General features: G+C 41.2%; 3 protein-coding genes across 7 annotated transcripts in view; all 3 read right to left on the bottom strand.

Annotated features, from left to right (window-relative positions):
• LOC117482817 (H-2 class I histocompatibility antigen, Q9 alpha chain-like) overlaps positions 1–3,516 on the bottom strand; it is a 9,996-nt gene extending 6,480 nt beyond the window's left edge. For both annotated transcript variants that reach the window (XM_034131020.1, XM_034131021.1), the window contains exon 1: positions 3,347–3,516. In XM_034131020.1, the coding sequence (XP_033986911.1) occupies positions 3,347–3,413 (67 nt within the window). In that variant the 5' untranslated portion in view covers positions 3,414–3,516. The remainder of the gene's footprint in view (positions 1–3,346) is intronic.
• A 17,660-nt stretch (positions 3,517–21,176) lies between these two features.
• Positions 21,177–30,734, bottom strand: LOC117482816 (H-2 class I histocompatibility antigen, Q9 alpha chain-like). 2 transcript variants are annotated; one of them, XM_034131019.1, is made up of 7 exons: positions 30,566–30,734; positions 24,764–25,030; positions 24,107–24,385; positions 22,587–22,889; positions 22,246–22,344; positions 21,943–22,040; positions 21,177–21,712 (listed from the first exon to the last, which is right to left on the bottom strand). In XM_034131019.1, the coding sequence occupies exons 1-6, from the start codon at positions 30,630–30,632 to the stop codon at positions 21,970–21,972; spliced, it is 1,086 nt and encodes a 361-aa protein (XP_033986910.1). In that variant the 5' UTR covers positions 30,633–30,734; the 3' UTR covers positions 21,177–21,712; positions 21,943–21,969. The 2 variants fall into 2 exon arrangements, with proteins under 2 accessions (XP_033986910.1, XP_033986909.1); XM_034131018.1 differs by having other exon boundaries at positions 21,177–22,040.
• Positions 30,735–45,573: 14,839 nt separating this feature from the next.
• On the bottom strand, positions 45,574–136,172 carry phf14 (PHD finger protein 14). 3 transcript variants are annotated; one of them, XM_034131100.1, is made up of 18 exons: positions 136,066–136,172; positions 133,584–133,694; positions 131,370–132,181; positions 129,438–129,579; positions 115,982–116,141; positions 114,593–114,704; positions 113,629–113,766; positions 112,010–112,156; positions 111,440–111,710; positions 110,110–110,216; positions 102,904–102,999; positions 98,854–98,960; positions 98,109–98,240; positions 95,339–95,489; positions 86,999–87,061; positions 85,775–85,896; positions 65,342–65,459; positions 45,574–45,929 (listed from the first exon to the last, which is right to left on the bottom strand). In XM_034131100.1, coding segments are annotated over exons 1-18 (2,880 nt in total). In that variant the 5' UTR covers positions 136,067–136,172; the 3' UTR covers positions 45,574–45,839. The 3 variants fall into 3 exon arrangements, with proteins under 3 accessions (XP_033986991.1, XP_033986992.1, XP_033986993.1); XM_034131101.1 differs by having other exon boundaries at positions 45,578–45,929; positions 129,438–129,570; XM_034131102.1 differs by lacking the exons at positions 45,574–45,929; positions 65,342–65,459 and adding an exon at positions 79,567–83,726.
• Positions 136,173–144,179: the final 8,007 nt, after the last annotated feature.

The raw sequence follows: 144,179 nt of genomic DNA, 5'->3' as shown, positions 1-144,179 counted from the left end.
CCTATAAGCACTCAGTAAAACATAAACACACACAAAAAGCTTCTGAATGATAAGAAGTATAATTAAAACATAATGCACATTACCATTTTGAGAGAGAGTACCTAAATTAAAGAACTCAGAAAATAATCTCGTATCGAACTGAGGCTCCAGTAAAACACACTGACTGCGTCTCTACATGGACATCAGTAAGCCGTTTAAGAGTATTATCCCGGTTATGATGTGTTTACATGAGCAGAGAGATCGGGTTATTCATGTTCCCTGTTTACATGATAAATACTAGTAACCTCGCATTTCGATGCCTTTTCTTATCTAAACTATTCAGTATTTGTATTTCTCTATCATGACATAAAGACGAAACTCCTCTCCAGAAGTGAGACGCATTTGCCGCCACCACCGCCATCACTGTTAAGTTAACAGTGTTAACTGATTAACTGCTACCAGCTGATGACTTACTTTCCTCTTCTTTGCAAAAAATGTTCTTATGTCCATGTTGTCTGGGGGAGAAAACATATCAAACCAAGAGATAGTCAGCTTTGATTTTCGCTGTATTAACCATTTCCTGAACATTTGGTGTGTGTGCCTTACCTCCGCTACCGGCATCCTTCATACAACAGAATCTGAGCTGTCCAACTATGACATCACTCCTTGAACATGCGCGCGCTATGTGAGAATCTGCCTTGGTACAAAGTAGCAGTGAAAACATGGTACGGAGTTTCATTGATTTGGGCATTCTCTCAATAAGCAAGTGGAATGGATTTCATTTGATAGTGAAGCACTGCAGCGCTCTGCAAAGAGCGGCGAGTGGATAGACCGATTCACGGACTTTCCGCATAGTAAAAGTGGGGGGGTCCAAACTAATCATTTGAAAAAGTGGGGGGGACTTGTCCCACCCTCATATAATGGTTGCGACGCCCATGCATATATCTGTAATACATGAATACATATATCTGTAATACATGAATACATATATCTGTAATACATGAATACATATATCTGTAAACATGAATACATATATCTGTAAACATGAATACATATATCTGTAAACATGAATACATATATCTGTAATACATGAATACATATATCTGTAATACATGAATATATATATCTGTAATACATGAATACATATATCTGTAATACATGAATACATATATCTGTAAAACATGAATATATATATCTGTAATACATGAATACATATATCTGTGATACATGAATACATATATCTGTAATACATGAATACTATATCTGTAATACATGAATATCCAGAACTAACAGCAGCTCCTGATTGATGGATCTACTAAACAGCATCATATAGTTCTCTCAGTACATGTCAGTATCAGTGTGATGTTCTCTCAGTATGCTGTACTACAGTCAAGCAGACATGTAAACAACAACAACAGGAACTTGATATTGATGTTGACCTCGTTGAATTGTGATTTGCTTCCCAGAGATCTATCTCTCTCTTCTTCATGTGTAATGACAGGGAGCAGGTTCTATATGATTTCTTCTTCTGCTGTTTGCTCTTCAGTCAGAAACCAAACCCCTGGATACTCCGGGACTTTCTCACTTACGTCCACTTCTCTGCATTTAGAAAACAACTAGATTTGATATGGACAACTCATATGTATTAATATCATTTTAAATGTCAATAACGGTCTATAATATATATTCATATTTATTGTGTATTGAGTCTGTATTACACTGTGTGTATTTATACCTGATCTATAGAGTATTCATAATGTGTATACCTCCTTATACTGTTCATAGTGTAAATACTTCACTTTGTTTATATCCTCATATATATATATATATATTATACTACACATCACTCTGCACTTTACTACTTGTTCTGCACTTTTGGTTTGATGCTAACTGTATTTCGTTGTCTTAGTACATGTACTCTGTGCAATGACAACAAAGTTGAATCTAATATAAAACAATATAGCGTGCACAATAAGTTAAAGGGAAATAAAGATAATTTATAAATAACTATTTTACTATTTTTCTGTGTTATTGTGTTGCTCTGTTGGAGGAGCCTGTGACCTATGATTTTCATCATCATAACTACACTGTAGCTATGTACTATCACCAATAAAAGCCTTGAACCAAAGAAGGAAAACAACGCCATCTTGTGACTTTAAGAAATGAAAGGATAAAGCTCCACAGCAGAGAGGTGTGAGGGTGATGTGTTTCAAGACTGGAAGATCTCATCATCAAACCTGATCAATACTATATATTCAAAGGTGTTCTATCATTTCACAGACACCATTAACCAGTGGGAGCTTTGCTTACATATTACATGGTCCCCAGAGGAGGTAGAAGTACTCAGATCATGTACTTTAGTAAGAGTAGAAGTACTCAGATCATGTACTTTAGTAAGAGAAGAAGTACTCAGATCATGTACTTTAGTAAGAGTAGAAGTACTCAGATCATGTACTGTAGTAAGAGTAGAAGTACTCAGAGCATGTACTTTAGTAAGAGTAGAAGTACTCAGATCATGTACTTTAGTAAGAGTAGAAGTTACTCAGATCATGTACTTTAGTAAGAGTAGAAGTACTCAGATCATGTACTGTAGTAAGAGTAGAAGTACTCAGAGCATGTACTTTAGTAAGAGTAGAAGTACTCAGATCATGTACTTTAGTAAGAGTAGAAGTACTCAGATCATGTACTTAGTAAGAGTAGAAGTACTCAGATCATGTACTTTAGTAAGAGTAGAAGTACTCAGAGCATGTACTTGAGTAAAAGTAGAAGTACTCAGATCATGTACTTGAGTAAAAGTAGAAGTACTCAGATCTTGTACTTTAGTAAGAGTAGAAGTACTCAGATCATGTACTTTAGTAAGAGTAGAAGTACTCAGATCATGTACTTTAGTAAGAGTAGAAGTACCAGAGAGTAGGAATACTCTGTTTCACTAAAAGTCCTGCATTCAAAATGTCCCTCAAGTAAAAGTAGAAAAGTATTCTCATCAAAATATAGTGAAAGTAGCGACAGTAAAAGTAGTCATTGTGCAGATTGGTCCATTTCAGAATAATATATATGATATGTTTTATAATGATTGATCATAAAAGTGTTCTCAAAGCTGGTAAAGGTGCAGCTAGTTTGAATGACTTTGTATACTGCTGGGTAGCTTGTGGATTTACTCCAGGTGGAACTAAAGTCTGATTTAACACTTGATTATATTTCACATCGTTCATCCACATCTGTAAAGTAACTAAAGGTATTAAATACATGTAGTGGAGGAAAAGTACACCATTTACCACCATTTAAGACTATCACACTTTAAACTCACACAGCCCATAAACACATGAAGCACTTCTTATTTTCCAACGTAAAGAATCAAAAGACTCACGTGCAGATGTGCAGCGTGGGCCAACTATTCCCAGGAGAAGCAGAAACAGCAACATCTTCATCTTCATCTTGATCTCACGAGGCTTTCTGTGTGAAAGGTTCTTTATCCACAGAAACACAGCCGTCCTTTCTGCAGAGCGGGATGTCAATGAGAGAGACACACAGAAGGGAGGTAACACCAGCTCCGTCTGAGCCAATGAGAATTCAGTCTGAGCGTCGCGTCACTTGTTGCTCGGTGAATCTGCCTCACTCAGGTTGTGTATCGAAAGTGAAACTAAAGATCAGACACTCTGCAGTCTGGGGGGGGGGGCAGTAGGGTCTCACTGTTCTGTGTGCCATTGGCTTTAGAGTGAGTCATGTGAGAGTCTGTTATTTGACACAGACCTGTGTGCTATCAAAGCATCAGGTTCTTGGAGGAGATGTCCACTACCAAGTCCATATCCATTGAATGATGTTCTGTATGTGTACGTATGTGAAGGTGTTGTGGTTCAGTACAGCTCTCTGCACACATCAGGCCTTCTATCAGGACAAACTATATCATAAAACACAAGAGTTTCCATATCTGACCTCAGCGTTTGAAATGAAAGCAATAATGAATGAAAGCAAAGCAGAAAGAGAGTCAGAGAGCGTCTGAAACATCCGATCTGTGAACGCTGAGCAGTGCTTCTACCAGAGAAATGTAAGACCTGTGTTGATGTTTGAACACCTGACGCTGTTTTTCACTTTGTTTCAGCACTGTTTCTACTTCAACCCTCAACAGGAATGAGAGCTGTACTCTCTCTCTTCCTGAAAGCAGCAGCTAATGATTGACAGGTGGTTTCTCTGAGCCCTGTGTTACTGTGTGTCTCTTCCCCTAACTGTCTGTCCCCAGGTGAGCCTCTCTCAGGTGATCCCAATCCCTCGCCTTCATCAAAGGCTGAGGAGAGCTGCAGCAGCTTCATGTCCTCTTCCTCCTGCTCTGCATGGATGTGTGTGATCAGTGTGTTGTCTCTGTGGGACACTTGGCACTCGTTGGGACTCGTGTTTTTTAACCGTCCTGTCGTGTTCGGGTCAAATCTGACTGATTTACATCAATCATAATTAAATATTGTGTTTTACATGTGATGGCCTCCAGGCCTCATGATATCCTCCACAGTAGCATGTGAACATATCAAACTGCTGATCCACACTTTCATTGAGTTTTGAGAGCTTTAGTCAACTTTGTAAAACAAAGGAGATGAATGGAGAACCCTAGATGATGTTCCTCCATCAGATACACAACCACATCAACAACCATGTTATCTGTTAGTCTATTCTTTGTTTACTCACTGCAGGTATTCATGTGAACCAGTAGAGACTTTCTTTACTGCTTAAAAAGGAGTTACATTTGGTGATGATAATGTTTTTTTTAGCCTTTAGTACGTTTTTTTAAATTGGTTAGTGAGCCCTCTTTGCTTTTGAGCTTTAAAAGACATCTTTATGGTGATTAGTGAGCGATGTGTTCTGGGTTCAATAAACAGGGAGGAGGCAGAACTGGGGAGGGCGACACCTTGTGGTGAGAAGAGTTTAAATTATTTATTATTATTAGATGGATAAGTACAAGGTTGAGGTACTTGTACTTTACTTGAGTATTTCAATGTCATGCTACTGTGTACTTTGACTCCACTACATGTATTTATTACCTTTAGTTACTTCACAGATCTGGATGAATGATGTGAAATATAATCAAGTGTTAAATCAGACTTTAGTTCCACCTGGAGTAAATTCACAAGCTACCCTGCAGTATACAAAGTCATTCAAACTAGCTGCACCTTTACCAGCTTTGAGAACACTTTCATGATCAATCATTATAAAACATATCATATATATTATTCTGAAATGGACCAATCTGCACAATGACTACTTTTACTGTCGCTACTTTCACTATATTTTGATGATAATACTTTTATACTTTTACTTGAAGAACATTTTGAATGAAGGACTTTTACTGTAACAGAGTATTCCTACACTCTGGTACTTCTACTTTTACTCAAGTACACGATCTGAGTACTTCTACTTTTACTACAAGATCTGAGTACTTCTACTTTTACTACAAGATCTGAGTACTTTTACTCAAGTACAAGATCTGAGTACTTTTACTCAAGTACAAGACCTGAATACTTCTACTCAAGTAGAAGATCTGAGTACTTCTACTTTTACTCAAGTACAAGACCTGAGTACTTCTACTTTTACTCAAGTACAAGATCTGAGTACTTCTACTTTTACTCAAGTACAAGATCTGAGTACTTCTACTTTTACTCAAGTACAAGATCTGAGTAATTCTACTTTTACCCAACAAAGTATTTAACGAATAACCGTTTTATAAACGGCCGTTGGTCGGTTAGATAGCTGGGGACATTCAAAATTAGCCTAAATATAAAATCATAGAACAAATGAACTTATTGATCTCAGATATGAACAGGACTCACACAGAATCAAGTTGATATTATAAAAAACTAGATACTGTAGTGATCACTAATTAACGGGGTTACATAATTCAATCCAGGAACTACAGGTTGGGGGTATTGTTTCCGCACGGACATATATGTTGACGGTACCTCCGGGGTACCTACTGTGTGTGTGTCCCTTTCGCTTTCTCTTCTCTTCTCGGGCTGCGACCCGACAGCATGTGCATTTCTGCTGCTCATTAAAGTACAGATTTGCACCTTCGATGCACCGCCTCCGACTCCCTTCTCTCGGCACTACATTGGTGACCCTGACATAAGTCTCGCGAAGGTTCCGAGACTGGACCGAACACGGCAAAAAGCAGACTCTGTTTTTCTCGAAATGCCGGAGATTTTTGGAGACGTCCGTGGCTGCCACGTGCACACGGACTGTGGCTCGGTGCGCCCTCCGGAATGGCCGTGGACGACGCTCGCCATTTCCACGGCTTTTCGGCTCTGGGGGACAGCAAGCCTTCCATGGAGCCGATACACGACCGTGCCGGGTTTATTCGGGACATGCGGCTGCATGTCCGGCCAGCGACTGACGGCCGCCGAGAACGGCTAGCAGCTACCAACGGCTAACGACGGCTAGCCACGACAGCTAGCGGCTGTCGACATCCGACTGTTTTTTTTTGTTTTGTTTTTTGTGGTGCCTGAGAGGAGGTTCGATCAAGTCTGGTCGGCCTTGTGTGGATCCTCTCGCATTTTCGCCCACCTGTTTTTGTTCGTGGATGGGACGACCCTTTTGAGCTTTTTCTGGTGCCTGAGAGGAGGTTCGACCATGTCTGGTCGGCCTCGTGTGGACCCTCTCGCTTTTTCACCACCTCGACGGCGGCTTCGGACGTCGCCCGCGCCTTCTTCGGCCCGTGGGTGGTGCGCTCCCGGACCCTGCCTGGCCTCTCCTCTAACCGCGGCTCACGGTTCGCCTCGACGGCGGCTTCGGACGGCGCCCCGTCTGGCCTCTCTCCTGTCCACGGCTCCCTCCTCCCGGGGACACGGCTCCTTCCTCCCGAGGACTTAGTGCCCGTCGCCGCTGTGCCTTCGCCTGCGGCCGGGCAGCGCTCCTCCCTGCTGGGGACCGCCGGGATGTTCACGCCTGTCCCCACGTTGCAACACGGCGACCCTGCTTTCTGCGGCCCCCTGACGACGGCCCGTTCCGGCCCGCCCCCCACCCTCCGGTGGGGATGCCCTCGCCCTCGTTGGGGCCCCTACCCTCTTCTGCGGCCCGCCCCCCACCCTCCGGTGGGGATGCCCTCGTTGGGGCCCCTACCCTCTCCTGCGGCCCCCTTCCGACGGCCCGTTCCATGGCCCGGCCCTCGCCGGCGGCCCCGCCCTCCTCGGCCCCTGTGGTGCTTCCTCCCGGACGCGAGGATTGTGTCCATGGTTGAATTCTGGGGGGGCTTGTGTAGTGATCACTAATTAACGGGGTTACATAATTCAATCCAGGAACTACAGGTTGGGGGTATTGTTTCCGCACGGACATATATGTTGACGGTACCTCCGGGGTACCTACTGTGTGTGTGTCCCTTTCGCTTTCGCTTTCTCTTCTCTTCTCGGGCTGCGATCCGACAGCATGTGCATTTCTGCTGCTCATTAAAGTACAGATTTGCACCTTCGATGCACCGCCTCCGACTCCCTTCTCTCGGCACTACAATACAACAGTTATATTACGTTTTAATCTACTTTTATAACTTTGATGAACATTTTAAGACAGAGTTTTAACGGACTCATATCTCAGCGTAGAGCCGCACGCGCACAAACTGACATGAGTGACTGACCAACGGACAACAACGTAACACGTCACACGTTGACATGCAAACCGGAAGTAGATAAAACAGCAACATAAAAACTATTTTTATTTTAAATTAATCAGATTACATTTTTGGTTTAAATAAAGACTAATCCTTTTACATGGCTAACAAAAACACATTTAAGCTATTAGCTAATAATAATAATAATTAAATACCAATAATATATACATTATTCTGAAACGTAATAAAACCTTTACACTTATATTATCGGTAAAAATGTCATTCAACTTGTTAACCCTTCGATGCCCGAGTGACTGGACCATACACTTATGGAATACCATTTAAGCCTAAATTAAATAAATAAATAAATACATAAATAATTAAATAAATACATATATATATAAATATGCCTATGAAATACATTCTGAAATAAATAAATGTGTCATTATGAAATACAAGTCTCTTGAAATAAATAAATGTGTCATTATGAAATAAAAGTCTCTTGAAATAAATAAATGTATCATTAAATGTACATGTATACATATTTATTGCCTCATTTATTTATTTCAGAATTTATTTCATAGGCATATTTATATATATATGTATTTATTTAATTATTTATGTATGTATTTATTTATTTAATTTTGGCTTAAATGGCATTCCATAGTATGGAAGCTTGGGGTAGTAATACAAAAACTACAATTTCTTAAAATGTATACAATTTAGATTTAAAATGTGAATGGCATGATATCCAAAACATGTTTTTTGAGGAATAGCTGGAATATGAAATGATAAAAAAATGTAATTACAAAGATACTTCAAGAAAACCACCTCACCGGGTCAACAGATACCCACTTATGCATCTAAGGGTTAATGTTGTAAAAGTTTAATTTAGATTTTATATTTCTATATTTGCTCCTTTCTTTATAACCTATTTCCTTTATGTCCTTAATGACTTGGCTCAGGCCTTGTAACTAATTCACCAGAACTCTCTATGGTATCTTTGAAGTGAATAAATCTGCACTTTCAGATGTATGTTTTTTGCACTTATTGTAAGTCGCTTTGGATAAAGGCGGGACACTTTATGTGACGCACACAGCTTGGAGACCAGGGGACACTAAAGAGTGACGCACACAGCTGGGAGACCAGGGGACACTAAAGACTGACGCACATAGCTGGGAGACCAGGGGACACTAAAGAGTGACGCACACAGCTGGGAGACCCGGGTTGCATTCGAATAGTCCATTTAGCTTAGGAACCTTCCTAACGGAGTGAAATGACCCGGAAGTCCCTCAGTGGCAGCCATGATAAGTGCCGTTCGAATTCTCTAAATTAAAAGGAAAGGAGGTTTCAAACTTCCTTTATAACCTCCTTTAGTCTAGGAACCACTGGACCTCCCTAACCGAAAGGAGAGGAGAAAATGCTGCCCCACAATGCCTTGCGGCCGCAGCATTTGCCGTCACACAACAGTCGGCCGTTCACGGAAACAACCGATTATGAACGAGAAATGATATCATGAAAGTTACGGTGCTTATTAAGCATTTTAAAACGTATGTGGTAAGTTGCCAAAGTGCTTTGTTTTGAACGTTCATCAGTATTATAATTAAAAAGAGAAATATGAACGTTAGTTTTTACTGAAATGATCAAATAAAGTCAACATTTCACAGTCTTTACTGAGCTGTGTGGGGTTTGTTCAACTTTTAAAAGATGTTTGAATGGTGATATACACAGTGATAGATGTTAAGGACTAACCGTTATAATAAATACATTTGTATTGATTTTAAGATCTTTTCATACAATCATACGTATTGGGATCATTTGTATTAATGTGGACCGGAGGGAGAGGGTGACGAGCATAAGTTTCACTTTCCTTTTTTATTTCAATTCCAACTTTGGTCATGAAGAATATGTTTCTCTGTTGTCCCCGTTCATAAAGCATAAAACAACAGCATCAGAGCACGGTGCAGAGTCTCTAGATGAGTTTACAGTAGTCCCTCGTTCTTATTAAACATCCATGTTGTAGTCCGCTGTATAGAAAACTGTAGTTTCCATAGTTTCCCCACAGCAGCAGACGCACATTTATGACGTCCGCTGGCGCATCATAAACACGTCGGATAGTGAAAGTGCAGTCGATTCTCTAAAGTGCCGCAGTCTCTTCTCCTAAATCCTTTTGAATTCTCCTATCCACTATCCCTTAACCCCGTGACGTTTCACTCCGAGGTCAAGGAATAGACGATAGGGTTAGAACTTAGGAGCTGTTTTTTTGGAGTATTCGAACGCAACCCAGGGGACACTAAAGAGTGACGCACACAGCTGGGAGACCAGGGGACACTAAAGAGTGACGCACACAGCTGGGAGACCAGGGGGCACTAAAGAGTGACGCACACAGCTTGGAGACCAGGGGACACTAAAGAGTGACGCACACAGCTGGGAGACCAGGGGACACTAAAGAGTGACGCACACAGCTGGAGACCAGGGGACACTAAAGAGTGAGAAGGGTCTCTGGTTGCGTTCGAATACTCCAAAAAAACAGCTCCTAAGTTCTAACCCTATCGTCTATTCCTTGACCTCGGAGTGAAACGTCACGGGGTTAAGGGATAGTGGATAGGAGAATTCAAAAGGATTTAGGAGAAGAGACTGCGGCACTTTAGAGAATCCGACTGCACTTTCACTATCCGACGTGTTTATGATGCGCCAGCGGAGGTCATAAATGTGCGCCTGCTGCTGTGGGGAAACTATGGAAACTACAGTTTTCTATACAGCGGACTACAACATGGATGTTTAATAAGAACGAGGGACTACTGTAAACTCATCTAGAGACTCTGCACCGTGCTCTGATGCTGTTGTTTTATGCTTTATGAACGGGGACAACAGAGAAACATATTCTTCATGACCAAAGTTGGAATTGAAATAAAAAAGGAAAGTGAAACTTATGCTCGTCACCCTCTCCCTCCGGTCCACATTAATACAAATGATCCCAATACATATGATTGTATGAAAAGATCTTCAAATCAATACAAATGTATTTATTATAAACGTTAGTCCTTAACATCTATCACTGTGTATATCACCATTCAAACATCTTTTAAAAGTTGAACAAACCCCACACAGCTCAGTAAAGACTGTGAAATGTTGACTTTATTTGATCATTTCAGTAAAAACTAACGTTCATATTTCTCTTTTTGATTATAATACTGATGAACGTTCAAAACAAAGCACTTTGGCAACTTACCACATACGTTTTAAAATGCTTAATAAGCACCGTAACTTTCATGATATCATTTCTCGTTCATAATCGGTTGTTTCCGTGAACGGCCGACTGTTGTGTGACGGCAAATGCTGCGGCCGCAAGGCATTGTGGGGCAGCATTTTCTCCTCTCCTTTCGGTTAGGGAGGTCCAGTGGTTCCTAGGCTAAAGGAGGTTATAAAGGAAGTTTGAAACCTCCTTTCCTTTTAATTTAGAGAATTCGAACGGCACTTATCATGGCTGCCACTGAGGGACTTCCGGGTCATTTCACTCCGTTAGGAAGGTTCCTAAGCTAAATGGACTATTCGAATGCAACCTAGCTGCGGCCGCGGCCAGTACACGACACTACACGACACGCCCACTACACGACACGCCCACCTGACACGACACTACGGTGGCTGAGAGACATTACCATACATGGCAGATTAAAAGCGAATTGACGACACTGACGCTGATGCAAGGATATTTAAAGAGACATGAGGTTCAGAGAACAGACAAACAATATGGCGCACCGAGTACAGGTCATTAACGTATTGTGGTTTTAGATATAATTACATACTATTTAGGTTCTCGTTTGTTTGTCGATGTGGCTGTTTAGCGCAGTGTAATTGTGTTTATTTAGCTAATTTGTATTTTAAATATTAAATGTAAAGGAATGGAATACATATAAATATATATATATCTTAGCTCTTAGCTTGACATGCTCGACGTTCAGTTAGCATATATGCTAACTGAACATGCTCGTTCAGTTAGCATGTCAAGCTAAGAGCTAAGATATATGTATATATTTTAGCTTGACAGATGGAACAATGCATGTACTCGCATTTTTACAAGAATCTGATTTAAATATTCATTGAAGGTGTCTTTCACATTTGAATGTTTTAAAAAAAAAACATGTATTAGCTGCTATACTGACATGCACATATGTATAATTATATTATTATTTTAAGTGTGGTTTAAAGTTAAATGATATATAGTTATTGGGTAGAGCCAAGTAACCCAGGTGGATGCAATCAGGCCTCTGTTTTTAGATGGGGTTTGTGGCCATGCTGTAGGCCTGACATTTAAACCATAGACCGTATATATAAAGATTTAAACTAGCTGAAGGGCTTTCTGTTCGAACCACAGTGACATCTAGAGGTTGTTTTGTGCATAACATGTCAACCAAAAAGGTAGAGCTGGCTGAATCAGATGGAGTTAAACTTTTTTTTTTTTTCAACAAGATATCAAGACACAAAATGTGCTCTACCAAATGGTGGCGCTGGCAGTTAAAGGGTTACCTTCTGAAAGTGAGGAAGTATGACCAGCTTTGTCCCATAGGATTATACAGGCCAGTCCATTGCTGCTTGTTTAAGGAGTTAACTATTTCCAATATTAAAGTCACTGAAATTGTATTCTATTTTATTCACCTATAGACAAACAACACAACACTCCGTGATGGAGCACGCCCAGAGCTCAACAAATTGGACTCGGACACCTTCCAGTGTCCATTTTGTGAAAGGACCGGGTCATACCCTGGTCTGATGGTTCATTTGCAGAGCCACCAGAGGGCACTTGTGAAATATGGAGGTAAGTACATCTATAATTCTATATGATCATTGTATACTTCATCACATTACATTACATGTTACTTGTTAGATGTGTTTAATGCCTCACACATTATGGATACATGTGTTATTTCTGTGCCCCAGGACATCCTTGGTGTAAATTCATTTTGAATTATAAATTGAACATTAAAAATTAGATTTATATTCAGGTTATGAAGTGTTAATAATGCTGGAAAAATATCCTTATTTGGGGTAGGCACAATATGAGCATAATCACACATTCAATCTGCAAAAAATCAGTTTATAGGCAAAAATATTATTGTTGGTGACATGATTATTTATTGCTCTCGCACAAACACCTTGTTTCAAATTGCATATTTACAAGAAATTCATGTTGGTTTGTTTCTAGAATCCTCTAAACCACTTTCTGTCTCTTTTTTTTAGGTTATAATGTTTATAAATGCCATCTCAAATGTGTGGCCAGCAGCCATTATCACTGTGGCTTTTGCCCAAGAATCATTGGGAGAAAGGAGATGTTTATTAGTCACTTTAAAAACTGCTGCACTGAACATCCAACTACGTTGGCGGCGGCCCCAGCAACCACAACGACTCCTCCAGTGATGGCCCCGACGGCCGCTCCAGTGATGGCCCCGACGGCCGCTCCAGTGATGGCCCCGACGGCCGCTCCAGTGATGGCCCAGACGGCCGCTCCAGTGATGGCTCCGACGGCCGCTCCAGTGATGGCTCCGGCTGCTGCAGCAACATGGCACAATATTTCCACAGCCCCCAACATTTTGATGTCAAAGCGCAAAACCACAACATGTTGTTTTTGTAGCCTACAACTAAAGAGGAACATTTTTCACATGATGTTCTGTTCAATAATAAATGTTCATTGAGGAAAACGGTATCAGTGTCTTATTGTATATTCATCACAGTGAATGCAGTGCATGCTGAACTTGCCGGACCATATACTGTAGTTGAAAGTACACAATGAAACACTGGCTTGCTTGTATCAAATCAATACAATTCCCACATGCCCTACCCCGGAACCTGCGGTCTTCAGACTCTGGCCCCCCGCACCAACCTGCGATCCTTCGGGGACAGAGCCTTCAGTATGGCAGCCCCCACTCTCTGGAACGCTCTCCCTGCGGAGATCTGCAACATCCCCACGCTTGACGCCTTCAAAAGGGCCCTCAAGTCTGCCAAGGTCTTTGGCCCCAAATCTATTTGTGTTGTCTGTCTAACTGTTCGTCTAACTGCCTTTTGTTATGTTTGTTTCTACTCCTGTTCTTTTTAAAGCGACCTTGGGTCTCATGAAAGGCGCTATATAAATCCAAGTTATTATTAATACATCATTGGAACGGTAAGAATCTCAGCTACAACACTGACTAAAGCCTTCCCATCTCCAGTATGCCTACATGACAAGCATTTTTATAATATACAGTAAACATATCTTTGACTTATTAGAGAAGAGACAATCATCAAGCCAGATACCAAGGTATTTACAACAGGCAACCACTTCAATTACTTTTCCTTTATGTTATTGTTATTTGGTTTTTATTAGTGCTTTTGTCGTTTTGAAGGAAATTAAAATACTGTATTGAGTTGGTTTCTTCTGTTTTGGAAGCCTTGTATATCTTTTTGGTCTTGTTAGAAATACCCCATGGTAAAACAGTGTTCTAGCAGCAGTTAAAGAAGCTTAGTTTGCTGTCTTAGACTGCCAGTTGTATTAAGATGGTTTGTTCACAATTTACACATAAAACCTAAATGTTCATCTGTTTATTGTTCTTCTTCCTTTATATTCAAAGCATGTTGATTGTCTATTGGCTATATCTTGACATTATGTTAATTTGATCATACTTGCCATACATTTATTTTAATTTATGCGATTCCTTCAAAGGTTTTGTAATAGACCCCTAGTACTTTTAATTTATAAAGTAATAATAATACATGTGAATGATTGAGCTCATTAGTGGCCTGACTGGCCCTCCTAATTTGTTCCTTAATGACCCCATGATGTGATTATGTATATCTTAAAACCTTTAACAACTATATTTAGATGTTCACAAATATCTACATTTATGTATAAAATACATGTGTAGCAGTTAGACAAACATAATCAATAGATCATCTCATTAATACCTATTTTATATATTAAAAAAAAGTTGACTAAACCACCGTTTGTTGACAAAATGATTTGGGTTGAAAGTTATACTGTTGTGTCTCAAACGGATAGACTAGGTTATTAATTTATTTGCCTAATAGTTGCTTAAAATGCTACAATAACATTTGCAATTCGTTTTTAATCTGCGATGTACGATCTCAATAATAATAAGTGTCGTCAATTCGCTTTTAATCTGCCATGTACGGTAATGTCTCTCAGCCACCGTAGTGTCGTGTCAGGTGGGCGTGTCGTGTAGTGGGCGTGTCGTGTAGTGTCGTGTACTGTCCGTGGCCGCAGCTAGACCATATTGTAAAGAGTGACGCACACAGCTGGGAAACCAGGGGACACTAAAGAGTGACGCACACAGCTGGGAGACCAGGGGACACTAAAGAGTGACGCACACAGCTGGGAGACCAGGGGACACTAAAAAGTGACGCAAAAATATTATTGACTTACAAATTATATATAAACAAATGATTTACTTAATTACACATCTGAAAAGCATGCAGCAGGTTAACATCCGGCAGGTTCTATGAGCTGGAGACCCTACTCTACATTTCTATCATTAAACTTTGGGGTCTCAACATGTCCGGGTTCACACTGATGACAAGAAGTCTATATACATGTAAATAGAACAACAAGTCCTCCAACTCTTACGACCAAATAGGTCGATTGTTCAAGCCCTTATTACGACCTATAATCACGTTTTAAAGTTTTCGACCTCTGATGCTCCCGTTGATTGCAAACGCTCCGGAGGGTCGTATATTCACAAATAACCCTCTCTGGAAAATCCTAAATTGTAGGATAGTTTGGCCATTAAAATGCTTTTTGATTACATTTCTAGCGAGAAGTGTATATGGTAGTTTTAGGATCTACGTCCAGTGGATGTGTAGGATCTATAGTTTGATAGATATTATGAAGATGATTTGAGGTCTCGCCAGGAGAACGTGTATATTCTCCGTCTTTCCCCCTCTTCATATCTATTGACCAGCGTCCATGTACAGTTAGCGTCAACCCTCACGGGGTGAAAACAGTATTTCCGGTCTCTAAGTTTTCATAGTAAACCGTATTCCCCTCACTGTCAAATGATTACACAGTGATATCTGCAGTACTCATCCACTAAAGAACATCAGTTTATCCTTGTTAATTACACAATATTGATTGGTTTAAATTGTGTGCAATGCTTTTGTGTTTTTCCCTTTCTGAGAGACACATTTCTTTTTTCAGAGGTTTTGCTAAAACATCTAACTACCCATAATCCTCAGCTATCGTTCAAGCTCGGTGATTGGATTGTTTAGCCACAATGCACGCTGGGATATGGTGTTTATGCGATGTGAAATCCGAAAATATTTAAAAAAATTAAATAATACTTTATTCAGAGTGTTCTTGCTTTTCTCTTTGGAAGTCATCACATAACGGCATTGTAATACACGGCTCGGCTGCATTAAATATTACACATCTGCCGTAGTTCTCTATTTATAGAGCCTTGATTAGAAGACTTCTAGACAAACTGGAAGAAATGCCACGGAAACTGAATACGTGACGTGGATCAGCAATTAAACAACATCTTCAATTTCTCTTTACAATATAAGTCTCCTTGCAGTATCAAACTGATGTTTTTTAGTGGATGAGTACTGCAGATATATCACTGTGAAATAATTTGACAGTGAGGGGAATACTTCCGGTTTTATTATGAAAACTTCGAGACCGGAAATTATTTTCACCCCGTGAGGGTTGACGCCAACTTTACATGGACACTGTGGGGAAAGACGTAGTATATACACGTTCTCCTGACGAGACCTCAAATCATCTTCGTAATATCTATCAAACTATAGATCCTACACATCCACTGGACGTACAAAAAGTACAATATACACTTCTCGCTAGAAATCTAATCAAAAAGCATTTTAATGGCGAAACTATCCTACAATTTAGGATTTGCCAGAGAGGGTTAATCGTAATAAGCTGCTGAACAATCGACCTATTTGGTCGTTTTTTGGAGGAGGACAGGCTAATCAATAAACGTTGGGGTCTCAACATGTCCGGGCTCACACTGATGACAAGTAGAATATTTACAATCAATAAATAAGGAAGTGTGGTGAAAACATTGTGAGAATGTGCTCTGGTTCTGACCCTAAAACCCTCTTCTGTCCCCTGCTGTGATGAAGCTTCACTTCCTCTGGACCTGAACCACACACTGGAGACATCAAGATCTGCACACGTCTTTGTTGTTTAAGTTCCAGTTGTTCCCACTAGATGGCGCTCAGGAGCAGTGGTTTCACCCATGGATGTTTTTCACCTCCTGCTGGTGGGACTGTTTACAGGAAATCACGTGACTGCTGGGAACAGTTCCGAACTCAACCAGCAGGGGAGCTGTTGCTCAGACTCAGGCTGTGAACTGCGCAGCAGGAAATAAATAGTGCTCTGTCACTCTCAGGGGAAATGAGGGGAGTCACAGAGAGACAGCGGGGGTTCACCTGAAGAGAGAACAGCATCAACATCTACCTGATCAATACAAATACTACCTGATCAATACAAATACCTGATCAATACACATACCTGATCAATACACATACCTGATCAATACACATACCTGATCAATACAAATACCTGATCAATACACATACCTGATCAATACAAATACCTGATCAATACAAATACCTGATCAATACAAATACAAATACCTGATCAATACAAATACCTTCAAGTTTTATACAACCACAGTTCAATCAAGATAAGAGATTTATTGATCCTGGAGGGAAGCAGCAACAAACAGTATTCTGTTTTTATTCTGGGAGAAGTACACACACACACACACACACACACACACACACACACACATACACACACACACACACACACACACACACACACACACACACACACACACACAGTACTCTTGTACTTAGTAAAAGTAGAAGTACTCAGATCTTGTACTTAGTAAAAGTAGAAGTACTGAACTGTAGTGGGTTGTAAGTGAAGAAGGTCAAATATACTGCATGTATTTGTGCAGATGATTAATGGCACTTTTGAATCCTTTTCTAATAGTTGTTACAGCATGTTTCCTGTCTGTTTGAACTCATTGTTCAACTAAAGGAGACGAGGTGAGGAAGCGAGGCTGCAAAGCAAAGGAGTCGAGGTGAGGAAGCGACGCTGCAAAGCAAAGGAGTCGAGGTGAGGAAGCGACGCTGCAAAGCAAAGGAGTCGAGGTGAGGAAGCGACGCTGCAAAGCAAAGGAGACGAGGTGAGGAAGCGAGGCTGCAAAGCAAAGGAGACGAGGTGAGGAAGCGACGCTGCAAAGCAAAGGAGACGAGGTGAGGAAGCGAGGCTGCAAAGCAAAGGAGACGAGGTGAGGAAACGACGCTGCAAAGCAAAGGAGACGAGGTGAGGAAGCGAGGCTGCAAAGCAAAGGAGACGAGGTGAGGAAGCGAGGCTGCAAAGCAAAGGAGTGGTCTGTGTTCCTGCTGCCTCAGAGTCTCAGGTTGCAGGAAGCTCATCTCAAAGCCTCTTGTACCCTCCTGTAATGAGTCTGTCTGCACGTGTTGCTGTGTTTCAGAGACAGTAAATACAACATGAGATATCTGGAGCAGAACAGCCCGGCTGAGTCACCAGACAGAAAGGGAAGGAGAGCAGGGACTTTCCAGCTGCTGGAGAACGGGTTAGGCAAAAGCTGCTTGGCACAGAGAAACATGCAATGACCCAAAACAAACACAATCAGTTTATAACCAGGTGAGGAGCGACAGGTTCCTCAGTCAGAATGCTGAGAGAGAGCTGTCTCTGAGTCACATGGAGAAACACACTTTCTAACAACGTACACCAGCACTTTGGTTTGTTCTGAAAGGATTTGATTGCTTCTTTATAAGATATAAATCACACCGTACATTTTACATTTATATTCAATCTAATATTTAATATTCCATTCCTCACATACTGATGTATTTATCATATCCTGCTTTATATTTTGTTACCGGACATTTGTAATTCAATGTATATATATATAAAAAAATGTAAATGCTATTTTATTTCTATTGAGATGTTTACATTTTGGATTGTTTATTTCTAGTCTTATAATTTGTAGTGTATAATGCCATGACTTTTGATGCTGCAACGCAAACATTTCTCAAATTGGGATCAATAAAGTACTTCTTATCTTATTTTAGTGTATTTCCTCTGATCCTTCAGTCCTATCCTAAACACTCTCACAGATCACTCTCTACAGATCACTCTCTACAGATCACTCTCTACAGATCAGTCTTTATATTCCTCTCTGAAACCTCCAGTCTCCATTTTGTGGATTCACACACCTGTTGACAACATGGCGATGGATTTGGTCGATGTGTCACCTGATGATGACATCATGGTTTTGATGTTTCCGGTTGCTGGTGAAATGTGAGCCCGGAGACGCAGGGTGTGCCAAACCTCATTTCCTGCTTTCTGTTATCTCAGAAATAAAACCATATTTATGAGCAATATATTTGATAGACGTGAACTTTGATCTGCTTGATTTTCATTACATTACAATACATTTATCTGACGCTTTTATCCAAAGCGACTTACAATAAGTGCATTCGACCAAGAAGATACAAACTTGAAGAAAACAGAATCATATAAGTACATCATGTTTCATAGAGCTAAAACATTTCAAGTGCTACTCAACTGGCTTTAGATAAGCCAGTCCTTAGTTAGTATATAAGTGCTTAGTTAGTCATTCTATCGCTCAAAGTGGATTCGAAAGAGATGAGTTTTCAGTCTGCGCCGGAAGATATGTAAGCTTTCTGCTGTCCTGATGTCAATGGGGAGCTCATTCCACCATTTTGGAGCCAGGATAGCAAACCCACGCTGATGGGAACTTGGGTCCACCTCGCAGTGTGGGTGCAGCGAGCATGAAAAACCATGCGGTCTAATGACTGATCCGAGCGAGTTTGTGTACAGAGAGAAGAGGAGGGGACCGAGGACAGACCCCTGAGGGACCCCTGTAGATAATTGTCAAGGGTCGGACTCGGACCCTCTCCAAGTTACCCTGTAGGTGCGGTCTTTGAGGTATGAGGTGAGGAGGGAAAGTGCAGAGCCTGAAACTCCAAGTTCTTGGAGAGTGCGAAGGAGGATCTGATGGTTCACTGTGTCGAATGCAGCAGACAGGTCCAAAAGGATGATGACAGAGAAAAAGAGATCTATGATCTCAATGGGACCAATCTGGTTAAATAAAGGTTTGAAATGAAATGAAATGAAAGGTGATCAATATGAAAAGAGGAGGCAAATAACGGTGATCAATATGAAAAGGTAAATGAAGGTGATCAATATGGAAAGGTAAATAAAGGTGATCAATATAAAAAGGTAAATGAAGGTGATCAATATGGAAAGGGAAATAAAGGTGATCAATATGAAAAGGTAAATAAAGGTGATCAATATGAAAAGGTAAATAAAGGTGATCAATATGAAAAGGTAAATAAAGGTGATCAATATGAAAAGGTAAATAAAGGTGATCAATATGAAAAGGTAAATGAAGGTGATCAATATGAAAAGGTAAATAAAGGTGATCAATATGAAAAGGTAAATAAAGGTGATCAATATGAAAAGGTAAATAAAGGTGATCAATATGGAAAGGTGAATAAAGGTGATCAATATGGAAAGGTAAATAAAGGTGATCAATATGGAAAGGTAAATAAAGGTGATCAATATGGAAAGGTGAATAAAGGTGATCAATATGGAAAGGTAAATGAAGGTGATCAATATGAAAAGGTAAATGAAGGTGATCAATATGAAAAGGTAAATAAAGGTGATCAATATGGAAAGGTAAATAAAGGTGATCAATATGGAAAGGTGAATAAAGGTGATCAATATGGAAAGGTAAATAAAGGTGATCAATATGAAAAGGTAAATAAAGGTGATCAATATGAAAAGGTAAATAAAGGTGATCAATATGGAAAGGTAAATAAAGGTGATCAATATGAAAAGGTAAATAAAGGTGATCAATATGAAAAGGTAAATAAAGGTGATCAATATGAAAAGGTAAATAAAGGTGATCAATATGGAAAGGTAAATAAAGGTGATCAATATGGAAAGGTAAATAAAGGTGATCAATATGGAAAGGTAAATAAAGGTGATCAATATGAAAAGGTAACTAAAGGTGATCAATATGAAAAGGTAAAATAAAGGTGATCAATATGAAAAGGTAAATAAAGGTGATCAATATGAAAAGGTAACTAAAGGAAGTATTGACAGGTTTCTAAATGTGATTGAGTTTGTAAGTGAAAGTGTCTCTGATGGAAATGACTTCAGATCAATGGAAACCCAAAGGTAATGTTTGAGCCTCACTAAATGTTCCTAACAACACAGAACTGTATTATTCCCAGTCGTCATGGTAACGTCATCAGTTGCCGGGCAGATTTCACCTCAACAGGTTTCTGAAGCAGGAGCTCTGAGAACAGCTGAGTGCAGCGACACACACTGATAACACACACATTACAGAGATCAATACATCACTCAGAGTTACTTTATTTTGTTACATGTTCCTCCATTAGAGAACATTTCCATTTGTTTCTTTTTAGAAAGCAGTAAACCATTGGATCTTTAGTTTCACATCAAATCCACTTTCCTCTAGTGTCTGAGACGCTAGTAGAAACCAATACATGTGTTGATGGAAAGACGAGAAGACGGACATTTGGGAGATGGGTTTTTATTGGAAAGTGAAACACGGACAGGAAAGGGTTAACAATGCAGAGCGACTTCATGTCACGTTCACCTCTGAACCCCAAACTAAAGAGAACGTCACAGTCCGCTGGCTCTGTACACAAAACCTCCCTGTCCCTAAATCATAGCAACATTATCAAAATCACACACTATTATGTTTTAAAACCAATTCAAGAGACATGTTATAAATAAAGACACTTCTGATTCATTTAGAAAAGCTCAGAAAGGGAAATCAATATCACTCGCTGCTACCTGTGTGTGTGTGTGTGTGTGTGTGTGTGTGTGTGTGTGTGTGTGTGTGTGTGTGAGTGTGTGTGAAACCCAAATGATCCAAATAACATGATTCCTCTGTTTTCCAATCAATGAGCTATTGCTTGATTTCCAAACTCTAATATGATCAGTTATTGATCAGATGATCAGTTATTGATCAGGTGATCAGTTATTGATCAGATGATGAATAATGAACAGTTTACGGGGAGAATGTGGTGGCAGCGCCCCCTGATGCATAACCCTAAAGACACAGAACAGAACATGAGTCACTTCTCTGATCTGCTTCTGATCTACAGGTGAATGTTTCTAATCGGTGTTACACTATTTTATTGAACTGATGTCATTGATCTTTCTAATATTTGTGTTTCTGAAAGCATCGTGCCTTTCTGAGGTCACTCTGCAGAAGGGTTTGAACTCTAAAGCTGCAGCTGGAGAGGTTTGAGAGCAGAGAAAGAGCTCTGTAGCAACAGGTGGAGAGTTGATGTGAAGCCCCTCACTCTGATGGCTGGTTCAGTCTCTCAGTGAGCTCAGAGCTGGAGGCAGGAGAGGGAGGGTTTTTATTGGCTGAAAGGAAAAGCAGAGAAAGTGTTTCAATCCACCGTCCCGTACACAACAAGGAACTAGACCACACTGATCATCCCTGTAGAAAACACACCAAGTGCTTTCCATATCCACATTACACTGAGCTCTGAGTTTGATCTGCTACCTCAAAGCCTTACATTAACAACCCTGAGAACTCATGAGACAAGGTTTCTGATTGGTCTCTCACCGTTCCTCTTCCTGTAAACCAGGAATACAATCCCAGCGATGAGGAGAGCGAGAGCAGCCACTGCAGCACCGATGATGAGGAGGAGGAGGAGGGGATTCCCTGTGGAGCAGAAACAACAGGAAGTCTCAATCTGAACGGAGGAAGGAAGCTTCTTCAGGATGGGCATCAGGTCTGAGGCTCCTGAAGGGCCCCTTTCTCCTCGTGGTGTCATGCTGGGTTTGTCTTGAACCATTCTTAGTCTCTCTCTCCTGAGACCCATGTTTCAGGAGAGAGAGACTATGACATGTTGTCAGGGTCTGTTGATTGTTAGTAACCGTTGAGCCGTTGTGATGCAGTCTTACCTCTGTTGGTCCTGATCACAGCTGAGTCCAGTACGATGACGTGGTCCTCCTTCACCCCAGAGAGCTGGAACACACATCGGTACTTGTCCCAGTGTTCAGCGGGGAATGAGGAGACGTCCAGGTCCACGCTCATCTGGAAGGATCCGTCGTGGTTGGGCAGGATCTCTCCGTGGTCCACGTTGTCGTGAAGCTCCTCTCCGTCTCTGGTCCAGAACATGAGGGCTCTGTCCGGGTAGAAACCTGTAGCGTGGCAGCTGACTGGAGAGGAGGGGGACTTCTGGAGCAGAGACACTGAGGGGATCTCTGCACAAACACACTTTAGAGGTTATTGACTCACAGTGATATCACTACAGGGAGTTATGATGTACTGTGAGCATCACTGAAGGAGAACACAGAGTCAGTGTTTCAGAGAAATTGGTTAAATAAAGACTTTCTTCTCAGTTTTATATAATTTAATATCAAATACTGTTTAGTGTTGTTCAGATTAAAGAAGCACGTTGAATATTTCCTCTTAGACTTTTGGAAATTAAGATCTTTTTCTATTTCTTGACATTTAAATGTGAAAACAATTCATTTATTTATCTGAAAAATAGTCATTACTTCATCTATATCGACAAGAATATTAAGTTTGATTTATCTCCACTGCACTGTGTAGTGCTATAGTACCATTCACTGAATAGTTGATCAAAAGAAAGTTAATTCCAACACATCTGATTATAAAATAACAGTTTAAGTTCCTTATTAAAGAAATATGCCAAACATTTTGTAGTTCCAGTTTTTTTAAATGAGTATTTCGGTTTTAAATCCTAAATGGTGTTTTCTGTCTCCATATCCCATAATAATAACTTTTCTTTAACAAAATGCAATTGCAAAATGTTACATTGAAAGACAGAAAACTGGTAAAAAGAAAAAAAACACAGTGAGACACAGAGTGAGACAGAGTGAGACAGAGAGTGAGACGCAGAGTGAGACACAGTGTGAGACTCAGAGTGAGACACAGAGTGAGACAGAGTGAGACAGAGAGTGAGACAGAGTGAGACAGAGAGTGAGACAGAGAGTGAGACGCAGAGTGAGACACAGTGTGAGACTCAGAGTGAGACACAGAGTGAGACGCAGAGTGAGACACAGTGAGACACAGTGTGAGACTCAGAGTGAGACACAGTGAGACAGAGAGTGAGAGACACAGAGTGAGACACAGAGTGAGACACAGAGTGAGACACAGAGTGAGACACAGAGTGAGACGCAGAGTGAGACACAGTGAGACACAGTGTGAGACACAGAGTGAGACACAGAGTGAGACACAGTGAGACACAGAGTGAGACAGAGAGTGAGACACAGAGTGAGACACAGAGTGAGACAGAGAGTGAGACACAGAGTGAGACACAGAGTGAGACAGAGAGTGAGACACAGAGTGAGACACAGAGTGAGACACAGAGTGAGACATGTGTTGTAATGTCAGAAACACAGGAGACATGAACATGGAGGTGTTTATGAAACTCCATCAGGTCATGTGACTCTACCTGTTCTCATCAGAGAGCTCCTCCCAAGGTTCACATACTTCTTCAGATACTCAGGACACTCCTTGGTGAAGTAGTTCTTGTTCTGGGCCATCAAACCTTTGTTCTTCTCCCACCTCTGTTTGGTGAGGACAGCCTGTGGTCTTGGAGCGATGTATGACTCTGTCTCCAGGTCCAGTATCAGGAAGTCTTCTCCATCAAAACCAAAGTGTTCATAACCTTTGACCTCACCAGTCTCATCATCCCAATCACAGCCGTACATCCTCTGGTTAATGTGGACACCTGAGAGAGAGAGAGAGAGAGAGAGATAGATAGAGAGAGAGAGGAGAGATGAGTGAGAGTAGACTAAGCGAGGGAGAGACTAGAGGATTGATCGAGAGAGAGAAGAGACATACTAGGAGCACCTACGAGAGTAGACGCGAGCGTCTCGATCGCTCTCTCTATCTCTCGCTATCTTCTCTTCCCTCGCTCTTCTCTTAAGATCTCTTAGGCTTCTGCTTTGCAGAATGAATGAATGAATGAATGAATGCATGAATGAATGAATTCTCAGCGTTAGTGGCTCCTGCTCCATCCTTTCAGAAAGCAGCAGGGATGTTGCTGTGTGTACAGGATGAAGATATAAACAACATATTATCAGTAGAAGGTGAAACATGAACTAACCTCCAGTTTGGTTGAAGCGCTGCTTTGCAACTTCAATGTTGTTTATGAAGCCCTGCTGTTGACCCAGAGAGATCTGAGTCTCCCTCTCCCAGTACTGAGGATCCTCTTCTGTGATGTTGTTCATCCAGTCCTGTTTGGGTTCTGCTCTCTTGGTGTTGCTGTCGTAGTGCACCATCTCAACTTCATCAACCAACCCAACAATCACAAACTCTGGGAAGTTTGGGACTCCAGAGGACGCAGTGTAGAAATACTTCAGAGAGTGAGTCCCTGAGAGAGAATAATAAAGTAATAACTTCAGTCGTTATAAATAAACTGTTCTCTTTCTGCACAAAATCACAGCCAAGACATCAAATCATCTGTTTGTGCATTATATTAAAACAGAAACAAAAGTAAAGACACATTTATGTTCCAGAAGAGTTTGAAATGATTATTATTATTAATAAATGTGTAAATCCTGCGTGAGAGGACCTGAATGTCGTTGATAGGAAACAGGCATCATTTCTTAATCAGAAGAGAAACTCCAGTTTAGTTTTTTAAGCATCATTTGAAGTTTACAGTCTTTATCAGATCATTTATTTCTTCTTCCTGAGGTTTGGAAAATACTTTTTAATGATGTTATAAAACCATCAGGAATACCAAAGCTCTGATCCAGTCTCTCTCTGACACATCTCTTGATGTGAAATATTATATTCAAGTTCAACTCCCACTATTTAAGATAATCAAAGATTCAGCAAGTACCCACAAATCTAACTCTCTGTTAAAACTTCAAATATTTGCTGGATCAAAGATATTTGATCAGCCGTTATTTATTTTGATCGGAGCGGGACGTTTCAGTTTGAAATAAAGTGTTTGTTCAAAGTGTCAGAGAAACCCTGAATCTCTCAGAGCGTGGCCTTTCTGCTCATCCACCTGCATGAATACATATATCTGTGATACATGAATACATATATCTGTAATACATGAATACATATATCTGTAATACATGAATAAATATATCTGTAATACATGAATACATATATCTGTAATACATGAATACATATATCTGTGATACATGAATACATATATCTGTAATACATGAATACATATATCTGTAATACATGAATACATATATCTGTAATACATGAATAAATATATCTGTAATACATGAATACATATATCTGTAATACATGAATACATATATCTGTGATACATGAATACATATATCTGTAATACATGAATACATATATCTGTAATACATGAATACATATATCTGTAATACATGAATACATATATCTGTAATACATGAATACATATATCTGTAATACATGAATACATATATCTGTAAACATGAATACATATATCTGTAATACATGAATACATATATCTGTAATACATGAATACATATATCTGTAAACATGAATACATATATCTGTAATACATGAATACATATATCTGTAATACATGAATACATGTATCTGTAATACATGAATACATATATCTGTAATACATATATCTGTAATACATGAATACGTGTATCTGTAATACATGAATACATATATCCATGGGCGTAGGAAGCATCCTGAATGTGGGGGGGACATTTTTAACGGGGGGTGTTGGGGCGAAAAAAAATATAGATTTCTTGTATTCTGGTGCATTTTAACAGGTGGTTTGATACTTTTATGTGGCTATACTAGCATGAGGAAAATGATGGGTACATTTTGTAATTTCAGTAGTAAAGAAAGGAAACATAGTTGATTATTAATTCAGAGCCGTCTTTGAATTAATAAAAAGCAGTTTAAATGCCCATTTTTTTGTACATTTATATACAACAATAAATATTTGTGAGTGCATTGAGAGATATTGTTGTGGAGAGTCATTTATATATAAATCGCAAAATACATTTGTGAATCCTTCTGTGAGCATTTATTAATATTGAGACTGATCTGACTCCATACGGATGTTAAGTTCACCTAGGAATGGTATCATTGACTTAAATGTTCAAATAAATGTTGCTCTTCTGTCTATATTGGTCATATGATGCCCCTTGACTGAAATGTTTCCTGTTCAATATTCCCACTGATTTCCTTAAAATCCTGGGATGAGAGTCCACATCACAATTTACTCTCAACTGTCATTTCCCTTTCATCACTCACCTCAGCAATGGACCTCTCTCCACTGTCCCTGTATTCTGCCTCTGACTCACTCTCAAGTGCCTAGATGTCAAGAGAGGTGGTGAACTGATAATTATTTATTGAGCAGTATACTCTTTCACATTGAATCATAACAAGTCATACTGAATGTAAATACAACTGACTCTAAAGTAAGTCCCAGTCTGTGACATTGGACATTTTGAAGACTCAAAAGTCCCAAGCAGTAGGTAGAATATTAGCTAGTCTATGTAATGTGCACAGAAAATAAATAGTTAACTGAATACTGGGATGGAAATAGCCTATAAGCACTCAGTAAAACATAAACACACACAAAAAGCTTCTGAATGATAAGAAGTATAATTAAAACATAATGCACATTACCATTTTGAGAGAGAGTACCTAAATTAAAGAACTCAGAAAATAATCTCGTATCGAACTGAGGCTCCAGTAAAACACACTGACTGCGTCTCTACATGGACATCAGTAAGCCGTTTAAGAGTATTATCCCGGTTATGATGTGTTTACATGAGCAGAGAGATCGGGTTATTCATGTTCCCTGTTTACATGATAAATACTAGTAACCTCGCATTTCGATGCCTTTTCTTATCTAAACTATTCAGTATTTGTATTTCTCTATCATGACATAAAGACGAAACTCCTCTCCAGAAGTGAGACGCATTTGCCGCCACCAACCGCCATCACTGTTAAGTTAACAGTGTTAACTGATTAACTGCTACCAGCTGATGACTTACTTTCCTCTTCTTTGCAAAAAATGTTCTTATGTCCATGTTGTCTGGGGGAGAAAACATATCAAACCAAGAGATAGTCAGCTTTGATTTTCGCTGTATTAAACCATTTCCTGAACATTTGGTGTGTGTGCCTTACCTCCGCTACCGGCATCCTTCATACAACAGAATCTGAGCTGTCCAACTATGACATCACTCCTTGAACATGCGCGCGCTATGTGAGAATCTGCCTTGGTACAAAGTAGCAGTGAAAACATGGTACGGAGTTTCATTGATTTGGGCATTCTCTCAATAAGCAAGTGGAATGGATTTCATTTGATAGTGAAGCACTGCAGCGCTCTGCAAAGAGCGGCGAGTGGATAGACCGATTCACGGACTTTCCGCATAGTAAAAGTGGGGGGGGTCCAAACTAATCATTTGAAAAAGTGGGGGGGACTTGTCCCACCCTCATATAATGGTTGCGACGCCCATGCATATATCTGTAATACATGAATACATATATCTGTAATACATGAATACATATATCTGTAATACATGAATACATATATCTGTAAACATGAATACATATATCTGTAAACATGAATACATATATCTGTAAACATGAATACATATATCTGTAATACATGAATACATATATCTGTAATACATGAATATATATATCTGTAATACATGAATACATATATCTGTAATACATGAATACATATATCTGTAAAACATGAATATATATATCTGTAATACATGAATACATATATCTGTGATACATGAATACATATATCTGTAATACATGAATACATATATCTGTAATACATGAATACATATATCTGTAATACATGAATATCCAGAACTAACAGCAGCTCCTGATTGATGGATCTACTAAACAGCATCATATAGTTCTCTCAGTACATGTCAGTATCAGTGTGATGTTCTCTCAGTATGCAGTACTACAGTCAAGCAGACATGTAAACAACAACAACAGGAACTTGATATTGATGTTGACCTCGTTGAATTGTGATTTGCTTCCCAGAGATCTATCTCTCTCTTCTTCATGTGCAATGACAGGGAGCAGGTTCTATATGATTTCTTCTTCTGCTGTTTGCTCTTCAGTCAGAAACCAAACCCCTGGATACTCAGGGACTTTCTCACTTACGTCCACTTCTCTGCATTTAGAAAACAACTAGGTTTGATATGGACAACTCATATGTATTAATATCATTTTAAATGTCAATAACGGTCTATAATATATATTCATATTTATTGTGTATTGAGTCTGTATTACACTGTGTGTATTTATACCTGATCTATAGAGTATTCATAATGTGTATACCTCCTTATACTGTTCATAGTGTAAATACTTCACTTTGTTTATATCCTCATATATATATATATATATATTATACTACACATCACTCTGCACTTTACTACTTGTTCTGCACTTTTGGTTTGATGCTAACTGTATTTCGTTGTCTTAGTACATGTACTCTGTGCAATGACAACAAAGTTGAATCTAATATAAAACAATATAGCGTGCACAATAAGTTAAAGGGAAATAAAGATAATTTATAAATAACTATTTTACTATTTTTCTGTGTTATTGTGTTGCTCTGTTGGAGGAGCCTGTGACCTATGATTTTCATCATCATAACTACACTGTAGCTATGTACTATCACCAATAAAAGCCTTGAACCAAAGAAGGAAAACAACGCCATCTTGTGACTTTAAGAAATGAAAGGATAGAGCTCCACAGCAGAGAGGTGTGAGGGTGATGTGTTTCAAGACTGGAAGATCTCATCATCAAACCTGATCAATACTATATATTCAAAGGTGTTCTATCATTTCACAGACACCATTAACCAGTGGGAGCTTTGCTTACATATTACATGGTCCCCAGAGGAGGTAGAAGTACTCAGATCATGTACTTTAGTAAGAGTAGAAGTACTCAGATCATGTACTTTAGTAAGAGAAGAAGTACTCAGATCATGTACTTTAGTAAGAGTAGAAGTACTCAGATCATGTACTGTAGTAAGAGTAGAAGTACTCAGAGCATGTACTTTAGTAAGAGTAGAAGTACTCAGATCATGTACTTTAGTAAGAGTAGAAGTTACTCAGATCATGTACTTTAGTAAGAGTAGAAGTACTCAGATCATGTACTGTAGTAAGAGTAGAAGTACTCAGAGCATGTACTTTAGTAAGAGTAGAAGTACTCAGATCATGTACTTTAGTAAGAGTAGAAGTACTCAGATCATGTACTTAGTAAGAGTAGAAGTACTCAGATCATGTACTTTAGTAAGAGTAGAAGTACTCAGATCATGTACTTGAGTAAAAGTAGAAGTACTCAGATCATGTACTTGAGTAAAAGTAGAAGTACTCAGATCTTGTACTTTAGTAAGAGTAGAAGTACTCAGATCATGTACTTTAGTAAGAGTAGAAGTACTCAGATCATGTACTTTAGTAAAAGTAGAAGTACCAGAGTGTAGGAATACTCTGTTTCACTAAAAGTCCTGCATTCAAAATGTCCCTCAAGTAAAAGTAGAAAAGTATTATCATCAAAATATAGTGAAAGTAGTGACAGTAAAAGTAGTCATTGTGCAGATTGGTCCATTTCAGAATAATATATATGATATGTTTTATAATGATTGATCATGAAAGTGTTCTCAAAGCTGGTAAAGGTGCAGCTAGTTTGAATGACTTTGTATACTGCAGGGTAGCTTGTGAATTTACTCCAGGTGGAACTAAAGTCTGATTTAACACTTGATTATATTTCACATCGTTCATCCACATCTGTAAAGTAACTAAAGGTATTAAATACATGTAGTGGAGTAGAAGTACACCATTTACCACCATTTAAGACTATCACACTTTAAACTCACACAGCCCATAAACACATGAAGCACTTCTTATTTTCCAACGTAAAGAATCAAAAGACTCACGTGCAGATGTGCAGCGTGGGCCTACTATTCCCAGGAGAAGCAGAAACAGCAACATCTTCATCTTCATCTTGATCTCACGAGGCTTTCTGTGTGAAAGGTTCTTTATCCACAGAAACACAGCCGTCCTTTCTGCAGAGCGGGATGTCAATGAGAGAGACACACAGAAGGAGGTAACACCAGCTCCGTCTGAGCCAATGAGAATTCAGTCTGAGCGTCGCGTCACTTGTTGCTCGGTGAATCTGCCTCACTCAGGTTGTGTATCGAAAGTGAAACTAAAGATCAGACACTCTGCAGTCTGGGGGGGGGGGCAGTAGGGTCTCACTGTTCTGTGTGCCATTGGCTTTAGAGTGAGTCATGTGAGAGTCTGTTATTTGACACAGACCTGTGTGCTATCAAAGCATCAGGTTCTTGGAGGAGATGTCCACTACCAAGTCCATATCCATTGAATGATGTTCTGTATGTGTACGTATGTGAAGGTGTTGTGGTTCAGTACAGCTCTCTGCACACATCAGGCCTTCTATCAGGACAAACTATATCATAAAACACAAGAGTTTCCATATCTGACCTCAGCGTTTGAAATGAAAGCAATAATGAATGAAAGCAAAGCAGAAAGAGAGTCAGAGAGCGTCTGAAACATCCGATCTGTGAACGCTGAGCAGTGCTTCTACCAGAGAAATGTAACACCTGTGTTGATGTTTGAACACCTGACGCTGTTTTTCACTTTGTTTCAGCTCTGTTTCTACTTCAACCCTCAACAGGAATGAGAGCTGTACTCTCTCTCTTCCTGAAAGCAGCAGCTAATGATTGACAGGTGGTTTCTCTGAGCCCTGTGTTACTGTGTGTCTCTTCCCCTAACTGTCTGTCCCCAGGTGAGCCTCTCTCAGGTGATCCCAATCCCCTCGCCTTCATCAAAGGCTGAGGAGAGCTGCAGCAGCTTCATGTCCTCTTCCTCCTGCTCTGCATGGATGTGTGTGATCAGTGTGTTGTCTCTGTGGGACACTTGGCACTCGTTGGGACTCGTGTTTTTTAACCGTCCTGTCGTGTTCGGGTCAAATCTGACTGATTTACATCAATCATAATTAAATATTGTGTTTCACATGTGATGGCCTCCAGGCCTCATGATATCCTCCACAGTAGCATGTGAACATATCAAACTGCTGATCCACACTTTCATTGAGTTTTGAGAGCTTTAGTCAACTTTGTAAAACAAAGGAGATGAATGGAGAACCCTAGATGATGTTCCTCCATCAGATACACAACCACATCAACAACCATGTTATCTGTTAGTCTATTCTTTGTTTACTCACTGCAGGTATTCATGTGAACCAGTAGAGACTTTCTTTACTGCTTAAAAAGGAGTTACATTTGGTGATGATAATGTTTTTTTTAGCCTTTAGTACGTTTTTTTAAATTGGTTAGTGAGCCCTCTTTGCTTTTGAGCTTTAAAAGACATCTTTATGGTGATTAGTGGAGCGATGTGTTCTGGGTTCAATAAACAGGGAGGAGGCAGAACTGGGGAGGGCGACACCTTGTGGTGAGAAGAGTTTAAATTATTTATTATTATTAGATGGATAAGTACAAGGTTGAGGTACTTGTACTTTACTTGAGTATTTCAATGTCATGCTACTGTGTACTTTGACTCCACTACATGTATTTATTACCTTTAGTTACTTCACAGATCTGGATGAATGATGTGAAATATAATCAAGTGTTAAATCAGACTTTAGTTCCACCTGGAGTAAATTCACAAGCTACCCTGCAGTATACAAAGTCATTCAAACTAGCTGCACCTTACCAGCTTTGAGAACACTTTCATGATCAATCATTATAAAACATATCATATATATTATTCTGAAATGGACCAATCTGCACAATGACTACTTTTACTGTCGCTACTTTCACTATATTTTGATGAGAATACTTTTCTACTTTTACTTGAAGAACATTTTGAATGAAGGACTTTTACTGTAACAGAGTATTCCTACACTCTGGTACTTCTACTTTTACTCAAGTACACGATCTGAGTACTTCTACTTTTACTACAAGATCTGAGTACTTCTACTTTTACTACAAGATCTGAGTACTTTTACTCAAGTACAAGATCTGAGTACTTTTACTCAAGTACAAGACCTGAATACTTCTACTCAAGTAGAAGATCTGAGTACTTCTACTTTTACTCAAGTACAAGACCTGAGTACTTCTACTTTTACTCAAGTACAAGATCTGAGTACTTCTACTTTTACTCAAGTACAAGATCTGAGTACTTCTACTTTTACTCAAGTACAAGATCTGAGTAATTCTACTTTTACCCAACAAAGTATTTAACGAATAACCGTTTTATAAACGGCCGTTGGTCGGTTAGATAGCTGGGGACATTCAAAATTAGCCTAAATATAAAATCATAGAACAAATGAACTTATTGATCTCAGATATGAACAGGACTCACACAGAATCAAGTTGATATATAAAAAACTAGATACTGTAGTGATCACTAATTAACGGGGTTACATAATTCAATCCAGGAACTACAGGTTGGGGGTATTGTTTCCGCACGGACATATATGTTGACGGTACCTCCGGGGTACCTACTGTGTGTGTGTCCCTTTCGCTTTCTCTTCTCTTCTCGGGCTGCGACCCGACAGCATGTGCATTTCTGCTGCTCATTAAAGTACAGATTTGCACCTTCGATGCACCGCCTCCGACTCCCTTCTCTCGGCACTACATTGGTGACCCTGACATAAGTCTCGCGAAGGTTCCGAGACTGGACCGAACACGGCAAAAAGCAGACTCTGTTTTTCTCGAAATGCCGGAGATTTTTGGAGACGTCCGTGGCTGCCACGTGCACACGGACTGTGGCTCGGTGCGCCCTCCGGAATGGCCGTGGACGACGCTCGCCATTTCCACGGCTTTTCGGCTCTGGGGGACAGCAAGCCTTCCATGGAGCCGATACACGACCGTGCCGGGTTTATTCGGGACATGCGGCTGCATGTCCGGCCAGCGACTGACGGCCGCCGAGAACGGCTAGCAGCTACCAACGGCTAACGACGGCTAGCCACGACAGCTAGCGGCTGTCGACATCCGACTGTTTTTTTTGTTTTGTTTTTTGTGGTGCCTGAGAGGAGGTTCGATCAAGTCTGGTCGGCCTTGTGTGGATCCTCTCGCATTTTCGCCCACCTGTTTTTGTTCGTGGATGGGACGACCCTTTTGAGCTTTTTCTGGTGCCTGAGAGGAGGTTCGACCATGTCTGGTCGGCCTCGTGTGGACCCTCTCGCTTTTTCACCACCTCGACGGCGGCTTCGGGACGTCGCCCCGCGGCCTTCTTTTCGGCCCGTGGGTGGTGCGCTCCCGGACCCTGCCCTGGCCTCTCCTCTAACCGCGGCTCACGGTTCGCCTCGACGGCGGCTTCGGACGGCGCCCCCGTCTGGCCTCTCTCCTGTCCACGGCTCCCTCCTCCCGGGGACACGGCTCCTTCCTCCCCCGAGGACTTAGTGCCCGTCGCCGCTGTGCCTTCGCCTGCGGCCGGGCAGCGCTCCTCCCTGCTGGGGGACCGCCGGGATGTTCACGCCTGTCCCCACGTTGCAACACGGCGACCCTGCTTTCTGCGGCCCCCTGACGACGGCCCGTTCCGGCCCGCCCCCCACCCTCCGGTGGGGATGCCCTCGCCCTCGTTGGGGGCCCCTACCCTCTTCTGCGGCCCGCCCCCCACCCTCCGGTGGGGATGCCCTCGTTGGGGCCCCTACCCTCTCCTGCGGCCCCCTTCCGACGGCCCGTTCCATGGCCCGGCCCTCGCCGGCGGCCCCGCCCTCCTCGGCCCCTGTGGTGCTTCCTCCGGACGCGAGGATTGTGTCCATGGTTGAATTCTGGGGGGGCTTGTGTAGTGATCACTAATTAACGGGGTTACATAATTCAATCCAGGAACTACAGGTTGGGGGTATTGTTTCCGCACGGACATATATGTTGACGGTACCTCCGGGGTACCTACTGTGTGTGTGTCCCTTTCGCTTTCGCTTTCTCTTCTCTTCTCGGGCTGCGATCCGACAGCATGTGCATTTCTGCTGCTCATTAAAGTACAGATTTGCACCTTCGATGCACCGCCTCCGACTCCCTTCTCTCGGCACTACAATACAACAGTTATATTACGTTTTAATTTACTTTTATAACTTTGATGAACATTTTAAGACAGAGTTTTAACGGACTCATATCTCAGCGTAGAGCCGCACGCGCACAAACTGACATGAGTGACTGACCAACGGACAACAACGTAACACGTCACACGTTGACATGCAAACCGGAAGTAGATAAAACAGCAACATAAAAACTATTTTTATTTTAAATTAATCAGATTACATTTTTGGTTTAAATAAAGACTAATCCTTTTACATGGCTAACAAAAACACATTTAAGCTATTAGCTAATAATAATAATAATTAAATACCAATAATATATACATTATTCTGAAACGTAATAAAACCTTTACACTTATATTATCGGTAAAAATGTCATTCAACTTGTTAACCCTTCGATGCCCGAGTGACTGGACCATACACTTATGGAATACCATTTAAGCCTAAATTAAATAAATAAATAAATACATAAATAATTAAATAAATACATATATATATAAATATGCCTATGAAATACATTCTGAAATAAATAAATGTGTCATTATGAAATACAAGTCTCTTGAAATAAATAAATGTGTCATTATGAAATAAAAGTCTCTTGAAATAAATAAATGTATCATTAAATGTACATGTATACATATTTATTGCCTCATTTATTTATTTCAGAATTTATTTCATAGGCATATTTATATATATATGTATTTATTTAATTATTTATGTATGTATTTATTTATTTAATTTTGGCTTAAATGGCATTCCATAGTATGGAAGCTTGGGGTAGTAATACAAAAACTACAATTTCTTAAAATGTATACAATTTAGATTTAAAAATGTGAATGGCATGATATCCAAAACATGTTTTTTGAGGAATAGCTGGAATATGAAATGATAAAAAAATGTAATTACAAAGATACTTCAAGAAAACCACCTCACCGGGTCAACAGATACCCACTTATGCATCTAAGGGTTAATGTTGTAAAAGTTTAATTTAGATTTTATATTTCTATATTTGCTCCTTTCTTTATAACCTATTTCCTTTATGTCCTTAATGACTTGGCTCAGGCCTTGTAACTAATTCACCAGAACTCTCTATGGTATCTTTGAAGTGAATAAATCTGCACTTTCAGATGTATGTTTTTTGCACTTATTGTAAGTCGCTTTGGATAAAGGCGGGACACTTTATGTGACGCACACAGCTTGGAGACCAGGGGACACTAAAGAGTGACGCACACAGCTGGGAGACCAGGGGACACTAAAGACTGACGCACATAGCTGGGAGACCAGGGGACACTAAAGAGTGACGCACACAGCTGGGAGACAAGGGTTGCGTTCGAATACTCCAAAAAAACAGCTCCTAAATTCTAACCCTATCGTCTATTCCTTGACCTCGGAGTGAAACGTCATGGGGTTAAGGGATAGTGGATAGGAGAATTCAAAAGGATTTAGGAGAAGAGACTGCGGCACTTTAGAGAATCCGACTGCACTTTCACTATCCGACGTGTTTATGATGCGCCAGCAGAGGTCATAAATGTGCGCCTGCTGCTGTGGGGAAACTATGGAAACTACAGTTTTCTATACAGCGGACTACAACATGGATGTTTAATAAGAACGAGGGACTACTGTAAACTCATCTAGAGACTCTGCACCGTGCTCTGATGCTGTTGTTTATGCTTTATGAACGGGGACAACAGAGAAACATATTCTTCATGACCAAAGTTGAAATTGAAATAAAAAAGGAAAGTGAAACTTATGCTCGTCACCCTCTCCCTCCGGTCCTCATTAATACAAATGATCCCAATACATATGATTGTATGAAAAGATCTTAAAATCAATACAAATGTATTTATTATAAACGTTAGTCCTTAACATCTATCACTGTGTATATCACCATTCAAACATCTTTTAAAAGTTGAACAAACCCCACACAGCTCAGTAAAGACTGTGAAATGTTGACTTTATTTGATCATTTCAGTAAAAACTAACGTTCATATTTCTCTTTTTGATTATAATACTGATGAACGTTCAAAACAAAGCACTTTGGCAACTTACCACATACGTTTTAAATTGCTTAATAAGCACCGTAACTTTATACCGATATCATTTCTCGTTCATAATCGGTTGTTTCCGTGAACGGCCGACTGTTGTGTGACGGCAAATGCTGCGGCCGCAAGGCATTGTGGGGCAGCATTTTCTCCTCTCCTTTCGGTTAGGGAGGTCCAGTGGTTCCTAGGCTAAAGGAGGTTATAAAGGAAGTTTGAAACCTCCTTTCCTTTTAATTTAGAGAATTCGAACGGCACTTATCATGGCTGCCACTGAGGGACTTCCGGGTCATTTCACTCCGTTAGGAAGGTTCCTAAGCTAAATGGACTATTCGAATGCAACCCAGGGGACACTAAAGAGTGACGCACACAGCTAGGAGACCAGGGGACACTAAAGAGTGACGCACACAGCTAGGAGACCAGGGGATACTAAAGAGTGACGCACACAGCTAGGAGACCAGGGGACACTAAAGAGTGACGCACACAGCTAGGAGACCAGGGGACACTAAAGAGTGATGCACACAGCTGGAGACCAGGGGACACTAAAGAGTGACGCACACAGCTGGGAGACCAGGGGACACTAAAGAGTGACACACACAGCTGGGAGACCAGGGGACACTAAAGAGTGACGCACACAGCTGGGAGACCAGGGGACACTAAAGAGTGACGCACACAGCTTGGAGACCAGGGGACACTAAAGAGTGACGCACACAGCTAGGAGACCAGGGGACACTAAAGAGTGACGCACACAGCTAGGAGACCAGGGGACACTAAAGAGTGACGCACACAGCTAGGAGACCAGGGGACACTAAAGAGTGACGCACACAGCTAGGAGACCAGGGGACACTAAAGAGTGATGCACACAGCTGGAGACCAGGGGACACTAAGGCCCCAGCTCCACGGGGACGAAAACGGCAAAACGCATCGGAGTAACGCAAATGCAACCGCAAAAAACCTTCCGTCCCCACGCAATATACACCGGATTGTGTTTAGCTCCACGAGACGGCTCCGTTTACATCCAAACGCTGGAAAAGCTGCAGTACATATGCCGAACCTGTACGTGGCGCTGTAACTTCCTCCACCAAAAGCAGCAACTTCCTCCACAAAAGCAGCGAAGAAGAATGGTTGTCATGGCTGCACTTCTGTGTATTCTCCGCGGTGGGGGCCGAGGGATCCGGGCAGAGTTTTTCGCCAGTCAACGTGTGTTAAAGTTTAAATCTTCCGGACAAAATTATAAAAGTGCCGGTCAAAGGTCTTCTTTGTTATTTATTGAGCTTTAAAACAAATGAATAACGACGATAGAATGATATATAATAATAAAATACACGGAGCCTGTCTCTTTTTCCTCTCTTCTGACAGCGTCAGTGTCTGTCTCATGCAGCAGCTGATCCAGTAATGATGACTCGACAGTAAAAATAAACATATTTATAACTAGTTTAGGTAGTTTGAGAGGTAATTAAAATAGCTATTGTTGTTGTTAACGAAACACATCAGCAATGATGCGGGGTACGCGGAGAGGTGGGAAGAGGTGGGGAGAGGCGGGGCTATGAAACGGATGACCGTATAGGCGACCACACGGCCCCGTTGGACCCCCCAGAGCGCTCCGTTCCCAGATCTATCCACCTTTGGACCCGTTGTCATTTGCGGGGTCTGTTTCTACGTTTCCCTTACGGCGTCGTCGAGCTTAGAGGGCTATACGCATGAGAAATATGCGGATTCAACCCGTTTTCGTCCCCGTGGAGCCGGGGCCTCAAGAGTGCAAAGCATGAACCCGTCCCTGAATGTGCTGCCACCTCCCTCCGAGCCTCCTTGCTCCTCCCAGACTCTCTGCTGCAGCGCTCCATGACCTGCCAACATAAAGAATCTGTTTACGTCTCTCTCTCCAAGACCATCTGCTGGCCTCACTGCCTCCGAATATACCCGTTCTGATTGGCTCCTGAGGAGGGGGGGGGGGCACATCAGACTCAGACCCCCCATGAGTCAACATTAACCCCCTCCCCATATGCCCAATTTATACTGAGTTATATGCAGGTTAGGTTTTAAATAAGATTTAAAAAATATTTGGTGTTTTTTTAATGTACATTCTGACACGGTGCTTCAGTTCAGTCAAAGTCAACTTTAATGTCAGTCTTTCAGTTTGTGTGTACAGACAGATCGAAATACCGTTTCCCACAATCCAGAGGAATACAAAAATACAGATATATACATTTTTAAGTATTCAGAAAAAGGGAGAATTTTGAGATTTTGAGAAAAAGGGAGAATTTTGAGATTTTGAGAAAAAGGGAGAATTTTGAGATTTTGAGAAAAAGGGAGAATTTTGAGATTTTGAGAAAAAGGGAGAATTTTGTACATGACAGCCAGTTTTCCTCCATCTTGTGACTGTGTAACTCCCTCTCTTGGATATCAGCATGTGAAGGACACTGTTCAGGAACTAGTTGATGCTCTGTATGTGATGACTACTTCCATTCTGGAGAGGATCAGAAATACATGGATCCTGAGATTGAAGCTCAAGCCGGGGACCAGGGAGAGTTTTCTAACACAGGGTCATGGGTTTTTAACGCCTCTGAACGAGTGTTTTTCAGGTGAGTTAAGCAGCTCTTATGACCATAAAAGAGCTGCTTAACTCCCCTCCATCATGCACGCACGCACGCACGCACGCACGCACGCACGCACGCACCGCACGCACGCAGCCCCTGCACGTCACTCACCACTCCGCACACACCACCACACACACACACACGCTCATTTAAACTTTGTTAACTTATTGAAGTATAACATGTAAGTCTTAAATCATCGTGTAGTTTCTCATGAATACACAATTACAAAGTGATTGTAAAATATGTCGTTTAAAAGACTTTTAGATTTAAAAAATCTAAAAGTCTCAGTATTTTGTCAAAAAGTCATACAGTTATGTAAATTATGTTTTAAGGATTTTCCAGTAATTAAGGACCACGTGCTGCTCTGTTGACAAATGCACAGGTCTCATCAACATGTTTAATTAAAAGTAAGAACTTATCTGAAAGCACCAGAAAGAGGAGGCTGTTTCCTACTCCTGACTTCCCAGAAACAGACGAAGAAACAGCCTCTCAGATAACACGGACACCATCTCCTCCATCTCCTCCTCCATCTTCCTCTCCTCTCTCTCCTCTCTCTCCTCTCTCTCCTCTGTCTCTCCTCTCTCTCCCTCTCTCTCTCTCTCTCTTCGCTCTCCCCGGCGTCGCCCTCCTCTCTCTCTCCCTTCTCTCTCTCAGTCTCTCTCTCCTCGTCTCTCCTCTCTATCCCTTCTATCCTCTCCTCCTCGATTCCATTCCATCTCACGGTATCACTCGCGTCATCTCCCTCTCTCCAGTCGCGTCTCTCCGCTAACTCAATCTCGTCTTCTCGAATCCTCGCTCTAGTCCTCCTCTCTCCTCTCTCTCTCTCTCTCTCTCTCTCTCTCCTCTCTCTCCTCTCCTCTCCCCTGGATGTTCTGGAGGAATCTGAGCGCGTCCTGTTTCAAAGCGAGACGTGGGGATGAGTTACTCCTTCCATAAAGCTGTAATAGGAAGGACAATCAGCAGCTTGTATCCGTGCAGCCTTGCAGCCTATTTACCTTTTTATGTGGGTGTAAATTTGACAAGGACGATCCTCAGATGTCTTTCCCTTTCTGTTTACTCACAGGGACGCATGTATACAAAAGAAAAACACACAGATATCTGGGTCTGTCTGGGGTTTACATGCTGCCGTTTCCAATGCTATCAGGTCATTCAATGCTTTATCACTTCCATGTGAAAGCTTCATGAGGGCCCAAACTGCACGAAGAGGAACCAGTTCTGTCTGGTTTTACCTCCAGAGAGGTGGTTTTAGGTGCACAAGTGATGGTTTAGGGTTAAATAAGTCATGTTTTGGGCGTCGAAGGTAGGGGACGTCCCTTCAAATATCATTGAATTGAAGTAGGAGACTCCAAAGAGACCTCAGGGATGGTTTGCTCTTAAATACTCTTCTGCATTTCATGTTTATAAAGAGCAGGAAAAAGGAACAACATTTACAAACTCTGTAAAGGACGGAGAGGAAACATAATGACCAGATATATTTATTATTTTGATTTAAAGACATCCAGTTCGACATGTTTTTAGAAAGCCTTTAAGCTGTAGAAACACGAGGCGTAAACTAACCAAACTAACAATCAGCAGCGTGTCACACGACTAACATGAGATTATTGAGGAATTAACTCTCCAAGTTTAAATCCATGTTTCTGGAAAGCTTCAATCTCTGATAACGTCCAAAGAGGATATTTCAGGATGCTGTAAATGCTGCTTCAGATCAATACAATAAAACATGTCGAACATCATATTCAAAGTGAATTTGTCCTCCATAAAAGATGTTATTCCACCTCCAACCCCTTTCCAAAGGAAGAGGGACTCTCAGTTATTTAACGTGCAAAGGAGAGAGTGTTTTAACACGTGCAGAGGTGACTCATTCAACTAAACGATAAGTATAACTGTCTGATTGGTCTGTCTCAACAGCAGCAGGAAGAACAGACTGCATTATGGGATGTTGGTCTGATGAGAGGAAGAGGAAGAGGAAGAGGAAGAGGAAGAGGAGGGATTCAACATCTCTGGAACATTTGGTGAAATAAATGTAGAATAAAAAGTGTTTCTTAAAGTTAACCCGGTGCTTCTGTTTTCTCCATCAGTGATTGTTCCTTGTTGACATGAAAGTCACAGAATGTTGAGTTATATAATATATAGTATATATTATATAGTATATATTATATATTATGGTAAGTCTATAAATCAGAAAATTAGATTGAAATAGTTTTTTTGAGAAAAACAAGTAATAGTAAAGTAAAGTCATTATTAAAAAAAATCATAATAAAGAATCTAAAAAAAAAAGTAATATTAAAAGTCAGAGTATTGTAAAGTAAGTCAAGTATTTAAAAAGTGTGTGAGTGTGTGAGCAGTGTGTGAGGAGTGTGTGAGGGGTGTGTGTGAGCAGTGTGTGAGGGGTGTGTGTGAGCAGTGTGTGAGGCGTGTGTGAGGGGTGTGTGTGAGCAGTGTGTGAGGCGTGTGTGAGGGGTGTGTGTGAGCAGTGTGTGAGGCGTGTGTGAGGGGTGTGTGTGAGCAGTGTGTGAGGGGTGTGTGTGAGCAGTGTGTGAGGCGTGTGTGAGGCGTGTGTGAGGAGTGTGTGAGCAGTGTGTGAGGGGTGTGTGTGAGCAGTGTGTGAGGCGTGTGTGAGGCGTGTGTGAGGAGTGTGTGAGCAGTGTGTGAGCAGTGTGTGAGGAGTGTGTATGAGGAGTGTGTGAGGAGTGTGTGAGGAAACAGAACAAAGTGTCTGCTCTCCAGGATCTGTTTGGTATGCAGAGTGTGTGTGTGTGTGTGAGTGTGTGAGTGTGTGAGTATGTGTGTGTGTGTGAGTGTGTGAGTATGTGTGTGTGAGTATGTGTGTGTGTGTGAGTGTGTGAGTATGTGTGTGAGTGAGTGAGTGTGTGTGTGTGAGTGTGTGTGTGTGATGGCGGGGCCACTCTGTCATTAATGTTCCCGGCGCCGTTATCTCCCATCTAATGACACCGTGCCCAGATGCATGCTGGGAGCCCGGCCTGCGGGGGGTCCGGCTCAAAACGCCTCACGCTTTCACTTCACATGTTTCCTCCTCAAATAAAAGTGAGAGAGGAGATAATGTTCTGCCTCCGGCCCGGCAACAGGGACGCGGGCGAGTTAATGGATCCTCTGGAACAAATTGGAATTACACCCCTCGATGCCTTAATGTCAGAACGTCTCACTGCTGATGGGAGAAGATCTGACACACACACACACACACACACACACACACACACACACACACACACACACACACACACACACACACACACACACACACACACACACACACACACACACACACACACACACACACACACACACACACACACACACACACACACACACACACACACACACACCTCTCAGAGACTGAATAATGCAGCATTAATATTCGATATGTAGAATCCTACTCTTCATGAACAGCTGTGAGACGCTCACAGCTGTTCATGAAGAGTAGGAGTTTGATTTTACATATTGAATATTAAGAGGAACCCCTCGGACTCAACAAAAGCAGCAATATGATTACATTTGAAATCTTGAAATCTCTTCTTCCTGTGCTTCCCTCGTTGGATACTCTTTCTGGACACAGACTGCAGAGAATAGAGAACATTCAACAATATTGACATTAAAGAGGACTTCAATCCAATAAAAGGAGGTGTGTCCTATTTGTCCAAAGTAGAAATACGATGCTGCATTGATTTGAAGTCACATGATGTGGACGCTTTCACAGTTTCAGTGAAAAATGTTTCTCTCTTGCGGGTTTATCACAAGGTGAGTTCCTTTTTTTATTTCCTGCTTTTTAAACACATGCTCTCTCCAGTACAGGTTAGCTCTGAGTGTTAGCGAGGCTTGCTAATGTAAACAAAGACGAGATTACGTCCAAAACACGTCAGGCATTGTTTATGATAGCAACTCTCTGTGGGTTCACCATCCGATTTGACGTCATATCGGCAGCAAATCGGTATCCGCTCGTTGTACCCCCGTTTTTAAAGATGTGGGTACGGAGGAAAAGAGAGAGGGTTTTATTTTCTGGCGCTGTGTGAGTTCCCCCGACACACCGTTACTCTCTACATAAAGTAACTCGTTACTTTACTCGTTACTTTACTCGCAGGGCCGGCCCGCCCCTCCCTACAGGCAGATCACGCAGACTGCTAAAGTTTCAAATGTTCTCTTTAGTTCAGTTTCCATTGTCGCATAAGACTGATCCAGATAGCTCTGACTATGGCTGTCCTCTGTCTCCTGATATCTGTATTTTGCACAGTATATCTCTGAACGATGCGATGGTGATTCCACTGTGCAAATGGGCAACATTACCTCTACTATGAAGGATGCTACAAGCCTGTCCATCTCTGCTTTAGTTACCGGTCCTCCAAATTCTAATTTGTGCTGCTTCGGAATCGGCGGCGGCGCACTCACATCCTCACTCTGGGTTCGGGGGTCCTTAGCTATTAGCTTCACCTTAGCATGTGTTCTTTGCAGGTGTTTGTTGAGGTTTGACGTGGTGTTAGCAGCAGTGGATAACAGCTTCTGGCCTGGACACAGTTTGCACCTCACCGTCACATTCCTGTCTATTCTTCGGACGAACTCAAAATAATGGGCATACCTCCACCCCTCGAAAGTTATCGCTGACTCAGCAATGTTTATGCAGCACTGCACGCGGAGATGTGGACGCGCAAGTCGCGCAGATTACGTACATATAAACCTGCGGCGGAAACCCCTCTTGTCTGTCAGTGTGATTATGACTGATTTTATAAAAGTAACGAAGTAACGCGTGTCGGGGCAATGTTAGTAACGGACCGTCCACACAGCAGCGTTAAAAAATCTTGAAACGCTTCTGCCCATTCACTTTGAATGGGGTGACGTCACTTTGCCTCACTTTTCGCCGAACTGCATTGTGGGCAGGCGAGCGGAGATTTTCAGGATTTTCAGGATTCAAAGTTGAGCAATGTTCAACTTTTGAGGCTGAGGTGGAAGCGTCAGCCAATCAAATCCCGTGTATGCAAATCTGACAGTTCAAGCGCTAGCCAATCAAACGGCGTGTATGCTGGGAGAGACATACCGCAGGTCATTTCCTCATATTCCAAAAAATGGAGGAGAAATTAGCGGTAGGGAATCACCCGGTGCTTTATGACCAGTCCCTATTTACCTACCGGGATACAAACCGGAGGAGCCAGGCATGGAGAGAGGTGGCAGAGACAGTGGTATGTTTTCGCCTGTTTGGGGAGTTTATATCCAGTTTACTTCAAACTTTTTTGCTTCGTATGTCGGGGGCAGGGAGATTCATGTGATTGGTTGTTGGTGCCTTGCTCGCAAAAAATCCCCAAGCTTCAGATACGCCCACCTCCAAGATTTTTTTAACGCTGCTGTGTGGACGGGCCGTAACTGTAGTGTGATTACTGAATTATAAAAGTAACGCGTTACACTACTCCGTTACTTTGTAACGCGTTACACCCAACTCTGCACACCGGGGACACACGAGGATGTAGAAAAGACATCAAAAACTGTATTTTGCATGATAGGTGACCTTTTAAGCTACATCTTTTTAGATTAGCTTATTATTAGCATTTCATCATTATTATCATTTATTATTAAACGAACAATGCTTTTGTTATGTCACCTCGATGGACAGATTTCAGACATTTAATGTGCATTAGAAAATAAAAGCAAACACTTTTTGCAGATCAGATTTATTGGCACTTTAAGGGACATTCTCAAATCTAACGTAAACTCTCTGAAAACAGTCTTCACTTCAAATCATATTTAGGATATAACACACCCTATCTAGTATCAAATAATCACTCTCTGGATTCAATTCATTATTAGTTGGTAAACTTTGCAAAACATCAGAGATCCAGAGACGAGGTCAGAGAGACGGAGACGAGGTCAGAGAGACGGAGACGAGGTCAGAGAGACGGAGAAAGAGAAGAAGAAAAACCAAGAAAAACCAAATCTACTTTACGAAGAAAGTGAGCAACATCTCTGCGTCGACACATGGAAGATTTTAATATAAAACAGATTGGTATGTAGCGCTAAAACAAACGTAATACTTCACACAAGTAGATACTTAAAATGGGAGGTAATAAGCTGAGATACAAAAATAAAATCCTGCAGTCAGATGTCCGGTGAGATGCGTGTGAACACTGAGGATCATTAGTGTATGAAAATAGATCGCATGGAAAAACATCAGAGACACAGATCTGTGTGTGTGTGTGTGTGTGTGTGTGTGTGTGTGTGTGTGTGTGTGTGTGTGTGTGTGTGTGTGTGTGTGTGTGTGTGTGTGTGTGTGTGTGTGTGTGTGTGTGTTTGTGCTTCATGAAGATGTCTTAGAGATGTCCTTCCAGCCTCGTTCATAAAAAGTACAAACTCTACCTTTAATGGAAAGATATCACCGTTTAAATAGTGTTTTTTTTCATCTTCTAAAATACACATCTGTGGCTAAGCTATCTGCGCTAACTGCTGGCTCTCTATACACTTTGGGAGGCTAGAAGAAAGTTACGTGTGCTGTCAGTCTGGAGATAGATGCTAAGACTCAGTTTTGGATTTCCTGCTCGGCTGCTTCCTCTTTCACCGACTCTTCCTCCTCCTCCTCCTCTTCCTCCTGATGCTCCTCCTCTTCCTCCTGGAAACACAGGACACATCACAGTTACACCAGCTTCACAATGTCACAACAATAAAACGCTTTTTGGTTTGTTGGCATAATAGTGTTGGATCATGGGAGTTGTAGTCCTGGTTGTCAAAGGGTTAGTGGTTCAGGTAACTGGACGGAGATGCTAATAGCTAAAGTGAGGGTCTGATGTAGTGAAGGAGACAAAGTGAGGGTCTGATTTAGAGAAGGAGACAAAGTGAGGGTCTGATTTAGAGAAGGAGACAAAGGGAGGGTCTGAGTTAGTGAAGGAGACAAAGGGAGGGTCTGAGTTAGAGAAGGAGACAAAGTGAGGGTCTGAGTTAGAGAAGGAGACAAAGTGAGGGTCTGATGTAGTGAAGGAGACAAAGGGAGGGTCTGATTTAGAGAAGGAGACAAAGTGAGGGTCTGATTTAGAGAAGGAGACAAAGGGAGGGTCTGAGTTAGAGAAGGAGACAAAGGGAGGGTCTGAGTTAGTGAAGGAGACAAAGGGAGGGTCTGATTTAGTGAAGGAGACAAAGGGAGGGTCTGAGTTAGAGAAGGAGACAAAGTGAGGGTCTGAGTTAGTGAAGGAGACAAAGTGAGGGTCTGAGTTAGTGAAGGAGACAAAGTGAGGGTCTGATGTAGTGAAGGAGACAAAGTGAGGGTCTGATTTAGAGAAGGAGACAAAGTGAGGGTCTGATTTAGAGAAGGAGACAAAGGGAGGGTCTGAGTTAGTGAAGGAGACAAAGGGAGGGTCTGAGTTAGAGAAGGAGACAAAGTGAGGGTCTGAGTTAGAGAAGGAGACAAAGTGAGGGTCTGATGTAGTGAAGGAGACAAAGTGAGGGTCTGATTTAGAGAAGGAGACAAAGTGAGGGTCTGAGTTAGAGAAGGAGACAAAGTGAGGGTCTGAGTTAGAGAAGGAGACAAAGTGAGGGTCTGATGTAGTGAAGGAGACAAAGTGAGGGTCTGAGTTAGAGAAGGAGACAAAGTGAGGGTCTGATGTAGTGAAGGAGACAAAGTGAGGGTCTGAGTTAGAGAAGGAGACAAAGTGAGGGTCTGAGTTAGAGAAGGAGACAAAGTGAGGGTCTGAGTTAGAGAAGGAGACAAAGTGAGGGTCTGAGTTAGTGAAGGAGACAAAGTGAGGGTCTGATGTAGTGAAGGAGACAAAGGGAGGGTCTGAGTTAGTGAAGGAGACAAAGTGAGGGTCTGATGTAGTGAAGGAGACAAAGTGAGGGTCTGATGTAGTGAAGGAGACAAAGGGAGGGTCTGATGTAGTGAAGGAGACAAAGTGAGGGTCTGAGTTAGTGAAGGAGACAAAGTGAGGGTCTGATGTAGTGAAGGAGACAAAGGGAGGGTCTGATTTAGTGAAGGAGACAAGGTGAGGGTCTGATGTAGTGAAGGAGACAAAGTGAGGGTCTGATTTAGTGAAGGAGACAAAGTGAGGGTCTGATGTAGTGAAGGAGACAAGGTGAGGGTCTGATGTAGTGAAGGAGACAAAGGGAGGGTCTGATGTAGTGAAGGAGACAAAGTGAGGGTCTGAGTTAGTGAAGGAGACAAAGTGAGGGTCTGATGTAGTGAAGGAGACAAAGTGAGGGTCTGATGTAGTGAAGGAGACAAAGGGAGGGTCTGATTTAGTGAAGGAGACAAGGTGAGGGTCTGATGTAGTGAAGGAGACAAAGTGAGGGTCTGATTTAGTGAAGGAGACAAAGTGAGGGTCTGATTTAGTGAAGGAGACAAAGTGAGGGTCTGATGTAGTGAAGGAGACAAAGTGAGGGTCTGATGTAGTGAAGGAGACAAGGTGAGGGTCTGATTTAGTGAAGGAGACAAAGTGAGGGTCTGAGTTAGTGAAGGAGACAAAGTGAGGGTCTGAGTTAGTGAAGGAGACAAAGTGAGGGTCTGAGTTAGTGAAGGAGACAAAGTGAGGGTCTGAGTTAGTGAAGGAGACAAAGTGAGGGTCTGAGTTAGTGAAGGAGACAAAGTGAGGGTCTGATGTAGTGAAGGAGACAAAGAGAGGGTCTGATGTAGTGAAGGAGACAAAGTGAGGGTCTGATTTAGAGAAGGAGACAAAGGGAGGGTCTGATGTAGTGAAGGAGACAAAGGGAGGGTCTGATGTAGTGAAGGAGACAAAGGGAGGGTCTGAGTTAGTGAAGGAGACAAAGTGAGGGTCTGATGTAGTGAAGGAGACAAAGTGAGGGTCTGATGTAGTGAAGGAGACAAAGGGAGGGTCTGATGTAGTGAAGGAGACAAAGTGAGGGTCTGAGTTAGTGAAGGAGACAAAGTGAGGGTCTGATGTAGTGAAGGAGACAAAGGGAGGGTCTGATTTAGTGAAGGAGACAAGGTGAGGGTCTGATGTAGTGAAGGAGACAAAGTGAGGGTCTGATTTAGTGAAGGAGACAAAGTGAGGGTCTGATGTAGTGAAGGAGACAAGGTGAGGGTCTGATGTAGTGAAGGAGACAAAGGGAGGGTCTGATGTAGTGAAGGAGACAAAGTGAGGGTCTGAGTTAGTGAAGGAGACAAAGTGAGGGTCTGATGTAGTGAAGGAGACAAAGTGAGGGTCTGATGTAGTGAAGGAGACAAAGGGAGGGTCTGATTTAGTGAAGGAGACAAAGTGAGGGTCTGATTTAGTGAAGGAGACAAAGTGAGGGTCTGATGTAGTGAAGGAGACAAAGTGAGGGTCTGATGTAGTGAAGGAGACAAGGTGAGGGTCTGATTTAGTGAAGGAGACAAAGTGAGGGTCTGAGTTAGTGAAGGAGACAAAGTGAGGGTCTGAGTTAGTGAAGGAGACAAAGTGAGGGTCTGAGTTAGTGAAGGAGACAAAGTGAGGGTCTGAGTTAGTGAAGGAGACAAAGTGAGGGTCTGAGTTAGTGAAGGAGACAAAGTGAGGGTCTGATGTAGTGAAGGAGACAAAGGGAGGGTCTGATGTAGTGAAGGAGACAAAGTGAGGGTCTGATTTAGAGAAGGAGACAAAGGGAGGGTCTGATGTAGTGAAGGAGACAAAGGGAGGGTCTGATGTAGTGAAGGAGACAAAGGGAGGGTCTGAGTTAGAGAAGGAGACAAAGTGAGGGTCTGATGTTAGTGAAGGAGACAAAGTGCGGGTCTGAGTTAGTGAAGGAGACAAAGTGAGGGTCTGATGTAGTGAAGGAGACAAAGTGAGGGTCTGATGTAGTGAAGGAGACAAAGTGAGGGTCTGATGTAGTGAAGGAGACAAAGGGAGGGTCTGATGTAGTGAAGGAGACAAAGTGAGGGTCTGATGTAGTGAAGGAGACAAAGTGAGGGTCTGAGTTAGTGAAGGAGACAAAGTGAGGGTCTGATGTAGTGAAGGAGACAAAGTGAGGGTCTGAGTTAGTGAAGGAGACAAAGTGTGGGTCTGAGTTAGTGAAGGAGACAAAGTGAGGGTCTGATTTAGTGAAGGAGACAAAGTGAGGGTCTGAGTTAGTGAAGGAGACAAAGTGAGGGTCTGAGTTAGTGAAGGAGACAAAGTGAGGGTCTGAGTTAGTGAAGGAGACAAGGTGAGGGTCTGATGTAGTGAAGGAGACAAAGTGAGGGTCTGAGTTAGTGAAGGAGACAAAGGGAGGGTCTGAGTTAGTGAAGGAGACAAAGGGAGGGTCTGAGTTAGTGAAGGAGACAAAGGGAGGGTCTGATGTAGTGAAGGAGACAAGGTGAGGGTCTGATGTAGTGAAGGAGACAAAGTGAGGGTCTGAGTTAGTGAAGGAGACAAAGGGAGGGTCTGATGTAGTGAAGGAGACAAAGGGAGGGTCTGAGTTAGTGAAGGAGACAAAGTGAGGGTCTGAGTTAGTGAAGGAGACAAAGTGAAAGTGACGGAGGTGTTGGGGGGGGGGCAGCGGTGATTAAACGACTCTGACAGATACAATTACCCCCCCCCCCAGAGGTTAATAAACACATCTACAGCAGAGTGTGATCACAGGTGAAGACCTGAAGCCTCCACAGATTATTATTCTCTGCACATCACGGTCTCTCTCATAATGCACACTTTTCAGTCCCTAAATATTGTCCTCTTCCTGATCTGTGCGTGCAGAAGATGCTTCAAAACCTGAACCAGAGAGTTTCCCTGAGCAGGCAATTGTTAAACGTGGCTCCAAAGATATTACATATTCTGAATAAATTGTCAAAATTGGATGATTCTAGATTCTTAAATAGGATACTTTCTGACAGAATTTTGAATAATTATAATAATGCATTTTATTATATAGGCGCCTTTCAAGATACAAGATGTTTTGGTTAACACTGAATAACATTTTTGATTTCATTTATTTGAGAAAGTATGAGATTAGTCCTGACAGTCTATCAGTATTTCCATGTCTCTTTACCTCCTCGTGTTACCAGGGGGTTAATATTTAATAAAACACTGGATCTACAGGATGAAAGACGCCAGGCAGAGTTTAAAGTGTGTGTCAATACAGCTGAAGATGAACAGAAACTGAACACTGAATAACATTTTTTCATTTTATGACAATTTATATGAGGACGTTTGAGAGTTCTCCTGACAGTCTTTCAGCATTTTTGTTTCCCCTTTACCTCCCCTTTATTAATTAATAATAAAACACTGGATTTACAGGATAAAAGACGCGAGGCAGTTTAAAGTGTGTTTAAATACAGCTGAAGATGAACAGAAAACATTCAGCCTCAGTCTCTCTACTCAACCCTTTAAGTTAAATATATTTAGTTGTTAAACTACAACAAAACACTGCATCTAAAAGGTCAAATGATATGTTTCCCTCTGGCCAGCAGGGGGAGCTGCAGCCTGATCTGTGAGGATCTAATTCTCTGTTTAAATATATAGGCTATATCTCATTCTTTATAAAAACACACACGTGAGCCTATCATGTAAACCTGCGTCTGATAATACAGAGGGAAGTTTAAAGCGTGCCGTAAGATTACATTCAAATCAATTCAAATGTATTTATACAGCCCAATATCACAAAGCACATTTGTCTCAGAGGGCTTCACAAATCAACAAATATGAATATACTAAAATGACTAGATAAATGTGAAAATACCAATGAATGGGTCCAAAACACAATGACACAAATACAGTTAGAATACAATACTTAAAAATCCATAAAATGAAGGGTGAAGATAGATAGGTAGGTAGGTAGGTAGGTAGGTAGGTAGGTAGGTAGGTAGGTAGGTAGGTAGGTAGGTAGGGAGGGAGGGTAGGTAGGTAGGTAGGTAGGTAGGTAGGTAGGTAGGTAGGTAGGTAGGTAGGTAGGTAGGTAGGTAGGTAGGTAGGTAGGTAGGTAGGTAGGTAGGTAGGTAGGTAGGTAGGTAGGTAGGTAGGTAGGTAGGTAGGTAGGTAGGTAGGTAGGTAGGTAGGTAGGTAGGTAGGTAGGGTAGGTAGGTAGGTAGGTAGGGAGGTAGGTAGGTAGGTAGGTAGGTAGGTAGGTAGGTAGGTAGGTAGGTAGGTAGGTAGGTAGGTAGGTAGGTAGGTAGGTAGGTAGGTAGGTAGGTAGGTAGGTAGGTAGGTAGGTAGGTAGGTAGGGAGGGAGGTAGGTAGGTAGGTAGGTAGGTAGGGAGGTAGGGAGGTAGGTAGGTAGGTAGGTAGGTAGGTAGGTAGGTAGGTAGGTAGGTAGGTAGGTAGGTAGGTAGGTAGGTAGGTAGGTAGGTAGGTAGGGAGGTAGGGAGGTAGGGAGGTAGGTAGGGAGGTAGGGAGGTAGGTAGGTAGGTAGGTAGGTAGGTAGGTAGGTAGGTAGGTAGGTAGGTAGGTAGGTAGGTAGGGAGGGAGGGTAGGTAGGTAGGTAGGGAGGTAGGTAGGGAGGTAGGGAGGGAGGTAGGGAGGTAGGTAGGGAGGTACTTTTTGTATTGATCTTAATTTGGTACTTGTAAATCCATTGTTTTATTATTATATGTGTTGACATAGGGGAAACTAAATATGCTGATAGACTGTAAGCACACATCTCATACTTTCTCATAAAATTAAATAAAAAAACAATCCGCCCTGATCACATGACCCATCCTCTGCTCTTATTGGTTTTATTGTCTTGTTGTTCTGATGGTGTTTTGTTTTGTGTATGCACGGCGACTGTGAGAGCCTTGAAAGGCGCCGATATAAATAAAAAGCATTATTATTGTTGGTATTATTCTAAATTCTGTCAAAAATATAAATCTTTAAGAAGCTAGTTAATTGTTAATTGTGTTAATTTGAGTTTAAAAGGGAGTTTAAAACCAGTCCTAACTGAAGATGCGCTTCCTGTCTGAGTGTGTATATAAATAACAAACACACGTGAGCCTATCATGTGAACCAGCGTTTGATAATGCAGAGGGAAGTTTAAAGCGAGCCGTAAGATGCACTTCCTGTCTGAGAGTGTGTGTAAATCACTGAACTCTTGTTAGGGCTCGTGCAGAAGCAGTAAATTAGGGTTAGGGTTAACGTCCAGGACGGCTCGTATTTTATCTGCAGAGGAACAGGAACCTTGTCTCCAGAGCTGATGGAAACCCTCTCCACTTTTTCCTGAACTCTGGATACTTGGCCAGGTATAAATCTGTGAGAGGCGACACCTCGTGAACCCCAGCTCCGGTTGCTCTCCTGCCATCCACCAAATCTCCCTGACAAGCCTGCCAATTTTCCAATTACTTGTGGCGCCATCCGTTATCGGAGGGCAAGTCAGCGCTTAAATGGGAAACAAGAGAGGGGGGGGGGGGGCCGCATGCTAACTATCTCATAAAAACTGGGAGGGGATTTAGTGCAGAGGCCCTGGAGAGCCGAGTGACACCTTTATATATACTGAGCATGGTTCAGGAGAGGACTCTTTAAAGTAGAGACACTACATACTGATATATACTGAGCATGGTTCAGGAGAGGACTCTTTAAAGCAGAGACACTACATACTGATGTACACCTGACCATCAGCAGGAGAGGACTCTTTAAAGTAGAGACACTACATACTGATATACACCTGAACATCAGCAGGAGAGGACTCTTTAAAGTAGAGACACTACATACTGATATACACCTGAATATCAGCAGGAGAGGACTCTTTAAAGTAGAGACACTACATACTGATAAACACCTGAACATCAGCAGGAGAGGACTCTTTAAAGTAGAGACACGACATACTGATATACACCTGAACATCAGCAGGGGAGGACTCTTTAAAGTAGAGACACTGCATACTGATATACACCTGAACATCAGCAGGAGAGGACTCTTTAAAGTAGAGACACTAAATACTGATATACACCTGAACATCAGCAGGAGAGGACTCTTTAAAGTAGAGACACTACATACTGATATACACCTGAACATCAACAGGAGAGGACTCTTTAAAGTAGAGACACTACATACTGATATACACCTGAACATCAGCAGGAGAGGACTCTTTAAAGTAGAGACACTACATACTGATATACACCTGAACATCAACAGGAGAGGACTCTTTAAAGTAGAGACACTACATACTGATATACACCTGAACATCATCAGGAGAGGACTCTTTAAAGTAGAGACACTAAATACTGATATACACCTGAACATCAGCAGGAGAGGACTCTTTAAAGTAGAGACACTACATACTGATATACACCTGAACATCAGCAGGAGAGGACTCTTTAAAGTAGAGACACTAAATACTGATATACACCTGAACATCAGCAGGAGAGGACTCTTTAAAGTAGAGACTCTACATACTGATATACAGGTTTTACTCTATTTGACCGCAGCCTCCTTCAGATCCCCTTCATCTTCATCCTTGTTTCTCTGGAGTTATTCTCCAGCCTCAGATTGCCTCCCCCTCCTCATTCATCTGTCCTTACAGTCAGCCTGATGGTGTGAGTCTGCAGAAATTGCCTGCAGCACTCTTTAAAGTGTGCGAGCTGTTAGTCATGTTGGTGTCAGAGTGGAGCATCTTAAGAGTTGTTTGGGGAGGAAGTGACTGTTAGAGAGCGGTCCGTCACTGCGTGGCATTTTCAATCTGCTCTGAAATATCCGGGGCAGCAATTAGAAAACTTTTGGAACGATATTTAAAAGATGCATTTGCTGACTTCCCTGCCACTTAAGAGCATCAGTGAAGAGCTGCAAACACAACACATTCTGACGCTTATGGCATTATAACACCTGGGACATGCGTCAGCAAATCTATTGCATTTTTACACGTCCTACAGAGACAGGTTTAAGGGTTGATTTTGTCTTAATTTAGACCAACATTCTGTCTCTTTGAGCTCTAGTTTTGGTCTTTGACAACTCTTGAGAAAGATATAAAGATATTCACAATGGATTAACTGCGTAAGCAAACCATGATGTATATCAACATCCTACAACAGATTTTAGAGTCACTTTGGTGTCAACTTAGACCAAAACTCACTCTCTCTTAGCTCTGGTTTTGGTCTCCACCAACTCTTGAGAAAGACTCCTTATCTGATAATGACTTCCCTGTGGATTCACTGACTTCATCTCCACTTTGGGGCATCAGAATAGGCTGCAAATACAACATATTACCGCCTTTACAATCTAGGAAATGCATCAGCAAACTATTACATATTTACACTTCACACAGACAGATTTTAGAGTCACTTTGGTGTCAGCTTAGACCAAAACTCACTATCTTTTAGCTCTGGTTTTGGTCTGTACCAACTCTTGAGAAAGATATAAAGATATTCCCAATGGGTTTACTGACTTCCTGGCCACTTTTGGGTATCAAAATGAGCCTCAAACACGACATAATCTGACGTTTTATGCGTTTATAAATTCAGATATGGTGTGGACCAATACTGGCTCTGGTTTTGGTCTGTACCAACTCTTGAGAAAGATATTAAAGGTGGGGTAGGTCATTTTGGAGAAACCAGCTCGAGTGCCCTAGAATTTGAAAATACACAGCCGGAAAAAATCTGCCCCTTCCTTACAGAGCCCCTCCTCCAACACACACGAACGCGCACATGACCAATGAGGGCACGAGATAAGTTAGTGCACAGATGGAAGGCTGACAGGCAGGTAGGCCATCCAGTTATTTTAGCCGGGCCGGCTCAGATGATTGGTCGTACTTTTTACAGTACTACAGCTTCCACAGATGACATTTTGTTATGGATTTTTTGTCAAAGCACTTAAGATATTCATTGCTATCAGGATGTTAAGAGCATTCCATGGAAGATAACAACAAGTGTATCTCGAGCCGGTTTCTCAAACTTACCTACCCCACCTTTAAGACATTCCCCATTGATTAACTGCGTACGCAAATGTATACAAACATCCTATAGACAGATTTTGGAGTAGTTTTGGTGTCAATTTAGACCGCTATACTCTCTCTTTTAGCTCCGTTTGGTCTCAACCCACACTGATAACTTCACTATGGCCACCAGTTAGTTTGTCAGTGTGTTTATTCTGGATGTTTTGCGGCACTACAGTACATTTTGCATATCCAGAAACCCTAAAAAACAAGCTTAAACGATGCTGAACGGCTCTATAGATCCATAGCGTAACGGCGTTGGTAATCACCAGTAAAGATATGATAGCCAAAACAGCGTATAGTGGAAGATGTTGTTAAATAAATGAACCATCTCTACTATATTAGAGTGAAACTGATATATTCTTAATATCTTTAAGCAGCTTTTAACTAAGACAATGAGGTGCTCAATGATTTTAAACCTTTTTGATTTGTGATAAATCCATCACATCACATCCAGATCCTGCTTTTAGATCAAAAACAGAGCCATAACTATTACTCCTTTTGGCTAATATCTGTGCTTTGAGGAGTTCAAAACCTGCAGCGTGTTTTAAATGTGTGGCGTTTGTTTCGTTCAGAGTGACGGGCCTGCAGTGGCATTGTGGGATAAATATCTCCATCAACCCCCAGAGGAAGAGGAGGGTTTGTTTTCACTGCTGCTCTTCCTCAGGCTCTACATGTATGATAATGAAATGCCACTTTCATTTTTTTTACATTAGAGGAGGGGGTTGTGCGTTTTTTAAAGGGCAGAGCAGAGCTGTCATGTGATGAAGACGAGGGTGGGAACAAAGACGAAGGGTCCAGCTTTATGTCCTGCTGCGTACAACACACACACACACACACACACACACACACACACACACACACACACACACACACACACACACACACACACACACACACACACACACACACACACACACACACACACACACACACACACACACACACACACACACACACACACACACACACACACACACACACACACACACACCACACACACACACACACACACACACACACACCGCTTTTTCCTCCTTTATCAAGCTTTCGCATTCGTCAAATAATTAGCCGTTAGCGAGTGTGACGGATTCCTCTTATCGAGTGTTTTCCACTTTCTCTGTATTCATTCTGAGTCTCACACTGAGCTCTCAGATGATGCAACTGCACAGATATCTGATCAACTCTACAGTTTTCAGGGTTTCATGTAAATGAAGGGAATAAACAGTGGATTTAAACTCACAGTGAACCACATTTGGGTTATAGAAATCTGTTTAAAGACCTGTAAGTCCATTTAAATGCACATAAAAGATTAAAATAGGCTTAAATAATAATTAAAATGAATCCCTAAATTAAATACTGGGACTCTTTACTCATGAAAAAATAAAAAGCTACTTTTTAGGGATTTATTCTTTAACACATAAGCCACGGCAGAAATATATAATGAATTACAAAATATAAACAAATTGAAAATAGAACGAAAATAAGAACAAATTCTACACATATTTAAATTAGGCAAATTATTCTGCAGTAATGAAAAGCATTTTAAGCCGGCCCGGCTAAAATAACTGGATGGCCTACCTGCCTGTCAGCCTTCCATCTGTGCACAAACTTATCTTGTGCCCTCATTGGTCATGTGCGCGTTCGTGTGTGTTGGAGGAGAGGCTCTGTAAGGAAGTGGGAGATTTTCTCCGGCTGTGTATTTTCAAATTCTAGCGATCTCGAGCTGGTTTCTCCAAAATTACCTACCCCACCTTTAACTGTTTTATTTTTTTAAAGCCTTTACAGAATGTATTTAAAATGTTATTATTATTTCAAAAACTGCATATTTTGTTTAAATAATTTGATGAAAACATAAAAATAATCCCAATTTTCCTAAAAAATATACATATTAATACAGTTTATCTTTTAAGGATGATAATACATTTGGTAGAAGCACATACTGCTGTGTGTGCGTGTGTGTGTAGATGACAGAGGTAGCAGAGGGTCATAAACAGCAGCTTCATTAGCCTGTGCAGGCGCTACGTTACGCGCTACACTGCACCACCTCTACACCCACCCACCCACCCACCACCCACACACACCACCCACCCCCACACCCCACCCACCCACCCACACACACCCACCCACCCACACACACACACACACACACACACACACACACACACACACACACACACACACACCACACACACACACACACACACACACACACACACACACACACACACACACACACACACACACACACACACACACACACACACACACACACACACACACACACACACACACACACACACACACACGTCGCCACAGAGAGCACAATTACATTTCATGACTGAGCATATTTGCAGTTCCCATTCCCTTTATGATGAAGGGCGTTCTGTAACGTCTCGCTCTCAGAAACGTATTTCCATGTTTGTGAGGCGTGACGGGCGACGCGTGATTTAATCAGAGGTAAAATTCACAAGCAGCAGAAAACCACAGAAGAAGAAGATGAGGAAGAAGAGGAAGAAGAAGAGGAAGAGGAGGGTATAGAGCTTCCTGTTCTCCATCCGGAGCTTTTAGGATGAAGCAGAGCCTCGTGAACCGGCTGAGGGCTCGGAGAGATGTTCAGGAAAATAATATATTATTCTGAGATTTTCTGATTCTTTTTTTTAATTTGCAGAATACAGATTTCTAATAATAAAGTCATAATTCTGAGATTTCAGACAAATATATATAATTTTTCTGAAATCTGAATTTCATTTCAGAATGGATTTCAGAATTCTGATAATTTCCGAAAAAACTACATTTGATATTTTTTCAGATTCTTTTTTTCTTCCAGAAGTCTGAATAATTAAAGTATGAATTCGATGATGCTATTTGTGTATTTCAGGTTGAACAGTTTGAAAAAAGTCAAAATAAAATCATATCATTCAGATCATTAAACAGTAAGAAAGTTACCGTCAAGCAGAAATCAAAATGTTGTTGTCGGGTTGATTTCACTTTCATTCCCTGATCATTAAGGAGAAGGAAATAAAGTATACACATATATCAGTTTCTTCCTGTCTATTACTGCTCCTCCTACACTCATTGGTCCATCTTTATGAAGACCCCTAACCCAGAAATGACCCCTTTATTAAGAGTTCACAAGCAGAAATGTAAAATAAAGTGTATTCTGTATATTAATCATTCGTCCCTTCCTGCCCACGCAGCGGGAAACGGGACTTCTGGGATTCTTTTCTTATTTCTTAACGAAGAGCGATAAAAAAAACCGTGTCAGCTTCACCGTTTACGGCCATAAAACAGAGCGAGGGTCCGCAGAGTCGCTCACGGGATCATTATAAAGAGAGAATGGATCTCCGGGGCCAAAGGGACCATCACACACTCCCCTGTTTATCCACAAATTGGCCCCTGCGAGGGTCTTCGGCTCCTTGTTAAAGTGATGAAGGGCCTCCTCACAATCGATTTGCTCTCTAGCGTCCGACCCTCAGAGTTTAGCCGCTGCTCGCATTAAATCACAATAAATTGTTTCAACTTCAGTGTGTTCGAGAAACCAGACGGGACGAGGCTATCACAAGGAAGACATATACTAAAAGCTTGTTTCAAAGACATGTTAATATACCAAATGTAAGTATTATAAGAACATGAGAAATTAGGACATGTCTCCATGCTCTAATGTTCAAAACATCTACTAAAAATGAACAAAAAAATCAACTAAAAATCTACTAAAATTAGCCAACCGTTTAAGGAGAGACTTTTTAAGAATTAAATCACATTAAACTTCAGCGTGTTCAAAACAGCAGCGAGAGGACGAGTGCATGAGAGTCGACTCAGATCAAAGAAATGAATTCTACTTATTGATTATTTTATTCTGAAAACGCACGAACAATACTGAAGGAAACTGGTAATGAAAGATACCTCAAAATACAATCTGGCTGTGATCAGAATCAGGTTTCTTATAATGGAACATACAGACACAGTTTAGATCAGGGGTGTCAAACTCAAGGCCCGGGGGCCAAATCAGGCCCTTGGTGGATTTAATTTCGGCCCGCAGGATAATTTTGAATTACTATTAGATCTGGCCCGCCGGTATATTGCACCTTCACTCCATCCTGAGGGTTTCCTCCGCTCAGAGCCTGACCCCAAACATTGATGAACTTGCACCCAAGATGAGATGCCAAGTATCTGAACTAGCATCACAGAGCAGCACACTGAGTTTACATGGATGTTTCCTTCTGCACTTTTTCTCTCACGACAACAGAGCAGGTTTTCTCTTTGAGGGAAATAGTTTTGTTGAAGCTGTTGTTGGCCTGTGGAGAAATGTAATCATAAGAAATGACTCTGGAAAAGCTGCAAATAGAGCCATAAGAAATGAATGCAACTGATTATTTAATGTTTCATGTTGTTTTTATAGGCAATCATTTAAGCTTTGTTAGTTCCAGGTTTAATATGTGCAATAAGTTCATTTCAATAAGTTTTGCAATAAACATTGAACCAGTCCGGCCCTCGACTAGTACCCATTTTTTAATTTTGGCCCACTGTGTATTTGAGTTTGACCCCCCTGGTTTAGAGGAATATAGTTGGAAGAAATATTGTAAAACTTGTTTCAAAGACATGTAAATACCAAAAGAGAACTTACACATGTCCTTATTATCATCATTAGGACATGTCTTCATGCTTTAATGTTCAAAAAGCTCTTTATTGTCCTCTTTTCACCCTCTGTCTGAAACCAGAGCCCAGTCTGCTCTGATTGGTTAGCTGGCCGGCTCTCAATTCAATTCAATTCAAAACCTTTATTTATCCAGGTGAAATCCCATTGAGATCAATGATCTCTTTTTCAAGGGAGACCTGCAGAACCTGCTCTGTTGTGATTGGTCAACCGCTTAAAGATGTCCCGCCCCTCACATACAATGTGTTGGAGCGCTAGCCAATAGGAGCGATGTCCCTAGTGATGAAAATACCTCGTTAAGAGAATAAAATGTTATATTGTGTTACATTTGTCCACAGAGAGACAGACGGTCCCTCTGAGCATCTGATGAGTAATGAGGCCTGTTTCTCTGTAATGTTCAGGACACAGTGAGGCAGCAGAGTGTGAAGCTTCATCACGTTCATTAGCGTAATTTAATTTTAGTCGTTCACAGGTCAGGTGACGCCGAATCTGATTGATGGCGCCGCCTGGAAATCTTCCTCCGATGAACCGTCAACAGTGACGCTAATAAAACATGCTAATAAAAAGACAGCAGAGAAAACACCTTCAATAAACTGAGAATACAGAAACAGAGCTGAGTGTTTTGACTTTCACTTGTAACAGAGTACAGCGTGGTATAAGTACTTATATTAAAGTACACAAGTCTTCTTTCCGCCACTGCTTTAGGTCATGAAGTAACTTTGAAGGCACAGAGAGTGGGCTGCAGAGGGAAGTGAGGAGAATTTGAGTTTAACGGATGTTTTGTCAACAGTTTCCTTTCCTTTTGATGAGTGGAAAGCAGAAACTCCCACACTCTGCGGAGACTTTGAACACAACGTCTCAGATCCAGATGTGCTGCTGTAAATAAAGCTCTGAATTAAAGGCTGAGGCGTCAACACAACGGACTCTTTAACGCTCAAATCGATTCAGAGGGCCGGAAGAAACGCCCCGGGTTTATCTGAGCGCTGCAGAAACACAGAGCTGTGATGAAGAGTTTACTGAAGACTCTGAGACACAGAGCTGTGATGAAGAGTTTACTGAAGACTCTGAGACACAGAGCTGTGATGAAGAGTCTACTGAAGACTCTGAAACACAGAGCTGTGATGAAGAGTTTACTGAAGTCTCTGAAACACAGAGCTGTGGTGAAGAGTTTACTGAAGACTCTGGTACAGAAACACCAGAGAATCAGAGACGAAGCATCGAGAAATACTTGTATTAATCTGGACCTCAGACTGTCTGACCGAACAGAAGAATAGGAGTTCCTTTATCAGGAATATAATCTGATATTCACTTTGGTTTGGAGACACAGCTAAAGTAAAGAAGTCTCTGAGTGTACCTGGATGTATTCACCTGTAGAAGCTTAAACCCTCTGTAATCCAGTAATCAATCAATACAACCTGTATCAATACACCACTGTATTTACTGTAACGTACACACATCTACTTCAACTCAAAATGCTTGTTTAAATATTTCCTTTTATTTAAATTATACTTTCTTGTATTGCACATCTGTACTCTATGTAACACAGTACTTCTACACTGCGGTATATACAAGTACAAGATCAGAGTACTTCTTCTTCCAGCGTTTACTGTGACCTTTGAGACTCCGATACAGAAGAGTCTCATGTTCAACAGACGTTAAAATAAACGGAGGTCAGCATGGCTCCCCTTCCTCTCAGATAAGAGCTGAGCTGAGGGGAGAACTCTCACTAATAAATATATATATTGTAATCACTCTCCGTGCAGCTGAGTCCCAGCCATCAGGTGATATTCTGTTATATTTTCTGCACTTAATGCTGGCATTTCAGAGACGCCGCCCCCCTGAAGGCAGAAGCGGAGCATGACTTGGCATTTGAAAGCAGATAATAAAAGTTTCTTAAATACAGCTCTCATCTCAGAGTGCTTTTAGACGCCCTCAGTGCAGTCAATTATCTCCTCTCTCTCTCAGAGGCTCGCAGAGAAAGGTCTGAACGCCCCGATGATCAGAAATGTCAAACTCTGAACGCCTCGAAAAAAGCAAGACCTGCAAACATGAGAGCAACACGTGTCATGATGCTCAAACACGCCTGTTACATATACAGAGGAACTCAGAGGGGATGTTTAAATCATGCTTTAAGGAGTTATGTTAAACTTCAATGGACGATTCAGATTTGATATTGTAAAGGTTTATTGTCATATGTACTATAGCGTCGTTTTGGCACAGACATCTTGAATCCCAGGCTCCTCTAAGTAATATTTAAAGAGTCCCTATTCATGCTGTATGTGCTGTTCCCTCTCCTGTAGTGTGTTCTAAAAGTTTCAGTGCATGTAAATGGTCTGCAAAGGTTAAAATCCCTGTTTTCTTTCTCCTGTAGCGTGTTCTATAGGTTTTAGTGCATGTAAATGGTCTGCAGGGGTTAAAATCCCTATGTTCCCATCTCCTGTAGCGTGTTCTATAGGTTTTAGTGCATGTAAATGGTCTGCAGGGGTTAAAATCCCTATGTTCCCATCTCCTGTAGCGTGTTCTATAGGTTTTAGTGCATGTAAATGGTCTGCAGGGGTTAAAATCCCCATGTTCCCATCTCCTGTAGCGTGTTCTATAGGTTTTAGTGCATGTAAATGGTCTGCAGGGGTTAAAATCCCTATGTTCCCATCTCCTGTAGCGTGTTCTATAGGTTTTAGTGCATGTAAATGGTCTGCAGGGGTTAAAATCCCCATGTTCCCATCTCCTGTAGCGTGTTCTCTAGGTTTTAGTGCATGTAAATGGTCTGCAGGGGCTAAAATCCCAGTGTTCCCTCCAGAGGCAGTATGTCTCTCACACACTCTTCTGCAGAATTACAGTCAGTGAAAAGACCCGTATTTAACTTCACAAATATTCCCCAGAGTCCCATTCAATTTGTTTTTATGTCTAACAGGAAGTAGAGAAATGTTCTGAATGTGTTTGCTTCTCTCTGTATCGTGCAGTTTCTTTGGAAAGAAGCCTCAGCTGAATAAAATGTAATAATCATTATTTAAAAAGGGTTTTCCTCGAGATGGGGGACTGTGTTGGAGTCCTACACTTGAAGGACTTGAAATCTTCTTTAATTGTTTTTGTTTATTTTCGAGCTTATCACAAAGTTTATAGATAGCTGATTCAACATGATTGGATAATGCTAACTGCCTGTATTGATATCCACATTAATCAGTACTTTGATTGAATGAATCAGGAACTCCCCACCCTGTACAGCATCTTTGAACTTCTCTCCAGCTGAACAGACTGGAGAGAAGATGTTTGAACACTTTGCTTCTGAACGCTGCAGGAAAGCGTTCACAGAGATTGGTCTCAGCAAACGTTGTTCTGCTGTCAGGAGAGACATGTTGCTGCTGGGGGGGGGGGAGAGCCGGGGGGGAGAGGGTCTCCAGTTTGATGTTAACAAGTGGGAGGCAGGCGGGGGAGGAAGAGACACTTCAGAGGGACAAGGAACTCCGGGGGGAATGAAAAGTGTTCGAGGAGGCAGAACGAGGAGGGGGGGTTTGTCTTCACTGCTAAAGGTCGACAGCAACAAGAAGAACACGTGAGTAAAGTGTTTCTGATGAGACGAGGAAGAGGGGATCAGGGAGGAAGACGAGGAAGAGGGGATCAGGTTGCAGATAGGAATCACACACTGAATATGGACTGATCATCAGTATTGGGATTTGACTTAACCCTAACCATCGTTTTTACGTCTATCGTCTAAACACACAACTCGAGACAATCTAAGACGAGGACATTCCTGAAGCTTTGCTCGTTTTTTGGGGCGAAAGAAACTCAGTTTTACTTGGAACAGAAAAGACCACAAGTCCCAGTCCCAGTCTGGACCAATGGAGTGTGGACTGGAACCTAAAGAGATGTCAGCTCGCAGACTGTGTAAACGTACTGGTTTCCAGTCTGAAGCAGAAACTAAGAGGAAGGATGTGAGTTCATGAAGAGGTCCGAGCGAGTTTCTGAGGTTCATTAGAAGTAGAGTCCCAGTGGATTGAACCCTACATCTAAAATTCATGGATGTAAGGAGACAGATGTTCAGGTTCTGATACTGGAACATGTTTCCTGGACTCATATCAGGTTTAAATCCTGCCTGATTCTTATGAAACATATGGCAACGTTTTGTATGCCCTGTATGCGTGTTCTCTAGGTGTTAGTGCATGTAAATGGTCTGCAAAGGCTTAAATCCCTGTGTTCACTCTCCTGTAGCGTGTTTTATTCACATGTGCCTGATTCCTATGAAAACATGCCAAAGTGATGTAAGCCCTGTAAGTCATTTCAAACATACAATGCACTCACATTTGAGGAAGCTCACCATTAGTGCCTCTGAAAACCTCTTTGATTGGTACAGATGTTTACACGGGGACCACTTAACATTTAAAGACAGCTCTAACCTTCCTGATAATTGAAGGTTTTGTTCCTGTGATTCAGCGTTTCCTCCTCTGCTGCATCCATCAGAGCAGATACAAACTATCAGGACTCTGAGAGGAGAACACGTCTCTTCATTTAGTCCAGAGGCGGCCGAATCACTCCTTTAATGCAATGTGATTTCATAAAAACATGCTGAACCAAAACAGGACAAATGAAATACTTTGTGGAGGGTCAGTTTTTATTTCCATGACAATTAAATCCTGCTTTTAAGGATCTATTTTCTTTTCAAAGGACAGCTAGTTTACTGTCTTATTGTATAATGAATACAAAGCATTTGCTATTGTCAGATCTTTTACACACACACACACACACACACACACACACACACACACACACACACACACACACACACACACACACACACACACACACACACACACACACACACCACACACACACACACAACACACACACAACACACACACACACACACACACACACACACACAACACACACACACACACACACACACACACACACACACACACACACACACACACACACACACACACACACACACACACACACACTCCGGACTATTATTGATCACGGAGAAAAGATGAACGGGGCGTTCAGGTGCCGTTGGAAACATCAGTTTTTTGCTGGTTGTCCACAGTCAACAATTAACACTCACTGTAATACATCAAACTAAACTGGCCACTTCTCTTTCTAACTACGTTGTCTATCCATTTTCTCTTTTCTCCTGAAGGCCAGGCATGCAACAGTTCACTGTTTCACACTGAGAGTTACACTATGCCCTTCCACTGTTAAAATCATTTCAAAGATGTTCTCAACAACAATGCATATAAAGAAATGATTATAAAAGTTGACTTTGATCCCCAAGAATGATTACTATCATTTATTTATGTTTACGACCCATTCCTAATAAGATAAGTCATTCAGTACCGATGGTTTAGTTAGGTCAGTGGGATTTTCAGTTTCTGTGGATTTTGAAGCAGAATTGCAGCCCAAAGTGCTTCAGAGCAGAGACAGAAGAACAGCAATGCAGAAAATACAAACTATTGATTGATAAGAACCAAACCAACGGCTACATTTAAACAAATATATCCACCATTAAAACATGATGACTCGAAGAGTGGGGACTCGAGAATTGGTGACTTGACTACAACACAAACACACACACACACACACACACACACACTGACCTTGGAGGAAGAAGTGTCACAGTCCTGGCAGATCCAGCCGTACCCCGTCTGTTTGGGGGATTTCTTCAGGGGGGGGTCCAAACACCCGAAGTGATAGCAGAGCCGACACTGGTCACACCTGAAGAACACACACACACACACACACATTACATCAGCATGTTGGTGTTACAAAAATCTATGTGAACGTGGTTTATTTGCATCTGAAAACAAAGAAATGTTTATAAATGACAACATTTTTATTTGAAATTCAGGAGAAATGTTGTCAGTCGTTGAGAGGAAAACACACACTTGGCAATTCAACCTAAACGTAACCGATAAACAGTTAAACCAGATAGAAATATAAGTTTGCAGCGGCCTGTTAGTAGTCCTTTTCAAGTTCTGTATATTTATTTAAATGCACAAACTGAAGGTCCCTGTGTTACATATAAACATGTCCAAATGTCACCAAATGTAGTCTCCAGATGAACTCCCAACACATGTGAAGTAGATCTGAAGCACAGCTCCCAAGATATATCTGAACATGTCTTCCTCTCCTCTGTTATAGACCTATGTTACCCTCTGCATCCCTCTCAGCTGTTTCAGAGGGTTTTCGTCCCGTTTGACCCCGTGATCTGTTATCTGATTCTCATTGGACAATGTGAATCTCCCTCATTGATTAGGACTTCATTGGCTCTAATTGTGGAGTGTGTGTGTGTGTGTGTGTGTGTGTGTGTGTGTGTTGAAGGGCAGAGATGAGTAAAGTGTCGGCAGCTTTAATGCGTCGGTGCTGTATTGACTTTCAGCTGCTTCTCTATCGCTGAGGACGAGTTTATAAAAAGGAGGAAAGGGAACGTGATTATTCTGCAGAATAAAGGGATGTAGGAATATGAAGAGCTGCTGCTGGCGTTGAATATCCTGCGTTGGAATAAAGACAGAACTTTCCTTTTTGTTCCATATAATGAAATAGTGAACCATGGGAAAAAATAAAGACGGAGAAAAGGTGAAATGCATCCTGTCTGCACCGTCCTCTACTTCGGTTGTTATTTATTATATTTATTGGTTAATAGCTGTTTTGTAAAGCGTATATGAATATTATATAATGCCGATTATTTAATTTTTTTCAATATTTAAACGTTACATAATTTTCATATATATATATCAATAATTAAAAATACAAATTAATTAACAAAGAGCAGTTGTTGAGAAACAGTTTTCCAGCTGCATTTCTCAGTCGCTAAAATGAGTTATTCATGATTGTGTTGTTTTCTTGTGTGATGTGTTTTGTTGTTTTGTTGTTTTGTTGTCTTTGCATCAGGATGAATATCATAACTCTCCCTCTGTCTCCAGGATTCTGTCTCGGATGATTTATTGAGTTGGATCTCAGCTCCTCGTCCTCCAGTTTTCTGCTGGATTTGTTTCCTGAGAGGAATGAGGTGGTTCGATGCCGACGTTTTCAATATGGAGAAAATCGAGGCTGGCGTTCAGACAGGAAGTGATGCCATCACTTCCTGTCTGAACAGATTGTTGGGGGTCATCCTGAAATATGTTCTTCATCTTAGGAAACATTTGCATCTTGAGGATAATGTCTGTGGGTAAATATTTGGGGGAATGAAACATGTTCATTAACCTCTATTGATTTAGAGATGTAGTGAGTATGTTTTAACACATACAAAGGTCATACGAGGTTGAAAATGCATTTGGTGGAAAAATGATTGCTTTTTTCTTTAGATATTTGACATGTACTGTAACTGCGTTCTCTGGCAGAAACCAATTTAAAATCAGAAGCTACAAACATCGTGTTCTCCTTAAATACAAGGACACAATGTGATGGTGCCTATTATGCTTTTTCAAATAAAAAAAAGGAAGGCTGTACAGCATTTAAATGTCCCAAAAATGCTATAAAGAATGATGTTACAGTAGTTTACAAAGTTTAAGGTATAACAAGTGTAAAAAGTTCCAGCAACAATACATATTGCATAGAACAAGCAATACATAGCGAATGTATGTTTAAGCCAGGGGTCGGCAACCCGCGGCTCGAGAGCCCTCTGCTCTGGCTCCCTTGAGCTTAGACAAAAATAAGAAGGAATTTAAAGGGGACCTATCATGCAAAATGCACTTGTGTACGTCTTTTATACATGAATATGTGTCCCCGGTGTTCCAGGGAACTCACCAAGTGTCAGAAAACACAACCCTCTCTATTTTCCTCCATACCCAAATCTCTAAAAAAGGGGCTGCAACGGATCTGATAAAAACTGATCCAGATTTGAACACTGTCCTGACGTCAGGACGGTGGCGCTACGGCTATTGGGCCAACTCCACCAATCAGGAGGAGACAGCCACGGCCATTGCCGTTCGAAAGCGCTGGAGACGCTGTAGTACATATGCCAGGCCTCTAGAGGGTGCTGTTCTCACTGAATCTGCCCTTGCTAAAACAGAGCTAGAAATGGTCAAATTGAGCAAAATGAGGCATGGCTAAAATGCATGATCTGTTTGGTATTTTGAAAAAAAAAAAAGTATAAATATGCCTTATATAGGTATGGTCCAATACTATATTATTATAATATAGCATGATAGGTCCACTTTAAATAAAAGTATTTGTAGGACTATTTATATTTTGTTGCACGGTTGAAAATGTTTCGTATCTTGTATTTTGAGGTGATACTGTGACACATAAATACAAAACAAAACGGTTTTAATTAGGTCAACTCAAATATGCGTCATATCCTGCTACGGTCCCGCGCCAGCGCCTTTTCCTGCAGGCGAATAACCTGACCCCCGGCTCGATGAGCAAACTATGGATAAATCAAAGAAAGGAAAAGTATTGGAGGAACACAGAGGGTTTAATTCTGCGTGGTTAGAGTTATCTGCTTTCACAGCAGACGATGCTGGCTTACCGGGATGTTTGATATGTAGAGAGAAGTTATCAAAGGTGCTGCAGCCTTTACGTATTGGAGGAACAACACGAAGAGGAAGACAGCTGACGATCTTCATCATAATTCAATCAGTTAACTCTTTTTAGGGTGCAGCTACATGTCTTATTTATTTCAAAGTGGGCCCATTTTAATTGTATTTGTTTTTCTTCAAATGTGCAGAGGACTCCCCAAGTGCTGTGTTGATTTATTTTAAAGTATGCCTGTGTATTTTTGTTATTCTCCTTATAAGAGTTCTTTGTTTCTTATTAGAGGTTAACAGTTTTATAATGTAATAAATAATAAATGCAAAATAACTGTAGTTTTTGTCTGATATCACAATAAATACAACTTTATAAGCTATCAAGCTATCAAATATGTTTTGCAGCTCCAGACAAAAACAATTGGTGGAAAAGGGGGCAACATGGCTCTTTTGGTCAAATAGGTTGCAGACCCCTGGTTAAGAGAACAAAAGTAAACTATATATATTTATTTGAACCATAATGGCAATACAGTCAATAGGAAAGCGACAGTGGGACGGTTTCCAACAAACGTTCTTATTAAGGAGACGTCAAAGTTGAACTTAGTCTAAGGAAAACATTTGACACACAATACATTGCGTTAGACCAACCAGTGCTTTCCTGTCTGTCCACCATCATCTCCGCAAAGGACTTGTTAGCTCATCTCTGGGAACGACGGCTAAAGCCCCGACATGAGACACAAAGTGTAGAAGAGAAGAGATATCCTCTCACTTCTGTCAAATCAAGACTAGAGACTTTACAGTTTGCAGCTGCCTCTTGTTAAATATATTTTCACTTGTTTTAGTGTTTCATCTGTTTGCTTTTTAATAAAGGTTTTTAAATCAGTGTTTCTGTTGCATTTATGTTTTTGAAAACCTTTTTGGATTTCTGGCTGAAATGTTTGATATAAATAAACTTCCTCTCTTCATTTGGACTCAGACCAGTCAAACTTTAATTAGCATAAAGTTAGAGAAGCTAGCCTCGGGCACTAGAGTACAGGAAGGGTCAAAGGTTACAACGCTTCACTGTCAGTGTTTACATCAGACTCACTCAGATCAGAGGAGAAGCTTAATTGGATCAGTTAATTGGCTTCTTATGAGACGGAGAGCCATAAGATAACAGCTGCCACACACACACACACACACACACACACACACACACACACACACACACACACACACACACACACACACACACACACACACAACACACACACACACACACACACACACACACACACACACACACACACACACACACACACACACACACACACACACACACACACACACACACACACACACACACACACACACACACACACACACACACACACACACACACACACACACACACACACACACTTTAAGTGCCCTCTGGCCACCTAGTGAATTGAAGACAAATTACCTGAGTGTATGAGTGTGTTTGTCTCTGTGTGTGCGTGTGTGAGTACGTGTGTGTGAGTGTGTTCGTCTCTGTGTGTGTGTTTGTCTCTGTGTTCGTCTCTGTGTGTGTGAGTGTGTGTGTGTGTGAGTGTCTGTGAGTGTCTGTGAGTGTGTTCGTCTCTGTGTGTGTATGTGAGTGTGTGTGTGAACTCTGCAGGAGACTCTTGAAGACCTTCCAGATTTACAGGAGGTCTCGTTATTTGGCAGGATGTGACGCCTGCCTCCTTAATTACTCCACCTTAATGAAGCCTTGTTTAATGTGCGCTGTGTATCTTTGGGGGGGATCTTTGAATTAAAGCACGGCCCACTGATGTGTGTGTGTGTGTGTGTGTGTGTGTGTGTGTGTGTGTGTGTGTGTGTGTGTGTGTGTGTGTGTTAATGTGGTTTTTAATCTTCATTTGTCCATGAAAGGTGGGATAACTTTAGCAAAGTTGAGCTTCTCATTCAGACACATTCACACAGAGGCTGCACGATGCTATATATATTTATTTAAATGCATCAAAGAAATGCATACTTTGAGTGTGAAATGCAAAGGCTAGATGAAGAACTTGTGCTCTTAATACCATGCGATTAGAAGAGGTGGACCACACGTCAAAGTTGACAATGTTTCCCTGATTTCCTCAAATGGTTTATGTTAAAAAATGGCAAACATTTTATCTGCTCGACAATTTAGCAGTTTTCTTTATGCGTTCCCTCTGTTTATAATCCTCCTGATGCAAATCCAAGCTGTTGTTCGGTTTCACTTCGTCACGTTCTTTCTTATCCGTATTGCACTGAGCTACAACTTCATACCCTGTGCTGCACACCAACAGTAAACGATCCTTGTAGAAAACTGAATCATAATCACATTGGCTGTAGATATGAATAGTGATGAAGACACTGCAAACAAGTCCAAAAAGAACGGTCTCTGTTTCAGAGTAGGATGTGTTGTCGACATCACAGATGAGGCCGCGCTAAAACATCAAGTCGATGTTGAGAAAGTCATGTGATAAGAAAGAATTGTCCTGCTGGTGTTGCTAGAATATAAATCACAGCACCTCCAAAGCAAATTATCTTCCTCCTCTATCGACTATGAATATCTGAGCAAAGTTTCACGGCACCTCATCCAGTAGACGTCGAGATATTTAAAAAAAAACTAATCTGCCATACCCTTTGTGGCCACTTGGGGGATCCAAAGGTGTAACCACGACATATAATCACCTTTAAAGTTAACACTGCAAACTGTTAAGCTTAACTTTGAACACACACAGTAGTAACGGAGCAGCATTAGCATCCATATTAAGACTGTTAGACCCCTTTTTTGCTCGTTGTTGGTCTCCCCGGGCAACATGTGCCTTTAAATGCTAAATATCTCTATCTCGGGCCGTCTAATGAAGTACAAATGGGGTTTTCTGAGCTTTTTACAACAAAAAAAACAGCCGCCTGCTACAACTGAAAACACTATGAGAGTGGTGAGAGGAAACCAAAACAGTATATGTTCAAAACAATTTGCTTAAACTCCCTATATAGATCTATAGAGGCGATATAGTTTGTTATAAAAGCATCTATTAAAGCCGCTTTATGGTTAGAAACAAGTGCATTTTTGGACAGTTTGCCCAGATCTTCGGGCCAAATTGTCCATCATCTCTGAATCCATTTAGAAAACATCCATGTTGTCAGTCTCCAGCCAGCGTTGGTGAACTGCCCAGAGAGAGCAGATGCTTCAGGATCATTTATCCTTCAAACGTTCACTCTGAAGCTGCAGGGTATTAACAAACAACTGATTTTGTAATATATAATAATATAATAAAAGCTTCTTAAGATTATCCTTTACTACAACTCACGCACTTTGCACAACAACTACAAGCACAATACAAAAGTACAACGTCTTAAAGTAACAGTACAACAGGAGAGAGAGAGATTGTAGATATAGAGAGAGAGGAGAGAGAAGAGAGACGAGAGAGAGAGAGAGAGAGAAGAGAGAGAGAGAGAGAGAGGAGAGAGAGAGAGAGAGAGAGAGAGAGAGAGAGAGACCAACTCCAACACAGTGGATCAAAAGTAGGCGAGTTAATAAACGAGAGGCGAAGTTACGATGCCAATTTTAAGATAATGGAGATCAACGAAGTCATCAAACATCTGTCGAGCAGCAAAGACATGTGGTGTTTCTGAGAGTAACGTTAGAAGATGGAGACCCCAAAAAGACCGCCTTTCAAATGTAAACAGTCCGAGAAAAGCATCTCACCGTCCGGAAAGGTTGACGGGAGGGTGTTTGAATACGTGACTGTGAAAAACGTAATGAAGGAATGCCCGTTACCAGCTGAAAGCCGGCGTTATAATTATTTTCAAATATAATTATTTTCTTTATAAACACAAGATTTGGTCTTCAAAAATGAGTCTTTAATAAGAGGGTCGTCTTATATTCGGGTCAATAGGGTAATGTATACAAGTCAGATGTCTCCATCTCGTGCAGGACGGAGAGTGTCTGGACGCTCAGTGGGGGGTTTCGGTACTTCAATCTCTTCTGGCTCATGTTTGATCCATTAAAGTCCAGTTTTAGCAGCAACGGCTCTTTTAAAAGACGCTGAATCTTCACACAAGGCTTCAAAATATTGAAAATAATCCCACATTGCCATAAGTTATTAAATGAATCAGTGAAATGCATGAATATGGGGCACTTTGAGAGCCAAAATGAAGAGGGTGGGACCTCTTCTGGCTCATGATTGATGTATGAAAGTCAGATTTCTCCATCTGGTGGAGAACAGAGAGAGTCTGGACGCCCGGTGGGGGGTCTCGGTACTTCAGTGTTGTTCCTTAGTCTCTCTCCTCTGATTCCTATCTGCTCAGCGCTGCCCTAACGCCCCCGACACAGCAAGGTCCTTGATGTTATCAAAGCAATTTGGCCCTGCTTTAATCATCGGGAAAATTGAGTAAAACACCCCCCCCCCCCCCTTCCTCCTCCTCTCCTCCTCCTCCCCCTCCCCCCTCCTCCTCCTCCCCCCCCCCCCCCCCTCTTGCACTTTGGAAGCCGACAAAATCCAATCACTCATAAGAGAGCGTATTGATTGATGTAATCTTATTGGAGGGGACGTGATTGATTGCTTTTGTCTGCTACACATGTTGCTCTGGGTGGGCGACTCGTGTCCTCTTTCATCTGGTGTTTAATCTGAGTGAAGTCCTGAGACCCCCCCCCCCCTCTCCCCCTTCCTCACGGATCACACATCTGAGCTTCATTTGATCTCATCCACCTCTCTAAAAGAAACGCTGTCACATCGCCGTGCGTCCAGGTGTCCGTAAAGATCGTCCATTTGTCCTCAAAGACACTGTGACGTATCGCCTCCGCTAAATTCAATCTCACTGATGAAGACGTTGATGACACAAAGTTAGAAGGAGTCTGTTAGAAGAGGAAAGGGAGTGTGAGGACGCAGTGAGAGGACTCACACTCTGAGCTCTGAGCAAAAGGCTTTCTGTAAAGATGGTTAGGGTTCATGCAAAGCCTTTATTTATATCATATCATGTTTTGAATAGCAAGTACTTTGAGTATTGGTAAGTAAGGATATAATGATGCCAATTATTTTGTACTTTTTCTTAAGTAACATTGTGAATGCCTTCCTTTTACTTCAGTGAAGGATCACCACCGTTTTTGCGTTTTTCTTACAGTTTTAAGTCATGCAAAAAGTTTAAATATTCTCTCAGTGCAATAAGTGAGGTTGCACCGCTCGTCAACATCAAACTTGGTCCCTCCAATTAACCAATCACAGCTTCCCTGCTGTTTTAATGCCAGAAGATTACCAACGCACTTTGGAGCAAAGACGTTTCAGCCAGACGTCTCGGTGTTATGACAAAGAAAGCACAAGAACCGCTTACTGTCTGAAAGCTCTAAAATGTCTCCAGTAAGTGGACCTTAAAATAAAAAAGTGCAATTTCCAAGGTCAGTAATTAACCTTAAAGCTCTAGTTTTGCCATGAAACACGATTCAAAAAGTTCCCCTTTGCTGCACCATGGAGCTTTAACACTTCTACCAATATACAGCACCTGTTTGTCTATATATACATTTCAGTATAAGCCTCCAAACTGCAGTCTGGGTCAGATCTCTAATGGCGCATTTCCACTGCAGCGCGGAGCGCGGTTTAAGCGTGCCGTGCCCGGCCCGTTTTTGGTTGCGTTTCCACTTGGCGTAGTTCCGGCTAGCGGGTTCTTTTTCACAGTTTTCTGGCCCTCCAAAATCCAGGTTCTTTCCGGGCCAACAACCGGGCTGAGTATGCTAAACTAGTGAGAGAATCGCTGGCAACTACAACAAAATGAACATATTTGACCGTGATTTAATTGTAATACACGTTTCAAAATGATGCCGAAGTAACAACATACTGATACCGGTTAGTAAAAACCATGAATTAATGCTTTGACAAGTCTGCAGACAGACGGCAGGCGAAAAACCTTTTAAAATGCGAGTTTTCTGAATGGAGATTGGCTAAGCTAACGTTGTATATGCTCCGACCGTCCACACTCACAACAACGGCCTACAGACATAAATAAAGCAGCGACTGTATTCGCCATGACACAGGCAGTCTGTGGTTTGTACTTGTTTAACTTCTGTCTAGTTTCTGAACAGATATAAGGAGCTGTGAGCTCTGAGTGCTAACAGCTGCTGTTGGTTTTGTGGTTCGCATTGAAGATGACGTCACGGCTCCGCCTACACTGCGTTACTATAGTTACTGCCCCAGCTACTAAACTGTAATGGAAACGCAGCATAAAGTGAGCCTGGCCTACCAAGGCCTAACTATACTGTGCTAAGCCGTGCGAGGCCCTGCAGTGGAAATGCGCCATAAGACTTGTTTTACAGTTTGAATGGAATGTGTTTTCTGTTCAGATGAGCTCCTCTGAACCTCTGGAGGAGAACGGCCTCAGCTCCCGTGTTCCCCTCTCTTTATCAAGTCCAAAGCAGACGACAGAAACAAAAGCAGGAATCAGAAACCCAGACTTAAAGAACACGTCTGTGAGTTATTGATGATTGTTTCCAGCTGCTTTGTACCGGCTCCAGGTATCGACGCTGGGTCTGAGGCCCTACAAACCGCCCAGTGTCTGAAACAAGGCATTTATCACAAGTGGGCCGGGCAATTACCAAGAGAGTTTCCACGTGACGGGAATCAATGTGACACAAAGCACTCGACCATTGACTTTCATCCATGACGAAGTGCACCGGAGTCTCTCTGAAGAAAGGGAGAGGAGGATTGGACTTTGTTAGCCTCCTACTTTTTGATTTACTGTTGCATGAACGTTAGAAAGGAGCCATTGTTTTACACTTTAATGGAGTGCTATGGAGGAGTCAGAGGCTTTATTAGCTCGTACCGGTACGACTCAGTCACTGCGGGGTGAAAGGAAGAGGAACGTCTGTACACCTGGAGTTTTTAAATGGAGGAATGTGTCTTTGTGTTTCCAGCAGGGGGCCTCAGTTAACTATCAGAACAACTGCAGACAAACCCAGTGACTTTGAGGTTAGAGAAACTCAGGATACTTTATTAGTGACTCGATACAGAGACACAAACAGCCTGCAGCAACTCCATTAAACTATGACGAGGTATATTGAGATATAAGGAAGCCTGTGTGGGCCATTTTCAGAGTGTAATGATTAATAACATAGGGTAGGAGGTCAAACATTACTGGGGAGTCTCAGGTTAGTGGGACAAACCTGAGACTAGGTTTTCCCCAGGACAGAAACTCAGGTTGTAGCAACTCCACTAAACTATAACGAGGTTAATTAAGATATAAGGAAGCCTTATATCTTATATGGATATGGAGTGTGCAGCTTCTCTGCTGGGGGATTCTGAGGGGAGACAGGAAGATTACGGTTCACTGTCCACAGCTCTCCTATCTGACCCTGTCAATATGGCATCTCCTGTGTAATGTATTGTGTATGTCACAATCAGCTGTCTTAGGAAGTCATCCTTGCACCCCCCCCCCCCGTTATGTTTTGTTTAGTTATCTGGCGCAATGTCTGTTTATTTTATAACTGAAAACAAAATAAAAAATAAAAAGATATAAGGAAGCCTGTGTGGGTCATTTTCAGTGTGTGTTATTACATTGTTACTTATTGTGGTAGGAGGCAGTCCAGTGTCCAAGAGGACAAAGCAAATAAACTATGACGATGTTATCAATTAAGATATAAGGAAGCCTGAGTGGGTCATTTTCAGAGTGTAATGATTAATAACAAAGGGAAGGAGGCAGTCCAGTCAAACAGGAAGTGGTTACGGAGGAGTGGGATACAGAGTCAGGGGGGAACTGGAGTAATAGATTTGAGCTGCTCTTCCCACACACTCCTGTGTTTTCTGTTTTAATAGCAGGAGGAAAAGGGACAAGTCAGCAAAAACAAAATGCCGCCATTAAATCATCTCCCAGCATCCTTCAGGGCGGTAATGGGAAACGCACTCATCACCAAAAGGTTACAGAGAAGCAGAAACTCCTGCTGGATGCTCTCTGTCCGACACACACACACACACACACACACACACACACACACACACACACACACACACACACACACACACACACACACACACACACACACACACACACACACACACACACACACACACACACACACACACACACACACACACACACACACACACACACACACACACACACACACACACACACACACACCCACACACACACACACACACACACACACACACACACACACACACACACACACACACACACACACACACACACACACACACACACACACACACACACACACACACACACACACACACACACACACACACACACACACACACACACACACGATGAGGGATGGGGGGGGCAGCCAAAGTTCACCACGGTGAGCTGCTTCCATCTTTCAGAGAAACCAAAATGTCTCTTTTTTTTTCTGCGACTCACACAAAGGTTTAAAGACTAAAGGCTGCAGACGTTTGTTTCTTAATGAGCGGATCGACCAATCACAGGGGCAGAGGTGTAAGTAACTAAGTAGATTTACTCAAGTACATTTTAGAGGTACTTGTACTTTACTTGAGTATTTCCATGTTCTGCTACTGTGTACTTTTCCTCCACTACATGTATTTAATATCTTTAGTTACTTTACAGATGTGGATGAATGATGTGAAATATAATCAAGTGTTAAATCAGACTTTAGTTCCACCTGGAGTAAATTCACAAGCTACCCTGCAGTATACAAAGTCTATAGGCGCTTTCACACCGGAGTACTTTTCCCAGTATAGTTCCGATAGCGTTCACACCGAAAAAATCCGGAAATAGAATTTAGTTCATGAACCTTTTCACCCCCTTTTCCGTCCCCGCTAGAGAGCAGGTACTTTCGTGGGAGAAAAAGGTTCCTATGTCTGATTGGCTGGGCGGATTGCAAACCACGCCCCGGAAAACTCCCAACAAGTTTTGTGAAGCCGCCATTGTATTTGCTGGCATTAGCATCATTAGCATTAGCCCAGCGCACCAACGCAGAGAGACTAACTTATGGCAACACAAAAGAAAACATGGGAGCGGTGGAGATGAGGAGGTGTCGGCGTTCTGGCGATTTACTCGGAAGGCTTCAGTAGAAGCTGCTGGGAGTCCCAGCAGCTTCTACTGAAGCCTTCCCCAACTCCGGGGACTTCCGGCCGGGGACTTCTGGTGGCAGTATACGCCGTGAAGTTGTTTGCGGCCTGCCAGTAAACCCAAAGCAGAAGAAGAAGAAGTGACGTCAGCGGCTTCATTTGCCTAATCCTCCCTCAGGGACTTATTCCGGTGAGAACGCGATCTGTACTTAGTTCATCAGAACTAAAGAGTTCTGATGAACTAAGTACGGCAAAGTACTTGGTGTGAAAGCGCCTATTAAGGCATTAGGATCCAACGACTTGTGGCTATGTTTTCACAGAGCTGGACTCAAAGAGATGTCCTGAACACAGAGTTTCTCAGAAAAGACAAAACCCATGAGTAATGGTTCATAAATGATGACTGTTTTGTGTCTGTACACATTGTTTAATCCATCTCATCGTGCTACTTGTATTCATGTTTTATATATTTGTATGCTTATCTGTGAGAGCATTTATCAAACCCTTGTGTTCTTTTCAAATAGCCTAGTTTTCTTTCAATATTTTATGTAAAGATCTTGAGTTTGGGTCAACTGTGATATGATGTACTTGTGTTTAAATGATTATTACAAGACAGCTTCACTGATTGTCTGTTTGTAGACATCGTCTTGTGTCAGAAGTGAGAAATGTCTGTGCTTCGGCAAGAAGAAGGCTAAATGTAAAAGGTATAATAAATACTGTGTACTAACCAACTGCTGCTATCAACCCTAAAGAGCTCTGAAGTGCCTCGATAAACATTCATCTGTTTGTCCTCTTGTAATCTACTGATTTATATAAATAGTTATCACTGCAATAAACCGTATTTAATTTTGTCTTAATTTAGATTATTTAATTTCCTATTCCATTGACATGTATATAGACTTCTTGCACAATTTATTATTTGTATTTTATTATATATGATGCATCGTTGGAGGAGCTCAGGTCAGAATAATTTCATTGCCATTTCTACTCTGTAGCTGCTGAGCATGACAATAAAACCTTTGAATCTTCTTGTGCCTGAAGCGAGAAATGTCTGTGCTTTGGCAGGAAAAAGGCTAAAAGATATTGTAAATAATAAATACTGTGTACTAACTAACTGTAACTGCTTGAAACAAAAAGTCTATGCTGATGAAACCCTGTAAAACAGACTCCAGCAGATTTGTATCTTCACGATAATGTCTGTCAACAAGAAGGCCATTTCCCAGGTGATAAATCACAGCTGACGGAGGGCATTAAACGCACCTTTACAACAATTAATTAGCTCGCTGACACTCGTTTATCACCGAGGCAATAAGGGGGAAAAGTCAAGAGTTTATTAAAGCTGCGCTTAATTCTGAGAGCTGCAGGCCAGAGGCTGAACACTTCAGACACACACACAGACACACACTCACACGCACAGACGGGAACACACACACAGACACACACACACTCACACGCACAGACGGGAACACACACCGACACACACTCACACGCACAGACGGGAACACACAGACACACGCACAGACGGGAACACACACAGACACAGACACACACTCACACGCACAGACGGGAACACACACAGACACACACTCGCACAGACGGGAACACACACACACACTCACACGCACAGACGGGAATACACACACGGACGGACACACACACACGGACACACAACAGCAACACACACTTTCTTCAGAGACATCACAGGAATGCAGCACACTGATGATCAGAAGCACTCCTCAAAGTATGGGGTTAGAACACATGTTGGGTGATTTATTGGTATTTATTTATTTGGTTTGTTATTTAACTTTTCTTGATTACAATTGACCTCTTTTATGTATTTGTTTATTTTAGAATGTTTTTTTTTTTGTTTTTTTTTTTAATAACAAATGTATTTTGGATGGTGGATGTAAAAAGATAGTCTTTTATATTTGTCTTATATGACGTACAACTTAAAATAATAATATATATATATATATATATATATATATATATATATTGTAGTAATAATGATATAATCTTCTTATAATTGTAGATATATATTGTATGAGACAAACATTTAGGGGTGGGACTAAATAAGTGTAAACTTCTTCCCACCCATTTTCAGATGTGTAATTACGTAGATAATTTGTTTATATATCATTTGCAAGTCAATAATATCTTTGTTTATCAGTTTGATTCTGCTTAAGTTTGTACAGTATCGTAATTCTCTTGTTTCATTTCATGACGTATTTCTGTAGTGGATCCTTTAAGAGTTTCACTCATCCCTGCACCGCTCTATAATCAGAAATATTCCCTTTGAAGCATTGGTGTGAACACAAGTTTTGCAATTAAAAGAACGTTTAATAATGCATTAAAAAAAATCAGAGTTCAACTCAACACCATGAGATATAAATCACGTTTGTAGGCACGAAAAAGTACATGGCCTCTTCAATAAATACTGTACACACAACGTCACTACCTGCATTCAGACTCTACATTTGGACACATGTAATTTACTGTACAGGTTAAATAGATACAGCCATGCATGAGGAGGGAGTTTCTCTGGAGTCCGGACCCAAAACAGAACTGGTCTAAAAGCTCGGAAACAGAACTGGTCTAAAAGCTGAGAGACAGAACTGGTCTAAAAGCTCAGAGACAGAACTGGTCCGAAAGCTCAGAACAGAACGGTCCGAAAGCTCAGAACAGAACTGGTCTAAAAGCTCAGCGACAGAACCTGGTCTAAAAGCTCAGAAACAGAACTGGTCTCAGAACTGGTCTAAAAGCTCAGAGACAGAACTGGTCTAAAAGCTCAGAAACAGAACTGGTCTAAAAGCTCAGAGACAGAACTGGTCTAAGAACTTGGAAACAGAACTGGTCTAAAAGCTCAGAAACAGAACTGGTCTAAGAACTTGGAAACAGAACTGGTCTAAGAACTTGGAAACAGAACTGGTCTAAGAACTTGGAAACAGAACTGGTCTAAAAGCTCAGAAACAGAACTGGTCTAAAAGCTCAGAGACAGAACTGGTCTAAAAGCTCAGAAACAGAACTGGTCTCAGAACTGGTCTAAAAGCTCAGAGACAGAACTGGTCTAAAAGCTCAGAAACAGAACTGGTCTAAAAGCTCAGAGACAGAACTGGTCTAAGAACTTGGAAACAGAACTGGTCTAAAAGCTCAGAAACAAAACTGGTCTAAAAGCTCAGAGACAGAACTGGTCTAAAAGCTCAGAAACAGAACTGGTCTAAAAGCTCAGAGACAGAACTGGTCTAAAGCTCAGAAACAGAACTGGTCTAAAAGCTCAGAGACAGAACTGGTCTAAGAACTTGGAAACAGAACTGGTCTATAAGCTCAGAAACAGAACTGGTCTAAAAGCTCAGAGACAAAACTGGTCTAAAAGCTCAGAGACAGAACTGGTCCAAAAGCTCAGAGACAGAACTGGTCTAAAAGCTCAGAGACAGAACTGGTCTAAAAGCTCAGAGACAGAACTGGTCTAAAAGCTCAGAAACAGAACTGGTCTAAGAACTTGGACTCAGAACTGGTCTAAAAGCTCAGAAACAGAACTGGTCTAAAAGCTCAGAGACAGAACTGGTCTAAAAGCTCAGAGACAGAACTGGTCTAAAAGCTCAGAGACAGAACTGGTCTAAAAGCTCAGAGACAGAACTGGACTTCCTTATGACGACCTTTCAGTTTAACTGTCACTACGAAACAGAGAAACACTTCTAAAATCTAAGAGCTATTACCTCTAACTAAACTACAGATGCTAAACGGTAGCATTAACTTACTGAGTTGGCTGTTCTAGACACAAACACTTTCCTTGTCCTTAAAACACAAACACAACAATCAAATCTGAGAGAGCTTTTTGTTTGAGTGTTTCTAATTAACCCAATTGACACTGAAATGATTGGATGGCAGATCAGTCAATACTGATTGGTTCTGATGGGGAGGTTAAGAGTGCAGAAAACCCAGCCATTAAACAAAAGTTGATTTAAAGTAATTAAAATACATGTTGGAGAGGAGATGTCAGACGACAATAAAAAAGCAATGCTTCAGGATGTCTTTCCAAACTAAAAGTGCTTCTACCAGTTTCTAGAAAAGGAAAGACTTCAGACGAACTTATATCAGATTTCAACACAATCTTTAGGATCTTGTGAAAAGGGAGTTTTAGCTTTTTAGAAAAACTGCTTCTTCGTGGAAAACGGTTCTTCTTCAGTGGTTTTCAAGGCTCATTAGACACAGAGAGCACGTTTTGAATCTGGACCATTCTGACAGCTAAAGATCAATTTCTAGTAATGGTGAAACGTTGACGAACTGCAAACCGTCAAACATCGAGCTCAACACAATCTTAAGGCTCCTGAAAAAGGGGAATTATGCGGGTTTATTTTTTTAGAAAGCTACTCTTCGTGGATAACGGTTCATCTTCAGTGGTCTTCAAGGCTCATTAGGCTTAGGGAGGCGTTATCAGAACACGATAAATCAGATACGATTCTGACGCTTGTCAAGCTAAAAGTCTTCAACTCAGTTTCTAGCAATGGAGAGACGTTGGAGGAACTCACTACTTTTAAATGTCGCATTTCAACACAATTATTTAGGGTGGTCTGAGCTTGTTCGAGAAAGCTGATTCTTCTGGTTCACCTTCAGTGGTCTTCAAGGCTCCATAGGTATAGAGAACACGTTTTTAGCAGCACGTTTTACAAGCTTCAAGTCCTTCATTCAGTTTCGAGCAAAGGAGAAACATTGGAAAAACCTACACCCCTCAAACGTCACATTAGAAAGCTGCTTCTTAGGAGGAAACTGTGCATCCTTAGTGGTCTTTATGGCTCTTTCATGGCTAATCATCTTAGTGATTTCCACTCCACAGCTGATGGGTCCCTCACCGTCTAACATACTATTTCTAACGTAAACACATCACAATATAAAGTACAGACACCAGGACTCTCTTACAAAGTCGTTTCGGACAGTTGCATCCATCATTTGACCTTTTAGTCCATTGTTTTTGTCTAACTCTACCCTAACTAGCGTTGGTTATTTGTGGTTTAATACATACATAGATACATAACTCATTTCTAAATTGGTCAAATAACGTTTGAGATGCAGTAACTCGAGGTACATCTGTTGACAAAAAAAACTAAAAAGGCGGTTCCTCGTTAAGAGTCCAGTGGTTTCAGGACCTCCCGGTGCGTTCAGTGTTCGTTGAGCGGTATGTTTCTGACCTTTCTCAAGCTTCAAGTCCTTCGTTCAGTTTCTAGCAAAGGAGAAACATTGGACAAACCAATAACGCTCAAACGTCACATTAGAAAGCTGCTTCTTGGTGGAAATCGGTGCTTCCTCAGTGGTCTTTATGACTCTTTCATGGGTATAATCATCCTCTTAGTGATTTCCACTCCATAGCTGATGGGTCCCTCACCGTCTAACATGCTATTCCTAATGTAAACACATCACATGAAAAAAGTAAAGACACTCTTACAAAGTCGTTTTGGGACAGTTGCATCCATCATTTGACCTGTTTGTCTAACTCTACCCTAACTAGCGTTGGTTATTTGTGGTTTAATGCATACATGACTAATTTCTTAATAACTTTTGAGATGCAGTAACTCGAGGTACATCTGTTGACAAAAAAACTAAAAAGGCGGTTCCTCATTAAGAGTCCAGTGGTTTCAGGACCTCCCGGTGCGTTCAGTGTTCGTTGGGCGGTATGTTTCTGATCTTTCTCAAGCTTCAAGTCCTTCATTCAGTTTCTAGCAAAGGAGAAACATTGGACAAACCTATAACCCTCAAACGTCACATTAGAAAGCTGCTTCTCCGGTGCTTCCTCAGTGGTCTTTATGACTCTTTCAGGGTATAATCATCATCTTAGTGATTTCCACTCCATAGCTGATGGGTCCCTCACCGTCTAACATGCTATTTCTAACGTAAACACATCACATGATAAAAGTACAGACACAAGGACTCTCTTTCAAACTTATTTTCGGACAGTTGCATCCATCATTTGACCTTTTTGTCTAACTCTACTCTAACTATCGTTGGTTATTTGTGGTTTAATACATACGTACATAAGTCATTTCTAAATTGGTCAAAAACGTTTGAGATGAAGACAACTTGAGCTACATCTGTTGACAAGAAGACTCAAAAGGCGGTTTCTCGTAGTTGCATTCATCATCTGTCCTTTAGTCCATTGTTTTTGTCTAATTCGACCCTAACTAGCGTTGGTTGCTTGTGGTTTCATACATACATACATGACTCATTTCTAAATTGGTCAAAGACGTTTGAGATGCAGTAACTCGAGTACATCTGTTGACAAACAGTTCCTCGTTAAGAGTCCAGCGGTTTCAGGACCTCCCGCGGTGCGTTCAGTGTTCGTTGGCCGATGTTTGGTGTCGGGCGATGTTTGGACTCATTTTTGGCGATGTTTGGTGTCGGGCGATGTTTGGTGACGTCTCGTGACTCATTTTGTGTCCCTCTCTCTGTCTCTAAGCCAATGGGAGGGGAGGATCTGCCCCGGCTCTCACAACCTGTGCAATGCAAAGATAGAAAGAGTCAGGGCAGCATCCTCACCCCCCAAACATCAAACAGGCGTCCAGTTCTTCCTCTGATCTACTTCCTGCTCTCACCGTGGACTTAGTACCATTTAGTGTTTGTCATTTTAACTTATTAACTTGACCGTAAAGTTTATACAGTTATCAGAATAGATGGAAAGTCATTTTTACTGATTATAGTTCTTTATGTTGTTTAAAGTGCTGCGTGTTTCTGACAGAAGGTAAACAGATGGGAAAGAGACATTAAAGTGTGATCACATGACTTCTGATGAGTTATGGGAGGTGTTGTTGCAGTGATTAAAGGAGTCAGGAAGACAGGTGGAGAGGAAGACAGGTGGAGAGGAAGACAGGTGGAGAGGAAGACAGGTGGAGAGGAAGACAGGTGGAGAGAAAGACAGGTGGAGAGGAAGACAGGTGGAGAGGAAGACAGGTGGAGAGGAAGACAGGTGGAGAGGAAGACAGGTGGAGAGACAGGTGGAGAGGAAGACAGGTGGAGAGGAAGACAGGTGGAGAGTACTTTTAATACTTGAAGTACATTTCGTACACTTCTGTTAAAGTATTATTTAATTCAGGACTTCAAACGGAGTACTTTAAGGATCATACAGAATACTTTAAGGATCATACAGCATACTTTAAGGATCATACAGAGTACTTTAAGGATCATACAGAGTACTTTAAGGATCCTACAGAGTACTTTAAGGATCCTACAGAGTACTTTAAGGATCATACAGAGTACTTTAAGGATCCTACAAAGTACTTTAAGGATCCTACAGAGTACTTTAAGGATCCTACAGAGTACTTTAAGGACCCTACAGAGTACTTTAAGGATCCTACAGAGTACTTTAAGGACCCTACAGAGTACTTTAAGGATCCTACAGAGTACTTCTTCCACCTCTGGAAACACGTAAAGGGAATATAGTCCTGATGAAACCGTAGAGATGTTTCCCCTCTCTCCTCAGCTGTGATCCAGTTTCTTATTTCCTCACAGAATTCCCGAGATGTCAGAGAGAGAAATTCCCGCTGATTATCCGTCCGGCTCCGAGTCCGCAGAATAAATTGTGCTTTTCATTTGGCCGTAATGAACTGTGCAAATGTGTGGCAGGTCAATAGAGAGAGCCTAATGAAGACTGAACTTTAATCATCAGGAGGATACCACACCACACACACACACACACACACACACACACACACACACACACACACACACACACACACACACACACACACACACACACACACACACACACAACACACACACACACACACACACACACACACACACACACACACACACACACACACACACATCACACACACACACACACACACACACACACACACACACACACACCACACACACACACACACACACACACACACACACACACACACACACACACACACACACACACACACACACACACACACACACACACACACACACACACACACACACACACACACACACACACACACACACACACAGTTGTCCAGTATTAAAGTCAAACCTGACCTATAACCTAAACAACAGTAAGAGGTGGCCTAAAATAGCTTTAAAGAGCCAATATTAGTCGTTGCATTTCAAACTTTTGAAATTGTGTGTGTCCATAAATTATCTTAAGTATTACCAAACTTGATTTGTTTCACCCCACCAAATAAAATAAAATGTAAAAGAAAAAAACCCAGTCTTCCAGAGACAGAAACGCACCTCGAACAGTGGATGAGACCCTCGACAATGAACCCAAAAACACAATATGAATCTGTGGTCGCCATGGCAACAACGTATTTAGTGACATTATGGGATGAAGCAATGATGAGAGGGAAATAGAGAAAGAGAGAGAGAGGGATATCTGGGTGGGATCAATGTTTTCACAGGAACTTGAGCCCCAGACACACACACACTCACTCTCTCTCTCTCTCACACACACTCACACTCACTCAGACACACACACACTCACACAGACACACACACACTCTCTCTCACTCAGACACACACACCGTCTCACACACTCTTTCTCTCTCACCTGACGAGGTTCTCGTTGTCTCCCGGCCCGCTGCAGCTCGTGCATTCGGTCCTCGTATCGTCCGCTTTCGGTTTTTTCTGAAGAGCCGACTGTCTCTGCCGGCGTTCCCGTGGCATCGGTTCCTATGGAAACACAGGGACTATTATGGGGGATGTGCGGGAAATTTGTTGGAGGACACACCAGAGAAACATCTCCCAAAAAACATTTATCAGGGGTCTCATCAGCTCGTCTGGAAGCGTAAAAAACACAAATGTTCCAAAACTCACATTACATTACATGTCACTTGTTAGACGCTTTTATCCAAAGCGACTAACATACTCAATACTGTGGGCAATCCCCACAGGAGCAATTTGGGGTGAAGTGTCTCAGGGACACAACGACATGCTGCAGTGGGGTTTGAACCTGTGACCATCTAATCCCCATACCAAGGCTCTATCCACTACGCCACACGCCTCCCACTCACAAAGAAACATCAAAAATGATTCTAAATTCGAAAAAAAAAAAAAAGTAAAGATGTTGTTCAGCTTTATAATCCTGAACGTCCCAGCTGTGTGCGTCACTCTTTAGTGTCCCCTGGTCTCCCAGCTGTGTGCGTCACTCTTTAGTGTCCCCTGGTCTCCCAGCTGTGTGCGTCACTCTTTAGTGTCCCCTGGTCTCCCAGCTGTGTGCGTCACTCTTTAGTGTCCCCTGGTCTCCCAGCTGTGTGCGTCACTCTTTAGTGTCCCCTGGTCTCCCAGCTGTGTGCGTCACTCTTTAGTGTCCCCTGGTCTCCAGCTGTGTGCGTCACTCGTTAGTGTCCCCTGGTCTCCCAGCTGTGTGCGTCACTCTTTAGTGTTCCCCTGGTCTCCCAGCTGTGTGCGTCACTCTTTAGTGTCCCCTGGTCTCCCAGCTGTGTGCGTCACTCTTTAGTGTCCCCCTGGTCTCTCCAGCTGTGTGCGTCCACTCTTTAGTGTCCCCTGGTCTCCCAGCTGTGTGCGTCACTCTTTAGTGTCCCCTGGTCTCTCAGCTGTGTGCGTCACTCTTTAATGTCCCCTGGTCTCCCAGCTGTGTGCGTCACTCTTTAGTGTCCCCTGGTCTCCCAGCTGTGTGCGTCACTCTTTAGTGTCCCCTGGTCTCCGTTGTGTTTGGACTTTTTGTCAGATCTCATAAGAAGTTCCTCTTCAGTGCTGAGCTGATTCTCTCACAACATGCATGTATTTATGGTTCTGAAGCATGAAGACAAACCTCAGTTTTATCGTCTCTGTCGTCACCGATAGCAACTCTTTTCCTCTTCTGACCTCTGGTTCTCTGCAAAACACAAAACAAACAAACGTTAAACACAAAACACATCCATTTGAACTTTGAGTGGATCGACACTCCTAACTTTAAGATACAGTTTGATTTACTCACTAAAATCTTATTCAGATCTCTGACCTAACCCAAAGTCCAATGCAGAAATCCCATTGGACCAGAGAGATGCTGCATTCAGGGACCAACACTGTCTACCTATATTAGGCTTTAGAGGACTCTGCATTAAGCTGCTGTGGCACTAAAAGGACTCTGACTCCGTCTATAAAACATGAACAAACACTCCTCACAGCAGCATGAAGGAAATCAAACACCCTCTCCTTGTTGTGTTGGATCTGCTGGGGAAGGTTTTAAAAAGAGGCAGAAAAATCAACAACATATTTAAACAGATTGTGAAAACAATGCCATCTGTCGCCTTTTGGCTCGGCACCACCGCTCTCCAGATGGAGCATTTATCATTAAGAACCGCGCGCTCGCTGCCAAACTGCTGCTGCAGAACCTCCAGAAGAACCAGAAAACACATCATTCAGTGAATCCTGCAGCCAGGTCTGTACCGTAGGAATTTATCAGTAGCTGTCAAACCCAGAGACTTTTAGGTTATAGAAACTCAGAATACTTTCCTAATACCTCGATACAGAGATACAAACAGCTTTTAGAAACTTCATTAAACTATGACGAGGTATATTGAGATATAAGGAAGCCTGTGTGGGTCATTTTCAATGTGTTCATTTTAATAACAAAGGGTAGGAGGCCACCTTTTACTGGGGAGGAACAGATTCTAGTCTCAGGTTAGTGGGACAAACCTGAGACTAGATTTGACCGAGGACAGAAAGATCTACTTTACTGGTACCTAAGGAAACTCCAGTAGAGATACAAACAAATGTATTCAACTATAGTGTTATCCATTAAGATATAAGGAAGCCTGTGAGGCTCATTTTCAGTGTAATGATTCATAACAAATGGTAGGAAGCCACATATTAATGGGGAGTAACATATTTTAGCTTAGCGGCTTAGTACGGTATGGTTAGGCCTTGGTAGGCCAGGCTCACTTTATGCTGCGTTTCCATTAGAGTTTAGGAACAGAGGCAGTAACTATAGTAACGCAGTGTAGGCGGGGCGATCGGCTGTTCGGCGGGCGGAGCGACGCTGCGTAAAACTGCCGTGACGTCATCTTCAACGCGAACCACAAAAACAAAAACATCCGCCGTTAGCTGTTAGCCCTCAGAGCTCACAGCTCCTCATATCTGTTCAGAAACTAGACAAAAGTTAAACAAGTACAAACCACAGACTGTCTGTGTCATGGTGAATACAGTCGTTGCTTTATTTATGTCTGTATAGGCCGTTGTTGTGAGTGTGGACGGAGCATATACAACGTTAGCTTAGCCAATCTCCATTTAGAAAACACGCATTTTAAAAGGTGTTTCGCCTGCCGTCTGTCTGCAGACTTGTCAAAGCATTAATTCATGGTTTTTACTAACCGGTATCAGTATGTTGTTACTTCTTCATCATTTTTTAAACGTGTATTACAATTAAATCACGGTCAAATATGTTCATTTTGTTGTAGTTGTAGCCCCCGAGCCAGCGATTCTCTCTGACCATTCAGCAGTCGAGAGTGTTTACGTCACTAGTTTAGCATATTCAGCCCGGTTGTTGGCCCGGTAAGAACCTCGATTTTGGAGGGCCAGAAAAAAGGTGAAAAAGTAGCCCCGACTCGGAACTACCCCTAGTGGAAAAGCAAAAGAAACCGTGCTACGTGCTGCAGTGGAAAAGCGCCAATAGAGTTCTGCAACCAGGTCTGTAACCGTAGGAATGTATCAGCACGGCTGTCATTCCCAGGCTTTATCACACCTTTAAAGGTCTCCTATCATGCTATTTTTAGGCATGTATTATGGGTCTCAGATATATACAAATATATTAAAAACATGTCTATGATGTGTTTTGCTCAAAATACCAAACAGATCATGCATTTTAGAAATCCCTCATCCCCCTCTGTTTCAGCCCCGTTACTAAAAGTGATGATTCTGGGTCCTTAGCTTGAAAAAAAAAAACTCCATATCATGTTCCAAACCACATCAAGGATTCTCTCTGAAACAGTATGGAGCTCAAACTCTTTCTCTCTCTCAGGTTTACCACGAGGTGAGTTCCTTTTTATTTCCTGCTTCTTCACACATGCTCTCTCCAGTACAGGTTAGCTCTGAGTGTTAGCGATGCTAATGTAAACACAGACCATATTACTTCCAGAACACGTCTCATTGTTTCTGACAGCAACGTTTCTGATTGGCCCGTGGGTGTAAAGCACATTTTACATTTTAGTCATGTCGTCATGACGCAGCAAATCTGAATCAGCTCCGTTGTTCCCCGTTTTTAGAGATGTGGGTACGGAGGAAAAGAGAGAGGGTTTTATTTCCTGACACTTTGAGAGTCTCCTGACACACCGGGGACACACCGGGGACACATGGTGATGTAGAAAAGACATCACTTTGTGAGTCTCCTGACACACGAGGACACATGTTGATGTAGAAAAGACATCACTTTGTGAGTCTCCTGACACACCGGGGACACATGTTGATGTAGAAAAGACATCACTTTGTGAGTCTCCTGACACACCGGGGACACATGGTGATGTAGAAAAGACATCAGAGAGTGCATTTTGCATGATAGGAGACCTTTAATACAAAAGACTGGCAACCTTCTGTTCAGAATCAGAAACAGGTATATTTCCAGGTAGGTCGACACGTACGAGGAATTTGACTTGATGTCGTGGTGCATACATGCAAGTAAAACAAAAAATGTAAAACACAGATAGAGAACTATTTTAAGAAACCTATACTAACATTAAAAAATAAAGCAGTAATTACATTGAAATAGAATGGAATCAAATATGTGCAGTAATAAAAAAACCTCTTTCTCTTGCATTCGACAGACCTTTTTCAGGCAAACTATCATACGGATGTTACCCGTTATAATGAGCATGTCTTACGTCCCTTTTGTTTCCTGCTCCTCTGTATGAAGTCATTGCTTCTCTGTGTAACTCGGGCAGATCTTGGCACTATTTGCTCGTGCAGGATTCTGTTAAAATGCTATAACTCTTTATTAAATGACACAACTTTAGTTTGAGCTTGTATATTTGTTATTTTCTTACCAGAAGGTGATTAAGAGTGGTATTTCCCCCACAGTTTGCACCGTCACTTATAAAAGCGAAGCGGTGTGAAAACGCTAATCTCATTCTCTGCTCAGGTGAGGAAATTAAAACGGAGGGCTAAATCAATCTTTTAATTAAGTCCATCAGTGCATCTTTAACAAGCATGAATCACTTCACACAGGATTAGAGGAATTAACAGAGCATAGGAAGTGGTACTTACTACATATATTAACTTCGTTCTCATCATCTACAGCTGATTAATGGCATATGTTCATATCGGGGGTTTAATGTTAGCGGTACATCATGTCTCATTACGGGAGCTTTTTATTATCCCCTCTTGAACCCAGAAACCCCTTCAAACCCCCTTAATAATCACTGCTTCACATTAAAAACACTTAAGCACATTTTGTTTATTAACCTTTAACTGCAGTGGGAGTAATTAGGACTCTTTTCACCCTCTGTCTGAAACCAGAGCTGCTCTGATTGGTCAACCACTGATGTTCTGTTATTAAGTCAGACTGTATGGATGTTACTAACTTTAACTAACCACAGAATAATATACGGTATCCCAAGATTAAAAAACTGGAATGGATATTTGGCTTTAATTTGGCAGTTAAATATATATACCTTTTGTCAAAATTCTGAGAAAAAAGTCAAATAAGAAAAAAGTGAAACTTTGAATTAAAATTCGTATGAAGCAAAAATTCTTAAACAGTTTGAAAATATGAAAAAAAATCAAATGAGAAAAAAGGAAATTTTGAAAAAGGAAATTTTTTAAAGGAAAATTAGAAAAAAGGGGAATTTGAATAAAAATGTGTATGAGAAAAAAAAGGGACATTTTGACAAATAATTGAAATTCTAAGAAAATCGAAAATTCTACGGAAAAAAATGTAATTATGAAAAAAAATGGAAACTGAAAAAAAGTTAATATGCAAAATACAAATTATCAGAAAAATGTATCCATGGTTTAATGTTCAAAAAGCTCTTTATTTTTCTCACACTGCCTCTTTTCACCCTCTGTCTGAAAACCAGAGCTGCTCTGATTAATTAGCTGGCCGGCTCTGTTGTGATTGGTCAACAGCTTAGAGATGTCCCGCCCCTTAGCCTATCACGAACAATGTGTTGGAGCGCTAGCCAATAGGAGCGGAGCGTGAGTTCTCCATAGTGGCTGAGGGTACTTTTGATAAGAAGCTATTTTTGCTCACATCCGAAGTCAAATTAAACGGCTGGATTTGAAATGTTTCCCATGTTCTGCATTAGCCACAGTTACACTGTTTTACTGAAACCTTAAATCCACCATAAACAGAAAGTGTGTGTTTTCTCTCTGTTTCAAACTTCTTCTCTCTCTCATTAAATGATCTTCCTTGTGCTCTGACTGCTTCTCAGGAACACTTCCAGTTAATTAGCGCCGTGATTAACGACCTCACGGAGCATCAGGCCGGGGAATAAAAGCCGCTGACAGTGAGAAATGTCGGCCAATAAAACTGATGCACGACAGAGGAGGAGCGCTTCTTTCACACACCATGAAGACCTGACGCGTGTTAATGAGTCGTCCTTGCATGAAGCCCTGTCTGGACAAAGTAGTGTGTGTGTGTGTGTGTGTGTGTGTGTGTGTGTGTGTGTGTGTGTGTGTGTGTGTGTGTGTGTGTGTGTGTGTGTGTGTGTGTGTGTGTGTGTGTGTGTGTGTGTGTGTGTGTGTGTGTGTGTGTGTGTGTGTGTGTGTGTGTGTGTGTGTGTGTGTGTGTGTGTGTGTGTACCTTCAGACGCTATGGAGCATTAATCTTACAGGTGCGACTCTACGTACATGCTGAATAAAACCCATCTCACAGGTTGACTTTAAAGGTTTTCCTCCAGCAGGCAGGAGTCTCTGCTTCATCAAAGTGGCACTGGACCATGTTAGACCCTCTGGACACACACACACACACACTCTCACACACACACACACACACTCTCAGGAGGCCAGCGGGGGGTTGATTAGCCGCTCCTGATAAAGTGAAACATGGCTTTGGAGGAGTGTTTCTGGTAAAAGCATTAAAAATGCAAAGCAGGCCTTTTAGTGTCTGCCGCGTCGCGCCTTGCATTTGAAGATAAACGCTTCACTGGTTAATCCCCGAGAGCTGCAGCGGGTCACATGACTGCACCCGAACCAGAGCAGAGAAACACATTTAACCCTCGGGTAACACTCGGAGACTCAGACTACTTCATTCATTTCTATATTTCTAACAACAGCCCCCTCAGAGTTCAGGTGAGCAGCACAAAGGCAGTAAAACAGCATCCATGGACTTCCCACCCACCCACCCACACAGAAAACATAAATTAGGATGTAATGATTGCATATTGAGAGAGAAGGGGCTTACACTCCTTCATATTTCTCTATTTTTCACAAAGCAATTGACTCCAGTATCCACAAAAGGAAAGTCCATAGCGTCTCAAGTGAGCAGCACAGGCAGTCAAATATCATCTTAAACTATTCCTAGAGAAATGGCACCTTTCTTCCACCACCATTATCAGCTCAGAATACTTGGTCTAATACGTTTGTACTCAAATAAACAAATTAATAATTCACATTACCCTAAGCGTTTCTCCCTGCCTAAAGGCAGCTAAGCTAACACCTGACTCTAGCTCAGACATGATATCGAGATGGATCTTCACCACTTCTCATATCCATGTTTCTCATATTCCTCAGTCATCAGCTGTTCTGTCAGCAAGAGAGACAGCAGCAGCTTCAGCAGAACTGACTCTTTCTCTAAAGAGTCCCTGAAGTCCCTGAAGAGATCACCGGGTCACACACTGACAGTGGGAAAACAAAAAGTGAAGTGAAGAGCCCCCCCTCTGCAGAGAGCTGTCAGATATCAATCTGCAGAATATCCTCAGGGAGAGAGAGAGAGAGAGAGAGAGAGAGGGGGGGGGGGGGGGGGGGGGGGGGGGTCTGTATCTGAGGATCAGAGCATGGGTAAAGATAAGGAGGATCCAGTGAGGGATGGAGAGGCTTCTGACACCAAATGTTCCTACAGGAAGACACACTGAGGCTCTTAAAGGGCCACACTCACACACTGAGGCTCTTAAAGGGCCACACTCACACACTGACGCTCTTAAAGGGCCACACTCACACACTGACGCTCTTAAAGGGCCACACTGACGCTCTTAAAGGGCCACACTCACACACTGAGGCTCTTAAAGGGCCACACTCACACACTGACGCTCTTAACCTGTTAAGCACTGAGCCTGTTTTTCAGGTCTCAGGCTCGAAAATGACATTCCCAGAACAAATGACCATATCTTCACTTCTAAAAGGGTTAAATTAATAATCTTTTTTCTCAAAGTAATGATAAACCTGTGAGTTGGATGTAGAAAAGTCAGAATCAATATAGATGTTTTTTATTTTAAAGAAAATTCAGATTGAACATAGTAAAAAACTGTAAATTATAGTGTCCGTCCAAAAATTATTTTTTACTTATAGTGAAAACTACCCTTGGATGATGGGTTAGTAGACTAAAAGCTTTAGGAATCCAAAGTACAACATATAATAAGTACCCTGTATCAAGATTGATGCAAAACAAGTGACATTTGACCTTTTTAGAGAGGTTTAGCAAAAAAAACTCCACCTCTGAGGTGATTTGGGTGGAAATGGGGATTTTACCGTTTCTCTGGAACCCATTGGTCGATTTTGGTGATTGACATCTCTTACTGACCGTTAGAGCCAATAGAATCGAAGGGGAATCTCCCCACTCACACACATGGTACAAAAAAAAGGTGCGGGCTTCGCGCATGCAGTTTTGCATCAGAGCGAACCTATCTCTAGCTCTGACATCTGGAAACGGAAAAGCAGTTTTATTGCTAATGGATTATCAGAAATCATTTCAAAGAGGACACAGACACATTAGATTAACTTCAGCAGCGTTTTTATCGTTTTAATGCCTTGAAGACCACTTTTGACCAGACTACGACACAGGTAAGCCATGTTAGCGTTTTTAGCTACCTAGCGCCACATGTTTTGATGTCTGTTTTTGTTTCTAATGATAATGTATGTACCCATCGATTCTGTGTCACCTCACGATGTGAAACGATGTGTTGGATGTGCAGAAAAGATAAATAATAAGGTTTTGTGAGTGAATTTCGGTGCAGTAATCTGTTAGCATTTTTCGCTCGTTGCTAATTCAGAGGCTCAGCGTTAGCATTGTGGGGTTTTTTTGGAAAAAAAAATGAAAATGATCAGTTAGATGAGTTTCTTCCCGTTACATGGATATAAAACATTCATAGTTTATTAAATATTAAGATGCCCTCAGACACTGTTTCCTCAGATGACGCGTTTTTTCCCCCAATATCGGGGGTGTGGTGTAGAAGAGGTTAAAGGGCCACACTCACACACTGACGCTCTTAAAGGGCCACACTCACACACTGACGCTCTTAAAGGGCCACACTCACACACTGACGCTCTTAAAAAGGGCCACACTCACACACTGACGCTCTTAAAGGGCCACACTCACACACTGACGCTCTTAAAGGGCCACACTCACACACTGACGCTCTTAAAGGGCCACACTCACACACTGACGCTCTTAAAGGGCCACACTCACACACTGACGCTCTTAAAGGGCCACACTCACGCTCTTTAAGGGCCACACTCAGGCTCTTAAAGGGCCACACTCACACATTGATTCTTTGTTTCAACCCTTTCTCTGAAATTCTGACTTCATTATTATTTTGTATTTTTATTTCTTAATCATTTTTTTCTGAATGATGACTTTATTCTTAGAATTCTGTGGTTAAAGTCAGAATCCAGAGCTTTTTTTCCTGAAATTTAAAAAAAAAAAAATCTCTGAAAGTCTGAATTCAGATTTTTTTTCCTCTAAAAATAAAAATACTTTTTCTGGTCAGCTCTAAAAAATGAAAGTCACATGTGTCCCTGATCCTTCTCCATACGACTGTTGCTGTTCACTGCCGTTTGTATTCAGCCGTCCTATTCTCCGCTCAGGGGAACAAACTCTCATCCGCTGTCTTTCTGATAACCTCCAGCAGGGCAGGGGGATAACGAGGACTTAATTATTAGTAATCAATGCCGATCGATCAGTCTGAGTTTAGACGCACACTTTTTCAGTATTTGTGTTTTCAGCAGTTTTTAGGCGTCCTCTCACCTGATGCTTCTTGGGCTCCGGGGACATCTCCTGAGGGATGAATTTGATTGGTCCTTTGATTTGCCGCCGCGACCTCTTGGTGCCGTCCGGCAGCGTTTCCATGGCGATGTCAGCCTCGTCGCTGCTGGCCTGGTCGCACTCTGAGCATTGCCTGAAGAAGAATACACTCTATTGACTCCATCATCAAATCTAAAGACGTTTAATATAACAAACAGTTGTTTTTTTATCTTACATTTTCTTTTTTTAATGCATACTTCTTAGTTTACATGAAGCTGTCTTCGGCTCTTTTCTGCTGTAACAATGTGCATGTCTCCTCTGTGGGACTAATACAGGTATTCTGATTCTGATCTTTGTCTTTAAGGGGAAGAGAGTATTTATTTTATATGATTCTTTAGTTACGCTTTTCAACTGTGGATATGTTTTACTGATTATGTTCAACTTTTATTTTGTTCTACTTGTATTTTATTATATCTATGAGCAACACCCGCTGCGACAAAACAATTGCCCAATCTGGGATGAATAAAGTATATCGAATCTAAGAGAGAAAGTCCCTCACACAAGGATTTTAGCCTCTGCAGACCATTTACATGCACTAAAACCTATAAAACACACTACAGGAGAGGGAACACAAGGATTTTAGCCGTTGCAGACCATTAACATGCACTAAAACCTATAGAACACGCTACAGGAGAGGGAACACAGGGATTTTAGCCTCTGCAGACCATTTACATGCACTAAAACCTATAGAACACGCTACAGGAGAGGGAACACAGGGATTTTAGCCTCTGCAGACCATTTACATGCACTAAAACCTATAAAACACGCTACAGGAGAGGGAACACAGGGATTTTAGCCGTTGCAGACCATTAACATGCACTAAAACCTATAGAACACACTACAGGAGAGGGAACACAGGGATTTTAGCTGTTGCAGACCATTAACATGCACTAAAACCTATAAAACACGCTACAGGAGAGGGAGCACAGGGATTTTAGCCGTTGCAGACCATTAACATGCACTAAAACCTATAGAACACACTACAGGAGAGGGAACACAGGGATTTTAGCTGTTGCAGACCATTAACATGCACTAAAACCTATAAAACACACTCCAGGAGAGGGAACACAGGGATTTTAGCTGTTGCAGACCATTAACATGCACTAAAACCTATAAAACACACTCCAGGAGAGGGAACACAGTGATGTTAGCCGTTGCAGACCATTAACATGCACTAAAACCTATAAAACACACTACAGGAGAGGGAACAACACAAATAGCTGTTTTTTTAATCATACAACAGGAAGTAGCACCTCACTAAGCATCACGATATCTTCAATCTATCGTATGTTTAAAAGATGGATTCACTACATCTGCTGTAGATAAGGAGCTGCAGGAAGAGAGTGACATTTCTACCATCTGATATTCCTGCAGCCACAAATGTCAGACGAACATGAATAAACAAACTCTGGATCCTCATGTGATAAGTAAAGTACTGCAAGTTTGAAAAATACTACTGTTAATATCCACATAAAGAGGGGGGGGGGGGGGGGTTAGTCTCAGGAGGACATAAGGCTGCACGATGCAGAGGAAACATCCAGTTTTGATGATTTTGACTGAAATGTGAATATGATTTGACCCATGACACTCGGGGGGGGGGGGGATTCATAATTTATTAAACATTATTTTATAATATCATAGAGAAATATAATACAATGATTATTAAGAGGATTTGTACTAAAATAAATATGCTTTTTTAAGTTTCTAGAATGATATTGTCATTGTTGGTGATAAGACTGAATAAAACAGTTATTTATTATATCATTTTTAGAAATAAGTCTCGATATCTAAGTGTCTCCATGTCTATATGTCTCCATGTCTAAGTGTCTCCATGTCTAAGTGTCTCCATGTCTCTATATCTCTGTGTCTCCATGTCTCCGTGTCTCCATGTCTCAGTGTCTCCATGTCTCCGTGTCTCCATGTCTCCATGTCTCAGTGTCTCCATGTCTCAGTGTCTCCATGTCTCCATGTCTCAGTGTCTCCATGTCTCCGTGTCTCCATGTCTCAGTGTCTCCATGTCTCAGTGTCTCCATGTCTCAGTGTCTCCATGTCTCAGTGTCTCCATGTCTCCATGTCTCCGTGTCTCCATGTCTCAGTGTCTCCATGTCTCCATGTCTCCATATCTCTGTGTCTCCATGTCTAAGTGTCTCCATATCTCCGTGTCTCCATATCTAAGTGTCTCCATGTCTACATGTCTCCATATCTCTGTGTCTCCATGTCTCAGTGTCTCCATATCTCCGTGTCTCCATGTCTCAGTGTCTCCATGTCTCAGTGTCTCCATGTCTCCATGTCTCCATGTCTCTGTGTCTCCATGTCTCAGTGTCTCCATGTCTAAGTGTCTACATGTCTCCATATCTCCGTGTCTCCATATCTTCGCGTCTCCATGGCTAAGTGTCTCCATATCTAAGTGTCTCCATGTCTAAGTGTCTCCATGTCTATGTCTCTCCATATCTAAGTGTCTACATGTCTCCATATCTAAGTGTCTCCATATCTAAGTGTCTCCATATCTCCGTGTCTCCATATCTAAGTGTCTCCATATCTCCGTGTCTCCATGGCTAAGTGTCTCCATATCTAAGTGTCTCCATGTCTAAGTGTCTCCATGTCTATGTCTCTCCATATCTAAGTGTCTAAGTGTCTCCATATCTAGGTATCTCCATATTTAAGTGTCTAAGTGTCTCCATATATAAGTGTCTCTGTGTCTCCGTGTCCTCACCAGTAGCTGTTCTTGGTCTTCTTGGGCATGCGTGTGAGAGGCGGCTCCAGGCAGCCCAGGTGGTAGTACAGCTTGCAGGTGTCACACAGAACCAGCAGGTGTTGGTCCTGGTTCTTCTTACAGATGCCACAACTGCAGGAATACATGAAGGCATTGAGCTGACGAGTTTATCCAGAGAAACTTGAAGATGCAAAAGTAAAATAGCAAGAAACGTGTGCCATTATGTTTGATGAAAAGCTGGTTAAGGGTCATTAAGAAAGAGAAAGATAAACCAATGTTTTTTAGTCATATAAATAAGGGTTTTAGACACATGATTTGAGACACAGCAGTGGTGTCCTTGTGTTAGTGGGGACCTGCACAATCAAGTAACACACATATTCAGGAAAATGTTCTGCGCTGTCTTGCAAACCTAGAGGAAAATGCCAAAATCATTGTAACTAACACACATCAGAAACCATTTACATTTTTTACAACTAAAGCCTAATTTTTCCAGGACCAGCTTAGTCACTGTACTCTTCAACGTTCTGTTTGTTTGCTTGTCTGTCTGTCCTTGGGTGTCCTATATTCACTTGACCATTTAACCTTCCTATTATTTTCTGAGGACCCTGTGTGTGTGTGTGTGTGTGTGTGTGTGTGTGTGTGTGTGTGTGTGTGTGTGTGTGTGTGTGTGTGTGTGTGTGTGTGTGTGTGTGTGTGTGTGTGTGTGTGTGTGTGTGTGTGTGTGTGTGTGTGTGTGTGTGTTCACCTGTAGAGTATCGCTGGCAGGCTGGAGGCCTTCCCTGTTGTTCCTCCCTCCTTCTTGCTGGGCTTCCTTTCCTTTGGGGCTTTCAGAACAGCAGGGGTGTTCAGTTTCTAAAAATAAATAAAATAAAAAAGGCACAAATGATTTCAGGGTACAGCTATGACGGACACTTTGGTGGTCTCCACATGTCTCGATTTTATTTGCAAATGCTGAGTCATTCCACATTTAAGGACCACCCCCATTAAAGTGTGTATTCATCCGGTTGTGGTACTCCTACATTCGAAAAAATGACATAAGAATAATTAAGTATTTCCTCTCTTTTTGTGTGCAATGAATCCACGTTCTGTTGCCCAAACTCCACCAGAGGAGAGTGAGACTGCAGGGGGATTTTGTTGCCAAAGTCACAGTCAGAGTTTCCTCCAAGTGACAAGTTGTTATCGAGCAGCTGCTTTGTGTTGGACAGAGTTTGGACTAGTCCAGATAAAGTTCTTCCCTCGCAGCTGAACAGAGAGGAACCTGTTGTACGGCAGGTGAAATCAGGTGCATTTCTGCCAGGCAGGTTAATTAGAAAGCGTATCTGTCAGGGCTGAGTCTGTCACTAAACAGAGGAGCCTTTTCCCCGAGGAGGACGCTGTAATCTGGGCTCTTGATAGAGAGGGAGGCTACATTCTGCCTATCTGCTCAGCTGGACTTCAGTCTGCCTGCATGCGGACACCAGAAAGTGTCTCTGCTGCCGATACGGAGCTATCAACACGTTAAACAAGCCTTATCAGACAGATGAAGAAGTTTAGAGGTACAGATTATAAACAGTGAGAGGAAACAGCTTTAAGGCTTTCAGCTGCCGAGTCCTCGGGGGGAATGGAAACATCACAACATGTCAGAGCACCAGCAAACTGCCCACTTTTACAAGTATTCAATACAGGAAAAACAACAAGCTGTGGCACAAAGCGTTCTGCTAAGGGACATTTGTTTCATAATTATCTGAGGAACACTACTCAGGGTATATGCAGGAATCCTGAAGTCACATGTAAGACCTTTTAAGACCTTTTTTAAGACCCTTTCCATACATTTTAAGACCTCATCGCCACTTTGAGTTGTAACCAGTTACCTTGGCGACACACTTCACCTCACATTGACTATATACAGTATTGATTGTCCTTCCTCCTTATCTTCCAACCATTTGGACGCAAACTTGCATTTCCCCATAACGATGTTGTTTAACAACCGGCGTAAACGGACCTTCGCACGCTATCAAGCAGTGAGCGTGCGATGTCCTGTTCAGATGACGTCAAATCCAACGGGATGCCATAAATAAACTACACAGAATCACACTACACACCTACGCAATGATTACATTCAGGCACACTGTAGAATACAACCTCTTTGGACAATTTATATACTTATTGAAAACAAGCTACAAAATGTAATACCTTGGAAAATGCCCTTTAATACTTTTTAAGACCCCGCGGACACCCTGACTACTCCTCCTGACTTCTTACACCTATGTATGTGTTGTTTCCTCGGGTGCATGCATTTTTGGGGGTTCTGAGATCCAGAATGTTTTCTCCCATAAATCTGACTTTTTCTCAAAATGTAGATTTTTTTTTCCTCTGAATTCTGAAAATCTCAAAGGTTTTTATTCTGATTTATTTTTTCCCCAGAATGACTTTTTCTTTCAAGATTTTAATTTCCCCCCCAGAATAATGACTTTCATTTTTTTCCTCAGAAATCTGAATATTAATAAAATTATGGCTTTTGTCAGAATTAACTTTTTTCAAAGAATTCTTACTATTTTTTTTTTTCAAGAATTATGACTCGCTTCCAAAATTCAGTTCATTTTTTTTATTTCCCCAGAATTATTACTTTTTTCCGATTTTTACTTTTCAGATATTTTAATCAGGATTCTAACTTCTTTCAGAATTGTGCCTTTTTTTTGTAAATGTTGACTTTTTTCCCACATTTTTTACTTCCGTCTGAATTCAGATTTTATTCCTAGATTTTGATTTTTTTTCTCCAAATTATTACTTTATTTTTTATGTTGACTTTTTCCCAGAATTCAGACTTTCTTCAACATTTTCAATTTTTTTAGTACAACAGGAATAACACAATTTACTCTGAGAAAATGTGAAGTATGTTGGAACTGGAATTGGAAGAGCTGTGCAATGGTCAGAAATTAGCCTCTCCGGTTTGGATTGAGCAATGTAAATATATTTAAATGTAATTGTATAATATGTTTCTATTGTCTTAATGCTTTTATATATTTTTTTGTGAAGCACTTTCATTTGCCCTTTTTAAAATACGCTTAAGCCTCATGGCATTTTATGAAGGAGCTGGAAAGTAACTTTTTGTGTGTGAAGTTAGCAGGAGTAAACTTCCAGCAGCTTCCAGAACAAAAGCCCTGAGTTGGTACTGGAAGAAGGATGACAGTCCCAGCACGGGACATCAATAATTCCTGCAAATGGCCGCGCAGGATGACAAATAGGAGATGAAGAAGTGGCAGATAGACGACAAAAGCATGCGCTGCGGTGACTGATGTTGCTACTTAAATGGTGCGTGTTCATAATTAGGTGATTTATTGCCTCGTTTCAGAGTCACCGCCAGTCTTCTGCCACTTCCTGTCCATTGTGCCGCCGCATTAACATCTTCTGACCATTTATCTGCACGCCTCATACTTTTAATAAGGCTTTTTATGGATCCAGCAGGTACTTATACACATAAAACCCCCAAAGGAGTGACTGCACTGTCTGCTGCACCGCGGCGGAAAAACATAAATATTCATACATAACTTTAAGGGTTAAAAAAGAGAGAATCTTTACATCATATTTGAGCTCAAGATGATAAAGTTTTACTAGAAAATACTGTAAAATATAATGGCCTGTTCCATTTATTACAATTAATCGATTACACGATCCTTACATTTAACCTGCGTGAAAAGACTGTGATGTTATTCTCATCGTCGTCAGATTAAGGAACAGCTGTGTGCGTCACTCTTTAGTGTCCCCTGGTCTCCCAGCTGTGTGCGTCACTCTTTAGTGTCCCCTGGTCTCCCAGCTGTGTGCGTCACTCTTTAGTGTCCCCTGGTCTCCCAGCTGTGTGCGTCACTCTTTAGTGTCCCCTGGTCTCCCAGCTGTGTGCGTCACTCTTTAGTGTCCCCTGGTCTCCAGCTGTGTGCGTCACTCTTTAGTGTCCCCTGGTCTCCCAGCTGTGTGCGTCACTCTTTAGTGTCCCCTGGTCTCCCAGCTGTGTGCGTCACTCTTTAGTGTCCCCTGGTCTCCCAGCTGTGTGCGTCACTCTTTAGTGTCCCCTGGTCTCCGTTGTGTTTTGAGCTTCTTGCAGCGTTTGGTTTCTGCAGCTTTTAGTAAACGCTGCGCATGTCTCCTCAAGTTGCTGAATGTTCTCTAAATGCTGCATGTGTTGTCAAGTTGCTGAAGATGTTTCTTCACGTGTTTTGATTTGTGTTTTTATATCTGCATCCTTTCTGAAGCTGCAGCGTCTCTCCTGATGGAAGAGTTTTTTGAGGGGATTTTTTCCTTTAAAAGGCTCACAGTGACTTTTAAAATTAAGTGTTTTACAGAGAGAGAAAATAAGCTCTCAGTGTAATTTTGTAGATTGCAATTTACGATTAATAAATGCCCCATCACCCATGGCAATTGGTTGCCATAGTAACAAGAAGCGGGAGACGGCTTTCACTTCCCCGCAGAGAAACAACGGGTCAGTTAGTGCAAAAATAAAAAAGGATTTCTTTTAATAAAAGCAGCTTTCCAGACTGCATTATTATCTGTTCACCATCACCATCTGAATCACTCTCCATCACACAGCGCTGGGAATGAACAATATAATGTGTTTGAGTAAAGAGTGTGTGTGTGTGTGCGAGTGTGGGGGGGTTGCTGTTGGTGGTAATGTGTGTGTGTGTGTGTGAGAGAGTGAGTGAGTGAGTGTGGGGGGGTTGATGTTGGTGGTGGTAGTGTGTGTGTGTGTGTGTGTGTGTGTGTGTGTGTGTGTGTGTGTGTGTGTGTGTGTGTGTGTGTGTGTGTGTGTGTGTGTGTTGGTTACCTGTCCCATGATGTCCCCCAGCAGAGTCCACACGGCCTGGCCCTCACTGCGCAGATCTCCGTTCACATTCAGCAGCTCCTCCAGAGACTCACACAGCTGCAGGGGGGAACAACACACACACATATATATTATAAATCATATGAGTTATATATATATATATATATATATATATATATATATATATATATATTTATACACTATTTACTCTGCAAAAAGTATTTTGTTTCCATGTGTCTACGAAAGTCACAGCAAGAACAAAAAGTGGTCCCAAGACAGATCCTTGTGGAACCCCATATTTAATTTAATATGATCTCAACTAACACGGAATGTGTGTTTGGTAGATTATTGCTTTGTTGTAACAAAGCTTCTTGGAGATCTGTCACATTTTTCATGTTTGCACCCCACACACTCAGCTCTGCTGCTCATCCCACAAATGCTTGTTCCTCAAAAATGTGTCACCATTTGAAAGGTAAGAAAACAGGCTTTCCAACAGTATAAGATGTATTGCCAAGAAGCATTGTTAAAACAAATAAATAATCTACCAAACACACATTTCCTTACTTAGTTTATCTATGTAGTGTCTCTACATGTCTCCATGCTTTAATGTTCAAAAAGCTCTTTATTTTTCTCATACTGCCGGTGCTGCAGCTCCTCTTTTTACCCTCCGTCTGAATTAAGTTCAAACATGCGTAGATTGATGAACTTACAGAAAACTTGTTTCCATACGCAGAGGAATAGAGTGCCACAGTGACGCGTCCTAAAACCTGGAAGCAAACTCCTTCTGGTTCCTTCGACAAAAAGCAATGCAATTTCTCCATAGGATTTTGGAAAATAGCTGGAATTAAGGTCTGTGGTTGAAAACACATTTAAGAGACGGATCACGTTTTGTTCAGACGGATAATCTCCACATGTCTACCCTACTTTTATAATGTTCTAATCATAAATCTAGTCGCCAGAAGCAAAATGCTAACGTTATGCTATAAAGGAACTACAGCGAGTACAGCAGCACGACTTCAACGTCACGCCAACTTCAGATCCATATTCAAACATACAGATTCTAAATGGTACGAGTTGAAGCGTTTGTTTGAACAGTTTGCAGGAGGCAGGTACTTGCTTTCAAGCAGAACAGGGCTAACAGACTTAGAGGAGTGTTTACGTGTTCGGCGTAATGACGTACAACGACCTCCACGACTTCTGTAGTCCTATTCAGCCACTTGGTAACAACCATCGTTTTTCAGACACGTCAACTCTTCAGAAATCACCAGTGGGGTCACTGCTGATGGATTTAATGTCGTAGAACTAAACGTGATCCGTCTCTTCAATGTGTCTCAACCACAGACCTTATTTCAGATATTTTCCTAAACCCTATGGAGACATCCCATTGCTTTTTGTCGAAGGAACCGGAAGTGGTAAAATGCTGACTTACTTCCGGGTTTTAGGACGCGTCACTGTGGCACTGTATATAGAGTTGTATATAAGATTATGCCGTGAACACAACAGCAAGTATAAGCCTAGATGTATGCATTGTGATTCCTTCCTCTAACAATATGTATTTTAAATTTGTATTAAATCTACCACGAAGCTCTAGTTTCACTTTGGCTCTTTTTAGTACACTTAATGTTAGTGTACTAAATTTGCTTCCCATCCGAACAGTGGATAAACTAAAGAACATACCCTGCTGGTTTAGTGAAGGGCAGGTAACAGTGAACAACTATCTGATAAGAAGCTTCTCCCTGCTTTGGTTGGATTTGCTCACGGTCACAGAATAGTGTTAGGAGTCAGTCTGTCTATAACCCGGCTTTATAAATGCAGGTGAACCGTTCAAATTCAAATGTTTTATTGTCATGTGCACATGAGCTACAGTGTAGAAATGACAATGAAATTCTTCTGACCTCAGCTCCTCCAACAATGCAACATATATAATAAAAGTCTATATACACGTAAATATAATATATGTAAAAGAGCAGATTATGAAATGAAATAATGTACATTTAAATACGGTTTATTGCGGTGATAACTATTTATATAAATAAGTAGATTGCAAGATGACAAACAGATGAATGTTTATCGAGGCACTTTACAGAGCTCAGGTGTTTAGCAGTCTTATGGCCTGAGGGATGAAACTGTCCCTGAGTCAGTTACACCGTGCAGTAATACAGCAGGTGAACCTTTGAACCCCCTGTGTTTAATGTGAACACTTCCTCTGGTCTGCAGAGTAAACCTTGTACTGGTTTCTGCCGCCATCCATCAGTCAGAGTCTCTCCTCTAATGACGTTCCTCCGCTGGCATTTTCCCCCAAGGCCAAAGTCATGTGAGAGCAAGTGACGCAGCGCAATTAGCAACACACACTCCATTAATAACGCTTAACACGCACGGCAGAAGACTGAACGCAACATTAACCGTGGTGACTTTTACTCTGCCGCTGTTTCCCCGCTCGTGTTGACAGATGGAGGTCACATGTTGGATGAGAGGCGTCTAATGTGGGACACACCGAGCGGCGCAGGTAACAAATGAAGTGAGGTTGCACAATTAATCAAAATTGTATCGGAATCGCAAAATGGACTAGTGTTATAATCAAATAACAGGGAGTACGATGTTTGTGAGAGGCTAAATATGTGTTAATACCATTTTGAATAAAGTAATGTGGAGCTGCAGAGATAGACTTAACACCATAGGCGGCGCGTGAGGCTCAGGTTTGGGAAGGCTAAACAACTTGTTTTACCTGACGCTGCCCGCCTCCGGCGTCTATAGATAAGAGATCAACTCAGTGAAAGCACCGCCTGCTGACCAATCAGAGCTCAGTGTGCGGAGTTTAAAGCTATCAAGTCATATTACAGGATAAAGGAAATACAGTTTAACTGCCGTTGCAGGAAAGACGGCGACGTGTCGCACTTATCATTCATATCACATCAATCACATCAATCACATCATCGATCATATCACATCATAATGTATCATATATTTCCTTATTTGAGTCAGCTTCTTGAGCCGTATCTGGCCGTGCAACACTCACCGTGTCACATACTGTATGCAGAAGTATTATTTTAAGCAACACATTAAGTTGACGAAACACTCGAGTCAAATGTAATTAAAGTCAGATCCACTCGTGTCTTAGACGGGGCAGTGATATCATAAACCTGTTAATGTATGCATTCAAACACTCTGTAGTTTATTTATTTTTTAACCAGCTGTATTCACCTTGCAGGTGCAGCTATGTGGCTTTGATCCTGGATAAAGTGTTTAAGTCATGGATGTTTAAAGTTTAACTTCTTCATATTTGTCTAATAGTTTACTTTTCATTAATGAAGTATGACGCTGCGCTGTCAGTACGCTTGTCCATGTTTGTGATTGGTCAAATGTTGCTAGCCCCGCCCCTTGAACGCGCTCTCAGCTGGACGGAGAAACCCTGGCTTGATTTACCGAGTTGATAACCAGCGTCGTAGGACCGTTTAGTGAGATCTCTTTGTTAGGGTTAGTTAAGATAACTCAAAGATATCAGGGTCTGTTGAACTGGCTTCGTAGTACACAGGGCACGGGTGGCCAGCTAATCACCCAACCCACCCGGGTATGTGAAACAACACAAACTACCATTGATCTCATTCTGACCTCTGACAGGTCCAGGATCTCCAGTAAAGGGGTTATAGCATGCGGTTTAAGTGATCATTATATGATATTCTGTACCCGCAAAAAGCTAAAACAAAAGGCCGGCTGTCACAAAACAGTCATATCTAGAGACCTCAAAAACTACTCTAGCGAGGCCTTTAACCTAGAACTGGAGAGCCTGGACTGGTCAGATGAGCTCAGTGGTACACAAGTTGAAGAAACATGGCTTGGTTTCAAAAACAAATTCTCTGCAATACTCAATGATTTGGCCCCCCTAAGAACAACCAGGGTAAAAAATCGCGCTGAGCCGTGGATGCACTCCGGCATACTGACCGCCATGAAAACCAGAGACAAAAAATGCTCTGAGTTTCATAAAAGTCAGTCAATGCTTTCCAAAAGCACGAGCAGTGAACTCCAGGCCCACGTGACTGAACTAAAAATTGAAAGAAACAGACTAAGAAATGACGTAAGCTCCATGATCAAAACTGCCAAAAAGAATTTCATCAATGACAAAACTGAGGAAAACAAAAATAAACCCCGTGAACTTTGGAAATTACTCAATAACCAGCTTGGCTGCAGTAAAAAACTCAAAACGAGATTTTCAAACGTAAACATAAAGACAGATAACAGGCTCATCACAGACAAACTGGATGTGGCCAAGTACTTGAACATTTTTTTCACAAACATAGCCACAACTCTTGTAAATAAATTACCCTCCCACTCAGGGCTTTTTGGAGTAGATCACATCATGACCTACTACAAAAACCTAGGGGTACGCAAAGATGATTTCAGTCTAGCAAGGGTAACAACAGCAGAGGTACTCATTAAACTGAGCGCCCTCAAACCTAACAAGGCCACTGGCCACGACAATATCCCCTCCAAATTCCTCAGAGACACAGCAACCGCCATCTCACCAGTCATAGCTCACATAATTAACCTCTCCATAAAACAGGGAAAAGTACCCAAAGACTTCAAAATTGCAAGAGTAACCCCCCTGCACAAAAAGGGCAGCAAATTGGACCCAGGCAACTACCGCCCTGTTTCTATACTTACCTCCATCTCGAAAGTCATGGAAAAAATAGTATATGAACAGGTCGAAAAGTACCTCGCAGAAAAGAAACTAATCTATGAATTTCAATCTGGCTTTAGAACATCCCACTCCACTGACACATGCCTTCTTTATTTGAACGACCACATCAAACAAGAGGTGGACGAGGGTAAATACTGCGGCATGGTGATGCTGGACCTACAAAAGGCTTTCGACACTGTCAATCACCCCATTCTGATTGACAAGCTAAAAGCAATTGGTTTTGATAAACTATCGGTGAGCTGGATGCAATCCTACCTGGAGGGGAGAGAACAGATGGTGGAGGTAAACGGTACTCTGTCCCCCCCCCTCCCAGTGAGCTGTGGTGTTCCACAAGGAAGCATATTAGGTCCGTTACTGTTCCTAATTTATGCAAATGACATGTCATCAGCATGTGACTGCAACTTGTTCCTGTTCGCGGACGACTCAGCCCTGCTGGTCTCTGACAGGAGCAGATTGCAGGTTGAAAAAACCCTCAGCTCCGAGCTCGGCAGAATCTGCACCTGGCTCGCCGATAATAAATTATCATTACACCTGGGTAAAACAGAGTCCATTCTCTTCGGTTCGAAACATAATCTCAGCAAATCCGACGACTTCTCAGTTGCAGTGGGTGACATTATTGTCACAAGTAAGAAGGAAATTACATACCTAGGATCTATTCTTGAGGCAAACCTCTCCTGTGACAAAATGGCATCCAATGTAATAAAAAAAGTCAATCAAAGAACTAGATTCCTATACCGGATCTCCTCTCTGGTAAACAAAAACACCCTGAAAACTCTGGCAGGAGCACTCATTCAAGGGTACTATGACTATGCTTGCACGTCATGGTACCATAGCACCTCCAAGGCGCTAAAAATAAAACTTCAAACATCGCAAAATAAACTGGTCAGACTACTGCTTGACCTTTCATCTAGAACCCACCTCACCTCTGCCCACTTTGACAACCTAGGATGGCTTAGAGTAGACGACAGAGTACAGCTACTTGCAATGGGCCTGGTCTACAAGATCCACTACACCTCTATGGTACCCATGTACATGTCAAAATTCTTCCCAAAGGTCAAGGAATACCATGATCATAACACCAGAGGGAGCTCCACAAATCATGTAAAACCCAGATTTGGCACAAAAAAAGGGGAATACACGTTTCGCAATTATGCCACATCAAGGTGGAACGCTCTTCCCACAACTGTAAAGGAAAGTAAAACTATACTTACCTTCAAAACCTCTCTCAAAGAGCACCTTCGGGGGAAAGCATTGCAAAACTGGCCCCGGTAATGGTACAAATCTCAACCTGTCGTACAATGGACAGCTTCCCCCCCCCCATCTATGTATATACTCGCATTTTAGACTCTGTTACTAACTGTATATCTGTAGACTTGGTATGTCTTAAATGTCCGGTTAGGATGTATTAGAACGAAATCTAAAATGAAAATTGTAAATAAGCCATCTGTATGTAAAAACCACCTGTATGTAAATTGTAAATAAGCCATCTGTATGTCAAATATGTCTTATATGTCTTAAATGATATGATGAATTGGAAATGGGGGACCCTGATGTAAACAAGACGAAAGTCTTTCTCTGGTCTGCATCCCCTTAACAATTGTATGTTTTGAGCTGTACTGTACTGTACCCAATATACAAGCTGTTAATAAACTTTTCAATCAATCAATCAATTTCAATCAGCGCTAATGTCAAAGACACAAACATTATATTTTTAATTTTACCAGAATGCAATGACAAACATATTTGGGAAGGCTTAGCCTTCCCTAGCCTACAGTACCCGCCGCCTATGCTTAACACATATTTGTTTGGTACAGAAATATAACACCCTGCGCCCTCAAACCAAAATGCAGATTTGTTTCCCCGTAAAATGTTAAAGCGATGCCAGAAAACAATATTTCTGTTCATCAAAAACTGTATAAAATAAAAAGATATTCGATTTTTTTTAGATTTAGATTTGTTTTGACTTTTCTAGATTTAGATTTTTGGGGGATTAAAATGTTTTTTTTTTTAAATTACATTTAATTTGTATTAAAATACTTTTAGGGGATTTAGATTAAACATTTTCAATTTATAAATATTTTTTTCTTTATATCTTTTTTAGACTTGGATATTTTTGACTCCAGAAATATGAGGATCAAACAGAGCGTCAGACGGCAGAGACTGCTTTGTTTTTACGGATCATTATTATGGGATGGATGTCCGGTGGCAGGCCGACACTGAAACTGAGATTTCTGAGTTTATTTCTTTTTTTCTAGGAAGTAAAGAAACCGTAACTCTGGATGTATTTGTTGTTCGAGGTCGCTATATGACCCAGCAGCTTTAAGACATTCAAATGTTTTTCTTCTTATGTATTTATTCATATTTGTATTTCATTCTTTAACGGAGCAACCGCCACAAAACTAGATAAGATATTCAGATGGTGATGACTGTGCGTATTCTAATACGCATAATAATAATATATGTGCACGGATCGTCTCAAATAAGGTTTATTTCCTGAGTTTGAGTTTCCTCACCTTGTTGTACTCCACGTGCAGTTTCTCCTGCTCGCTCTCCAGCTTGTCTTTCAGGCTCTTCTGCTCCGAGATGTTGTCCTGGATCTGGATCATGCGCATGTTCCGCTCTGAATATCAATGGGACAAAAATCAATAGCACGATCACAATCAGCGTACAGGAAAACGCTCATGAGAGAGTGTACTGATGGCAGATAGGCTAACGGAGGAGGATCTCAAGGGCAGCGCCACGGCGTCATCACAGCCACTTATTGGGGGAGAAAATTACTTTATACAACATATACACAATGACTAAAACACTCAGTAAAGAGTTAAATATATGCAGTACAGAGATAACACTAAAAACTGTTGGTTACATTTACAATACCAGACCATATTCATTCACTTCGGCAGGAGGAATGACAGGAAAACGGTTATTTTTCCAAAACGTAAATCAGATAAATAGTACCTGGAAATACTAGCATACTGTTTTGTCAAACATTATCTCACTCCCAAAGTGTTTCTCGTATGAAGGGGGAATCAAAAGTTCCAGGAATAAATCCTAAACCTGGGAATGAGTCAGTATTTCATCACTTCCTGTCCCCTAGTTTGGAGGTCAATGGTTTTCTGAATGTGTTTTTGGTTGTTATCCTGAAATAACACATTTTAACGTTTTGTTTTATCACATAAAATACGTCCGTAAATACCCCACTGGTGGATTTAAAAACAGCGGTTGCTAACAAGTGTCTAAATTAGTCAACTAAATGTCATCACGCCCAACATTAGCCGCCTTTAGCTTAGCGGTGGTGACGTGAAGTCATGTGACCGTGCTGTAGTTCCTTTATAGCCTAACATTAGCCGCCTTTAGCTTAGCGGTGGTGACGTGAAGTCATGTGACCGTGCTGTAGTTCCTTTATAGCCCAACATTAGCCACCTTTAGCTTAGCGGTGGTGACGTGAAGTCATGTGACCGTGCTGCAGTTCCTTTATAGCCCAACATTAGCCACCTTTAGCTTAGCGGTGGTGACGTGAAGTCATGTGACCGTGCTGTAGTTCCTTTATAGCCCAACATTAGCCGCCTTTAGCTTAGCGGTGGTGACGTGAAGTCATGTGACCGTGCTGTAGTTCCTTTATAGCCCAACATTAGCCTCCTTTAGCTTAGCGGTGGTGACGTGAAGTCATGTGACCGTGCTGTAGTTCCTTTATAGCCCTAGTCTATATGTCAGTATCATAGACGTTTGTTTGACACAGAGATTATTTTCTGCTATAATCAAAAATCAAAGAGAAATCCCATGCTGCCTTCAGGGTCCAACACAGAAAAAGGACCCCCCTGTATACCCCTGATGTTTCCTCACCCATGTAGTAGTTCACGAAGTCCGCAGTGAGCGCAGGTTGTTTGTGTTTCCTGCGGCCGTCCATGCTAGCGTTAGCATCCGACGTGTCCACGGGGAAGATGTCGGTGCTGATGCCCATAAGCTCCGCCTTCCTCATCAGCTTCCTGATGGCCGAGGCGCTGGAGGTCAAAGGTCGCGGCAGCTTCTCTCGAGGAACCCAGGCCTGAGGACGGGTGTTTCTGGAGAGTTCTGCTTTGGCCCGATACTGCTGGAGACGAGTGGTGATCCGGGCCTGGAAGACAGTTTTATAATATAATAAAAACAGTGCTTAGTATACTCGATTCTGATTGGTCAATTTGGGGGGAAAAAGTATATTTTTTTCTGAGAATTTTTACTTTTTATCATTATGAGGACATTTGTTAGAATTCTGAGATTTTCCCAAAAATAAAGTAAAATATTTTCTCAGAAGTTTGACTTTTTGAGGACATTTCCTAATTCTGGGATTGAAGTAATTTCTTTTTTTTTTTTCTAAATCTGAGAATAATGTTAGAATTCTGAGATTGATATCCGTTCTGAATGCATTGATGTTACCTGAGCTTCAGGCGTGAGCTGCTTCTCTCTCTCCTGCAGAGAAACTTTACAGTAAGACTGGAGCGCCAGATAGTTCTTCCTCTTCCACTTCCTGTCGAAGCGGTCTGCGTGCTGTTTGCAGTACGCGAAGAACGGATCAGCGATATCCTGAAGAAACAAAAATACATACGAACATTAGTGATTACCAGAGGTGGGAAGTAGTGGAGTTCAAGTAATTCGTTACTGTACTCAAGTACATTTTTCTGGTATCAGTACTTTACTTTTTACTTTGACTTCTTACATTTTGAACACAAATACCTGTACTTTCTACTTCTTACATTTTGAACACAAATACCTGTACTTTCTACTTCTTACATGTTGAACCCAAATACCTGTACTTTCTACTTCTTACATGTTGAACACAAATACCTGTACTTTCTACTTCTTACATGTTGAACACAAATACCTGTACTTTCTACTTCTTACATGTTGAACACAAATACCTGTACTTTCTACTTCTTACATGTTGAACACAAATACCTGAACTTTCTACTTCTTACATTTTCCAAACAGGCTGGTTCCTTTAGTTTGAATGTGTGTTTGGTGGCGTGATCATTATTATTTAGAGTCATTGCGTGCCTATTGATTTGAACACGATCCGTGTATCCATCATTTCCTGGTCTTCTCTAAAGAAGAGGGACCAATGAAAACGTTGTCATGTTGCCGTTGTTCAGCATGGAAACATTCATTAGCTAACAATGACATTATTGTTCTATTAATATAAAGGGAGGTCAGGTACTCTTTAAAACAGCTGCTAGTTATGGGTACTTTTTACTGAAGTACATTTCAAAGCCCTCTTTACTTTTACTTGAGGAAAGAAGTTTAGTCAGTACTTCTACTTTTACCAGAGTATTTTTAAACACGAGTATCTGTACTTCTACTTGAGGAAAGGATGTGTGTACTTTTGACATCTCTGGTGATTACAGCTTTTACTAAAGACACTTTATCACACAGTCATCTCTGTTCAACTTTCAAGTCTTCATCATCATGTGCTCAGCAGCTACCGAGTAGATATGTCAATGAACAACTGAAGTCCTCCTCCAACAGAGCAACATGAATATATATAGGACATAAAACAAATAAAACTGATAAAATAGTGCAAGAGAATGTTTTTAGATGTGCAAGTTAATACAAATAAAGTCACAGGAGGAAAATACGAAAAGCAGAAGCAATTATTCTGGAGAAATATTTACTCTTAAAAAAGAGGCCCGATCATGCTTTGTGCCCCTGTAACGCAGAGCTTGGACCCCCCTGTGGCCCCCCTCCAAAAGAATACATCTATGATAATGCAATTCATGTAAAATACTAAGTTACAGTGCTGTAACCCGGGCCACAGTTAACATCGATTCTTCTTTCAGTAATGTCATTTAATACATTGACACTAAGTTGCTGAAATAAATGTTGTGACTCAAACAAATCCCAACAAATATTAAGAAATAAAATAAAAACAGTGTTCTCAAGGTTCCTGTGCATGTAAACGGTCTGCAAAGGCTAAAATCCATGCGTTCCCTCCAGATGTTATTGCTATGGCACCTAGACTTATTTTGAGTTCCCCTCCCTGTGCAGGTTGCAGCCCTCACCTCCTCTGCAGCAGCCTCAGACAGGAGCCCCTCCCTCTGAGCACAGGTGACGTGGAAATAGGAGCGGCACATCCCGGCGTCGCAGCTGATGCAGACCCCGGTGCGGGAGAAACGAGCGTCCTCACAGAAACTGCATTCCTACAGAAACACAAGGAGGAGGTCAACACTGCTCCTCACAGACTTATGTATATATTATATCCTGCTTTATATTGTGTCACTGTACATTTGTAATTCAAAAAGTATATTTTCTACTTTTTTTAATGCTATTTTATTTCTATTGAGATGTTCACATTTTGGATTGTTTATTTCTAGACTTTTAATTTGTATTATACAATGCCATGTCTTTTTATGATGCTGTAAATTGGGATCAATAAAGTACTTCTTATCTTCTCTTATACAAAGACCCTTCTTTATTTATAGCCCAGGAGTATGGTTAGGGGATAGGGGCCACACATGACATTTCAGAATTCTGACTTTTTTGATTTATCATGAGGCAATTTAATAATTCTGGGATTTAATCCGAGAAAATAATCTGAATTCTGAGATTTTTGTTTTTATTTTCTTTGAAAATCTGAGAATAAAATGTTAGAATTCTGAGATTGTCAGAGGAAAAAAAAGTATATATTTTGTTATCATAATGAGGACATTTCATAATTCTGGGATTAAAGTCGGAGAAAGAAAATCTGAATTCTGAGATTTTCTTTTTGAAAATCGGAGAATTCTAAGATTTTCAGAAAAAAAGTATAATTTTTTCTCTGAATTTTGGATCTCATCTCAAAACGCCGCAAAAAAATAAAAATCACTTATTGTCAAATCTATAAAAAAATAATCACGTGTTGCCATAATTCTTTCTCGTACAGGAAGGATAAACCCTAATGAATACTTTTGAATAAACACTAATAAAAAGAGCATCTTAAAGCAGTGACTCGGCATAGTGTTCTCATCAGGTAAAAACAGAACTTGCCTTGGCTCCATATTTTGAATAATTCATCTCTGTGAGAGTCACCGGTCGCAGTTTATCGATGTCTCCGAACGCCACTCCGGGAACGTAGAGCGCACAAACCACATGCACCCATCTGTGAGTGAAGAGGGATACAAAAATAACACATTAGTATGAAAAGCCTGTCCTGAAAGTAGTTTTGAAAAAAGGTGACATTCAAAACGTGTCGATGCTCGGTCAGTGATTTCAAGAGAAGCCATTAAATTGATTAAAATCTGTAGGCTGTGTTTATTTCTGCATTTAGCGTGCGTGCAGACAATAAGAAAACTTCATATCGAGAAGCTGCAGAGAGTTGCTGAGACACTTGAAAAAGAAAAATGGATTCATAGATTCATGCAGCTCCAGACTGCAGCTCCACTTTGGTGTGACACAATTTCAAATGCGGACTTTAGGGAAGAGAATCCGAAGTCCAATATAAAGATATCCATCTCCAGCAAGCAGCCGCTTCACACTTTAATTTGCTGTGTTTTTCATGCTCTAGTGAAGTAGTAAATTCGGGTGCAGCCTGGCTGAGGAGCACTATCAGCGATAACGTGGCTGAAGTCTCCACGCTTCACATAACACACTCTTTTCTCTCTTCTCTCCCCCTCTATCTCTTCTCTCTTCTCTCCCCCTCTATCTCTGCTCTCCCTCCATCCTCTCCTCTCTGCCAGCTCTCTCTCTCTCTTTAATCCAACTTCCCTTTCTCTACTCTTCTGAGTGTATGTACCATTTACAATGCACATCGTATTGCCTTCAGCATTTCAACCAGCTGAGGTCATTGGGCGGTATAGAAAGGTGCAGGGATGACGTATTTCTGTGCTGGTCCTGAAGGCATCATCTACCCTGGTCCAATGGGATCTCTCCATGTGATTTTGGATTATTGCAGAAAATAATCTCCAACCAACGTTTATGATTCTTACGCGTTTAGTTCATCAGAAAAATCTCCACATATTAACACCACTTCATGATTTCTGAAGTAAAAAGCTAATGTTGGGCTATAAAGGACTACAGCACGTTCACATGACTTCACGTCACCACCGCTAAGCTAAAGGAGGCTAATGTTGGGCTCTAAAGGAACTACAGCACGGTCACATGACTTCACGTCACCACCGCTAAGCTAAAGGAGGCTAATGTTGGGCTCTAAAGGAACTACAGCACGGTCACATGACTTCACGTCACCACCGCTAAGCTAAAGGAGGCTAATGTTGGGCTATAAAGGAACTACAGCACGGTCACATGACTTCACGTCACCACCGCTAAGCTAAAGGAGGCTAATGTTGGGCTATAAAGGAACTACAGCACGGTCACATGACTTCACGTGACCACCGCTAAGCTAAAGGCGGCTAATGTTCATGTTGTTTTGGATCTCACCTCCCAGCATCTGTCTCTTTGAAGATGCCGTCTTGATTCGGGCAGAGTTCACAGCTCGGAGTGACTCCGTTCTTACAGGCGTCGCAGAACCACGGCTCCGTCGAGTTCTCCGACGCCGAGCTCATGATGGAGTCGCTCTCTCCGTCCACACCGTAACATCCTGAAAACACAGAAAGGGTTCGTCAGATTTAAGTTGTCGGCAATTACCACAGTGAGTATGAAGTTATAAAGATCAGAACTGTCCAAAATGTCAAAATCTGCAAAAATAAGAATCAAGATAATAAACATAAAAGTGCCTTTGAATGAAATGACGTATGAAACCTATTTAATTTGGTAACATCCTGAAAACACAGAGAGGGATTGTCTTTACTCAATTTAAATGTCATCAATGTGTCTCAAGCCGTCAGCAATGACCACGGTGAGTATGAAGTTATAAGATCTGAACTCATGTCCAAATCTGCCAAAATAAGAATTCAGATCATAAGAATAAAAGTGCCGTAGAATGAAATGACGTATGAAACCCATTTAATGTGGTTTCTTACATGCAGGAAGAACAATACGTCCTAGAGTCATATCTTTCTATTCAACTGTTTCCCTATTCTGGAAACATTTGAGGAGCATCTGCAGTCCTGACTGATGTTATTCGTCTCTTGGAAGACGTGGATCCATCCATCATCAGCCCTGAAAGCGGGGAGATAAGTGAACGCTATAAGGTTTGTTTGCCCTTCACTGCCAGGAGAAGGGACAACACAAAGCACAGAGACGGTGGAAATAGTCTCCGTTGGACAGATATTTATTTGTGGCTGGACTTCTAGACCTTTGTGGTAGAAACCTAAAGGACAAGAGAGTTATTCTTGGCCAACATTTAAGGACAAAGCTGTAAGAAATCAGCATAGGGAGACATAAAACTTCACCCTACCGTATATCCTCTCTTTATTTGATATAATCAAATTGCCGTAAGCACAACATTTGGTAAATGCAAAATATGTAAAATGTCTATTGTTTATTTCCCCTGGCATTTACAGACCAGGTGACACTTGTGCTTTTAAATGTGGGTTTTTATCTTACTAGTGTCTTGTATTGTTTTTACGTCATGTAGGAGAGTTTCTCAGTCTGTGGCTTCTGATCTGGTTTCAGTGTCTCGTGTTTCACATTTGTTTCATGTCCTGTCTGTTTTTTATGTATTTATGCTCTGTTTTTATACAGTTGTTGATGTACAGCACTTTGTCCAGCTCTGTTGTTTTGAAATGTGCTATAGAAATAAAATGGATTGGATTGTGATTCTGAGTTTCGTTTTTAGGCTGCTCATCATCACAAAACAAAAAGGTACATTGACAGCTTGATTTTCTTATTTGACTACTTCTACGCACTAGTGCAATAATCAAATAGTAAGCACAACATTTGATAAATATAAAATATGTTCTATTATCTGAATGAAGTATTGTTGTCTTTGCAGAAATGTCCTGACCTTTAAATGATAAAGAATATCCCGGGCCAAAAATCTATATTCTGCGTTTACACAAACGAATGGACACAGCCTCTATGTGTGACTGTAGTACAGAGACATTTGGTTTCATAGCATCTCAATAAGGAGCAGTTCAATAACTACATGTGTGTTAAAATAAGAGTTTCCTTGAGTCTGACTTTGGCCGGAAATATCTTCAGAAGTTTAAAGCTCTCCGTTCATATCGTCTGGTCAAAAATAAATAGCTGAAAGCTCAATACCAAGCGCACAGAAGAGGATTCGGTACACGTTGATTTTCTTTGGAGATCCGGCCAGAAAATACATATTTTTTTAGTTCTGAGAAAAAATGTCTGAAATCTGAACTTTCACTTTTTCTCTGAATTTTGATTTTTTCTTTGTGAATTTTGACTTTTTGATTAATTTTGACTGTAAATATTCACTTTTTCAACAGAATTCGTTTTTTTCTGAAATGTGAGTTTTTCTCAGAATGTTGAAATTTTTCCAAAAATTCTGCATTTCTTTTTAATTTTGACTTTTCTTTTATCCAGAATCAAATTTTTTCAGATTTTCGGGTGTTTCTTAATTCTCACTTTTTTCACATCATTGAGTTTTTTTCAGATTTTCTTTTTTTTTTTCATGAATTTAATTTGTTTTATGAATATTTACTTTATTACCCCTGAATGTTTACGTTTTCCCCCGGATTTTGATACGTGTGGAAGTCCGGCAAATTTAAATCTCTCCGGTCATATTGTCTGCTAAAAAATGTATTTGCTGAAAGCACAATTTAAAAATTTTACGGAAATCTGAATATTCTCAGAATATTCTCCCTTTTGTCCGGTTGATAGAAATCATACCGATCACGTTGACCGGCACAAAACGCTACTTAAAACCTAATTTAGAATCAAGTATTGTGAAGCTGCAGAGATATCCAGGCCTATAAATAATATTCTACAGACTTAACAAAATATATTTCCTTGGCACAGATCCTCTTAAATAAAAACCACCATGTTCACTTAAAAATATTTTGCAATCATAATGAGAATTAGAATCCAAAAGAGATAATTCCTTCTAATATCGAGAATCATCGCAATTGCAAAAGTCAGTAAAAAATAATCCCAATAAGTTTGTTTTTAAAATCAAGTGAGTTGGCCATATGGTGAATTAATGTTATATGTAGTGTAATGAGCATTATAATGAAAATACTGATGTAAAAAGATGATATAGTAATCCCATTATCAATCAATAAAACCTCATTTAGTTATTTTCTCCACACGATGCAGCCCTATTTGCTTTTCTAACTCTCCAGGAACGTGTATAAAAAATATAGACCTGGTTTTGTGGTCTCAAGCTGTCAATCTTCTGCGGCACAAATTGAACATTAGATAAAAAAATGTAGCCCCAGAGAAGCAAGACGAAGCCAAGCGGGAGAATTTTAATGTTGTCCTCTTAATTTTCTGAGGTTGCCTAAACAATTACTTGGCTGATGTGGTTTCTATGGCAGCTATTACACCAGCGAACGTGCTTCTTGCTACCAATGAGGGCAGCAATCAGTGCTCTGCCTCGCTGGGGAGATAACACTCTAACTCTAATTCAGTCAACCAGCCTTCAGGCTTTTTGAGCTATGGGAGAGACTCACAAATCAAGAGGCGAAATGTTCTGCATGCTGGGGAGGCAGGCGGCCGTGGAAAGCAAACACTGGGGCAGATGGGAGTGTTTACTCAGCTCCACTTTGTTTGGTGGCTTTTTTCTCTGCGTTTGCTGCATTGAATCTGTTCTGATGCTTTTTGCTCTTTCACAAGCCACTGGTTTCTTCTTGAGATCAACTCAAAAAAGGCAGAATCCACCAATCAAGACCCTAATTATTCCACTGGGGCCATTAAGTCGCAGCTGGAAATTATCGTGACCTTCAAAAAACAGAATTGGAGTCTAACGATCCAAGGTTTGGACATTAAGGCTGCACAATTAACCAAAATGCTGCAATATCAAAATCCCAGTAAGCACAACATTTGGTAAACGCAAAAAATGTAGAAATGTCTATTGAAAAATAGTGATTCTTAATATCGTTTGTAGGCCGGGGCTCCTCATCATCAAAAAAAAAAGAAAGGTACATTGACAGCTTGACTTTCTTATTTGACTACTTCTTCTATACTAGTGCAATAATCAAATCCCAGTAAGCACAACATTTGGTAAATAAATAACATGTTCTATTATCTGAACAAAGTATTGTGGTCTTTGCAGAAAGGTCCTGACCTTTAAATGATAAAGAATATCCCGGCCTGAAATCAATATTCTGTGTTTGTACGATGGCTCTTCTCTGATCTACATTAAATCATTGGAACATTGACAGCTTGATTTTAATATTCAACTTCTTACAAGCTTGGATGCTGGAGACTATGGTGGCACAATGTTTCGTAGTTTTTGCGAAATTGCAGCATAGATTATTGCAATATCAGAAATCACAGTAAGCTCGATATTTGAAAATGCAAAATATGCAACAATATCTGAATAAAGTATTGAGCTGCGAAGACGAACGGTATTCTGACGACTTAATGAAAAATCTTTGTTGTTACAGATAGATTTTGAAATTGCAATATCTGTCAATATAATCACAATTAGTTTTTTTCCAGCCCTTTCAAATGCTCATTCTTCTTGAGATCAACTCAAAGACAGAATCAAGCTTACATTTTTTCCACTGGGGCAATTCATTCTCATCTTAATACGACACGATACGATACGATACGATAGGATGATACTTTACTGGTCAGATCAAGTCTGAAATGCTCCTTGCATCACAGCAGCTCCATGTGTAACATCAACAGACACATATCAAGACACAACACATGAAAAACAAACATGGAACATAACAGCAGGATCAGTGAGAGAAAAGCTGCTCAAAGAGCCTTCAGCGTGCATTTGATCAGAATCAGAATCCGGTTTATCACCAGGTAGGTCGACATAACAAATCAAATTAAGCCGTATTTATATATTTTACTCTTATGTGTTTGAGTGATACATTGAAATAGAATGGAATAACATGTTAAATATAAAATATGTGCAGTAACAAAACCAGATATTGGGATTCAGCTCTGTTTGATCTGGGGGCTCTGAACATTTGTTGTGACCTTCAGAAACAGAATTGGTACTCCAACTACCCCAAACATCACCAGTGCCTCCATTTCCTCCCCATCAGAGGCAGGAAAGGGGCCAAAGCTCCATTATTGCTCCACTCAACGTTTATTTTCCTACAGTAAAGGTATTACTGCGATACCTCTGGCAACAGTTGTGCGCTTCATCTCCCCTGATTGGGCTTTGAACCGTGTTAACTGGTTTGAGAACGACCACCATGCTGTTTAACCGCCTTACGGCTGAACCGTGGCACAAATCTCCGGTGTTCCCTTTGAACCCAGATACAAAGCTCAGACCGCTAAGCCACGGGTTGCTGGCTAATATGAGCTAAGCTGACAAAAAGTGATGACTACTGGATATCTTCATAATCCCTGGAGGAAAGATTATCCTTGTCAGAAATGGCGAGCTTGGCAGGAAATACCAAAAAAAAGAAGATGAGGCAAAGGTTGAGTTGACTGAACCGAGAGAAGTACTTTTGACTGTATTGAGGTTTAATAGAAAGACGTGTATGCTTGGCTTCCACAAAGGCTGAATAGACTGCACTTATTTTCTGCTTTTCTTTACTACCCCTCAAAGGGCTTTTAAATATGTCAGCATTCACCCATTCATACAGAGGAAGTATGACCACCTGCTGAAGGAAACATCCACACACTGTTGGCTGGCGGTACAGTGGTGTGCAGAGATGATGTCTTGTTTTAGGCCGACCCGAAAGTGAGTATCGTTAAAGGGTTCCCTCGAGAAATGGGATGTTTCAATTGGATTGCTAACTAACTAACTATTTACATTCTATTCGATGTGTATTTACTTGCACTATTATCTGTTTTATTGTGTTGCTCTGTTGGAAGAGCCTCAGATTTCCATTGTCATATCTGCACTGTCGCTCTGTACAAAGGACAATGAAAGCCTTGAATCTTGAACTACAAACACGTTAAAAAAACCTTTGAGAAGAGGAACCAGAAGTGGTCCATTCACTCTTTGTCACGTGAGACACAAGCGGTTAAGGATCTTGTACAAATATACATCGAAATGTATTGTATAGTGTCATTTAGTTATATTTGGTTACTGTACTCGGTGTCAGATCACTGCCTTTCCATATCTGTCTTTTCAGCTGCTATAGATTGAGTCTGTTGAAAGCTTTGATTCTTTATTCAATAACACAACTTCCTCTTACATTTAGATTTGTTCATTTCTTACCAAAAGGGGATTAAAATGTGGACAATCAAACAATGCATGACTGGGATCAAACCCCCAAAGACTGTTAGACGACGGTACCAACAGCAATATTAAAAACAGGCAGAGTTGGGTGTAACGCGTTACTGTAATAATATTACTTTTGTCGGTAACGGAGTAGTGTAACGCGTTACTTTTATAATTCAGTAATCACACTACAGTTACTAACATTGCCCCGACACGCGTTACTTCGTTACTTTTATAAAATCAGTCATAATCACACTGACAGACAAGAGGGGTTTCCGCCACAGGTTTATATGTACGTAATCTGCGCGACTTGCGCGTCCACATCTCCACGTGCAGTGCTGCATAAACATGGCAGAGTCAGCGATAACTTTCGAGGGGTGGAGGTATGCCCATTATTTTGAGTTCGTCCGAAGAATAGACAGGAATGTGACGGTGAGGTGCAAACTGTGTCCAGGCCAGAAGCTGTTATCCACTGCTGCAAACACCACGTCAAACCTCAACAAACACCTGCAAAGAACACATGCTAAGGTGAAGCTAATAGCTAAGGACCCCCGAACCCAGAGTGAGGATGTGAGTGCGCCGCCGCCGATTCCGAAGCAGCACAAATTAGAATTTGGAGGACCGGTAACCAAAGCAGAGATGGACAGGCTTGTAGCATCCTTCATAGTAGAGGTAATGTTGCCCATTTGCACAGTGGAATCACCATCGCATCGTTCAGAGATATACTGCGCAAAATACAGATAGCAGGAGACAGAGGACAGCCATAGTCAGAGCTATCTGGATCAGTCTTATGCGACAATGGAAACTGAACTAAAGAGAACATTTGAAACTTTAGCAGTCTGCGTGATCTGCCTGTAGGGAGGGGCGGGCCGGCCCTGCGAGTAAAGTAACGAGTAAAGTAACGAGTAAAGTAACGAGTTACTTTATGTAGAGAGTAACGAAGTAGTGTAATATATTACTTTTTTTTTAAAAGTAATATGTAATATGTAATATATTACTTTTTCTTAGTAACGACCCCATCTCTGAAAACAGGAGTGTATGAAGACATATAGTAAAGGGCGGTTGTTTATCCAAAGGATCATCAAAGTGCTCACAATTTGGCAGCAGTGTCTTTCAAAAGATATCTATAAACCGGAGCAATAAGAAGGTGTTTCGATACCAGACTAGCTAACCCTAAGGGATGTTTAGAGCAATGTGTTGGACACACTCTCCACCTTCATTGAAGACTAAATGATGGAATGTCTTTCATCCTCGCCTCCTTTCTGGAGCTGCCAACACAACTCACAATAATACTCACAGGTGGTCCATTCAGTCCATGTCAACGAAAGCAACTTTGGGTGAAGGATCTTGTACAAATATACATTGAATATGTATTGGATAGTGTCATTTAGTTATATTTGGTTACTGTACTCGGTGTCAGATCATTGCCGCAGTTGTATCTGTCTTGTCAGCTGCTATAGATTGATTCTGTTGACTCTTTATTCAATAACACAACTTCGTCTTACATTTAGATTTGTTCATTTCTTACCAAAAGGTGATTCAAATGTGGACAATCAAGCATGCATGGCTGGGATCAAACCCCCAAAGACTGTTAGACGACGGTACCTCACAGACAAACTGAACTACTATATGTCTTCATACACTCCTGTTAAAGGGCGGTTGTTTATCCATAGGATCATCAAAGTGATAAATGAACATCTGACAGAACATCGATGGCTCACAATTTGGCAGCAGTCTCCTACAATTCATTTTCAAAAGATATCTATAAACTGGAGCAATAATAAGGTGTTTCCATTTCCATACCAGACTAGATACCCCTAACCCTAAGGGACGGCAACGTGTTCGACACACTGTCCAACACTATCATCATTAAACACTAAATGATGGAATATCTTTCATCCTCGCCTCCTTTCTGAAGCTGGCAACACAACTCATAAGACACATTATGTTGGGTTTTCCACTCATTAGCCAGCCATCTGTACGTCTATATTTACAGCAGAGTAGGAGTGATTGGAGGAGTGCCAGGCAGCAGCCATGTTGTTAATTGATGGATGAAAGAAATCCCCCAGTTCCTGATTTTAAATGTAAAGATTTGAGGTTATTCTAAAGTCCTCTGTGACGGTAGACCGAAGCTGAATTCGGTATGTTTTAAAAAGAGGCCCGAGGGACACAGGAAAGTTAGTAAAGTCAGACTCAGGAATATCAGACTTTTCTTACGATTGAACTGAACAGAAAAGGGACCAGTATAAGCACTGAGCACATATGGGCTAATGACTATACTAACAGCTCAATTTGAGAATAAAACTTAGTACAGTAACGAAGTATTTGTACTCCACTACTTCCCACCTCTGTGCTTGGTGATGATCAAAAGGCAGACCGGTCGGAAAGCAGGACTCCTGAGCTCTCTGTGGAGAATCTTTCTCTGTGGAGAGTCTTTCTTTATGGACTTGCTGCTGTTTGATCTCTCACCCCTGGTTCGTGAGCGTTTCATGTCGGCCCCTCCTCGTCTGAGAGGGAGAGACGGAGTCCGGACGGTAACAGAACAAAGAGAAGACGCGAAGAAGAGCAGAGAGACGGATACTGACAGCTCCTCTCTCATCTCCACTCAGAGGTATTCTGTTTCCCCTCGTCTTCACCTCCAACAAGAGGCTGTGTGATCTCTGAAATGAGCTGCCGTGTTACGAGACACCTTTTAGCAGGGTGGGATGTCTCTGGAAATACAGATATCGCTACAGATGTCCCTAGCAATACAGATACTGACGTCTCTAGCAATACAATTCTGACTTATCCATCTTGCAAAGAATATAGAGCGGTTACTTTTATGTAGAATCGCCTACAAACGATATTCAGCACCAAAATTCTTCAACAGACGTGTGGATATTCCACTAGTCCATATTACGATAATTCTGCAGCCCCAATTTCCGCTTCTATCCAATAGGATCGTGAGTGTTGCATAGTGATGTCACTATGTTCAGTCTAAAGGCTTTTTTGGTGTTGTGTATTTCTTATTTTCTCTAGGTTTATTGGACACAGACACGGTTCAGATAATGGTCCAGAATCATGTGAAATTGCATATGTTAATTGAACGGCACACGACTTTTGTGCTGGACCCCAATCAAATGCATGCACCTTCCACAAACATAGGAAACACATTAATATATATATTTAAATAATAAGTAATGATACATGTTATCATCATTTCTGACTAATAACTGGTCTGTTTTGTCGCTGAATGGCACTGAAACATGCAGGGGGGGGACTGGAGACATTGTGACTTCATTACCATGGTGAACGCATAAATGCATAATGCAGACATTTTGTCATGTCTGAGACACACAAATTGGAAAAGCAAAGGCATATGTATATTTTGGCCTTTCTGTATGCAGATAAGACAGGTGGAGGAGCGCTAAGGTCTCTTTATTTCCAGTTAATTGTATATTTTAAGGTTGTGATGTATCGTAATGTAAGGAGTGTGAGGAGCAGATTAAGATCTGTACTGTAAAATAAACTACAACTGATAATACACCCTAAATAAACAAGATTGTGACAAGAAAATGATGAGGTATTGAATAAAACCTCCAATAGATACATCCATTAGACCACAAGTACAGGAAGTTTATTACTAGAATATGGTTGGAGAGGTAGAAAGGACCTCCTCTCTCCTGCATACAACTGAGTCTAACTTCCGTCTTTCCAGAGATTAGACACGTCCTAAAGGAACGAAATATCAACCAACCAGACGGGATCATTTTAAATCTGCTCCTAATAACTGTAAATTAAACTACAACTGATAATTAACCCTAAATAAACAAGAGATTGTGACAAAAAAGTACACAGGAACTCAAGCTCATTACTATTTAACTGACCCAAAGCCTTCCTGTCCTTTGAGAGGCAGATAGGAGTCTCACTTCAGTCTTTCCAGAGATTAGACACGTCCTCCAGGAAGAAAATACCAACCAAACGAACTAACGAGATAATTTAAAACCTGCTCCTAATATCTGGTGTCTGTCCGTGGAGAGTTGGTGATTAGGACGGTGTCCACCCTACAGTCTGTGAGTGTGTGTGCGTGCGTGCGTGCGTGCGTGCGTGCGTGCATGTGTGTGTGTGTGTGTGTGTGTATATATCTTCAGACGCTATGGAGCATTAATTGTACAGGTGCGACTCTACGTACATGCTGAATAAAATCCAGCTCACATGTTGACTTTAAAGGTTAACAATTGTAAATATGCAGTAGTGTTCAGTGTCAAATATTTGTATTATAATTCACTTATTATAATCACACAAATTCTGTGTTCTGTATTTAATAATTCTGTGATATTTATTCACTAAACGTTAAAAACCTGAATAGGTCTGAAATCAGTGGGCAGAACCTCCAAAATGCAGTTGTTGTACACAGACGATTATTTTTATGGGGACTTCCCCCTCTTCATATTGTGTCCCTCAAGTTTTCCTCCTCCCTCTTCATCCATGTGTTCCACGGGAGAGGAGTGGAAGTGTGAGGGAAAACTAAATATATGTTAACGACTGATGTGTTATCTGTTGTCAGTGAATAAACGGAGATCGGCTCGACGGTATGCTCGGGTCTCATCCTAAAAAAAAAACACACAACGCAGACACCGCGCGTGTGCGTGTGTGTGTACATGACAGAGGTGTGTGTGTGTGTGTGTGAACATGACAGAGGTGTGTGTGTGTGTGTGAACATGACAGAGGTGTGGGTGTGTGTGTGTGTGTGTGTGTGAACATGACAGAGGTGTGCGTGTACATGACAGAGGTGTGTGTGTGTGTGTGTGTGTGTGTGTGTCTTAGACATTCTAACAATCCTTCTCAAAGGTGTTCACTGCTTCAGGGCGAGACCCTGTTACACATCAGCCAATCACAGAGATGCTAGAGTGTCAATGCAAGTTTTTTTTACGTTATATCATGTGTGAACATGTGCTAGTTATTTAATTAACACAGAAAAGTCTGTTAACTGTCAGTATTCAGTCGTTAACAATGTGGGGGAAACTTCTGAAGCAATTGGAAACAGGACTCACGAGGAGAGCTGGAGCTTTGATGGCAAACACTGACGGTTTATTTGGAGTTACGGCCGGAGTATTGACGAGACAGGTGGTGTGTCACGAGTTGACACAGCGGTTGCCAAACCAATTCTGAAGAACTCTTTCTGTAGCTCGATGTTTTAACTAGTTCAGAGTGAAATAATCAACATTCTTTATCAGTGAGACTAAAGCAATATGGACCCTGAATCTAACTAGAGCTCTCGTCCATAGGAAAGAATGTGCGCCAGGGAACCTACGTCCCTGAACAGTAAACGACCTCATGGCGGCTTGTGCTCGGTCATAGACTGGCAACAACAACGCGCCCAAGCTGCTCCTCCTTAAGAGAGATAGCAGCAGAACCCCAGGCCGTAGACCTATGCCGTGGGAAAGGAGACAGTGAGAGGAGAACATGATGAACTGTGTCGAAGGTTGAATACCTAAGCAAATTATTCCCTAACAAATACTACAGTAATATACAACGCTTAGTCAGGTTTTGGCCGGTCTGAATCCTCGTGAAATTAATCCTTATGGTTTGTTTTCCATTCATTTGGATCAGTTTCATAGTGTCCATATTACAGAACACCAAATAAAAGATATGTATGTACTGAGGGATGTGTAATAAAGAGGGTCAATTCTCAATTTAGTTTATTATGAAGAACCAGCGATGTGATTAAATCCGTTTCCATACTTAAAATTCATATTCTTATCAAGAACCAATACATAAACCACCAACACCAATGCATGTGTGGCTCAGACTCTTATAGTTTAACATCTATAAAAGCTTCATTATTGAGGTGCAACAAGGGTGAATTAATTAATATATGAAGTGATTGAGAATTAGTGGCGTCACATTGATCCAATTTGCACGGTCCCAGTCTCACAGGGTTATTGATCCGTTTCCTACGCACTCATTTTTTGAAGTCAAAGACAAATACCTGCACTGATTTTAGAGGCTCTGCATGAATCCACACGCTTTTGAGTCATTATACCCCGTGAAATGTAATCAGATTACATTTGTCTGTGACGCAGTAATTACAGTTATAAGCAGGATATTATCTAGTTACTGCGTGCTCGAGTCATGAAATGTGCGGTGTGTGATGTGTCCTCTGATTTGAACTAAGTTTCATGCCTCGAGCATCTTCCTTTTAGCTGCCATTGACTCCCATTAAAGCAAAAAGGGTTATGATCCTCATATAACTGCCTACTGGGAATTGGTAGAGGGATGACATTTGGTGTGAGGGATGGTCTCTTCCCACTGCTTATGTGCACCAAGTTTGCCGTTTCTAGCTGCTTCTTTCGCGCTACACTCAGAGTTCATGGACGAGGAGACGGAGGAGAAAGTCTCATAGCAGAGATAAACGGGATGGTTGCGGCGAACATCGTGGAGGAAACGTCGCCCGTTTGGACGGAGGAATCGCCATCTTTACAAGACATACTGAGCCGTGTTCATGCTCAACCCTCTGACTGCTTTTTGCATACACGTCTGCACAGCCCTCTACTTTAAAATACAATACCCTGTAGTTTAAAATATAATACACTACAGTTAGCCATATATACTCACTGTCCTATGTGTTCTTGTTTTTTAGCTTTTAAGGTTCTTTGTATAGTTACATTTAAATTTGGTGTAAACACTTGTCTTTAGCATTACTTTTTGAATGCTAAATTGTGTCTAAAGCCCTTTAATAGTGTTTTATTGTCAGAGTTTATAGATGTGTTAACTTCACGGTCTACTGTATATTTCCTACTTTTTAAATGCAGCTTTAATTTTATTTTGAGATGTTGAATTTCTAGTATTTTTTATTTCTACTCCTTAATTTCTACTTATGTGCAATGCCTTGTTTTGTTGTTTTTTATGATGCTGCTATGACCGTGATATCAAGTCAAATTCCTCGTATGCGTCACCCTACCTGGTAATAAACCTGATTCTGATCTTATCTGATGCTACAGAGTCCAAAAGTAATGTCACTAGTAGTGTAACTCATTACTTCCAGCAGTGAGTAACTAGTAATGCATTACTGTCGTAGAGTAACTTCCACACTCACCCTCGTGCACGGTACCATTATCCTTACACATTTCCTTTTTTTTTGTACCTACTTTGCAACTTATATGTTCAGGTGATGTTACAGAGTCCATATGTAATGTAACTAGTAGTGTAACTCATTAATAATAATAATAATACGCTTATTACTAATCTATATATCATTACTTCCAGCAGTAGTAATGTGTAATGCATTACTTCATTGAGCAACTACCCAAAAACATGGTTCACTGAGAAGCTGCACACACTAGTCTGTGTTGGATATGGAGTGTGTGTTACATGTTGTGTTACATGTTGTGTTACATGTTGTGATCATGTCTGTTGTGTGATTGTGACGTGCTATGTGTGACATGTATGTAGTCACGTGTGTTGTTATTGTTCTCTTTTATCCTTTCTCCTCTATCTACTTGTCTTTCATCCTTTCTTTATAACTAATGCTCTCGATGTATTGTGATTTTAAAAAGGTGTCTATTATCATCTGGAAATAAGCAATGTTTGCTAAAGCTGCCCCATTTACTGTTTTCTGTGACAGTTGATTAATGGGGACTGTCCACGACACTATACACAGATAAACTAAACTAAACTAAACCTCACCCTCGTGCACGGTCACCCCGCAGTTGTCACACTGAATGATCTCGTCTGCGTCCTCGCTGTTGTCTCCCAGACAGACGCAGCAGATCAGGATGTGCTGAGCCGTCCAGGTCTGAGCGCGGTCCAGCAAAGCATCCTGGGAAATCAGAAACAGAGACACAGTAAAGCCACTTATCAACATTGGTAAATCCCACATACAATGCTCATGGAGTCACTGCGCTAAGTCCAATTCTCCTGGAGTCACTGCGATAGCATCCAAACCTCTCGTTGGATTATATGCGGCTGTTGTTTGGAGTGCAAAGAAGCCAAATACCTCATTCATGAGCAGCGGTTTATAAAAGGACTATAATGTGGGGAGGAAAGATTTAGTTTAGTTTCTCTCACTGAGAACAAAGAAGGGGGAACAAGAAGTCTGACCGAATTAAACTAAAGTATAATAACACAACTGTGACTATCAGGCTATATCATATCAGAGAAAAGGTAAACAAGACAGTCTGAGTAAGCTGCTGTTACTACAATTAACACTTTTCAACTGAACTGGAAAAAAGTTTGTGGACCGATTGTGAATTTTACAGATTTTCCCAAAACAGTTTTCTCACATTTAAGAAGCTGACACTACTGAAAGCTAACGGTACTGAAAGCTAACGGTACTGAAAGCTAACGTTACTAAAAGCTAACACTACTGTGAGCTAACTTTACTGAAAGCTAACGTTACTGTTAGCTTCCATTACAAACAGCTTCAGCTTTTCCCAAAATGTTTCTGTCTACGGCGGCAATGGTCTAATTGATTAGTTGTCTAATTGCTGCTGCCCTTATGGTGAAATTAGCTAGAAATCTGCTGTATGCCTGCTCTCTCTCTGACATCTGATATCTCTGTATGATTTGTAACGGTCTGTTGCATTTATATATAGTTTTTTCTCTATAATTTCACTTAAAACTGATGTTCATTTTGCACTAGATTTCTAAAAATGCGTAAAATTCAGCTATTCCACATGCTATTTCTAGGGATGCTCCGATCGATCGGCCGCCGATCGTTATCGGCCGATATTCACTCTCTGCCGATCGATCGGTGCTCTCTATAAAGGCCGATTAGGAGAGCCGATGACATGACATAAAATACATGACACTTTTCTCTGTGCGCGGCAAAAGAAGCTCGCCAAAATGGCTTCACCGGTCTGGCAATATTTTAAGGTGTCCGAAAATGACAATAAAATAGCGGTATGCAACGTGTGTGTGAAGCAGAAATCCTGCAGCTCCGCCAGCTGTGACGGACCGGTGAGCGGAGCAGAACACACACTAAGAGTTAGACCTAACACACTTAGCTATTTTATCTACCTCTGGAGCAAGCTAAACTAGTTATACATATATTTATTCTTCACTGTCGGGTCACTCATTACTGGATCAGTGAGCTGCAGGAGATACCGACAGGCTGTCAGGAGAGAGAGAGAGGGGAGAGAGAGAGAGAGAGAGAGAGAGAGAGAGAGAGAGAGAGAGAGGAAAAGAGAGCGCTTCCGCTCTTTTCTCCCGTGTTATTATCCAAAGTTAATGAAAACTTGAATAATGTACTTCATTTGAATGTAATAATTATGTTGGTTGTTGTTTGTGGAAGCGCCAGAGAATGAGCCCCATTAACTGAGTTTTAAACATCACTTTAAATGGAAGATCCCCATAGGCCCCGCCCACTCGATCGGATCGGCGATCGGTATCGGCCGATACTGATTCCAGCGATCGGCCCCAAAATTGGCGATCGGAGCATCCCTAGTTATTTCATATAGACGGAACATGCTGTAACCTGATGGATCACTATTGAGTTTTAAAATGTGTCTATGGATCCACAAAACTAGACTGTCTCGTCTTTTCAGTGCCATTTCTCAAAAGACGAGACAGCAGAACAACATGCTGCAGCACAAAAATACAACATGTCCTTCAACTCACCTCGTTGCTCTTCCCCTGAGACATGCTGTCATTGGTCAGCTCTTCATCGAAGGCATTGCTGCTCTTCGTCTTCTTCTTGGGTTTCTTCAAGTCTTTGTCACTGTCACTGCTAGTATCTTTGTTGTTGTTACTGTTCTCCTGCCCATCCTCCTTGTCATCATCGTCATCATCATCATCATCATCGTCGTCGTCGTCATCATCATCATTATCATCATCGTCATCATCATCGTCGTCACTAGCGCTGCCTCCCTCCTCCTCCTCATCTCCTCCTCCTTTCTGACCCCCAGTCTTTCCCTTCTTCTTCCCAACGCTCGGTCTCCAGTCGTTGTCGTCCTCGCTGTCGTAGTCGTCCATTTCGTTCAGATCCTCCATGGTGGTGAAGTCCAGAAGAGGTCGGTTCCTCCTGAAATTCCACTTTTTCGTCTCGGTTTGATTTTCCTCCGTGTTTCCAGACGTTGATTCGGACTCCGGCTCTTTTTCCAGGTCTTTTTCCAGGTCTTTTTCCAGGTCTTTTTCCAGGTCTTTTTCCAGGTCTTTTTCCGGCTCTGGACCGGACGTTTTCTTGCTCTTCCGTCTGCTTTTAGTCGCTGGAACAATAGGGGTTTCTTTCGTGGATCCATCGGAGGAAGAAGGCGGTTGTTTTGATTTGTGTTCCTCTTCCGTTAGATTTTCGTCCGCTGCCAAGTCTTTGGCTTCGTTCTCGTCGATAGCTTCGTCTGCAGAGCCGGCGTTTTCTGAGTCGCTTTCTGATCCGGCGGCGCTCGCTTTGGATCCCTCCTCTTCATCGCTGCCGTTTCCTGTGCCGTCAGATCCTAGAAGAGAATAACAAATAACAACAACAAAATCAAAACAGAGAACAAATGAGATCGTCCTGAAAGTCCAGAGGCCTGTACTACGAAGCCGGATTTTCTCTTAGCCGCTAACTTCAGGGAAGACTCTGGGTTTCCGGTCCTACGACGCTGGTTCTCTTTTTAGCGGGCTAGATCTCCATGGTAACTTATGCTGAACGGCTAACCTGCTCCGGAGCAGGTTAGGTTGCAGGATAAGAGATCAACTCAGTGAAAGCACCGCCTGCTGACCAATCAGAGCTCCGTGTGCGGAGTTTAAAGCTATCAAGTCATATTACAGGATAGAGGAAATACAGAAAAACTGCCGTTGCAGGAAAGACGGCTGGCCAAAATCAACTGACTGTGTGAACGTGAACATTAATAGAATATCCCCTCCCATCTTCAGAGCAATCTGACTATTATAACATTAGCGTTAAGAAAGCTTACTTAAATATCTGCCACAACATAAGTAACCGGATCAGAGTAACATTAAGTACAGTCCGCGACACTGTGAGTGCAGACGTCGATGTGTCCCATTATCATTCATATCATATCACATCATAATGTATCATATATTTCCTTATTTGAGTCAGCTTCTTGAGCCGTATCTGGCCGTGCAACACTCACAGTGTCACATACTGTATGCAGAAGTATTATTTTAAGCAACACATTAAGTTGACGAAACACTCGAGTCAAATGTAATTAAAGTCAGATCCACTCGTGTCTTGGACGGGGCAGTGATTTCATAAACCTGTTAATGTACGCATTCAAACACTTTTTCTGTTACCAGCTGTATTCACCTTGCAGCTGCAGCTATGTGGCTTTGATCCTGGATAAAGTGTTTAAGTCATGGATGTTTAAAGTTTAACTTCTTCATATTTGACTAATATTAAAGTTCACTTTTCATTCAGGAAGCATGACGCTGCGCTGTCAGTACGCTTCTCCATGTTTGTGATTGGTCAAATGTTGCTAACCCCGCCCCTTTCATGTGAACGCGCACCTAACTGGATAGGGCAAAGCTGGCTTGAGTTAACGAGTTGATAATTGTTCAGAAAATGCAAAAAAAGGCGTTTAGATAGATTTGAAATTTTCCAAATTTTTCTCATTTTGCAAAGAAATGGTTCAAATTGTTTAAACTAAACATGTATTAGATGTTGGTAGAGGTTGATGTGATGGTAGGGCTGCAAAAAAAAGGATTTATTAGATTATTTTAACTGTTATAAGAGTTGAAATCAGATTCTCAATATAAGAGGGAATGATTATTTTTGAAACGTTTAAAAATATATATATATTAAAATGATCATGATGTTATCTTTTAAGATGTGTCCCAAACAAGTGGTTAGGGTTATGTGAAATCCAATAATGCCGCTGATGTCTTCCTGTTTACCTGTGGCGTCGCCCACTTCAAAGTCACTGTCGTCGGAGCTGTCATAATCCAAGGCGTCCAATAGGGAGGCGGCGAGGGGCTTCACCTGCCGCCGCTTCACACCTCGGTCCACTGCAAACACAGAGTTAAAGTTAGCTGGGAATGTCTATATAATATCCTGCTTTATTCAAAAGATTCAAAGGTTTTATTGTCATATGCTCAGCAGCTACAGTGTAGAAATGGAAATTAAATTCTTCTGACCTGAGATCCTCCAACAATGCAACATATATAATAAAATACAACAATTAAAAATAGTGCAAGAAGTCTATATACATGTAAATAGAATATTATATATATACAAGAACAGAATATGAAATTAAATAATGTACATTAAGACTAAATTAAATACGGTTTACCTATCTATCTATCTCTCCATCTATTTATCTATATCTATCTCTCTATCTGTCTGTCTATCTATCTGTCTGTCTATCTATCTGTCTGTCTATCTATCTATCTATCTATCTATCTGTCTGTCTATCTATCTCTCCATCTATCTCTCCATCTATTTATCTATCTATCTATCTATCTATCTGTCTGTCTATCTATCTGTCTGTCTATGCTATTGCACTGATAACAACCTGTAATTAAAGCGTTGCCTGAAGCTCCCACACATAACAGAGAGAGAGATGTCCTCAAAGCATTGAATGGATACTGATTGTATAAAACAGACTGTCAAAGGAACATTAATTCTGTCTTTAAATATACGTATATCAAGGACTGATATGTCCATAATTAGATGACAAGCTTTATCTCTGGGCTGAAGCAACAATCTCTTTGATTAGTTTACGTAACTTCATCATGATGAGTATAACTTTGTTAAAACATGTATGTATATTTATCATAAAGCTGAACAAGAAGTGGAACTTATGTGATATTCATTTTGGTATTCTAGGTTATTGTGGCGGGGGAACAAGTCTGAATCTACTTCAAAGTTTTAGAAACGTTCAAGCACCAAGCTCGTAAAGTAGACAACGGTATATCCCACTTTAGATCTAGTGCAAGATTGTGTTTCATATTGCTTTTAAATACGTAAACAACCAAGGGCACCATATAGTTCAACACACAGTAGGAAACCTTGTAGAAATACAGCTAAGAGTCTATGCCACCACATCTCTGCATCACTCTAATGTAAGGATTCAGGTTTTTTAATACACTAACAAAGTTCTTCTGCCTCCAAAACCTCACTTAACCTCGTGTTCACAGCACATTCAAGCAGCACTAGATCTATGTGCAGAATAAAAATGCAACCTATAAAAGTGTCTTATATACCAAAACAGATCACTTTTCTGCATGTATAGGAAGCAGGTTAACATATACATCTGCTAATCTATGAAGACAACAAGCTCATCTTATTCTATTTTACATATACTTTACTATAGTTACAAGATAGTTGTAACATCCCTTATTGTTTTAGGTCTTCTATATTATGTTGCATTGTTGAAAGAGCCTAGGACTTCAGATGTTCATTGCTATATCTACACTGCAGCTGCTATTCATAAGATGATAAAACCTTTGACTCTTGAATCACCGAGAAAGGCATCAGTCCTAGTTTCAGATTTGAGGTCTCATCACATCTACTGGTGTTTGTTTACATCATGCAGACATTAACACAGACCACTGTGACTTCATTAAACATGAATTAAGCCCTCCAGCTTTAATAACAGGCAACATTGAAGATGATATATTAAGATGAGATTCATTTATATTTGATCTGTATTGACTTGCACTATTTTATCTGTTTTATTTGTGCCATGTCCTATATTTATATGTTGCATTGTTGGAGGAGCCTGTGACGGAAGTTTTTCATTGACATATCAACACTGTAGCTACTGTACAAATGGCAATAAAGCCTTGAATTGAATTGAAATAAACGCTCCTCATGTGCAAACTGCAGCTGTTAGCATAGAGTTAGCAAACAAAGGGCACTGCTGCAACAATAACGTGACCAAAATGCTAGAAAATGCTTGAAAAACTCAGACAATACCTAACCACACAGATTCCCTCTCATCTAACACGTAAATGCATGCATACTAATCCCGTAAAACATCACACTGACTGGTTTACTGCAGCTGCACCTCCTCACATCCTTCAGCTACTTAGCATAAGAGCTATCTGTTGCTAACATTAACATTAGCCTCTCCCGTCAAACAGACGGCTTTGTTATGCAAATCATTAACTCCACTTCACACATATAAGCACGAGAACATCATCACAGGTTAGAAAAGCAGTTTACACTGATAAAAAGAGACGGGAAAAGGTGCAAAAGCTGCGCTAAACACACGTTAGCATCACATGCTAATCACACAGCTGGGCTAGCCGTTAATTAGCCGTTAGTTAGCCGTTGGAGGCAGCGAAACAACGCTGTTAAATCCGATTGAACTTCACAATAATTGCGGTGAAAGTGAGAGGAAATAGAGAGGAAAGAGACATCATGATAACTCACTCTTGTGTCTGTTTTCTCTCCTGTTAGCCTGTTAGCAGCAGCTCTCCTGTTAGCCTGTTAGCATCAGCATGAGGACAATGGAGCTGTGACGTCAGCCTGATGTTGTTGCCATGGGGACAGATATATGAGGAGGATGCACTGCAGAGGAATATATGATAAAAACAGGTAATAAATAAAACCATGTTGCTTATTAAAATAACATACTGTACCTACATATTGCAGCCTACTTGCACAACATAACAGGACATATTTAACTGCACCTACGGTATGTTTCTGTCCCTTTACTAGATATTACAGAGTATTATACATGGTTCTGTATATGTTATAGTGTGTAGATACTCCTCTGAATATTTGTCTTTTCTACTGAGAATAGCCTATGTATATTTTGTTTTAAATGTTTATGTTTATTTCTATTGTATTTCATTCTATTATTACTGCTGTGACATCCATCATAAATGAAGTATTGGTATTTGTCTAACTAAGAGTTAGGAGCATAATTAAAACAAGTTATAAAGAAAAATAAAGAGTTATATCACAAAACAATAAAACATGAACAGTGATACCACTAAAATGACCCCAAACTAAAAGCCAAATTAAAAAGATAGGTCTTCAATTTACTTATGGAGTTTGCTGAAGATCCAATCCATTACTGAACAACAATTAAAAACACGTCTGCATCACTCTCAGTTTTTAAGAAAAGCCTAAAGACCCTCCTGTTCTGCACCAACATGTACTGACTGTCCTGGTTTTCTCTTTGAACCTTGTATTCTCTGTTTTTAAATTAAGCTCCCTAGGGTTCTACGTCCTGCTTTCTAAAAAAACTCTCATTGAATTGTGAAGCACCGTGAGATGATGTTGTGTTAAAGGTCCCATGTCATGGCCATTTCTACTGATCATAATTCCATTGTTGAGGTCTACTAAAATAGATCTATATTGTTCAATGTTCCAAACTCACATTGGTTTCTCATACAGCATCTCTGTATAGTATGTGTATTCACTCTCTGTCCTAAACGGCTAGTTGGAGCTCCTGCCCCCCCCCCCCCCCCCTCCCTGTGAGCCCAGTGGCCGTCTGCGAGACAGCGAGACACAGCCCGAAACACTCACACACCCGCACCCTGGCTGACGTTAAGTCACTCTTCCCAAGAAGTAAACAATGGAAAAAGAGAAATCTCCAACGAGGTGTTCTGGGGCAGCATAGACAGGTCTTTTCTGTGTTATGCTGCGTTCACACCGGACGCGATGCGAATATTCGCTTCGCTCCAATCGCTCCTATCGCATCGCTCTAAACTCTCGAGTTTCACCGCGGCTGCCAGCTGTGTTTACTCGCATCATTCAAACAAGACGCGCTGGCTCGGGAGCTACAACTACAACAAAATGAACATATTTTACCGTGATTAAATTGTAATACATGTTTCTAAATGATGCCGAAGTAACAACATACTGATACCGGTTTGTAAAAACCATGAATTAATGCTTGACAAGTCTGCAGACAGACGGCAGGCGAAAAATCTTTTAAAATGCTTGTTTTCTGAATGAAGATCGGGTCGACCAGGCTAAGCTAACGTTGTATATGCTCATTCCACACTCATAACAACGGTCTACAGACATAAATAAACCAGCGACTGTATTCACCATGACACAGACAGTCTGTGGTTTGTACTTGTTTAACTTGTGTCTAGTTTCTGAACAGATATGAGGAGCTGTGAGCTCTGTGTGCTAACAGCTAACGGCTGATGTTGGATGTTGTGTGGTTGAACGTCAGTGACGGCAGGCTGAGATCCTCACCGCTGATTGGCTTCCGCGAGAACGCGTCACGTGAATTTGACGCTCGAGTTGAAAAAATTGAACTCTCGCGTTTAACGCGGCACCGTTCAATCGCCTCAATCGCGTGATTCGCGCCGCGTCCACTGCTTCATGCGCGCCGTCGGAGCGAATTCGCGTCTGTCCGCGTCTCTGCATTGACTTTACATGTAATCGCGCCGCCCCCAAACATCGCATCGCGTCCGGTGTGAACGCAGCATTAGAGTTTTACTCGCTACAGGGTGTACTTTGAGGGTTTGTGACTCTGCAGACCGTTTACATGCAGAAAAAGCTACATTACACACAAGGGGACGGGTAAGAACTGGAAAAGCATGACATGGGACTTTAAGACCCTCCTTTTCCGCACCGAGTTTTACTGACTGTCCTGGTTTTCTCTTTGTACCTTGTATTCTCTGTTTTTAAATTAAGCTCCCGTGTTCTACGTCCTGCTTTCTAAAAAATATGTTTCGTAGATCATTTTTAACTCTCATTGAATTGTGAAGCACCTTGAGATGATGTTGTGTTAAAAGTGTGCAATACAAGATAACATGTATTATTATTATTATTATTATTATTATTATTATTATTATTATTATTATTATTATTATTATTATTATTAAATTAAATGTTGCACTGGCTTTTAATACTAGTTGAACACAACATTTTGATATTTGTATGTGTTTTTATATGTTTCTAGTTATTGTGCTTTTTATATTGTTTTTAATTATTGTTTTATTATTTTACTCCTATTGTGTTATTTTATATTTGTTCCCTGTACAGCACTTTGGTCAACTGAGGTTGTTTTAAATGTGTTATATAAATAAATAAAGATTGAGATTGTCACCTGCCTCAATGTTAAAAAGTGCTGCTTTTACTTCCAATAAAACTCTGTATTAACTTGTAATCCAGTGAGTTGTATTCTGTTAATTCACACCTGGCCTCACTAACATTATCACAGGGACTCCAACACTATCTGGATGCATCATGTAGTAAACGATAAACGCTGATAGTGATGATGATGATGAAGATAGTGATGATGAATATGATGATAGTGATGATGAATATGATGATGGTTATCCTCAGTGTTTTGATGCCCTGATAAAAACCTCCTCTGCAGCACAAAGCGGGGCCATTTATCTTCTGCAGGACCGTTGTCTTCGTCCCTTTTGCTTCGCGGCGCCATCCGTCTTCCCCTCATCGAGCATCAGGATCAATCCCCGCTCATTTATTTTAATCCTCTCTTTATTTGCTAAGCTGGCAAAGTCAGTGGAGGACAATGGAAACAAAGCTGGGGGTTTGAAAATGAGCCAAAAGTACGAAGTTATGCAACTGATTAACTCAAAAAGAACATTTGCAGAAAATTACAAACAACTGCATATTAGGGATCTTTTCAGTACTCAAGATCCTCTAATCTGAACCAAAGGTTGGCAATTTGAGTACCAAGCTGTTTTTAACATGTCTCTTAAAGGTGGGGTAGGTAAGTTTGAGAAACCGGCTCGAGATACACTTTTTGTTATATTCCATGGAATGCTCTTAACATCCCGATAGCAATGAATATCTTCAGTGCTTTGACAAAAAATCCATAAAAAAATGTCATCTGTGGAAGCCGTAGTACTGTAAAAAGCACGACCAATCATTTTAGCCGGCCCGGCTAAAATAACTGGATGGCCTACCTGCCTGTCAGCCTTCCATCTGTGCACAAACTTATCTCGTGCCCTCATTGGTCACGTGCGCGTTCGTGTGTGTTGGAGGAGGGGCTCTGTAAGGAAGTGGGAGATTTCTTCCGGCTGTGTATTTTCAAATTCTAGCGATCTCGAGCCGGTTTCTCCAAAATTACCTACCCCACCTTTAAGTTCTGTTAAATGTTTTCAAATGTCAACACAAACTTTAAAGAGTCCTCTCTTGCTGATGTTCAGGTGTATATCAGTAGTGTCTCTACTTTAAAGAGTCCTCTCCTGCTGATGTTCAGGTGTATATCAGTATGTAGTGTCTCTACTTTAAAGAGTCTTCTCCTGCTGATGTTCAGGTGTATATCAGTATGTACTCTACCTTAAAGAGTCCTCTCCTGCTGATGTTCAGGTGTATATCAGTATGTGGTGTCTCTACTTTAAAGAGTCCTCTCCTGCTGATGTTCAGGTGTATATCAGTATGTAGTGTCTCTACTTTAAAGAGTCCTCTCCTGCTGATGTTCAGGTGTATATCAGTATGTAGTGTCTCTACTTTAAAGAGTCCTCTCCTGCTGATGTTCAGGTGTATATCAGTATGTAGTGTCTCTACTTTAAAGAGTCCTCTCCTGCTGATGTTCAGGTGTATATCAGTATGTAGTGTCTCTACTTTAAAGAGTCCTCTCCTGCTGATGTTCAGGTGTATATCAGTATGTGGTGTCTCTACTTTAAAGAGTCCTCTCCTGCTGATGTTCAGGTGTATATCAGTATGTAGAGTCTCTACTTTAAAAAGTCCTCTCCTGCTGATGTTCAGGTGTATATCAGTATGTAGTGTCTCTACTTTAAAGAGTCCTCTCCTGCTGATGTTCAGGTGTATATCAGTATGTAGTGTCTCTACTTTAAAGAGTCCTCTCCTGCTGATGTTCAGGTGTATATCAGTATGTAGTGTCTCTCCTTTAAAGAGTCCTCTCCTGCTGATGTTCAGGTGTATATCAGTATGTAGTGTCTCTACTTAAAGAGTCCTCTCCTGCTGATGTTCAGGTGTATATCAGTATGTAGTGTCTCTACTTTAAAGAGTCATCTCCTGCTGATGTTCAGGTGTATATCAGTATGTAGTGTCTCTACTTTAAAGAGTCCTCTCCTGCTGATGTTCAGGTGTATATCAGTATGTAGTGTCTCTACTTTAAAGAGTCCTCTCCTGCTGATGTTCAGGTGTATATCAGTATGTAGTGTCTCTACTTTAAAGAGTCCTCTCCTGCTGATGTGCAGGTGTATATCAGTATGTAGTGTCTCTACTTTAAAGAGTCCTCTCCTGCTGATGTTCAGGTGTACATCAGTATGTAGTGTCTCTACTTTAAAGAGTCCTCTCCTGCTGATGTTCAGGTGTATATCAGTATGTAGTGTCTCTACTTTAAAGAGTCCTCTCCTGCTGATGTTCAGGTGTATATCAGTATGTAGTGTCTCTACTTTAAAGAGTCCTCTCCTGCTGATGTTCAGGTGTATATCAGTATGTAGTGTCTCTACTTTAAAGAGTCCTCTCCTGCTGATGTTCAGGTGTATATCAGTATGTGGTGTCTCTACTTTAAAGAGTCCCTCTCCTGCTGATGTTCAGGTGTATATCAGTATGTAGAGTCTCTACTTTAAAAAGTCCTCTTCCTGCTGATGTTCAGGTGTATATCAGTATGTAGTGTCTCTACTTTAAAGAGTCCTCTCCTGCTGATGTTCAGGTGTATATCAGTATGTAGTGTCTCTACTTTAAAGAGTCCTCTCCTGCTGATGTTCAGGTGTATATCAGTATGTAGTGTCTCTCCTTTAAAGAGTCCTCTCCTGCTGATGTTCAGGTGTATATCAGTATGTAGTGTCTCTACTTTAAAGAGTCCTCTCCTGCTGATGTTCAGGTGTATATCAGTATGTAGTGTCTCTACTTTAAAGAGTCATCTCCTGCTGATGTTCAGGTGTATATCAGTATGTAGTGTCTCTACTTTAAAGAGTCCTCTCCTGCTGATGTTCAGGTGTATATCAGTATGTAGTGTCTCTACTTTAAAGAGTCCTCTCCTGCTGATGTTCAGGTGTATATCAGTATGTAGTGTCCTCTACTTTAAAGAGTCCTCTCCTGCTGATGTGCAGGTGTATATCAGTATGTAGTGTCTCTACTTTAAAGAGTCCTCTCCTGCTGATGTTCAGGTGTACATCAGTATGTAGTGTCTCTACTTTAAAGAGTCCTCTCCTGCTGATGTTCAGGTGTATATCAGTATGTAGTGTCTCTACTTTAAAGAGTCCTCTCCTGCTGATGTTCAGGTGTATATCAGTATGTAGTGTCTCTACTTTAAAGAGTCCTCTCCTGCTGATGTTCAGGTTTTTTAAGCTAAAACGATCTAACTGTTTACTGTATTGTGATTCAGAAGCACAGAAAACACTCTAGTCATTTACAAAAGGACAAATGAAGTGCACACACATCCCGTATACCAGCGTTACCCTCAGGCCATTTACTCCGAGGGCAGGATGAAATGCGACGGGCGATAAAAACTCCATGTTGGCGACTTTAGTGAAGAGTGATTTAAGGAGGAAGAGTTTTCTCCTCTGATATCAGTCAGCTCGATGAGCCGCAGGACAGAAGCAATTACACGAGTCGGAATAACACAGGAAATAAAAACATTACTATAAAGACGCTGTGTGACGTGTGAGCGTTAAAACCTCATCTGAAGAGGAGTAATTGCATTGTGTGTTATTTATGAATCGTGAGGTAAACACGTCTGTAAACACCTCCACCTCCACCTTCTTGCATTTAAATTGGAATATTTATCTGTACATATAGTGTAAATCACATGACTTCATTTATCTTTCATGAGTCTCTGCCTCTACAGTTAGTATTTGTGCAGAAACTGAATTGTATTTCTGCTTGGCTGCCGACGCCTCGCTGTATAAATGTTAACGTGCAACCAATTACATCTGAGACATGCAGGACAAATGATATTTAAAGAAGAGTCGTTTTCAGCTCTCACTGAGATAAATCTGAAGATGCAATTTAATGAAGATCGAACAAAGTGTTTTTGTGTTTGTCTTTTTTAAACGTTGGTTGTAAAACAGAAGCTCCGGGACTCCTAGATGAGGCAAGGGATATACAAATTAAGTAACTGTACTTCATTGACTCTAAAATGTACTAAGTTAGACTAGTACAATATTTATAACTCTCCTCTTTGTGCGTAGAGTGTAGAAATAGATCTGTGTAGCCTAGCCTAGCTTAAAACAAAAACAGCGCTGTCTTAATTTGCATACTTCTGTATTTTCTCTTGCTATTTTGAGTGCCAAGAAGTGCATTTACGCTAAGAAATATTGCTAAATGCACTATACGTACCCTCATGGTGCCTTTATAACGGTCAGAAAGTGTGTGAAAGAGTGTGTAACGCTGGACACACTCGAAGACCGCCATCTTGGCTACGTAGCATTAGCTCAAGTGAACTCCGCACTTTACAAATAAAAGTTAAACATGCTGCTGTTTCTTTCTGTAGTTGATAAAGATACAGATATACTCTCGTCAAAAAGAAGCCAATGTTAATTGTAATGGGTTAGTAGAGCAGTGTGTAATGATTTAGTACAACAAACAATAATGCTGTTAGCTAACAAGCTAGCTAATGGGCTAATGGGCAAATCGGCTAGCTAACAATAATAATCAATTTGATTTATAAGCGCACTTTTCATTCGCGTGAACAAAACTCAACGTGCTACAGAGTAAAAAGGCTGAAACAAAACAACAAAAACAATTAAAACAACAGAATAAAAACAGTGACATTTATAAATGTGGGGGTTTTAAAAATCTAGTAAAAGGCTATTCTAAAAAGATGCGTTTTTGTTAACAAGCTGGATAACAGCAGCCATTTGCGTTTTGAGACAATGCTACGATATTCACACACTAAGTACACAGTACAAGTATTCACTGTGTACAATAAGGCAGTGTAGGCTACTAAGGAAAGTATCCAAAATTAAGACAAACCATGCAACCCAGTCTCACGGCATTTCGTGTTATAGTCACAACATTAATTTAATCTATTGATTCGTGTTCACCAACACGATTTTCGCATTTTTTTCGTGTCACACAGAACGATTTTAAAAGCAATGTATTTCTATTGGTAGTATGTTTCGTGCCTGCAACACGTCTTTTTATCCGGTCGGGTCTTGGAAGACCGGAAGCTGTGTGGTTCATAAAAACATTTTCTTACTCAATATCTTACCCTAAGCCTAACCCTAAGCCTTTTATTTTAAATTGTAGAATGTCGGACTTTTTTTGCCGTCAGTGAGGAAAAGAAATGGGGCTCAGAGCCTCAGAATACTGACATCTGTATTTTTGTAATCTTTTCTTTTCCTCCTAATTTGTTACTATTTGGTGCAGGCACGAAACATACTACCAATATAAATACATTGCTTCTAAAATCGTTCGGTGTCAGAATACTGAAATCTGTATTTTTTTTAATCTGTTTTTCCTTCTAATTTGTTATTATTTACATTGCTTTTAAAATCGTTCTCTGTGACACGAAAAAAATGGCGAAATCGTGTTGGTGAACACGAATCAATAGATTAATTTCGTGACTATAACACGAAATGCCGTGAGACTGGGTTGAAACATGGGGCTTTTATTTACGTTTATATCTTGAA

The sequence above is a fragment of the Trematomus bernacchii genome, unplaced genomic scaffold (genome assembly GCF_902827165.1).
Source record: "Trematomus bernacchii unplaced genomic scaffold, fTreBer1.1, whole genome shotgun sequence".
Classification (NCBI taxonomy): domain Eukaryota; kingdom Metazoa; phylum Chordata; class Actinopteri; order Perciformes; family Nototheniidae; genus Trematomus; species Trematomus bernacchii.
Note: the sequence above shows the minus strand (reverse complement) of the source record. Positions and strands in the feature narration are given on the sequence as shown.

What these genes read in the sequence shown, in the direction of transcription:
- LOC117482816 (XM_034131018.1), bottom strand. Translation starts at nt 30,632, where the DNA reads ATGAAGATGAAGATGTTGCTGTTTCTGCTTCTCCTGGGAATAGTAGGC. An exon ending in GCGCTTCAACCAAACTGGAG is followed by an intron (nt 24,386 to 24,763) that starts GTTAGTTCATGT and finishes TCTCTCTCTCAG; the next exon opens with GTGTCCACATTAACCAGAGG. An exon ending in TGTGATCAGGACCAACAGAG is followed by an intron (nt 22,345 to 22,586) that starts GTAAGACTGCAT and finishes TCTGCTCCACAG; the next exon opens with GGAATCCCCTCCTCCTCCTC.
- phf14 (XM_034131100.1), bottom strand. An exon ending in CGGGGTGACCGTGCACGAGG is followed by an intron (nt 116,142 to 129,437) that starts GTGAGGTTTAGT and finishes CTGTGTTTTCAG; the next exon opens with GATGTTACGGTGTGGACGGA. An exon ending in GTGACACTTCTTCCTCCAAG is followed by an intron (nt 45,930 to 65,341) that starts GTCAGTGTGTGT and finishes CTGTGTTTCCAG; the next exon opens with GAGGAAGAGGAGGAGCATCA.